This window comes from Castor canadensis, chromosome 7, assembly GCF_047511655.1.
Source record: "Castor canadensis chromosome 7, mCasCan1.hap1v2, whole genome shotgun sequence".
In the NCBI taxonomy this organism is placed as follows: domain Eukaryota; kingdom Metazoa; phylum Chordata; class Mammalia; order Rodentia; family Castoridae; genus Castor; species Castor canadensis.
This window is the reverse complement of record NC_133392.1, coordinates 132,673,679-132,814,283: the sequence shown is the minus strand read 5'-3', so window position 1 is coordinate 132,814,283 and position 140,605 is coordinate 132,673,679. Positions and strand designations below refer to the sequence as shown.

At 40.0% G+C, this 140,605-nt stretch overlaps 2 protein-coding genes and 2 non-coding genes across 4 annotated transcripts; 3 read left to right on the top strand and 1 right to left on the bottom strand.

Moving 5' to 3' along the window:
• Positions 1–23,433: 23,433 nt before the first annotated feature.
• Positions 23,434–23,540, top strand: LOC141425154 (U6 spliceosomal RNA). Its single transcript, XR_012450246.1, has one exon. It is a non-coding gene; the product is annotated as a U6 spliceosomal RNA (small nuclear RNA).
• Positions 23,541–50,610: 27,070 nt separating this feature from the next.
• Positions 50,611–123,554, top strand: Rlf (RLF zinc finger). Its single transcript, XM_020171672.2, has 8 exons — positions 50,611–50,879; positions 76,584–76,738; positions 80,531–80,612; positions 85,995–86,127; positions 93,426–93,628; positions 106,862–106,998; positions 115,037–115,178; positions 118,687–123,554. Exons 1-8 carry the CDS (start codon positions 50,643–50,645, stop codon positions 123,328–123,330), a joined length of 5,733 nt encoding a protein of 1,910 aa, XP_020027261.2. The 5' UTR covers positions 50,611–50,642; the 3' UTR covers positions 123,331–123,554.
• A 1,823-nt stretch (positions 123,555–125,377) lies between these two features.
• Positions 125,378–125,504, bottom strand: LOC141425366 (small nucleolar RNA SNORA51). The gene has a single exon (XR_012450422.1). It is a non-coding gene; the product is annotated as a small nucleolar RNA SNORA51 (small nucleolar RNA).
• A 7,627-nt stretch (positions 125,505–133,131) lies between these two features.
• On the top strand, positions 133,132–136,955 carry Tmco2 (transmembrane and coiled-coil domains 2). The gene is made up of 2 exons (XM_020171684.2): positions 133,132–134,416; positions 136,571–136,955. Exons 1-2 carry the CDS (start codon positions 133,979–133,981, stop codon positions 136,886–136,888), a joined length of 756 nt encoding a protein of 251 aa, XP_020027273.2. The 5' UTR covers positions 133,132–133,978; the 3' UTR covers positions 136,889–136,955.
• Positions 136,956–140,605: the final 3,650 nt, after the last annotated feature.

Genomic DNA, 140,605 nt, shown 5'->3' with positions numbered 1-140,605 from the left:
AGTAAACTAGGGGGTATCCACTGTACAATGGAATACCACGAGACTGGCTTTTTAAAGGATAAGGTAGTCTTAACATATCGAGACATGAAAAATTCTCCTCAATGTATTTATTGTAAAGAAAAACTGGTTACACAGCCACATGAATCCTTCTATCCAACTCTGTTGGGACCAGTAGTTGGTTTCAAAAGTCAGTTAAAATTCAGGATTATAAAGCTTTATGCAACATACAGTTCTGTTAAAAAAAAAAAAAACTTATATTAGCATTTTCTTTTTAGCTTAAGACTTACAGATGTCAGTTCTTTCACCAATCTTCTGAGGTAGCCTTAGGCTTTTTCTGTGATTATGGTGACTCTGATTGAGGCATTTCTTGAAATGACTTGTTTCTTGCTTTTAATGACTTCTCTGTGATTTCTTTTAAAGTGGAGGAATAACTGAAAGACACTTGTGAAGCAATCTGACTGCAACATTCTTCTAGATGGTTGCAGACTTCTAACTCAGACCTAATTTAACAATTATTTTTAGGAACTTGCTGTTAACAAGACTTTCCAAAGCATCCAAATATCACTGATATAAATAAGCAGAATAAACCCGACTGGCATTTGGTAGGCAAGGTACCTCAGCTGGCAGGAGTAGAACTACCCAGGAGTTGTCAAAAGTAGCTTTCACCAGTGTTGATGATGCAGGAGAGAGTGGGTTAAATCAGGATTTAGAATGTATGTATCTATAAACATAAAGAGATGGTTGCACAACTCTATAAAATTACTAAAAATCAGCCTGGCACCGGTGACTCACATCTGTAATCCTAGCTACTCAGGAGGCAGAGGTCAGGAGGATCTCTGGGTAAAGAATATGTGATGAAGGCTGGAGGTGTGGCTCAGTTCAAAGCCAGCCCAGGCAAATAGTTCAAGAGACCCTAGCTCGAAAAACCCTTTACAAAAAAGGGCTGGTGGAGTGGCTCAAGGTGTAGGTGCTGAGTTCAAGCCCCAGTGTCACAAAAAAAATAAATAAATAAAATTACTAAAAATCATTGGCTTGTAACACATAAAATGAGTAATTTTTTTTTTTATAGCACTGGAGTATGAACTCAGGGCCTCTACTTACTAGGTAGATGCTCTTCCACTTGAGCCACTCCACCAGCCCTTTTTTGTATTGGGTATTTTTGAGATAAGATCTCAAACTATTTGCCCAAGCTGGCCTCGAACTGCAAACCTCCTGATCTCCGCCTCAAAAATAGTGATTTTGTTGGTGGTGGTACTGCGGTTTGAACTCTGGGCCTCACACTTGCTAGGCAGGTGCTCTACCACCTGAACCACTCCACCAGCCCAAAATGAGAGAATTTTATGCTATGTAAAATGTGTCTCAAACTGGACTGAGTGATGCATGACTGAAATCCAAGCACTCAGAAAGTCAAGACAAGAAGATCCTGAGTTTCAGATCAGCCACATAGCAAGTTCCAGAACAGCCTAGGCTACATAGTGAGACCTTATCTCAAAAAAAAAAAAAAAAAAAACCCTCCATAAAGCTGTTTCTTTTTTATAAAGACATATACATATTCAGATATTCATATATTTCTAGTGGTTATTACTGAAAGACCGAAGCATTGATAAGAAAAAAGAAAATAAGCTGGGCACTATGGCTCACACCCGTAATCCTAGCTACTTGGGAGGCTGAGATCAGGAGGATCTAGGTTTTTGGCCAGCCTGAGCAAACAGTTCATGAGACCTTATCTCCAAACAGAGCAAAAATGGACTGGAGGTGTGGCTCAAGTGGTAGAGCGCATGCCTTGCAAGCTTGAAGCCCTGTGGTCAAACCCCAGTCCCACCCAAAAAGAAAATTACTGCATGTAAACAGGCTACACCTATGAGTGTGTAGAGACTGATTCTGTTTGTGTACCTGGGAGAAAAGGAGGAAGGAATGAAGCAAGACTTCAAGAATTGAGAGGTCTAACTGGAAGCTGAGGTGTGTGCCTGCAGTCCTGGCACTCAGGAAAACTGAGACAGGAGGATAGTGTGAGGCCAGGAGTTGGAGACCAGCCTGGGTAACACAGCGAGACCCTGTCTCAAGAAAAAAATAAGAAAACTGAGAAGTCTGGGTAAAGGATATGTGATGAAGGCTGGAGGTGTGGCTCAAGTGGTAGAGCTCCTGCCTAGCAGGTGTGAGGCCCTGAGTTCAACCCCATACAGCCAAAAAAAGGCCTACTTTTTATTTACTAACATATAATAGTTGTACAGGGGGGGTACATTAGGACATTTATGTATGTGCTTACGATATATCTTAGATTCACCCGCTCCATCATTCCGCCTTATCCCCCCTCTACTCTGGCTAATCTTTGATGGTGATATTTAGTGGTTTTGTTTTTTAAAAATGTTTTCCCCCAGCATTTTGAGGTATAATTGTCAAATAATGGAACTTAGGGGATATTTCTTTGGGTCAGTAGTGGGTTTTTTTCATTGCTTAAATTATTTATGATGGGTGGAGGAGGGGGAAGTGGCCAGAACATTGTATACACATGTAAGTAAATGTAAAAACAATAAAATAAAAATTTTAAAAGTAAATAAAAAAATAAAGTGTCTGTGCCTGGTAATTTCTGTTACTATACCCACTTATTCTGGACATTGTTAGTGGTTGGTATTCATTAATTAGTGTGTATGTTGTTATTATTTTTACTCCCTTTTCTGCTTTGTAGAGAGGCTCTTCTTAATAAAGTTGTGACAAAATTTTAAAAATTATTTATGTTGAGCATGGATTTAAGAGCAATAAACCATTTTTTCTTAGAGCGAAACTAGGCATGGTGATGCATGCCTGTAATCCCAGCACTCTGTATGCTGAGGAGAGGGAGATCACAAGTTTAAAGCCAGCCTGGACTACACAGTGAGCTCCTTCTTTAAATTATTAATTAACTTATGAAATAATTGATTAATAAAACATAAAATAAAACTTCAGCACTTCTCTCTAGTTCTCAGGATTGGTTTTCAAAATGAGAACTCAGACAGTCTTCCCTCCCTTTCCTCCCACGTGTGACAAAGCTGATCTTAAGGGGTGTCCCCAGAAACTTGCCTCTGATCCTTTATCCACATCAATTCTACCATCTGGCACAAACTTGCCATCTTTAATCTGCTTAAGTCCAACCCTGTCCACAAAGGTAAACCCTTTCTCCATCTCTTCCACTGACCTTCCTAGAGTCATGCCCCACCCTCCAACAAATTTTAAGCAAACAGCTAAAAGTATCTATACAGAGAAATACAGTTTTTCTTCCTCTGGGTCTGGTTTTAAGAGGAACCATTTCGGAGGAGGCAAGCAAATTTCTCTCAATTTAAGTCAATTGCAGATTTTTTTAGGCTTATGAAACTAGCACAGGAAGTGAGAACCTGCAAAGCCAGATTTGCAATGTAACTTCAAAGAGTACTGAGAGTTAATAAGGTGCACATCACTTCCCAGAACAGCCTGATTGTGCAAGGAATAATAGGAACACACAGGAGTATCGATGCTCCTGTTTTATTTTTTGCACACAAGAAATGAAAACACTTTTTATACATTAAAATTTTTAATGATGTTGCTTGCTATTAAAAACATACTTAGGAGCCAGGTACCAGTGGTTCACACCTATAATCCTAGCTACTCAGGAGGCAGAGATCAGGAGGATGGCAGTTCAAAGCCAGCCCAGGCAAATAGTTCTGGAAACCCTATCTCAAAAAATCCCATCACAAAAATAGGGTTGGTGGAGTGGCTTAAGTTAAAGACCCTGAATTCAAACCTCAGTACTGCAAAAACAAACAAACAACAACAAAAAAATTCTTCGAGATCATCAAGATCTAGCTACTTACCAGCTTTTCAATAAAATGAGCAGAAATTTCACTAAATGAGAATACTGTTGGACTAAAAAAACCAATCTACTTCTGTCATGCGAGCCATGAAAAAGGCCGTGATACCATTAGCTGGTGGCAGTGATGCATAAAAGCCATACCAAAATTTTTTGGTTTGTACTGTTGCTAGCGATAATAGTGGTACTACAAGTTGGGTGTGTGTGGCGCTCAATGGTGGAACACATGCTCAGCATGTGTGAGGTGCTGGGTTCAGCAATGAGACAGATTTTAGAGTTTGTGAGATTGACTGACGGGCTAGGGGTGTGGCTGAGGTGGTCGCACACCATCCTACCAAGCACAGGCCCTGAGTTCAAACCCCAGCACTGCCCCCAAAAATAGATTGACTCAAAATTAGAAACTCTTACTCATATTGACCATATGAGCATATATATGTGTATAGAGAGAGAGAATATATACATATGTATGTATTTACTGTTAAAAAAAAAAAGCAGCATGATGAGACCCTTAATGATGGAAGTATATTCCTATGCCATTAAAACTTTGTAACTCAAAAGAGAGCTTACTGCAGGTTTGGTGATGCATTCTTGTAATCCTAGCACATGAGGCTGGCAGTTCAAAGCCATCCTGGGCTACATAGTGAGACCCTGTTTCAAAAAAAAAAATGGGGGGGTGCCAGTGGCTCATGCCTGTAATCCTAGCTACTCAGGAAGCAGAGGTCAGGATTAAGGTTCGAAGCCAGCTCGAGTAAATAGTTCACAAGACGCTTTCTTGAAAAAAAAAAAAAATCACAAAAATGGGCTGGTGGAGTGGCTCAAGGTGTAGGCCCTGAGCTCAAATCCCAGTAGTACAAAAAAAAAAAAAAAAAAAATGGAGTGGGGGCTTTCCTGCATCAAGATCCAATGGATCCTTTTCTTTTCCTCAAGCTTTTTCATCTTGTCTGGTAATATCTTACCAGACCCCCTAGAGTCTTCTTTCTTAGATTCCATTTCATTTTGCTAAAGACTATCTTGAAAAGATTTTTTTTTTTCCCATACAGTATGTGGTGCTAAACATTTGGAGTTTAGAGGTGTCTCTTCCCTTGCCTCCTATTTGATTGGTGATTTTGATGGGTACAGAATTCTGACAAATTCTCTCTTTGACCAAACTTTAGACAGGCTCCTCTGAGCTTTCTTTTCAACTAGGCCTCATCCTTGGACCCTGTCCTTAGCCAGCCTGGCCCAGTTGTAGAACAAGAATCCTGCTAAGTTAGTTTAGTGAGACTCCCACACAGACAACCTTGATATCTGATTATGTTCCTCATCCCCCACTCTTAATGTCTATGCCCTTGACCTACCATTAGCAAGAATCTTATTAGGCCAGTTTACCACAAACCCCCTTACCCTTAAGGTCTCCATTCACTGACCCCTCACTCTGCTTGCCTGCTATAGATCTCTAGCTGTTTTAGCTGTATTCAGTCAAACTCAGTTTTACTGAATCTCTTTCCCTCATTGCAACAGTACTAAATAAGATGTCTTTAACCCCCCACCCCTACCCTTTTTTTTCTTTTTTGGCAGTACTGGGGTTTGAACAAATGATCTTATGCTTACTAAGCAGGTGCCGTTCCACTTGAGCCACTTCACCAGCCCTTTGCAATGATGGGTTTTTTCACCATAGGGTCTCTCAGACTATTTGCCAGGGGCTAGCTTCAAACCTCAATCCTCCTGATCTCTGCCTCCTGAGTAGCTAGAATGAGCCATCAGATCCAACTTCTTTACCCCTTTTAACTAGTGTCTGGCTCTATATCTCTTACACAATTCTATGGCCAAATACTTTCCCCTCACAACTTTGAAGACTTCATTATCAAAGAGGAAGACCCCTTCCTTTAGGGAAGCAGGTTTTTGGCTTTTTTCTTTGTGGATGCCTGGTTCCCACTTACATTCCTATGAGGAGAGCTAGCATGAGTTCCTTCTGCATGCGTATTTTTCCATTAGGCTATTCACAGCCATGGGCTCCATGAGCACCAGCATATCATCAGGGTGAGGAGTAGGCAGGCGGTATGGTGACCTCCATAGGTGACTTCATGAGGGGTGTGGCATGCATTGATGGATCAGTCCTGAGTAAAGGCTATCACTCCTTTTTATCTTTTCTCTTCCTTTTATGTAAGTGTGATCTACTTTCTGTCAGGCAAAATATTCTATCAGTCCTCATCAGGCAAATCCCTCTGTCTTTAGAGAGCCATTCTTACACTTAAGCCTTCGAGCAAAAGGTGCCCTTACCAGAAGCCTTTGAGAGGTACGGGGACAAAGACCTAACTATCCCAATTATTTATTTATTCTTTTTTGGCAGTTCTGGGGTTTGAACTTAGGGCCTCACACTTGTGCTCTACCACTTGAGCCACACACCCCCAAGCCCTTTTAGCTTTAGTTATTTCTTGAATAGGGTCTCAGTTTCATGCATGGGTCACAATGGATTGCTGTCCTCCTACTTTTGCTTCCCACATAGCTAGGATGACAGCATGCCCCACTTTTTTATTGGTTCAGATGGAAGTCTTACAGATTTTTTACCTGAGCTGGCCTCAAACTGCAATCCTCCCAATCTCTCCCTCTCTAGGAACTAGGATTACAGGTATAAGCCACGTGCCTTGCTTCAGTTTTTTTTTTTTTAATTGGTTTTAAGTGTAATACTTTTTTGGGTGGTAAGGGAGGGGGTGGGGGCAGGGGGGAGAAATGACCCAAGCCTTGTATGCACATATGAATAATAAAAGAAAAAAAAATAGGAAAAAAAAAAAAAGTGTAATACTTTTTTTCCAGGACTGAGTGTTGAACTCAAGGCCTCATACTTGCTAGGTAGGTGCTCTACCACTTAGTCATTCCTCCAACCCTTAAATATAATACTTGACATTTATTTTAAACCTCACTTTTTATTTTTTAAAAATTTATTAAGCCTGGTGCCAGTGACTCACACCTATAATCCCAGCTACTTAGGAGGCTGAGATCAGGAGGATTGTGGTTCAAAGCCAGCCAGGCAAATAGTTCTCAAGGCCCTGTCTTGAAAACAATCAACACAAAAAAGGACTGGTGGAGTGACTCAAGTGATAGAGCACCCGCCTAGTACCCTAGTACCACCAAACAAAAAAGATTAGCTATGCAAAGAACTAGGTGTGTCATCTAAAATTCATCTCAGGTATCATTTCCTTCCTAGATGCCCACTCCTTTGTTCTCTTTGAGCCTTCCTGTGATGTGTGTAATTAGAGTATTTGCACCTATCTACCTACCTCAGTCTCTCCTTTTTTCTTTTTTTTTTTTTTGTTACTGGGGCTTGAACTCAGGGCCTTCGTTTTGAGCCACTCCACTAGCCTGTTTTTGTGAAGGGTTTTTCTAGATAGGGTCTCATGGAACTTTTTGCCCAGGCTGACTTCAAACCACGATTGCTGCCTCCTGAGTAGTTCAGATTACAGGTGTGAGCCACCAGCGCCCGGCTTCTCCTTTTTTATTTTTTTTTTCAAGTTTTGAAAGCAGTTCTGCTTTTTTGTTATAAATTTTTTATTAGGATATATTCATTTTACAGGGGTCAGTCTCTCCTTTAGAGAGAGCCTAGCTCTTACTCACTTGGTATTCAGAAGATCTGACACAAGGTTGGTGCTCCAATAAGTGAATGAGTACAGAAGGCAGACAGACATTGCAGATATCAAAATAGTTCCAAGGAAAACATCTGGGAGGAGCCTGCAGTCTCACATGCAGCTGCTGAGAGAGAAGGCCTCTAGCTAGCACAGGAAGAAAGTTGACCATAGGCACTAGGCAAATGAACATTTCAAAAAATATAGCTGGGGGCCGGTGCTGGTAACTCATGCCTATAATCCTAGCTACTTGGGAGGCTGAGATTGGGAGGATCAACATTCGAGGCCAGCTTGACAACTAGTTCTTGAGACCCCCATCTCTAAAATAACCAGAGCAAAATGGAGTGGAGGTGTGTCTTAAGTGGTAGAGCACCTGCTTTGCAAGCACAAAGCCGTAAGTGCAAACCCCAGTCCCACCCAAAAAGAAAAGGTAGCTGATGGTGGGACACCACTGGGGAGGCTAAGACAGGAGGATCATGAAGTCTAGGCCAGCCTGGGCTACATAATAAGACCCTAACTCAAAAAAATGTTTAAAAATGGCAAATCAGATTACACCACTCCTGTGTTTAAAACTCTCCAATTACGTTGAATTATAAATGAAATGTGTACCGTGGTCTACTAGGCCACACTGTGTAGGCCCTGAATACCTTTCCAACACAGTCTGGCACTTCCTCCTTCCTTCCTCCCACTCTGGCCTCACTGCCCGTTCTTCAGATGAGTTAGGTATTACTACTTTGTGATACAATAAGGAAATATTTGAGATAATCAACATAAAAAGGAAAGATTAAGCTGGGTTGATGGCCCATTCCTGTAATCCCAGCACTTGGGAGTCAGATGCAGGAGAATCATGAATTCCCGGCCAGTCTGGGCTACACAGCAAGACCTTGTCTCAGAGAGAGAGACAGACAGACAGACAGACAGACAGGGTTTTTCCTTTAGTAGATGACCGTGTCAAGTGTCTATTGGGAGTTCACACCATTTACCTTCTTTGTGCTCTCATATCACAAGGACTAGAAGTTTGGGATCTACATTTTCCAAAATCCTTTACCAATGAGATGTAGGGTGCCCACAAATGAAAAGCATCCTGGTGAGATTTGGAAGAAGAAACCAAGAAGCAATTGCTCCTTGGGCAGCAGCAGGAGGCGGGGCCTCCAAGTATTTCCCCATAAATTACCCACTTTGGTGTTGCAAGCAGTAGAAATCCTGGCAATTCCTGCATTTCTGTCTCTTTGAAACATAGTAGCAAATCTGAGGGTGAAGGAGGGCTTTCCCTGACTTTCAGTCCTCAGGCCTTGTAATCATTTTGGAATACTAGTTTTCTGAAATGAATTCTTTCCTGCTTGAACTTTTTGGAGTGTTTTGTTTCCCTGACTGATCTGTAAGTGACAATGACAAAGATAATGAGAGTTGGGAAAATAAAACTATTTTGAGATAAAATTGGCTAGAGAAGTTCCCAGATGGTGGGGACAGGAGAAGAAAACTCTGAGAAGAGAGGGCTGCATCACTACAGCTCGCAGCAAAGAAAAGCAGACGAAGAGCCTTTCAGGAGAAGGTGCCTGGGAGTGGAGAGTGACTTCAGACTGTGCAAACACAATCTGTTTGTGACTCTCTCATGTGCATAAACACGTGCCTGACACAGAATCGGTGTATGATAAACATGTTTAATGAATGCATAACCCAGTAGAGAACTATACCTGTCTCTGTGCTTTAGTTTGGGTGCTTTTGGTTGTAAATGATAGCAACTCCAACTCAAACTGGCTTAATCAAGAAAGGGAATCTTACTGAATGTGGTTATACACACACCTATAATCTCAGCACTCAGGAGGCTGAAGCAGAAAGCTCACAAGTTGGAGGCAAGCCAGGGCTACTTAGTAAGAACCTGTCTCAATAAAAACCTTAATCAATGAACTTTATTATTCCACATAACTGAAAAATTTCAAGGCCATGTTAATACTTGAATTGAGAACTTCAGAGAAGGCTTAATCCAACAGCTCAATAAGGATCTGATTTCTTTCATCCATTAGCTCTGGCATCCATTAGACTGACTTCTGTGATCCCACAATTGATGCCCTTGGTTCCAAGGATACATCCCTTCTCTTTCGCATCTTATAGGAAAGAGGGAGATTTTAGCTCAGCCTTCATAAGAAAGTGTGGTTGGATTCGATTGGATCACACTTACCCCTGAGCCTGTCACTGTGGCCAAGGGTGCACTGACACATTCTCCTCCTAAGTTAGAGTCAGCCTCCCTGGAAACGACAAATGTCATGAGGGGAAATAAAATATTTTTCTCTATTCTGAAATATCTGACCCACTCATTTTTATCGCTAATTCCCAGGGAAATCACATCTTTGTATACCTGAGATCAGTGCAGTGGGATTCACTGCGTAGGTGTAAATTCTACAGTGGATCAGACATCTGAATTATTTCATTTAGTGATAATCTCATCTCTCTCCATGACAGGCCCTGGCCACTCCCTGGACAAAATTATTCCCTGAAATAAGTTCTAAAGAGGAGGGGGCTGTGTGCTTCTGCCCTAATGCCTGACCCAAAAGAGGTACAACAGAGATCTTCAGAATTTCCTATGGTGACTGGGGGTGTATCTCAGTGGTAAGAGTGCTTACCTAGTATGCATGGGGCTCTGAGTTTGACCCTGAGACACTAGGAGAATTTTGTATGATTATTGAGGAAATGTTCTAAGATCTTGGACCTTGCTTCCTCTCACTTACTCCAGGACTTTGGTCTTTGATTTATTCTCTCACTTCTCCATCATCAGAATTTCCTCTCTACTTGGTTGTTTCTATAAGCATTATTAACATGTTAGTTCTCTGATCTGAAAAACACATCCCTGCCAGACACTGGTGGCTCAGGCCTGGAATCTTAGCTACTGAGCAGGCAGAGATCAGGTGGATAGCGGTTCAAAGCCAGCCCCTGGCAAACAGTTCTCAAAACCTTATCTTGAAAAAAAAATCATAGAAAAAAGGGCTGGCAGAGTGTCTCAAGCAGTAAAAGCACCTACCTAGCAAGCATGAGGCCCTGAGTTCAAACCCCAGTGCCCGAAAAAAAAAACAAAAAAAAGCACCCCTAAAATAAAAAAGGAAAGAAAATGCATCCCCTAGAAGTAGGTACAATAATAGATGAAGACCAACCAAGCATACTTGTAGGCCCAGCTGCTGCAGAGGCTGAGGCAGGAGAATTGCTTGAGCCCAGGAGTCAGGGGCCAGTCTGGACAACAGAGTGAGACCTTACCTCTAAAAAAAGGAGTTTTCAGTACCCCGCTGTCTAGAATACATAGAACTAGACAGAAAATGAGGAAAGGAACAGAATTGTTGAACAACACAATAAACCAACTATTTCTAACAGACATATTCAGCAGTCTACCCAACACCATTCTTCTCAAGTGCACATGGGACATTTTCCAGGATATACCTGGGAAATACATATGTCAGGCTACAAATTATGTCTCAGTGGATTTAAAAATATAGATAGCAAACAAAGCATCTTCTCTAACCACAGCAGGATAAAGTAAGAGGTCAATAACAATAGGAAAACTGGGGCTGGGTGCTAGGGGCTCATGCCTGTAATCTTAGCTACTTGGGAGGCTGAGATTACAAGGATGGCAGTTCCAGGTCAGCCCAGGGAAATAGTTCATGAGACCCCCCCCCACAATCTCCAAAATAACCAAGGAAAAATGGACTGTTGCTGTGGCTCAAGCAGTACAGCAACAGCTTTGCAAGCCCAAAGCCCTGAGTTCAAATCCCAGTCCCAACAAAAATAAAAGCAATAAGAAAACTGGAAAATTGATAAATTTGTGGAAATTAAACAATACACTCTTTAACAACTAATGAATCAAATAAAACCTCTTAAAGGAAATTAGAAAATACTGAGAGACAAATGAAAATGAAAACACATCAAAATTAGTACTAAGGTGAGAATTGAGCTAGTGGCAGAGCTACAGTCACAAGGCCCCAGTCTAATCCCCAGCCCTGAAAAACAAATCAGTGCGAAGGAGAAAATTTATGTCTATAAATGCTTGCATTGAAAATGAGAGATCTTGATGGACACCAGTGGCTCACACCTGCAATTCTAGTTTCTCAGGAGGCATCGACCAGGAAGATCACTGCTTGAAGCCAGCCCAGGCAAACAGTTCATGAGACCTTATCTCAAAAATACCCAACACACACACAAAAAAAAGAGCTGGTGGAATGGCTCAACATGTAGGCCCTCAGTTCAAACCCCAGTACTGAAAAAAAAAATCGTCAATAAAATGCTAGCAGATCAAACTCAGAACCATATTAAAAGCATTATATACCATGACCAAGCAGGACTTATTCCTGGGATGGAAGAATGGCTCAGCTTACGAAAATGATCAATGTAATAAACCACATTAACACAATGAAGAGAAAAAAGTCACAAGCATCTCAATTGATACAAAAAAGCATTAATAAAGTTCAACATTATTTTCATAATAAAAACATTCAACGAGTTGGATGTGGTGACTCATATCTGTAATCCCAACTACTTAGGAGGTGTAGATTGGGAGACTCACAGTTTGAAGCCAGCCCAGGCAAAAAGTGAGACCCCTTCTTAACAAATAAACTGGGTGTGGTAGTTCACATCTGTGGTCCCAGCTGTGAGATAGGCCATTGGTAGGAGGATCACAGTCCAAACTGGCCTCAGGCCCCTACCTGAAAAATAACTAAAGCAAAAAGGGCTAGAGATATGTTCAAGTGTAGAAGAGTGCCAACCTATCAAGTGTGAGTCCCTCAGTTCAAACCTCAATACCCTCTCCCTAAAAAAAGAAAAAAAATTCAACAAGAGCTGGGCATGGTGGCTCAAACCTGTAATCCCAGCACTACGGAAGCTGAGGCAGGAGAATCACAAGTTTGAGGCCACCCTGGGCTACATAACTATACCCTGTCTCAAAAACAAAGTCAGGCAGATGACTTGGTTCAAGTGGTAACGCACCTACCTAGCAAGTGTGAGGCCCTAAGTTCAAACCCCAGTACCACAAACAAAGCAAAAGTAAACAAAAACAAAGGCAAAAGTTCCATAAATAGGAATAGATGGAAACTACCTCAACATAATAAAAGTCATACGAAAAATCACAGCAAATATCATACTTAGTGGTGAAAGACTTAAAGGTTTTCCTCCAAAATCAGGAATAAGACAAGATATACACCTTCACCACTTCTAGCCAGAGCAATCAGACAAGGGAAATAAGTAAAATGCATCCAAATTGGAAAGGAAGAAATAAAATTATCTCTATTTGAAGATATGATCTTATATATAGAAAACTCTGAAGATTCAAATAAAAACTTTTAGTAAGGCTGGGTGTGGTTGTACATGCCTGTAATTCAAGCACTTAGGAGGCTGAGGCCAGAGGATCTTGAGTTCTAGGCCAGCCCAGGCTACATAGCAAGTTTGACAACAGTTTGGGCTACATAGTGAGACCCCATCTCAAAACAAAATAAGACAAAACAAAACAAAAAGCAAACAAAAAATCCTGTTAGAACTAATAAATGAATTCACCAAAAACAGCAGTTAACACACAAAAATCAATGGTATCTCTAAACACTAACAATGAACAACTTGAAAAGAAAATTAAGAAAGCAATTTTGCCAGGCGCCAGTGGCTTATACCTGTAATCCTAGCTACTTGGAAGACTGAGATCAGGAGAGTCACCGTTTGAGGCAAATAGTTTGTAAGTCCCCATCTCCAAAATAACCAGAGCAAAATGGACTGAAGGTGTGGCTCAAGTGACAGAGCGCCTGCTTTGCAAGTGCATACCCTGAGTTTAAACCCCACCAAAAAAAAAAAAAAAAAAAAGGTGGCAACGGACTCAAATAGAGCCCTGTGAAGAAGATAAACAAATGTCAAATACATTCCTAACCTTTAGGGAAATGGGGACTTTTTTCCCACACAACACTTCAGAACACTGCTGATTGTCCTATAATTCAATTCAATTCAGTTCTGGGGCTAACTGGAATTAGAGTCAGATACCACAGGTTAAGGGACTACTTCAGATGCCTGCTGCAATTCTGGGCCTCTGGAGCTTCTGACCAACTAATTATAAATGGGGGTGGGGTGGGGGAGGGGGGAGCTTTTTTATTTATTTATTTATTTATTTATTTATTTATTTATTTATTTATTTTTGCAGCACTGGGGCTTGAACTTAGGGCCTTCACCTTGAGTCACTCCAACAGCCCAATTTTTTTGTGATGGGTTTTGTTGAGATAGGATCTCAAGAGCTATTTGCCTAGATAACTTTGAACCATGATCCTCCTGATCTCTGTCTCCTGAGTAGCTAGGATTATAGGCGTGAGCCACCAACACCCAGCACTGGGGGGTGCTCTCATGACCCCTTGGTTGGGTTCAATTATTTGCTAGAGTGGTACAGAAAGTGATTTACTTGCCAGGTGAAGTGGTGCTTGCCTATCCCAGATACTCAGGAGACAGAGATCAGGAGGATCAGAATTTGAAGCAAACTCAGGCAAAAAAAATTACCAAGACCCCTATCTCAACCAATACACCAGGCATGATGATGTTTGTAATTCCAACTATGCAAGAGGCATAGGTAGAAGGATTGCTGTCTAGGTCCACCTGGGCAAAAAAAATGCAAGACTCTGTCTGAAGAACAAGTAAAAGGTAAAAGAGCTGAAGGCATGGGTCAGGTGGTACAGGGCCTTCCTACCAAGGATGAAGTAGTGAGTTCAAACTCCAGTCCCTACAAAAGAAAAAAGGAAACAAAGAAAGTGGCTTATTTACATTTGTCAGTTAATTATAAAAGATATAGATGAGTAGCCAGAAGGAGGATATGCTTAGGGCAAAGTATGTGGGAAGGGGTGTGGTGCTTCCATGCCTGGCCTGGTCCACCACACTGCAGGTATCTCCACATGTTCAACAATCCGGAAGCTCTCTGATCTCTGCAGATCTTGGATTTTTATAGAGGCTTCAACACATAGTCATGATTAAATATTAACTCAATCTCCTGTCCTTCTCCCCCACCCCCCTTTTTTTTTTTTTTTTGGTGGCACTGGGCCACCCAGGGCCTCACACTTGCTAAGCAGGTGCTCTATCACTTGTGCCACTCCACCAGCCATTTCTTGTGTTGGTTCATTTCCAGATAGCGTCTTGAACTGTTTGCTTGGGTTGGCTTCAAACTGAGATTCTCCTGATTTCTGCTTCCTGAGTAGCTAGGGTTACAGGCGTGAGACATAAGGGGTGCTCTCCCTTTTCTGAGGGATTGGGGTGGGCCTGAAAGTTTCAAGCTTCCAATCATGGACCGATCTTTCTAGTGACCAGCCCCTATTTAGGACCCCATCAAGAGTCATCTCATTAGAAATAAAGATGCTCCTATTCCCAGGAAATTCCAAGTGATTTAGGAACTCTGTAGTGGATGATTCTATCACTCTAGAAATTACAAAGGTCTTAGGATCTCTGTGTCAGGAACCAGGATCAAAGACAAAATATTAGAACTAGAGATATGACTCAAGCACTGGAGGGCCTGCTTTGTAAGCCTCAAGCCCTGAGTTCAAATCCAGTCACACACACAAAAAAAAGACCAAATAGTAGAATGAAAGACTCTTCTAGTACCCTTAACTACTAAGGTAGTCAGAGCTGTTCCAGGAACTGCAGCAGAGACATACCCAGTTCTTATATTTCAAATAACTACTATGACAAAAACCAGAAAAGAAGGGTTTGCGAGTATGTAGAGAAACTGCAACCCTGTGTATTGTTGGTGAGAATGTAAAATGAATGGTACAGCTGAAAGGATGTGCCCTTTGCCCCAGCAGATCCCCATAGCAGAAACCAGTAAAGCCAGCACAGGATGCCCCATGCAGGATAAGATAAACAGGATGGGGGCAGGTGGAATGTGAGGAATGTGAGGAATGTGAGCAGATTGCGAAAGACGACTAGAAGTACGTGCAAGATGTGCCCTGCCTGCTTGCTAAATGTAACCGTGTGCGCGAATACTGACCCTTGAATCTATAGGCTAAGAAGTAATGTACTCTTAAATGGATAGGCTGGAAATGTATGTGGTGTTACAAACTCATTGGCTATGTACTGTGTGGGTTTTGCTGTAACGGCCGGTAGGGGCCTATATAAGATCTTCCCTGAAGAGGCTCGGAGTCTTGTCTGCCCAATCGGACCTGTGTGTCTGTGTGGGAGCTTGACCCTGGCTTGCCAGCTCAATAAACTCTGCTTTGTTGATTGCATTCACGCGTGACTCTCTGTGTCTCGGAGGAATAGGATTCTCGGACCCTAACATTTGGAGGTCCCACCGAGATACCCTTTTTCGAGAAGGCAGACCGTCCACGAGAAAGCAGAGGTGATTCCAAGTCCTAGGCATTGGGAGAGTCTGAGATTCTCATTTGGAGGGAACTAATTGGTAGATGATTGTTCCCGTTTGGGCCGCGGCGGGGATTTGGCCAATCCCTGGGGAGATTCATTCTGGGAATCTCATTAAGGGGAACACGAGGTCCTGCTGGGAGAACCTTTCCTCTCATTTGGGCTCGAGCATTTCAGGAATCCTGGCGCCAGGTGAAGAACTAATTGAACTAGTAGACCGACCACCCATCAAGTGGACGCCTTTTGGCCTGATATCCAAATTGGACGGTGAGGAGGTTGAATGGGGTGCGCACCAGCGTGAGAGAAGGACCGGTCCAAGCAAGTGGTGGAGAGTGTTCTGTGTGTGTGGAGTTATTGTTGCTTTCACCCTTTTTGTTCTATTTCTCCTGGCGGTTGCTTCTCATCCCACAATGGGACAGGGACAAGCAACCCCAAACTCTTTGATTCTCTCTCACTTTCCAGAAGTCAAAAAAAGGGCATTAAATGCAGGTCTGGTCATTAAGAAAGGTAAATTCGACACCCTTTGTTCTGCAGAATGGCCCATCTTCGGAGTAGGATGGCCCATTCAAGGTTCCCTCTCCCTAGACCTGATCACTAAGGTCAAGACTGTTGTTTTCCGACCAGTCAATCAAGGCCACCCAGATCAGGCCCCCCACATTTTGGTTTGGGAAGATTTAGCGGGGAACCCCCCCTTGGTTAACAGCTTTTCTGACTCACCCCTCCAGTTCGGCTCCCGGGGCTAAAACCCCAGTCACGCCTGCCTTGGTCATAAAAAAGGAAGAGAAACCTCCCCTTCCCTCCCTGACCAGTCCTCAAAATAGGACACCCTCTTTACCACCCCCGATCTTACCGGAGAGTTCCCCCCTTTACCCATCCCTCGCGGGGGTAGAGGAAGATCGGCCGCCCCGATACGTGACTCCCCCTGGTCAGGCCAGTGCTCCGGAGGAGGAAATTTCCTCATCCTCCTCAACAGGACCGACAGCTGGAGGAGGAATGGGTCAAAGACTTCGCCCCCGAGGGATCCGGGAAAAGGAAGGGGAAGACGGGCCCTCCTCATCAACACATGGGGAGGAAACTGTCCCCACATTTCCAGTCCGGACGGTAGGCCAAGGAGGACCGGGAGGGGGGCAACAGTTTCAGTACTGGCCCTTCTCCTCCAGTGATCTATATAACTGGAGGACGCAGAACCCGCCCTCTTCAGAAGACCCTAAGTGTCTCATAGATCTCCTGGAGTCCATCATGCATACACACCACCCCACATGGGACGAATGTCACCAGCTGCTCAATACTCTTTTTACGACGGAGGAGCGGGAGCACATCCTCCACGAAGCTAGAAAGAACGTCTTGGGGGACAACGGGAGACCCACAACCCTCCAACCGGCCATAGACGAGGCCTTCCCCCTACGCCGCCCTGATTGGGATTTCGGGACTGCAGAAGGTAGGGAGCGTCTCCGAATCTACCGCCAGACTCTTATGGCAGGTCTCCGAGCGGCCGCTAGGAGGCCCACCAACTTTGCAAAGGTAAAGGCAGTTGTCCAAGGGGAAAATGAAAGGCCGGCCGGTTTCTTAGAGCACCTCTATGAGGCATACCGTCAGTACACCCCTATTGACCCCGAGGCGGAGATCCACCGGTCTGCTGTGGTATTCTCATTCATTAATCAGGCAGCTCCAGACATTAGGAGAAAACTCAATAAACAGGAAAACTTAGGGGAGATAACCATTAGGGAAATGTTACAGATAGCGGAGAAGGTCTTTACCGCAAGGGAAACTCCAGAAGAAAGGGAGGAAAGGCGGAGAAAGGAAGACAGGGAGGCCCAGGAGAAATTGAGAAAGGAGGACAGGGAGTTCCAGGCTAAGGAGAACCGAAAGCAACAAAGAGAAATGGCCCGTATTTTCCTAGCGGGTGTCTGGGACCAACCCAGGGAAGGGGGCCACGCCAGGACCCTGGATAAGGAACACTGTTTTTTACTGTAAGGAGACTGGGCATTGGAAGAGAGAGTGCCCTAAGTTAAAGGGAAGAAGAGGGTTTGGCAGGAGACTGGGAGGTAACAGGGAAACAAACAAGCAGTGGAGCAGGCCAGAGTCCTTCTAGCCGGAGAAGAGGACTGAGGGAGACGGGGCTCGGACCCCCTCCCCGAGTCTTGGGTAACTGTATGTGTGGAGGAAAAGCCGATAGGGTTCATGGTGGATACTGGCGCCCAGTATTTGGTCTTAAACAAGGCATGTGGACCTTTGAACAAGGACGAACAAGTGTCGTTCAGGGGGCCACGGGTACACAGTTATGCTCATGGACTACCAAAAGAAAGGTAGACTTAGGAAAACACCAGGTCACACACTCCTTCCTGGTCGTCCCTGAGAGCCCCGCTCCCTTGCTCAGACAGGATCTGCTCACCAAAGTAGGGGCCTGTATCTATTTTGAACCAGATGAAATAATTGTGACTGATCGGGAGGGGAGCCCGATACACATCCTGTCCCTATCATTGGCTGACGAATATCGACTGTTTGAGAGCCGACAGGAGCCAGGAGGGGACATAGCCCAATGGCTAAAAAGGTTTCCCACGGCCTGGGCAGAGACTGCGGGAATTGGCCTCGCCAAACACCTCCCTCCCGTAGTTATACAATTGAAGGCTTCCGCTCTTCCCATTCGGGTAAAACAGTATCCTATGCCCAAAGAGGCTCGAAGAGGCATAGCCCCTCATATCCACAGGCCAATAAAGGAAGGAGTACTGCGGCCTTGTCGGTCCGCCTGGAATACTCCTCTGCTCCCTGTCCAAAAGCCGGGAAGCGGGGACTATAGGCCTGTGCAAGACCTGTGAAAGGTAAATGAGCGGGCGGAGGACATTCATCCCACTGTACCGAATCCCTATACCTTGCTCAGTCACCTACCGCCCTCACAAGTATGGTATACAACCCTTGATTTGAAAGATGCTTTCTTCAGCATTCCATTGTCAGAAATCAGCCAGCCGCTATTTGCATTCAAATGGCAAGAGGATGGGGGCTGGACTGGACAGCTCACTTGGACCAGACTGCCACAAGGATTTAAAAATTCTCCCACCCTGTTTAACGAGGCCCTGAGCCAGGACCTGGAGCCCTTTCGCCAGAGTGACCCGCGAGTCACTCTACTACAGTATGTTGATGACTTACTGTTAGCGGCAGAAACCCGAGAGGAGTGCAGCGAGGCTACTGAACACCTGCTAGCGGAGTTAGGTGAGCTGGGATATCGGGCGAGTGCCAAGAAGACCCACATCTGTGAAAGGTCAGTGACATATCTGGGTTATCGGATCACAGATGGGGCAAGATGGCTGACTGATGCCATGAAACAGACTATTTTGACTATTCCACCCCCCACATCCACTAGGGGAGTGAGAGAGTTGTTGGGCTCCGCAGGGTTCTGTAGACTCTGGATTCCGGGATTTGCGGAGATAGCCAGACCCCTATATGAGGCCACCAAAGAGGCTCCGGATTGGAGGTGGGGAGAGGAACAACAGCGGGCCTTTGACCAGCTAAAGGCCGCCCTTCTCCAGGCCCCTGCCTTGACCCTACCAGACCCCACAAAATCGTTCACTCTGTTTGTGGATGAAAAAAAGGGGGTAGCCAAAGGAGTCCTGGCCCAACAGTTAGGTCCCTGGAAGAGACCCGTGGCATATCTTTCCAAGAAATTAGACGCAGTAGCATCAGGATGGCCCCCCTGCCTCCGCATCATAGCAGCCGTTGCCATGTTAGTGAGAGAAGCAGACAAATTAACCTTTGGACAGGCCCTCCGGGTCACGGCCCCTCACCCAGTGGAGGGAGTCCTTAAACAACCCCTTGGGAAATGGATGATGAATGCCAGGCTCACCCACTACCAGTGGCTCTTGCTGGATTCCCCTCGGATCACCTTCACAGATCCCGTAACTCTGAACCCTGCCACCCTGTTGCCCAACCCGGAACTACAGACACCTGTCCATGACTGCAAGGAGTTCCTCTCTGAAGTTACCCAGGTACGGGTTGACCTAAAGGACACCCCACTGTCCGGCTGTAAATTAAACTGGTACACTGATGAAAGCAGTTTTGTCCAAAATGGAGTCCGAAGGGCAGGGGCAGCAGTGGTTGACCAAGAAGGAAACACAGTATGGAGCAGCGCCCTCCCACCCGAAATCTCAGCCCAAAAGGCAGAATTAATTGCCTTGGCCGGGCCCTGGAAAGGGCAGAAGGAAAACGAGTCAATATCTACACCGATAGCCGCTATGCTTTCTGTACCATCCACATCCACGGAGCCATTTATCACAAAAGGGGATTTCGCACAGCAGAAGGGCAAGGCTTAAAAAACCTGGCCGAAGTCCAGTGTCTATTAATAGCAGTTGAAAAACCGAAGGCAGTGACAGTAATGTATGTCCCAAGCCATCAGTCTGCCAAGACTCCGGAAGCTGTCGGTAACAACAGGGTGGATCAAAAAGCTAGGAGAGCAGCAATGGTGAGTCCCTCCATGGTCGCGGCTATAGATGTGCCTGTCCCCAAGCTCCCTTCGCTACCTCCCCGACCAGAGTACTCCTCGGAGGATTTCACTTGAATGAGAGCCCACTCCCTCACTAGAAAAAGGGAGGATAAATGAAAAAGCGACTTAAAAGGCAAGCTAATCCTGCCCGAGAAACTCGGCCGATTCCTGTTAGCTAACTTACATAAGTCCACCCACTTGGGGCGGAGAAAGTTGCTAGACTTGCTGACATCTGCACAACTCCGATTTCCGAACCAGACTGAGGCCATCCGTCAAATTGTGGAGGATTGTGCTACCTGTACAGCTATGAAACCAGGACGAAGGGAGGGGCACCACACAGGTATTCGGGAACAGGGGAGGGCCCCGGAAAGAAACTGGGAAGTGGATTTTACCGAAGTAAAACCAGGGAAGTTTGGGTACAAATATTTGCTAGTGTTCATAGATACCTTTTCCGGCTGGGTGGAGGTATTTCCTACAAAGAGGGAGACGAGTCAGGTAGTGGCAAAAGCCCTACTAGAGGAAATCATACCCAGGTACGGGGTGCCTGAGGCAATTGGGTCAGATAACGGTCCGGCTTTCATTAGTAAAGTCCTGCAGGGACTAGCCCAGGCTATGGGGGCCAATTGGAAACTACATTGTAAATATAACCCCCAGAGCTCAGGGCAAGTAGAAAGGATGCATAGGACACTAAAGGAGACTTTAGCCAAATTGGCCCTGGAGACTGGTGGTGATTGGGTGACACTCCTTCCCTTGGCCATCTTCCGAGTCCGGAACTCCCCTTATGTCCATGGGCTAACCCCCTTTGAGATCCTGTATGGGGCTCCACCCCCCATCATTCAAAGGACCTTAAGCCCGGGACTAGGTGATCTGGCACCAAATTACCTGACTATGCTACAGGCTGTAGCTAAGGTGCAACAACAAATATGGCCCTTAATTCAAGCGTACCATACTACTGATCACCGGAACATGGCATAGTCCCGGGTGACATGGTATGGGTTAAAAGGCATCAGTCCAAAACCCTAGAGCCTAGATGGAAAGGACCTTATGTTGTACTGCTTACTACCCCCACCGCCCTCAAGGTCGATGGAATTGCACCATGGGCACACCACTCCCATGTGAGACGGGCACATCCTCAGGAGGAGCAGGGAAATTGGACTGCACGACAGCATCCCACAAATCCACTCAAGCTCCGGCTGATACGGGATGCTCCAGAAAACGAAAACACCCCAGATGCTCCGCAGCCCTCCTAGAATGGGATCATCACCTGGGTCCACTACACCCACATCAGACCGGCGGACCCGGTAGCTGTGAAGGAAGACTTCCTGCCAACAAGAAGGGTGTCCCACCACAAGGACAATTCCTTCAAACTCAAACTTCAGCAAACTGGACCTCGGTAACCTTATTCCTTTTTCTAACCCTGTCCACCACTTGCTTGGGGCATACAAATCCACATCAACCTTTTAACCTGACCTGGATGATTGTAGATGTATCCACAGGAGACATTCTTAACCAGACCTCCAAGGTGACCCCTCCCAGCACCTGGTTCCCAGAATTATACTTTGACTTAAGGGCCTTATTCACTGGCAGGGGACAATGGGATTTGCGCCAAAGTTACTTCTATGTCTGCCCCGCTCCCCAACCCAACCACAGAAAAAAATGTGGAGGAATCGCAGACTATTATTGTAAGTCATGGGGTTGTGAGAGCTCAGGGGACATATGGTGGCCACCCCCCAAACAGGGGGACCTTATTCGGTTAAGTAGAGTCTCTCAATCTGGTATTACATACCACCAACCTAGACCTATAAATAAGGGATGCCCAACTCCCCCCAATTGTAATCCCATTATGATAAATTTCACTGATTTAGGAAAAAAGGTGACAAATTGGGAATTGGGTAAATCCTGGGGAGTCAGACTCTACAAAACAAATCATCCAGGAGCCCTTTTTACCTTGCGGCTTGTGTGACAATCAGTCTCTACTCTAACAATAGGACCTTATATTCTAAACCGACTTGTGACTTTCATCAAAAACTGAATTAACACTGTCCAACTTCTGGTCCTCCGCCAACAATACCCCCAAAAAAAGGGGGGGAATGAAAGGATGTGCCCTTTGCCCCAGCAGATCCCCATAGCAGAAACCAGTAAAGCCAGCACAGGATGCCCCATGCAGGATAAGATAAACAGGATGGGGGCAGGTGGAATGTGAGGAATGTGAGGAATGTGAGCAGATTGCGAAAGACGACTAGAAGTACGTGCAAGATGTGCCCTGCCTGCTTGCTAAATGTAACCGTGTGCGCGAATACTGACCCTTGAATCTATAGGCTAAGAAGTAATGTACTCTTAAATGGATGGGCTGGAAATGTATGTGGTGTTACAAACTCATTGGCTATGTACTGTGCGGGCTTTTGCTGTAACGGCCGGTAGGGGCCTACATAAGATCTTCCCTAAAGAGGCTCGGGGTCTTGTCTGCCCAATCGGACCTGTGTGTCTGTGTGGGAGCTTGACCCTGGCTTGCCAGCTCAATAAACTCTGCTTTGTTGATTGCATTCACGCGTGACTCTCTGTGTCTCGGAGGAATAGGATTCTCGGACCCTAACACAGCCACCATGGAAAACAATATGGTGGTTCCTCAAAAAATCAAAAACAGAATTGCCATATGATGTAGCACTTCCACTTCTGGGAATATAATCAAAGGAATTGAAAGCAGAGTATCAAAGGGATTTTAGGACATCCATAATCATAGAAGCATTACGCACACTTGTCCTCAGCCCTGCAAAAGCCAGGAACTGGTGGCTCAGGCAGAGATCAGGAGGATAGTGGTTCGAAGCCAGCCCCAGGCAAGTAGTTTGGGAGACCCTACCTCAAAAAAACCCAACACATACACACAAAAGGGCTGGTGGAGTGGCTCAAGGTGTAGGCCCTGAGTTCAAGCCCCAGTACCAAAAAAAAAAAAAAAAGCACCATGTTGCTAGCTGATTCCTCAGTTCCTATTTATCTTTGGATCTTTGACAAGCCCAGTTTTTCTATACCATCTTTTGCTCAGTTGTACAATCACTGTCTGGCTCTGCACCTCTGCTCTATCCTAGGGTCTCAGGTACCTGCTACCCAGTTCATAGCCTGACAAGGTATGAGTGCTGGTTCTGTGTGTACCTGGTATCCCTTTCGTGAAGTAGTAGTTTAAGAATCTCCAGTGAGTGCTCGCTTCGGCAGCACATACACTAAAATTGGAACGATATAGGGAAGATTAGCATGGCTCCTGCGCAAGGATGACATGCAAATTCGTGAAGTGTTCCATATTAAAAAAAAAGAAAAGAAAAGAAACTCCAGTGCTCACCATGGCAGATGAAAAGCCATGGAAGGAGTCAACACTAAGAACAATGATCATCTTAATTTGAAGGTGGCAGGGCAGGATGGTTCTGTGGGGCCATTTAAGACTAAGTATAGGCTGGAAGTGTGGCTCAAGCCTGCTTTGCAAGCATGAAGCCCTGAGTTTAAACCCCAGTGCGCACACACACACACACACACACACACACACACACAAAGATTAAGTGCAGCCTAGGGGTATAACTTAGTGGTAGAGCACTTGCCTAGCATGTACAAAGCCCTGGATTTGATCACCAGCACCACAAGAAAACAAACAAAAAGATTAAGCAGTAAACAATGCTAAGCAAACTACCAAAGGCCTATTATGAAAGACAGAGTTGTCAGTGAGGGAGATCAGAATCTGATTTGATGGTGTGCTAATCAAGGAAGCAGACACACCTACATAGTTGGCCCTGGAGAATGAAGATCCAGTTGATGTGATCATGCAGCAGGCAGGTGCTTACTCCTAGGAAGCTTGGTGCTTTCCTCCAGGACTCATTCCTGCAGACTGAGAACACATCCACAGTTAGAAACATGAGTTATCTCCACCTCCAATTCCTACAGTACAGTTTTCTCTATTCTTTCATTTTTCCCCTTCCTCATACCTTTCATATACATAAAATAACTGCACAAGTGTATTAGAAATCTTTTCACTGATGTGACAAAATACCTGAAAAATCAACTTAAAAGAAGAAAGGGTTATTTTGGCTCATGTTTTAGGAAGTTTCAGTCCATTGGTGGTTGGCCCTATCACTGTGGGCTGTGGTAAGGCAGAGCATCAGAGTGGAAAGGGCATTGCAAAGCAAAGCTGCTCACCTCACAGAAGCTGGGGAACAGATGTACCCCTCAAAGACACTTCCTAATAGCTCATTGGCTATGAACTCACCAATGGCTAATCATTGATGAGTACAGCATTCTCATGATCCAAACAACTCACAACAGTGCCACCAGCTGGGACCAAGCCATCAATACATGGGTATTTGGGACCATTTTGTATTCAAACCATAACAATTGGCATATTGCTCTTTTCCCCCTAAATAGTCAGTGGTAGGTCTGGGGTGTAGCTCACAGATGCTTCATGTAGCCTCACCTTTTAACACACATGAGGTCCTGGGTTCAATTTCTCAGAGCCAACCACCAAAAAGAAAATAAAAGCTAAATGGTCAGTACATTTTCATGGACATTGTATAAAGATGGCATGGGAAAAAAATACTGGTTCTGTAAAAATACCCCTTTCTCCATTAGTGTCATACTCATTCAGCTCTCATCTTTATATTCCAGTAAGTTGTTTTTCTCTCTCTGTTTTAACAAATAGCAACAACAATCACAAAAATAGAAATCCTTGCATACCTTTCCCAATAGGATAATTTTAATGTTTTTCCTTTATCATTGTAAAACTAAGGACAAATTCATAGCTCTAATAAGTAGATGTTATGTGCAAGACAATCTGCTTTTCAATAGGGATAAATGACTTTAAAATTATTTTCCCTTCAAGTCAAACATCTTATTCTTTAAATAAATTTCTTGTGTTAAAAAAAAGAAAAAACATCTTCTGGGAGTGGTGGTATGCACCTGTAATCCCAGCACTCAGGAGACTGGGGCAGGAGGATTGTGAGTTTAAGGCCAGCCTGGGCTACAATAGTGAGATCCTGACTCAAACACCCAAACAAGCCTGGTGCCAGTGGCTCGCACCTATAATCCTAGCTCCTCAGGAGGCAGAGCTCAAGAGGATCAAGGTTCAAAGCCAGCCCAGGGCAAATAGTTCACGAGACCCTATCTATAAAATACTTAACATAAAAAGGGCTAGTGGAGTGGCTCAAAGTGAAGGCCCTGAATTCAAGCCCCAGTACTCCAAAGAAAAGAAAAAAGAAAAGCTTTGTACATGGTAAAGAAGCCGTATCATTACCTTTCCCTAGGAGGGTAATAGTTATTGCAATATACAGAACACTGTAACTCTTACAGTTCCATCTTGATGAACTGGGGCTGACATACAAGTTTCCCAAATAGGGACCTCCTAACTCAGGGCCTGAGCTCTGTCATTGAGCCAGAAGAGGTTCAGGCTTGGAGAGTAGACTCACAAAAACCAAAAGCCCAGGAGTCTAAACCTTCATAAAGGATTTCTCAAGGTTTTGCTTTCATGGTCATGTCCTGAGAGAAGAGGAAAGAAGTCCAAATGTCAGTCTGTTTACATGAGAAAGCATTAGAAAACCTCTAAGAGGTATGGGTAATGATACCCTGAGACCACAAGTGACTCCTCGACTTTTCTTTCTGAATACACAACTGAAGATGTCAGAAACAGCCTGCAATTCAAAAGAGGGGCCACTGGCAGCACTTCCAGTTACCTTCATCCTGAAGGAGAACACTGTTGGGAAAAGATGGACAATTAGGAAGAATGAGACTTTGGTGCCTTTGCTTACTCTTTTCTCCACTGGTACCCAATAAATAAGTACTCTTCCCCTCTTATTATCAGCTCACGTTTGGAGGGCTCCATTCAATTATCTTTTGTGGATGGACTAGGAAAAATCGGAATTTCTTCTATCTTTAATCCTTCTGTCTCATTTGGGAGCCATTCAGAAACAAACATGCCAATTTATTAATAAATATTCTCTTTGATGAGAATGCTCTTATTTGCTGAGAAACAAAATAAAATGCTAGCAGTGTAGCCCTGAGAACGATGGGAAGCTTGGAGCTCAGCTTTACTGGATTCTGGCCAGAAACACTAATCCGTCAGAGCAAAGCAGATTTATTCAAGTGGACACAGTCAGTTGTTTACTTAGAACAAATAAAACTCTTATGTCTAAGTAAATAAAAATGCACACAAGATTATTTCACCACAAGAGCAGTTATCAAAACGTGAAGATTTCACAAGGAAATTGAATTACATACATGGAGCTCAGCAACCCCCAACTGCTTGCTGGCTGCCCCCAGAGATGCTTTTTATGCCAACTACCAGGATTTCATAATTCAACTGTTAGTAAGAGTTGAATGGCCGGGTGCCAGTGGCTCATGCCTGTAATCCTAGCTACTTAGGAGGCAGAGATCAAAAGGACCATGGTTTGAAGCCAGACTAGGAAAATAGTTCAAGAGACCCTATCTCAAAAAATACTTAACACTAAAAGGGCTGGTGGAGTGGCTCAAGGTGTAGGCCCTGAGTTCAAGCCCAGTTGAATGACACTTCGTAATATACAGATAAACTGAGTTACAGTGATCAATAACACATAATAAATTACATTACAGCTACTGGAAAAAATATCTGCAGGTATGAAGGAATTGGATAAATGCATTCATTTTTTAATCACATTATGCAAAAATACTACAAGAGGAGACTTGGAGAATGCAGCTTGTCCCAAATATGCTTTCTAGTCAGGAGTCATTAGTTTTATGGTCACCTCTGGCAGGTGACCTTAAGGTCAATGTATCAGAGAACACCCTCTCTGCTGCCAACACCCAGCAGGGTTCATTGTAAGGCTTGGCCCTGGTGGCTCATCCCTGTAATCCTAGCTTCTTGGGAGGCTGAGATCAGGAGGATCATGGTTTAAGGCCACCTTTGGTAGATAGTTCAAGAGACTCCACCTCCAAAAATAACCAGATGAAAAAATGAACTGGAGGTGTGGCTCAAGCAGTAGAGTACCTGCTTTGCGAGCGTCAAGCCCTGAGTTGAAACCCTAGTCCAAAAAAAAAAAAAAGTTTATTTTAGACTGAGTATGTAGTTCAATGGTAGACTATTTCCCTAGGATGTGTAAAGCCATCGGTCTGGTTCCCAGTTCCACAAGACAAAATCAAAACCAAACCAGTCTATTGTAATGAGAGTAAAAATTACTTTTCAACTTTTACTTTTCAGAATTAACTTTTTAAAAATTTTAAATTCTGGCAGGAACAACTCGTATGTATGGATGATTACATGAGGGAACACATTAAGTGCCTACTACATTACAGGCACAGTGTTGAATGTAGGGGATACAGAGGTGAACAGAGCCAGTCATGTCCTTGTCCTCATGGAAGCTAAATGGTGAAGAGGCAGATACAATTGGAGTAACTGCAAAAATTAAAGATGACCCTGCTGATCATCCATTCCATACAGAAAAGGTGAAGAAAGGGAATTTTGTCTAGACTGGGAAGTCAGTGAAGATTTCCATTTCTTGGAGAGATGGAAGATATCATTGATGCTGGAACCGTTCCTGCCACTCCCTTAGAGGTTTCAGCTCTAATTTCCAAGACAACAGGAAAGGGATCCACTGGACAGCTCTAGTTTGACATCAGGATACCGAAAAAGGTGAAGTCAGAGGAAGGCAGATGGGGTGCCTCCTGGGGTTAGAGTAAGAGGGGACAATTATACCAAGGAATAGATTTCTGACCACTAGGGTGGAATGGTTAAGAAGACATTATTTCCACAAAGGAAATAAATGGGGCAGTAAGACAGAAAATTTTATAGTAAATGCAGTTCTGAGAGTCATTATATCCCAGCTGCCACAGGAGTTGACAATCCAAGGATAGGTGGTGGCCACCACAGTCATTTCTGATAGAGGGGACAAGCATGCATGCACAGGAAATTAGCATTTTGGCAACCCACCAGTTCAAGGTAGAGGATCCACCAATGAGAATTCCAAAGCATTCGCTCTTGGGAGCTCTTAAGGGCTAAAACAGTTGAGCTAAACAAGCAACAATTTTGCATTCTTGGAGGCTTTGGATGGAAAAGTAAGAAACACAGCCCTTTCACAGAATCCAGATGTGGTAGAGGTGTTGTGTTAGGCCTTATTTAAGAAAGTGGCATCTTAGATTTTTGTGATAGGGTCATCTTCTAGTGCAGGAAGAGGAAGGTACATACTGATGATAAGTTGGGGATACACTAATATTTGTTCAGAGAATTATTTGTATAAAAGCTTAACTAAAGCTTTTACACAAAGCTTTTCCCTGAATTCGATTTGATTTGAGGCAGAAAGGAAAAAAAAATTGCTGGCAGGCCTTATTCTAGAATATATGATCCCAGTGACAGGTTGACATGAGGATTTAGGGACTTGGGGAATTTCATTCCAAATTTCCTGTGACAATGCATTAGATCCCCAGATCTCCTGCCACATGTTGGGAACAAATTCAAGTTCAGGGTGATCCTGGAGAAAAATTAGGGCCCAATTCTGTGCCAGAGCTGGAATGGACAAGTAGGTTGTCTTTGGACAGGACCCAACTCCAATCCAACAGGATGCATGAAATTGTGTCCCATTTAGGAAAGAATGAGCTTATCAGACTAGATGAAGCAAAGGAGATTTAAAAGCAAAGGCGGAAGTAAGGATACACCAGAGAACAAGAAGCCCTTTCCTGATTTATGGAGTCTGGTTGTTAGGAATGGAACAAGCAAATGATTTTATCCCTCAGGGAGCAAGCACAGGTGGCTAAGGCAAAGTAAGTGCAATTACACTGCAGATGAATGAAAATAAAATATAGCTGTCCCCCTTCCTTTTTTTTTTTTTCCTTTGGTGGTAGTGGGGGTTGAGCTCAGGACCTTGCACTTGTTTGGCAGGCACTCTACCAGTTTTTTTTTTTTTTTTTTCTGCACTGGGCATTGAACTCAGGGCCTCATGCTTACTAGGCAAATGCTCTATGTCCTGAACCATACCCCAGTACTATAGCTGTCAACTTTCTGTATTTCATTCATCTGTGGAGAAAAATGAGGGCTATCTTCTGAAGAGTAGTTTAAGGCTGAGTATGATGGTCTGTGTCTGTAATCCTACTCAAGAAGCAGAGATTAGAAGGATTACAGCTCAAGGTCGTCCTGGGCAAAAAACTCACAAGACCCCATCTCTACCAATAAAAGTTGGGCGTGGTGGTACATACCTGCTATCCCAGATATGTAGGAAGGGTAAATAGGAGAATCCTGGTCCAGGTTGACCTAGGCATAAATGAACCCTAGCCAAAAAATAGGTACAACAAAAAGGACTGCATGGCTCAAGTGGTAGAGCACCTGCCTGGCAAGTAGGAGTCCCTGAGTTCAAACTCTAATACCACCAAAAAAAAAAAAAAAAAAAAAAGAAGTAGCTTGAGGTTCTCGATTGACTCATGCTCCAGGAAGCTGGGTGTTTTACCTTCTCAGAATCTAGCTCTGGAAAGTAGTGTTTGTCTCAAAATAAATGAACCCAACAATGGAGGAGGTACATCAGCTTTCAGCTTAACAGACATCAGGATGCTTAAAATCACATGGTTTGGCCCCTCCAAGAAAGGTTGCAGTCCCAAGTGTTTATACCTGTATGACTTGACAGGGATTAGATCTCCAGGTTGAGTTGGAGATATGAGGGCTGGGGTCAGGTGCTCAAGGCCTGGTTACCATATTATTGTGTTGCTTGTTGTACCTGTCCAAGGTTAATTACATTATTGAACCAAAGCTTGGAGTTCTCAACTTATCAGGAAATTAGAAGTCAGGAGAAACCTTCCAAAGGTTTGATACGTAGTTTGGCCCTAGGGGCAATTCTTGCCCTTAACAGGGTGAGGGGATAGTATCCTAACCCAATATTCTGAGGTTTCCTGGCATAGTTTGGCTAAAGTTTTCTTTAGGGTTTGATTGGCATGACCCACCTTCCTAGAAGACTGAGGTCTCCAGGCTGAGTGTACATAATAGGTGATTCTGAGCACTTGAGCAGCTGGTAAGGTGACCTTAGATATAAAGGGAGGCCCACTGTCACATTGTAGGACTTTTGTTAGCCCAAACCTAGGTATAGTTTGAATAAGCATTTAGCCACCTGTCCAGCCTTTTCAGTGTGGGTTGGAAAAATCTTTGATCCATGAAGACTGAAAGATATTTATATCCTTAAAAAGGAGAGGGACCTGAGTAAAGTCTAGTTTCTAATCTTCCCCTAGAAAAGTTCCTGTTCTTTGGACAAGCTATAGCAAAATGGGAGGGCTATTGATTTGCCTTGGTTGTTGGTTTGACACAGGGCACAGGTGTGGATCACCAGTTTGTGTCCTGTATGCCTCATTCAGAAAAAAGTCCTTTGGTGATCTGAGAGAGTGACTTTCATCCTACACGACAAGAGCAAGCATGGGGCCTTGAGTTCAAACCCCAGTGCCACCAAAAAAAGGAAAAAAAAAAAAGATATCCATGAGGACATTCTTGGCTCTAATATACTGGCTGCTGGCTGTTGCAGCGGGTACACTTACCACGTGTGTTCTAAGGGGGCGCTAGCCTGGTAACCTGGAGGTATCAAGGTATTTCTCAGAGCTGCCAAAAACTGGGGTTGCACCAGACTTTCATTTTTCCCTATCCCTCTGTTTCCCCTCCTATACCTAGTCCTAGTTGTTGAAAACATGAAAGGCAGCCTCCATCAGTTAGTTAGGAGCGTTCTGGGGACCAAAAGCTAGCTTTTGAAGCTTTTGGTGTATATCAGGAGCTAATTGAGTAATAAAGAGAGTTTCCAGAATTATTTGACCTTCCGAGAAGCTAGGACCTATATTAGTATACTTCCTAAGGACCTGTATAGTACTATACTTAAAGAGGCCTAGGTTTTCATTTGGCCCTGCAATTACTTTTGCCTTGTCAACATTAGCCTGTTTATTGGTACATGTCTCCCTCCTCGAGACATTGGATCATTATTACAACAGCTGGACCTCCTGGCTTATAACACTTCCTGTTGCCTCAGTCTGACTTATAGTTTTGGGGTGGGGTCCAGTGTTGGGTGTCATTCGCAGCATCTGCTCACTAGCAATCTTTCAGGCAGCATCCCAGATGCAGTGCAGGAAGATTGAGAGTTTGAGGTCAGCCTGGGCCTTCTAGGTGCAATTAGAGGTGACAGCTAGGTCCTTGAGTTCCTGTATCAAGTGACCTGAGTCATCTGAGAATGTACCTAGTTTCTTCCCTCATTGTCTAAGGTCCCCCATTGTGAAGGAGCATATGGTTGGGGATGTATCTTCCCCTTCTAGGACTCTAGTAAGGAAATTGAATATGGACTCAAAAGGGGATTCTGGATTTTTCCTGACTGGGCCAAACATTTTCCAACTGCACAGGCTTGATACATAACCTGGTTTGTCTCTTAATTCCATAAAGATCGAAACACATGGAATTTTAGACTATTTCCCTTGTCTTCTATAGAACAATCAAGTTAGAGGATTTTTTTTTTGTACTGTAACTTAAACTTCAATTTTGGGGCCAAATTTCTCCATTTAATTATTTTTTTGATGGTGTTGAGGTTTTTGTTTTGTAGTACTTGGGCTTGAACTCAGGGCTGACTCCTCGACCCCTTTTTGTGTTGTGTATTTTTGAGATAGGGTCTCTCGCACTATTTGTCCAGGCTAGCTTTGAACTGCAATCCTCCTGACCTCTACCTCCTGAGTAGCTACAATTTACAAGCGTGGTCTACCAGCGCCTGGTGGTGTTAAGGTTTAAACTCGGGGCTTCATTCTTGTTAGGCGCTTGAGCCACTCCTCTAGCCCTTTTTGCTCTGGTCATTTCGGAGATATGGTCTTGCTTTCTGTCTAGGCCAGCCTGGACCTTGATCCTTCTATTTTACACTTCCTGATATAGCTGAGAGGACAGGTGAGTTCCACCATGCCCAACTTTTTTCTGTTGAGATGGAACCTTGCGAACTTTTTTGTGCAGGCTGGCATGGAACTTCGATCCTCCCAATCTCGTCCTCCTACATAGCTGGGATGACAGATGTGAACAATTGGCACCCGATTCCATCCTCTAATTTGTATCGAGGTTGCATAGCATCACATAAATAGATTTGGGCCTTTCTTTTAAAAGAATTCATAGATAGCTGCTTCCAATAACTGAGACTGCATCTCAAAGAGGAGTCAATTAGAGTTGACTGGGAACTTCCCATGGTCTGTAAAAGTCAAAACAAAGGACAGGAAGGTGGTAGATGGAATTGATATATTCCTCCTGGAGGGATCCTCTCCTAGAGGGTCTAGAGCAATTTCTGGAAGCAAACAAAGGGAGTCTGATGTCCCAATGTCCTATTCATGCTTAGGTCAGGGGAACAACTCCCTGACCATGCTAAATCCAGCATCCTGGGGTTCACAGTCCAACCTGGTAGCAGCCTTCTGAGTCCTCCTACAGAGCCTGGGGTGAAGTCCCCTGTACTAGTGTCTCTCCTGATCCATTATCTCATAAGGTCCAGGTCTTCCTTTGGAAGCCCATCTCTGCCAGCTGAAGATAGGCGAAAGCTACTAAGGAAGGGTTCAACCTTCTAAGAGCTCTGATTCTAGTCTCTTGATAATTCTGGGTTTCTTGGAGCTTACAGAAGTCCTAGTTAAGCTAACTGGAATGGTGCCACATTTTTGAACATGACGGCAAGAGATTAGGTGATATAAAAGGCCATGAGAGGAAATCATTGCCCTCTGCATCTTGTGACAGTGAATAGAGGGCTGATAGAGTGCTCAATGGGTAGAGTACCTGCTTAGCAAGTGTGAGGCTCTTAGTTCAAACACTGGTAATGCCAAAAAAACAAAACAAACAACAACAACAAAAAAACCAACTAACTAACCGTGAATAGAATGGTTGCAACAAAGTATTCAAATATCCAGTGCAAAATGAGGCACTGTCCTGCAGGAAATGCCTAATTGCTGAGCTGAAAAATAATCACAGTTTCTTTCCCCACCTCCAGGGAAACAGAGTAGCAAAATAGGTAGAAATGAACAGGCTGATGCAAGGCAGGGTAGACTGAAATCCATGAGAACACTCAGAAATCAGGAAACAGAAATCAAAACGTGGCAGAAGAATCTAACAAGGGAGAAGCTGCAGAATTGGCATGGAAGGTTTTTTTTTAGTGTTCCTACACCATTGTACAAAGACTGACATGTGGAGAGTGAGAAGCCTACTGACTATCTTGCTTCATGACCCCGTTATCCTGTCATGGGAATCTTTAAGTGATAGGCATCCTAACGACATGCAAGTGCCCCACCTGTGCCTATGGTGTGCGGCAGTTTGGCTTTGATCTCAGAAAAAAAGGGATCAAAGGACGAGGTTTGAAAGATAACTTCAATGCCATGTTAGCAAAGCAAGATTAAAAACGAGCTTACCATCTCCTTGGAATTGCAGTTTCTTCTGCTACATCTGTGAGTTCTCAAGTATGTCCTGCTGCTGTTGCCAAGATGTCAGGGAAGACAAATGGCAGGTCCTTGGTCTTGCCAAAGAAAGAATTCAGGGTGAACACACAGAAGAGTCTTTAACAGAATAGATTTACTTAAACAAAAGCTAGACTTTATTGAAGCAGAAGTGATTATAAAGTGAAAGTACACCCCCAAAGGAAATTTAAGGCAGGCAGCTTGACCAAGCAGTCAAGTTCACTGAGCACTCAGATCTTCAGCACTTTTATGGACAGGTTTTAATGATTATCCTAAGGATATATACATATTGTGGAGTTTTTCCATGAAACAAGAGGGCATTTCCAAGAACTGGGGAATGGCAAATAGTTTATCTAGCAATGTATCTTCAGAGCCAAGACGGTGATTTGAGGCAAGGTGCATGCATGAAATTGTAACGATACTGAGATGTAAAGAGCACCTCTGGCTAACCTCTAGAGTTTGGAGAGTCCCTGTTGGATCACTGCTGGAGATCACTGGCCACTGTATTAAGAGCCTCAACCAAAGTCAACCATTACTCCAGGACAGAATGAAGCAGGATATTTGGCAAAATGTACCTGATTTGGGCCAGGTGCCTGTGGCTCACACCTGTAATCCTAGCTACTCAGGAGGCAGAGATCAGGAGGATCTAGGTTCGAAGCCAGCCCAAGCAAATAGTCCATGAGATCCTATCTCAAAAAAAAAAAAAAAAATCACAAAAAAGGACTGGTGGAGTAGCTCAAGGTATAGGCCCTGATTTTAAGTCCCAGTATTGAAAAAAAAAATGCACCTGATACAGTGCTGCACCTGTTCCCTGACTCCTTTATGCTATCACTTCCTTTCTACCTGCCTACCCATATCAGGCTGGCCCAGTGCTAATGAGAAATACAATGCAATTTTACCTTTGAATCCTCAATACAGAAGCAGTGAGATTCTGGAGACCCAGTTTAACTGGGACACTAGATTCAGCAACCTGAAGACCTGTAGAGCATTACAAAAGAATAATCTAAGAGCTGGATGCCAGTGGCTCATGCCTGTAATCTTAGCTACTTGGGAGGCTGCGATCAGGAAGATCTCAGTTCAAGGCCATCACAGGCAAATAGTTCAAGAGACCCGGTCTTCAAAAAATACCAGAGCAAAATGGACCAGAGGTGCAAGCAGGAAACCCTGAGTTCAAACCCCAGTCTCACCAAAAAGAAAAAAAACCTGTAGGAGAAGGAGTAAGAAAGAATAATAAGAATAATAATAGAGGGAATAAATTTGATGAAAGTACATTAGATGCATGTATGGAAATAATACAGTAAGATGCCTTTGTACAATTAGTATATGTTAATTTAAAAAGAGAAAAAAAGAATAATCTATGAATTTTCAAAAAGTCTTATTCAGCCAAACAGGGTGGCTCAAGCCTATAATCCCAGCTACTCAAGAGGTGGAGATCAGGAGGATCATGGTTTGAGGCAAACCTGGGCAAAAAGTTATCAAGACCCCATCTCAATCAATTAGTCAGGCATGGTGGTACATGCCTGTGATCCCAGCTACATGGGAGGCAGTAGATAGGAGGATCACTGTCCAGGCCAGTCCCAGACAAAAATATAAGACTCTATCTGAAATATAACTAAAGTAAAAAGGGGTTGGGGGCATAGCTCAAGTGATAGAATGCCTGAATTCAAATCCCAGTGCAGCAAAAAAAAATAAAAGTCTTGTCTGAGGGTAAGAGTGTAAAGTTAGGTATAATTTGTAATATCTAATTTGGATTTTTTTTCAAATTCTGAATTTTAAAAACTCTTTTTGAAAATTTTCAATTTGTCATTGAGTGGTGAAAGCCTATATGTTTTAAAAGGTTTTGGCAATTATCAGCTTCATTCACCCAATTCATTTAAATAATGTTCACTGATAACTACAACCAGACACCGTGCCAGGTACTTTTGAGATAGGTTAGCAAACAAAGTAGACAAAGATCCTGTGGCACTTAGAAAAGGCAGATGGCCTTTTCTAAGCAATAAACACAATAAACTAGCAAAGTAAATAATAGGTGCGCAGGCAATAAATAAAATGGAGTGAAAAATTGAGCAGGGCAAAAAGGATTTCAGGGATATTGCAAATTTAAATTAAGATGGTCAAGGTTAAGTATCATTTCGAAAGGACATTTGTTCAAAGACTTGAAAAAAGGAGATGGGATTTGAACCATGTGGTTGTTAAAGAAAGACGCTTTTATGATAAAACAAATATGGTGGTACAGGCCTGCAATCTCAGCACTAGGGAGGCTGAGGCAAGAGGATTGAGAGTTCAAGGTTGGCCTGAGCTACAAAATAAGATCTTGTCTAAAAAAGAGAGAGAGTTTTACAGGAATAAAACGTAAAAAGGCTCCAGGGCAGAAGTTTGGCCTGATGTGCTGAGAAACAGCAAATAGGGCAGTGCTATTGAAAGAGTGGGTAGTAAGAGTGCAGGGAGATAATAATAGAGGCCAGTACCAGATCAGTAGTGCTTGAAAGTTCATTTTAAGGGCCTTTCTTTTTACTCTAGATCAAAGTATCTACATGTAGGACTCTTGACATTGGGCTGGATCATTATGGGGCGGGGGCGGGGGACAGTGCTATGCATTGTAATATGTTAAGCACCAACTTCAGCCTCTTCCCACTTGATGCCAGCAGCATCCTACCAGTATAACATGCAGAAATGTTTCCAAACTTTCTTTTGGCCAAGCTAAAACCAGAGTTTTGGGTCTAATGCCCTAACTCCTGAGATTCCACATGCCAGGTCTAGCCACCCACCCCTAAATGGCAAATAAAGAGGCATGGTGAAGGCAGAGAAAGGTGGTCTCTTGCAAGGCTTGGAACATACCAAGGGAAGAGGTAGAGTAAGCACTCAGCTCATCCTCAGCCATCATCGGAGTACAGACATGAACTATAGGTTTAAGTAGACAAAAGAACTGGGGACAAGGGGAAAAAGGTATGCATAGTTAAACAGTTCAGTCATGGGTGAGATCTGGTGGTCATTATCTGAGTCTTTGTTCTGGGACAGGTTCCGGAGTAGATATCTAGATTCATTGTCAACTGGTAGGTGGTCCATCCTGAGGAAGGTCTACTGTTGGGGGTAGTTTCTGTCCCTTGTCATGAAGATGTTATCTATCATTCTTGTCCTTCCTTGATTCCAAGGTGACTGGAGAGAAAGGTTCAGAGGAAAGACATACAAAATGGAGGACAGATGCCATGCTATTCTCCTGCTATTACTTAATTTGTGGGTCTGGTAAGGAGTCAGTGCTTTTCAGCAAAAGCAGTTTGAGCACCTCTTACAGAACTAGGGGTTTTTTTGGTCTGGTTTGGTTTTTGGTGATACTGGAGTTTGAACTCAGGGCCTGCACCTTGAGCCACTCCACCAGCCCTTTTTTGTGATGGGTTTTTCAAGTTAGGGTCTCAAGAACTATTTGCCCAGATGGCTTTGAACCATGGTCTTCCTGATTTCTGCCTCTTGAGTAATTAGGCTTACAGGTGTGAGCCACCTGTGCTTGGCCCCAGTTATGGGATTTTTAAGATTCTCTCTTTCGCTCTCTCTTTTTCTCAGGTGCTGGGGATTGAACCCAGGACTTCATTGTAATGCATGTGTTGAAATGTTGTACTACTGAGCAACACCCCCAGTCCCTAGATCTCTTCTTTTGTATTTATTTATTTATTTTTCAGTACTGGTGTTTGAACTCAGGGCCTATACCTTGAGCCAATCCTCCAGCCCTTTTTTTTTTTTCCCTAGCATTGAAGACATTCTGACAGCAGTCCTATTTTTATGATGGGTTTTTTCAAGATAGGGTCTTGAGAACTATCTGCCTGGGCTGGCTTTGAAACACAATCCTCCTGATCTCTGCCTCCTGAGTAGCTAGGATTACAGGTGTGAGTCACTGGCACCCGGCCCTGGATCTCTTCTTAATTTAGTAATTCTAATTGGGAATTAGGATTACAAGTGTGAGCTACTGGAGCCTGGCCTTTCTTTTATACCATATTTTCACTATGCTTTTCCAACCATCATGTTACAAGTGTCTATAGTATTTGGTACAGTAATAAATACCATTGTGTTGCTACAATTGTCAACAGTAAAACCAGGCACTAGTGGTTCACACTTGTAATCATAGCTGGCTGATGGAGTGGTTCAAGGTGAAAGCCCTGAGTTCAAGCCTCAGTACCATAAAAAAAAAAAAAAAGAGTATGTTTAGTCATTTCTGTGGTTTTAGATCATGCTCTGGTTTTTGTCCACTCAGACATGATTATAAAGTGGTTTTGTTTTGTCTGTCTCCATCATCATCACAGAGTGGCCTTATCTGATGTTTCTGTTCTGTAAATTTTTTAAATTTTCACCAGAATAATACCACGACTTGAGTAGTGGATACCAGGCTAGCTCCTAGCTGTGCTACAGGACATACAATATGGTATAGCCATATTAGCTTGTATCAATATTTGTCAGTCAAAGACCACCTGACACACAGCCCAGCTATGAATGCCAGGACAGCTGCAGGTGTCAAAAACCACTTTTCTTTTTCTGAATGATATTAAAAATGTGTATGAATTAAAAATAAAAAAAGCTAAAAAAAGAAAAAAGAAGACTAAATAAATAAATAAATAAGCTAGCCAGGCGCTGGTGGCTCACATCTACAATCCTAGCTACTTGGGAGGCTGAGATCAAGAGAATCATGATTAAGGCCAACACAGGCCACAAAAAAAAAAAAAAAAAAAAAAAAAGTTGGTGGGGCTGGTGGAGTGGTTCAGATGGTAGAGGCCTGCCTAGCAAGCATGAGACCCTGAGTTCAAACCTCAGTACTGCCTGCCCCGCCCCCAAAAAAGTTCATGGGACCCTCATCTCAACAGAAAAAGCTCAGCATGGTGGTACAGGCCTGTTATACCAGCTACTGCTGGAAACCTAAAATAGGAGGATCAAGGTCCAGGCTGATTTGGGCAAAAAGCATGAACCTATCTCCAAAATAACCAGAGCAAAAAGGGATGGAGGTGTGGCTCAATCAACTGCCTAGCAAGCATGAAGCTCTGAATTCAAACCCCAGTATCACCTAAATGCATAAATAAATAAATATAAAAGCTGAGAACACAGAAAGAAAGTGAAAACTAAGAGGGAGTATGCTGAAAAATATAAGTTCCATGGAAAAAATAGAGAAGGATATGGGGGCTCAGGAATATTGGAGAGGGTGGATCACAATGTTGTTAGAATTTTTAAGTGCAATTTTTCTTTTTTACCTTTTCTTCTCTTTCTTTTTTCTTTTTGAGTCAAGGTTTCACTGTGTAGCCCAGATTGGCCTTGAACTTAAGATCCTCCTGCCCCAGCCTCCCTGGTGGTATTGCAGGTATATACCACCATGCCTGGCTAATTTTAATTTTTATTTAGAGTTATTTGTATTAGATTAAGATAAAAGACAGCTAAAATTAAATGGATTTCAAGACTCTGAAAGGCTTCTCCTGACCAGTGAAATGGTTAGTTTGTTGTTGGCCTTGCTGACACCCCCACTCATGGGAGAATGATACAAATGTAGTCGGTTCCTAAATTCTCCACAGAAGCTAGGGCTTCTTAAGTGTAGCCAGTGCCAATTCTCCAGGAAGAGTTACCCTTGACACATTGATGGGAAACAGCAATTCTTAGCGGATTTCAAGCATGATGTTGGAGGAAGCACACAGTTCAGTTTGTGAAGATAGTTTCAGCAGGGGGGAGAAATAAACCAAGCCTTGTATGCACATATGAATAATAAAAGAAAAATAAAAAAAAATAAAAAATAAAAAATCTAAAAAAAAAAAAGATAGTTTCACACCCAAGAACAGTCAAATAATGACAAGTGAAATATTGAAATTAATAACTATAGTCAGTTGGAACGAGTTTAACCCATAAAAATGCCCTGATGAAGACGTAGTGGTACTTGCCTGTAATCCCAGCACTGGAGAGGCTGAGGCAGAATTGCAAATTTGAAGCCAGCCTGAGCAACATAGACAGACCTTGTCTCAAACAAACAAACTCAACAGTTTTGATTCCAAAATAATGTGGAAAAAAAAAAGAAAGAAAGAAAGAAAGAAAAAGAAAAAGAAATGTTACCATGAAGTTTTTTTTTTGTTTTTTGCTTTTGTTTGTGTTTTTTTTGTGGTTCTAGGGTTTGAACTCAGTGCCTACACCTTGAGCCACTCTATCAGCTCTTTTTTTGTGAAGGAGTTTTTCAAGATAGGGTCTCTTGTCTCTCGAATTATTTGCCTGGGCTGACTTTGAACCTCAATCCTCCTGATCTCTGCCTCCTGAGTAGCTAGGATTACAGGTGTGAGCCACTGGTGCCCAGTGCATATTGAGTTTAAGGCCAGCCTGGGCTACATAGTAAGACCCTGTCTCAAAAAACATAAAGATAAGTTATCAATGTATTTTTATAAATGTTTAGAAATATTATTTATTGCTGGGCACTGGTTCAAGTCCTAGTACCGAAACAAACAAACAAACAAACAAACAAAAAAATATATATATATAATTTATTTAGCCAAATTATGGGAAGGCCACCTAAATGCTGTGATCATGATTTGAGTAAACAATCACAAAATATTACCATAAGGTAGTGCTGTCCAATAGATATAAAATGTGAAATTACTTTTATGCAAGAAACAGATAAAATTACTTTAATAATAAATACATTAATACAATATATTAAAAATATAATTAACACATGAGAGCCATACAAAAATTATTAATGAGCTGGGCATAGTGAGACACACCTATAATCTCCACACTTAGGAGGCAGAGGCAGGAAGATGGAGATTGAGAGTGGAAGGCCAGCCTGGGCTATGTAGTGCAACCTCGGTTAAAAAAAAAAAAAAGACAAAGAAAAAAGAATTATTAATAAAAATTTTTTCATTCTTTTTCTCATACTAACAGTTTGAAATCTGGCATGAGTTTTACATTTATAGCTCATACTTTATACTTTATAGGTGTACTTCAAAGGCTTAAATAGCCAGGTGTAGCCAGAGGCTACCCTATTGGGCAATAGAGCCATAAAACTTCAAAAATGACTTATAATGCTGAAGAATAACTGTGAAAAAATAATGGTTGTTATGATAACAAATTCCCCATATATATGCTGGATGCTAATGGCTCATGCCTATAATCCTTGCAGAGATCAGAGAGGATTGTGGTTTGCCCACCTTGGGCAAATAGTTCCCGAGACCCTATCTTGAAAAAAACACATTGCAAAATAGGGCTTCCAGGTGCTGGTGTCTCATGCCTGTAATCCAGGCTACTCAGGAGGCAGAGATCAGGAGGATGGCAATTCGAAACCAGCCTGGGCAAATAGTTTGCAAGACCTTATCTTGAAAAACCCTTCACAAAAACAGGGCTGGTGAAGTGGCTCAAGGTGAAGGCCCTGAGTTCAAAACCCATTACCACAAAAAATAAATAAATAAACAAATGAAAGTGAAGAGGCTGCCTTATTTTGAATAATAGTAGTTGCATTGTGTGTGGTAGTACATGCCTATAATCCCATTGCTCGGAGGCTGAGGTAGGGGGATCCTGAGTTCAAAGCCAGCATGGGCTACATAGCAAGACTATCTCAAAAAAAACAAAACTAAAACAATAATAGCTGCCACTTACCAAGCAATTATTATGTATCGGGCATCATATTAGCACTTTATATGAATCCATTTAATCCTCACAAGGTGTTTTTTTGGTTTGTTTATTTTTTGTGGTACTGGGGCTTGAACTCAGGGCCTACACCTTGAAACACTCTACCAGCCTTTTTTTTTTTTTTTTTGTGAAGGGTGTTTTCAAGATAGGGTCACCCAAGCTATTTGTCTCCGACTGGCTTTAACCCATGATCTTCCTGATCTCTGCCTGTTGAGTAGCTAGGAGCTAGGATTATAGGCACGGCTGGTAGAGTGGCTCAAGTGGTAGAACACTTGCCTAGCAAGTGTGAGGCCCTCAGTTCAAACCCCGGTACCACCACAAAAAAAAAAAAAAAAGCTAGAATTACAAATTTATATTATCAAGAAATGTATTTAACCTCACTGTTGTTTAATACAAACATCTGACATATTTAGCAATGTTCTAACCTCCAAGCTCAGAACACCCCACCACATACTTAAGTAATAGTAAGAGCAAACTTTCAACATGGTCCCATCCCTGATTCACAGAAGCAATTGGAATTCCCACTGTCACTCTGATGCTTGAAGATCATTGACTCTGTTCATGTCTATTCTGCCCTTTCCTGGACCACTGAACCTTTTGTTTGTGGCCCCCTGCTATACCCGGAGCCAACTCACAGGGATGATCTGGAGCCTTCTCTGTCACTCAAAGCTTTTCAAACATTCCTGGGTTCAGAATCTATTGTCCCATTGAAACCAAACTCTAGAGAGCAGGTGGATAAATTTCTTTTCTTTTTTTTTTTTTTGTGTGTGTGTGGTACTAGGGCTTGGACTCAGGGCCTACACCTTGAGCCACTCCACCAGCCCTTTTTTGTGAAGAGTTTTTCAAGATTGGTTCTATTGAACTATTTGCCTGGGCTAGCTTTGAATTGTGATCCTCCTGATCTCGGCCTCCTTAGTAGCTAGGATTACAGGTGTGATCCACTGGTGCCCGACTGGATAAATTTCTTTGGTCAACCTAACAAGGTATGTCTGCTGAAGTTAATATTCTATTACACACAACAGATAAGCCCTGAGGCTCAGAAAAGTTTTAAAAAAATTAATCAAGCCACAAGCATGGTGGTGCACACCTGAAGCTGAGGCAGGAGGAATGTGAGTTGGAGGCCAGACTGGGCTACGTAGCAAGACTGCTTCAAAAAACAAAGCAACAACAACAAACTTGGTCAAGATCATAAGCTAGTCAATTAGCAGGGCTAGGATTCAACTCTGTCTGACTCCAAAACAACTTGTTTTCACTTTAAGGGGCTATATTTCTGACAATTCATTAGACTGAAGAAATAGGATATAATCAGTGAATAATAAAGATATGTGAGCACCTTTTCTGCCTAATCTATGAAATGAACAAAAGAGAAGATACCACTTTGGAGAAATTGTGTTTTGGGGAGATCCAGCACTAAATTAAAGCAGAGAAGCAATTGAAAATATAGAGGAGCTGGGCGCTGGTGGCTCACACCTGTAATCCTAACTACTCAGGAGGCAGAGATCAGGGAGATCTCGGTTCGAAGCCAGCCCTGGGGGAAATAGTTCAAAAGACTCTATCTTAAAAAAACCCATCACACACACAAAAAAGGGCTTGGTGGAGTGGCTAAAGTTGTAGGCCCTGAGTTCAAACCCCAATACCACACACACACACACACACACACACACACACACATACACACACAAATACACACAAAGAAAGAAAGAAAGAAGAAAGGAGGAAAATAGGGGATATTTGCTGAGGCATTAGAAACCATTCAAACATTTATGCAGTCAGCAAATATTCATGCCTATTATGGCCTGTAATCTTAGCACTTGGTGGGGATCAGGCTGAGGGGATGAGCCAGGAGGATCTCCAGTTTGAGGCCAGCCTGGGCTACATGGTGAAACTCTGTCTCAAAAGTAAATTGATTAATTGATTTAAAAAAAGGATCCAGTTAAATGAAGAATATTTCAGACAGACTGAAGAGCAGGTACAAAGGCCCTAAAGAGAGAAAAAATTTAGGGGGAGGGGCCTCGGAGCCTCTTGGGGGTCACTCTGCCAGGCCTTAGAGGCCACTCTGCCAGGATTTGGATGATACTATCCCTTAATTCTGATTAGTACAAATACCAGGAAGAAGAGACGAACTGAGTAGACCCAAAGGCAGGAAAACTTAGTACATTTGGTATAGAGTAGCAACACGTTTGGGGAGCAAGCAAGAAACTGTGCTCTTAGGAATAGCAGGGGATAGGTTGCAAATAGTTCAAGAGACCCTATCTCAAAAAATCCTTCACAAAAATAGGGCTGGTGGAGTGGCTCAAGGTGAAGGCCCTGAGTTCAAGTCCCAGTATCACAAAAAAAAAGAAGGTGAGAGACTGGCAGATTTATTTAGCAAAGAAAAAGAAAAAAAAAAAACACTCTGAAAGGCAAAGTGTGGCGTTGAGAAGGACGCAGTAAGCTGGTTTAGCCAGGTGCTGGTGGCTAAAAAAAGAAAAAAAAAATGTGTGTTCTTAGTCAAGCTATTTTTTTTTAAGATTTATTTATTTACTTTTCTTTGTGTGGTACTGGGATTTTGAACTCAGGGCCTTTACCTTGGGCCACTCTACCAGTCCTATTTTTTCAAAGGGTTTTTGAGATAGGGTCTGGAGGAACTTGCCTGGGCTGACTGGAACCTCTATCCTCCTGATCTCTGCCTATCGAGCCACTGGGGCCCAGCTTAAGCTATTTATTAATACAATGTTTATTCCTGAATTGCTGGCTCCTGTTTTCTATATCCCTAGGCAATACTGCCTCAGTTGGAATTATAGGCAGGCTGGAGATTTTGATTCTATTTGAAGGAAGTCAGGGCTGAATAAATTTAAACAATGAAATTAAATTTAGAAAAATGAATCTCAGGCAGAAAAGGGAATGAACCAGTAGTGATACCTGGTGGAAGCCTTTGCAATAGTCTATGAAAAACAAAAAGTAGGGCTTGTTGAAGGGTACAATGAAAGAATTGCCCCTCCCTTAAATCCAACAAATATAAAATCCCCTAGAGGGCAGAGCAATGAATCTTTGGCAGGAAGGAAAAGGCTGAAAGACTATGGGAGATTTTGGAGTCTCCATCTCCTTTGGCGATTCTCTGACTTAGGGCTCCTGGGCCCTTCATCAAAACACAGCAACAAAATCCTACAGAGGGAACCATAAGCTCCTGGAAAAGAAACAGAATGCTCTTGGGGTCCCAGTGTGGTGATTACAAGAAGTCCAAGGGAAAGAGCCTGGGAGGTAAAGGGTAATGTCACCAGGGAAGGGTATAGGGTGAGAAGTTACCCCCAGAGGACAGGGAAACCTCCACTCAACTACCCCACCCAAGACTCTTAAATTTGACACAAAAAGAATTTTGAAGTGATTCACTGTGGAGACTCACAAGACAAAGGGCTAGCAAAGATTGATTAGTAAAGCAGAGTAAACAGGACTGTGTTTGCACAGGCTGACATGCAGAGAATGGGAGCTAAGAGGCTCAACGGGGCAGTCTGCATCTCAGGAGTATTTCACTTTCCTTAGATAAATGGTCAACTGGCAACTTTCAATCATTTTGCTAAATTCCTGTTTTGATGTTACCACCTAAACATTGAAACAATGGGTCTGGGGTGGCTTTACAATCAAAGGAGCTTGCAACTTGAACATCTGCTTCCTTACCTTGAACATTTCTTTCTGGTCCAAAAATTACTGAACAGGACTCATCTAAGGAAATTATAAGTCACTTATCACCTAACAGAAAGCAGTACTCGGGAGGTGGAAACAGGATTGAAGTTCAAGAGTAGCCTGGGCAAAAATTAGCAACATCCTACCTCAAAAAGAAGGCAGACATGGCAGTACACACCTGTGGACGATTGTGGTTCAAGCCAGCGCAGGCAAAGTTAGTGTAAAACCCTTCTGAAAAACAAATTAAAAGTAAAAGGATTTGAGACCTGGCTCAAATGGTAGAGTACTAGCTAGGCAAGGCTCCCAATATGGAAAAAAAAAAAAGATAGGAAACAAAAGGAAAAAGATGGAATGTATATACTTTCTTAGAAGGATTAACTTAACTCTTGCTGCTCTAGTTATTTCTTAGTTCCTGACTCTGGGTTATCTTCAGATGTTTTCTGATTTCCCTGTCACCTAATCCTATATATCCCGCTTCAGTGACAATCATGGAAGATATTTCAAAATGAGGTTCTAGAGCATATACACTCCTCCCTCACCTAGCAGCTATTCTCACCCTCCAAGTTCTGCTCATACTTTTAAAGGACATTTGTCTTATTATCTATATGTTTTTACTTCTCTGTATTGAATAAGTACAAATGGATAAGAGAAAAGGTAGGTGGAAGAAAATCTCCTGAGGACAAATTGATAGTGCTGGGACTCTAACCTGATTAACTTTTTTTTTTTTTTTTGGTGGAATTGGGGTTGGAATTCAGGGCTTTATGCTTGCAAAGCAGATGCTCTAACTGCTTGAGCTATACCCTCCAGCCCTCCAGTCCATTTTGTTCTGGAGGTCTCTTGAACTATTTGCCTGGGCTGGCCTTGAACTGTGATACTCCCAATCTTAGCCTCCCAAGTAGCTTGGATTACATGAGTGAGCCACTGGTCCCCTCCCACGTCTTGCACCTGGCCTGATTAACTTTCGAGGAAAGAAAAAGAATGGAAAATAACTGAGATGCCTGACTGTGGGAATGATTATTTAAGACTCTGCTTACTCTACACGGATTCCTCCCTGAGGAAACTTCTGATGCAAATTTTGTTTCCCAAGCTGACTTTTCTACGGGGATGCCATTATATTTCTTAGGATAAATTAGTAAATTGGCCTCTTGTGACTTAATCACCACCCAGGTGAAATAATAGAATTAAGTTCTTGAAGCTGTAAATCAGAAATTCTAAGGCACTGACAGAGTGGCTCAAGTGGTAGAGCACCTGCCTAGCAAGTGTCAGACCCTGAGTTCAAGCCTCACTACCAACAACAAAAGAAATTCTAATCAGCTCCTTTAATGATCCACAACATAGGTCATTCACAGGATAGTCATGAAAATGGGTGGTTTCCACTGTCAGTATTATGTATTCAGTCTAAAATAACACGAACTAAAGTTATCCTCTGAAACTGAAGCTTTGTAGAAGTAACAGTAATAAAATTTATTATTTACTGTGTCTGACCCTACTTTGGGCAGTTTGGATACATCTCATTAGATCTCACAACTTTCTCTGATACACATGCTATTATTATTATTTTTTTTGATGGTACTGGGTTTTTCTTGCTAGGCAGGTACTCTACCTCTTGAGCCATGCCTCCAGCCCTTTTTACTTTGGTTATTTTTGAGATGAGGTCTTGTTTTTTACCTGGGTTGGACCATGATACTCCTATTTAAGGTTCTGGCTGTAGCTGGGATGACAGGCCCCTGCCATGCCACCACACCCAGCTTTTTCTGTTGAGATGGGGTCTTATAAACTTTCATATCTGGGCTAGCCTAGAACTGTGATCCTCCTGACCAAGTAGCTAGGATTATGGGTATGACCTCTGTGCCTGGCTTATATGTTATTATGATAACCTTAAGGTGAGGAACTACCCTGGCCCTAATATTGCTGCCCGGGGACAAAAGGTTCCTTTCTCTTCTTCATTCACTTAGATGGCAGCAAATGTGGCCTTGACATATAGAACAATGACAGGGAGTTCATGGGCCTGTACTTGCCAGCGCAAATGCTCCACCAGCCGTTGTACCATTGGTACCAACGACCATGTCTCCATCCAGATGAATGTGGCTGAGGCTGACAAGGTCACAGTGTGGTAGTTTGCATCTTAAATGTCCCCCAAGGGCTCATGTAGTAAAAACTTGGTCTCCAGCTTGCAATATTGGGAAATGGTGGTTTTTTTGGGGAGGTCTTCAGGTGATTGGGAGCATGGCCTTGAATGGGACTGTGGACCTGGACTCTCTCTTTCCCTCTTTTTCATTTCCAGGCCATGAGGAGAGTGTTTTTGCTCCACCACAAGCTCACACCACGATACGCTACTTCACTACAGGTCCCAACATTATGGGACCAACCAATTATGGACTGAAACCTTCTAAACTATAAATCAAAGTAAACCTTTTCTCTTCATAAATTGATTATCTCAGGTATTTGTTACAGTGACAGAAAGCTGACTAACTTGGGCAGATTTAAGGACTAATTTCAAACCTGTGCTATCTGAAAGCCATTTGCAAGAAGAGTGACTCAAATAACCAATTTTCAGATTGTCCAAGGCCAATGACATTGTCTCAAAGAACATCTGATTGGAAAGAATCATTGATTTGGAGTGTTTGCCATAGTAAGAATCCAAAGAAGACAAAAAGAAGGAAGGAGGGAGGGAGGGACAGAGAGAGAGAGAGAGAGAGAGAGAGAGAGAGAGAGAAAGCTGAGTGTTGTGGTGTACACATGTAATTCTAGCAATCAGGAGGCTGAGGCAGAAGGATCACAAGTTCAAGGCCAGTCTGGGCTACATAGTGAGTACTGTCTCAAAAAACAAATGAGCCAGGCATAGTAGTGCACACCTGCAATCCTAGCTACCCAGGAGGCAGAGGCAAGAGGATCTTGAGTTTGAGGCCAACCCAGACAAAAAGGTAGCAAGATCCTGTCTCAAAACCTAAAAAAACCCAAAAGGGCTAGGGAAGCCAGGCACAGATGGCTTATGCCTGCAATCCTGACCACTCCTACCTAGCTACTCAGGAGGCAGAGATCAGGAGGATTGCAGTTCAAAGCCAGCCTTGGGCAAATACTTTGAGAGACCCTATCTTGAAAAAACCCAATACAAAAAAGGACTGGTGGAGTGGCTCAAGTGGCAGAGTGCCTGCCTAGCAAGAATGAGGCCCTGAGTTCAAACCCCAGTACTGCCAGGGGGTAAAAAAAAAGAGCTGGGGATATAACTCAAATGGCAGAGCACTTGCCTAGCATGTAGGAGACTCTTGGTTTAATTCCCAGTACTGCAAAAACGAGGGAAAAAAAAACGAAAAAAGAGGAGCTTGAGATAGTCTTAAAGAGATTAAAAGATCTAAAGACACACAACTAAGCAGATGGAGTTGAGATATAAGCCCTACAAATTTGACCCCAGAATCCTTTGGTTTTTTATGTATATTGAAAATAATTACCATGACATAGTAGGTCTAGTGATGTTTCTTTGAATATAATAGAGGAATATTCAAATTTTCACTACTCTCTCTTTTTTTCTAACTATCTCTTGTAAATGTTTTACTGTTGGCATATTCGGTCAAGGGCAACTGGGAATATGTCTAGAGTTAGAAAAGGAATTGAATTAGCTGTATTGTAACTGCTGGGTTGGAAAAAAACAATCACAAAACTCAGGACTTGTTTTATTCATGATGTATTTTCAGCTGCAGGACAGAACCTGAAACATCATTAAACTATCAATGGAAATTTGTTGAACAAATGTTGGATTTGTTGACTTTGTTGAATCAAGGTCATTCAACACTGCCCTGCACTCTCCTGCACCTATGTAGTATCTGTTCTTTCCTCTCTCACTCTGAAAAAACTACAATAAAGTTTTCCGTTATGTACAGAAGCCCGCCCTTACCTCTCTCAATTCAGTTGATGGCTTCCTCTCTTTTTTTCTGGCAGCACTGGGGTTTGAACTCAGGGCCTCACCCTTGCCAGGAAGGCAATCCACTGCTTGAGCCACTCCTCCAGCCCTTTTTTTGTGTTGGATATTTTTGAGGTAGGGTCTCTGGAACTATTTGCTTGGGGCTGGCTTTGAACCTCAATCCTCCAGATGTCTGCCTCTTGAGCAGCTAGGATTTCAGGTGTGAGTCATCAACGCCCAACTTAATGACTTTTATTATTTCATGCAGAAAAAAACACGTAGGCAATGACTCCCAAGTCTCCCACTACCAAATCTACACATCTATCTTCATCTGTATCCATATGCTGTAAGTTTTCTATCTTTGAAATAAAAATGTTCCTAATTTGTGTCCTAGATCAAATCTTTTTTTTTTTTTTTTTTTTTTTTATATTCTGGAGGCTCTCCTTTTCCCTTCCCTAGGGCTATTCTTCTGCAGAACCTTCCTCCACCTCCCACCGCTGGTATTCCTGTATCATTTCTATTTACATACAACCATGCTTTCTAAAGTCATATCTCACCATTCATCCCACTCAGTGGACTTCAGCTGCTTTGGCCTTGTCATTCTTAAACAAGACAAACCCTCCCCAGGACTTTTGCATCTACTACTGTGATTGCCTGTGTCTTAGGACAGCGTCTGGCTATGTAGCCCAGGCTGGTCTCAAACTCCGGGATCTTTCTGCCTCAGTCCCCCAAATACTGAGATTACAGATGTGTAACACCGTGCCCAGTACTGTTTCCGTGTTTTTTTTGTTTTGTTTTTTTTTTTGCAGTACTGAAGTTTGAATTCTGGGCCTACTCTTTCGAGCCACTCCACCAGCACTTTTTGTGATTCCCCACTCCTCTCCCCATAGGGTCTCATGAACTATTTGCTTGGGTCTGGCTTCAAAACACTATCCTTCTGATCTCTGCCTCCTGAGTAGGTAGGATTACAGGCGTGAGCCAAGGGCGCCTAGCGCTCTTTCCGTTTTTGAGAATCTTTAATTCACATGAGTTTTATTTTTGGATATGGTTTGAAGAAGAAATTAATCTTATTTTTTTCTCTTTTAGAAAAAATGTGTCAGCACCACTTATTGATCACTTCCTGATTTGTAACACAATCTCTATCATAAACTAAGTTTCCTTGGAGCTAGATTTCATTTCGGCCTAGTAACCTTTGCATTTTACTTTCCTTCCACCTGGGATGTTTCTTTTCTTTTCCTTATCTCTTTCTTTTTGTAGGGCTGGAGTTTGAACTCAGCCTTGCGCTTGCTCCACTTGAGCCACGTCCCAGCCTTTTTGCTTGTTATTTTTCAGACAGGATCTTCCTCTTTTTGCCCCCGCTGGCCTCGGACTCCAATCCTCATACCCCTGCCCTCCCACATAGCTGACATTACAGGTATTAAGTCACCGCATCCGCCTAGGGGATGCTTTTCTCTAGACTTCTTTCAGGGCAGCATTCTTTTCGTCTTCAGTTCGCAGCTAAGTCGCCATCTCTCTCACATTTACATTTTTTCATAGGTATTTCCCGTCGGGTGAGCCATGACTCCAAAGGCCTGAAGAAGCAAGATGAGCTAGAAACTCAGACCAGTTGTTACTAGGCTGTTGCTAGGGCGGTTGTTGCGCAGGCCTGTGAGAGAACCAGCATTCGGCGCCCTAGTGACGCAATCAGGCGGGCGCCGGGGTCGCCAAGGAGTGCGTCACTGTGCGCGGGCGATAGGGGGCGGAACCAATGGTGAGTCACGTGGCTTGGTTGCCTACGCGCTGCTGGGCCGTGGGAAGATGGCGGACGGAAAGGGAGACGCCGCCGCCGCTGCCGGGGCCGGGGCTGAGGCTCCGGCGGTAGCGGGAGCCGGAGATGGAGCCGAGACTGAGTCCATGGCTCGGGGTCATCGCCCTGCATCTCCGGCGCCTGGAGCCCCGGGCCTGCGACCGTGTCTATGGCAGTTGGAGACAGAGCTGAGGGAGCAGGAGGTGTCGGAGGTCTCATCTTTGAACTACTGCCGGAGCTTCTGCCAGGTGAGGGGTTGACTGGCTGGCTGAGGGCGGCGGGGCGGGGAGCCAGGGGAAGAGGCCCCGAATCCGATGCAGCGGCGGAGCTGGACTGAAAAGCACCACCCCCGTGTCTTGCCGCGCCCCCGGGCCGGGAGGGCCCATCTCAGAAGCTCGACTGCCGGCCCCGCTCCGCCACAGCCTTACTTTAGCCACTGCCCGGGCGGGTTGCGCTGGGCACACTGAGAGCACCGACAGCTCCCGGGAAAGGCCGTGCCCTGTCGCCTGGGTCCTGGCCTGGCGGTTAGAGCGCCACTACCCCCAAGAGATTGATTGCCGGTTCCTGCAGGGATATGCTTTTTTGAGTAGAGTGCTGATTTCCAAACTGGAAAACCTAGGGTTTTTCCTTTTTCTTTTTCTAAATAATTCGGAGAGGTATTTTGGAGCCATAGACCTGTCTTTGGAGCCAGCGTATTCTGGCCTCTTACAAGATGTGACAGTTGGCTTTGAAAGGAGTCCCAGGGCTGTCTGATTAGGGATTGCAGAGCCGGTTGGTTGTTTGGGTTTGGTTACCCTCCTCCCTCTTTTGATGGGGTTATGTTTATGCCGTTCTTTCACTTCTTTTGTATTCATTTGAGGATTATGCTACCACCAGGAACGAGGCTGGTAAGCCCGTGGTAGTGATTAGTCTTTGAATAGAAGAGAATCGGGAGAGAGATGTGTGACCTCTTTTGGCAGTCGTGTGATCGATCATTTCTGTGCTACTGAGGTCCCAACCTTGTGGTAACATATATATGGATGTGTTTAGTTTGGTCTCCATGTTCACGCCGAGATTTCCCCGAATGTTTTCAAGTTGTCTTACAAACGTAAATATTTGTCCTTGTTATTTCTACTCCTGATGATTGTACTATCAGATTTCAGTCCTCCCTTTGCTCCTTACCTGGTGTACCTTAGAGAATACAAAATAATCGTAGTGTGTTGATGCTTGAACTCTTAATGAGCTGTCGAGTGTGCGGAATGAATTGTGGCATTCCGGAGTTGTAACGGGGGGCAGGGCAGGGAGGAGCAATTTGCTCTGTTGGTGGTGAGTAGAATCAAAAGTTGACTTGCTTGAGTGCTTTTGTTTCCCTTTTCTGTTGAGCCAGAAGTACCTTGTCTCTTTGAACGGAATTTTATCCTTGCTAATCTTTTCCATACATTGTATCACTCCAGTTTTTGTGTGTAATTGTTTTCTGCTTCTTTACCTGTACTGGTTATTCTTACTTAGTACACTCATTCATTCTACTTTTTTTTTTGAAACCCATTCCTTAGAATGGTGCCAGGCACTTTAGGAAGTACGGAAGAAACATGCATAAGACATAGTACTTACCCTTGATGAGCTTCAGTTGGTGGGATGTTATAGCGATGAAAATATTTTCAGTGCAGTTTTGGTAATGATGGAAAAGTAGGTGTTGTAGAAACGGTGAGCAGAGAGCCTTCATGGGACATCCCAGTGGGAAAGATAGTAAAAGTAAATTTTTAAAAAGGTTAATTATAGGTTGTAATATGTCCTTAGAATTGGAGAAGGCACTTTAGATGGGATAGGGCCTATGACTGAAAGGATGAAAATGGGTTATATAATGGTCTGGGTTTAGGGGGAGCTGCATTCCAGTGCCTCAGGTAGAGTGAGAAGGAACACAAAGTTATGGTAAAAGAGGGAGCCAACTGTAGGGGGAGTGTGGGGGCAGGAAAACAGCTGCAGGTTTTGAGTAGGGCTTCTAAGTTGAAGTCTTGTTATCGTGCAAAGATAACAAGAATTAATGTAACCAATCAGATTGAAGCTTGTCAAAAGATACCGTGCATATGTATTTTGCTTTGCGTAGTGCTTGCAACTCCAATCTTATTTTAATGAATATTTTAATGAGAGGGCCCAGAAGAATTTTCAAAAGAAAGTTCTTTGTAATTTGACTTTTTCATGACATTTTTTTTCCCTTGAAATTTTCTGGGTTTTTTTTTTTTTTTTTTCCAGTTTGAACTCAGGGCCTCATGCTTGCTAAGCAGGTGCTTTACCACTTGAGCCACTCCACCAACCCCAATAAACTTTTTTTGGACCAATAAATAAAATAAGAACAGGTGTTCCTGAAACATTATGTTGTAATAGAAAGCACACTGGGTTGGGAGTTAGTTAGGTACTAATTGTGACTCTACCATTCAGCTGATAACCTCAGGCAACCCATGACTGTTAAACCATATCATGTTTCCTGTTATCTTCTTATTATACTTTATACAAACAGAACAGAATTTTATGTACAACTACTCACAAAATTTGCCATGATGTTCCCCCACCACCACCATTTTTCCAGTAGCCCAGATAAAATCAACTGAAGAAGTAGGAAAATATTTACCATTAATTAAGCTGGTTGAATAGCTGTTTCTTTTGCATTTGAAAGGCAGAATAAGAAACACTAATTGTGGGCTGGTGGAGTAGCTCAGGTGATAGAGCAACTGTCTAGCAAGCATGAGGCCCTGAGTTCAAACCCCAGTGCCACCAAAAAACAAAAACAAAAAACACTGATTGTGTGACTAAGTGTTGAAGATGAGAAGCTAGGAGCATATGGTATGTAGAGATAGGTACAGTTTTAAGTATTACATTATTATAAAAGCTGACCTGTGTTCATGGGATTTTTTTTTAACTACTACTGCAAATGTACTGTCATCAGGTGTTTATTTAGAAATGTCCTGAAGGTTTAAACTACCAAATAGATCCCTTCTGCAACATGGATCATGCTCTCTCCACTTATTGTGGCCCTTGGGAAAAAAATGGCTCTATGTTTGGAATTGCACTAACTCAAGAAATAAAGTAATAGATGAGTGGATTGAGAAACTTGTCTTGTTCTGGGCATATTTTCAATTAAGTTTTTTTTTTTTTTTTAAGTTTCTTTTATTTATTTTTCCAGCGGCACTGGGGCTTGAACCCAGGGCCTTGCACTTGCTAGGCAGGCACTCTCCCACTTGAGCCACTCCACCAGCTCAATTAAGTTTGTAAAGATGATAAAACTCCAGAAATAATGGATACTAAGAAAATGATACTTAATTCATTATATTCAATGAAAATTTGTATTCAATGACTGTGTGATGTGGTGTTTTTTTTTTCTCCCCCTTTTACTCACTTCCTTTTCTGAAAACATGGTGGGACAGTGTGGATAAGGTTAATGTCAGAAAATAATTTTTCTTTCTTTTGCTGAAAAATAATGTCTTCTCATTTTTTTTCCCCCCAGTACTTGGGCTTGAAGTCAGGGTCTACACCTTGAGCCACTCCACTAGCCCTTTTTTTTGTGAAGGATTTTTTTTTTTTTTTTTTTTTGAGGTAGGATCTCAAGAACTATTTGCCCGGGCTGGCTTCAAACCTCGATCTTCCTGATCTCTGCCTCCTGCATAGCTAGCATTGCAGGTATGAGCCACCAGTGGCTGGCTCTTCTCAAATTTTTGATGTATATTGAGAACCAAGATCCTGAAAAATTTATAACTGGTAGGCTCTATTTGTAACAAACTGTGAAGACTTTTTAAGTAAGCTTCATTAACATACTTAAAATTATTTGTTGAATGATTATACTTTGAGAATACCAGGCAAAGGAATTTTGTGAGTAAACTATATTTCTATGATATACTTTCAGGTTCCACATTAATAGTGATTTTGAAGGTCACTTTTTGGAGATGGGCTGGCCTTGAACTTGTGACCTTCTGCCTCAGCCTCTTAAGTGCTGGGATTACAGCAGTGTATCACCCTGCCTGGTGACTTTGTAGGTTTTTAATGGTTAAAATAAATAAGTATGACATATATTTTTCCTAGACTAGCAATTGAGTACAAGAGCTCTGAGTCAAATAGTCTCCCCTTATGCATTGGGAATACATTGCAAGATCCCCCAGTGGATGCCTGAGACTGCTGATAGTACTGAACACTGAACTCTATCCTGTGCATACCTGTGATAAAATTTAACTTACAAGTTAGTGTAAAAGATTAACAGTAATTGTAAAGTATAACAGTTACAACAGTATACTGTAATAAAAGTTGTATGAATGAGGTTTCTAAAAATATCTTCTTGTGTACCCTTCTGTGATGAAGTGAGAAGATAGAATGCACAAGAGAGTCCATGAAGTGAAAGACATAGGCTTTGTGAGTTTCTTAGCTTTAGGCTACTACAGAAGAGTTAACTTGAACACCTGCACTTTGATAACAGACGTTCAGGTAATATATACATCTTGGACATGATAGACAAAGGGATTTATTTCCCAGATGGGGTAGAGCTGGATGTGATGGAGATGGATGTCGCAAGATTTCATCACAATACTTAGTGAGCAGTTTAAAACTTAATGCGTTATTTATTTCTGACATCTTCCATTTAGTATTTTCAGACTGTCATTTGGCTGCTGGTGAACTGAACCCATAGATAAAGGGTTGGGAGCTATTGTTCAGCTTTCCTCACTTTTTAAACTAGCTCTATGGACTTGGGCATATTATTTTCTTTAAATCTTTTTTTTTTTTTTTTCCAGTACTGGGCTTTGAACTCAGGGCCCTACACCTTGAGCCACTCCATCAGTCCTTTTTTGTGATGGATTTTTTTCAGGTTAGGGTCTCATGAACTACTTGCCCAAGTTAGCTTTGAACCTCAGTCTTTCTGATCTCTGCCTCCTGGGTAGCTAGGTTTACAGGCATGAGCCACAGCATTTTTTAAATTTTAGCAAATGGAATGATAATAGTACTTACTGTGCTCTGAGTGAGGACAGAATTAAAAACTTAATCAACTAGCTTATTGTGAGGACAGAATGAAAAACAATGCCTTTGGGATTATGTGAGATAATCCAGATTTCTTATTTCTGTTATAAAATGTCTTTACAACCTTGGCCACTGCTTGCTTTTCAGCTTTCATGTAGTCAATTACATCACCCAAGTCCTTTTTTTTTTTTTTTTTTTTTTTTGTTGTTGTTGTTGTTTTAGATCAGGTCTTACTATATACTGCTATGCTGCAGGCTGGCACCAAGGGCTTGTGATTCTCCTGCCTTCTGAGTCTGGGATTGCAAGTCACCACACCTGGCACACCAGTCCTCTTATTCACATTCAGGAAGCAATGGAGTACATGGACCAAAAGTGTGATCTCAGTTATTCAGATGATTAAAATTTTGCCTGTGAGTTTCCAAGTGCATTATTTTGGGAAAGGTTATTTTAATTTGGACCTTGATTCCTCAGTGTCCAAGACACTTACTAGGTTTTCAGTAAATACTTAACAACCAGCTGATTTCTGAAAGGATAGAATTGCTACTTGAACAATATCTCAGGTCATCAAACATTTTTGTTGTTGTTTTGTTTTGAGACAGGATCTCACTTTGTAGCCCAGGCTGCCTCAATTTCCAGATTTTCCTGCTTCTACCTTCCAAGCCTGGGATCATAGTGTGCACAGTACCACACTTAGTACATCAAGGTGTGTGTGTGTGTGGTGTTGGGGATCAGATCCAGTGCCTTTAGTTTTTTTGAGAAGGGTCTTGCTTTGTAGCTCAGGCTGCCCTTGAACGCATTGAGTAGCCAGCCTATGTTGGCCTCGAATTTGCCATCCACCTGCCTCAGCTCTTGAGTGCTGAGATTATAGGTATATTCCACATTGCCCAGCTTCATCAAGCATTCTTAATGTCTTTCCCTTTCATTCTGCTGTTTTATCATTTTCTCTCCTTTTTTTTGGCGGGGGGGGGGGGGCATGGCAAAATTTCCTTCCTACTTTAGGGCCCTGTGCAAATGTCATCTTCTCTGTGAAAGCTTTCCTTGATTTCAGCAGACAGGTTTCCTCTTTTTATTTTTGGACACTTTGAACATAGTTTTAACTTAATTTTGTTGTTGCTGTCTTAGTTCAGGCTTCCTCTCTTTACTACTCTCTCTTGCCATCTGACTGTCCTTATCTATATTACATCTTTGGGTGTCTTTTCTGAGTTACAAATACGATCTCGTTAGTCACACCAGTCCTGTAAAACTTAGCTGCTTCTTCCCAAAGGCAAGATAAAGTTCAGCCTCATTAAGCCTTTTAGAGCATTTGCCTTGCATGTGCTAGGATTCGATCTCTAGCACCACAAGAGAAAAAACAAAATCTCAGCCCCAGCCTCTGTGTTTTTTATTTTTTGGTCCTCTTTCACCAGTATCTATCTCTCCCTCTGCCTGGTTAACCCTAGGGTCCCCTGCCACACCTACCTATTCATTCTTCAAGACCTGGCTCGGATATTGTGATCTTTTAGAACCTGTTTTGGATTTCAGCATACAGATTAGGTGATTGTGTCACACCAGTTCATTCTATTAGCATCATTTACACAAACATGGAAGCAATATTTAGGTACCATGTATTGACTGGGAAGCCAATAAAAGTAGGAATCTTGTTTATTCTCGTTTGTGTACTTTGTACCTAGCACTTAGTACAATGCCTGGCACACAAAACTAATTTGTTGAATAAATTATGTAGGGGCCTCAAGAGATGAGTACTTGAAAAGGAACACCTAGCCAGCTAGTGCTCATGCCTGTAATCCTAGCTACTCAGGAGGCAGAAATCAGGAGGATGGAGGTTCAGAGCCAGCCCAGGCATATAGTTCTTTACACCTATCTAGAAAAAACCCACCGCAAAAAAAAGGCTGGTGGAGTGGCTCAAAGTGTAAACCCTGAGTTCATCGCCCAGCACCACTAAAGAAAAAAACAGGAGCACATAGCTGGGATGTAGCTCAGTGGTAGAGCGCCTGCTTAGCATGTACAATGCCTTGGGTTTACGCCCTAGTACCAAAACCAAACCAAACCCAATTAAATAAAAAGGAATAACTAATGCTAAAATCTGGTTTGAAAACACTTTTACTATAAGAATACTGTAAAGGAACAGGGTAACAGATTTTTGTCATTCTTGGAGACATTACTTACCAGATTAAGTCTTCACATAATACATTTCAAAATGTGTGATGAGTAGAGAGAAAAATGGGAGGAATTTTAGTATTGGGATACAGCAACTTAATAGGACAACCGTTTGGAGATGTTGAGATGGGGACGATCAGTGTCCCCAGCTCCTTAAGGTTGGTGCCCATGAAGACACTTTTTCTTTGGTGGCTTTGAATTTGAATTCAGGAATTCACGTTTGCTAGGCCACTCCTCCAGCCCAGTTGTGTGAAGGATTTTTTTGAGATAGGATCTTAAAAACTATTTGCCTGGGCTGGCTTCGAACCAGGATCCTCCTGATCTCTCCCTCCTGAATAGCTAGGATTATAGGCATGAGTCACTGGCATCTGGTCCATGAAGAGCTTGACCTCTTTCATGTGCTTTAAAGAATTTTTGGTCTAGGTGTGTGGTTCAATTGGTAGAGCACTTGCCTGGTATGCCTGAGGCCCTAGATTCAATCCTCAGTACCACAAAAAAAGAAAGAAATCTTAAGAATTTTTATGACTGGGAGTAGAGCTAGGGTTCTGAAAAACCATAACATTTGAGCCAGGTCTTTCTTTTTTTTTTTTTTTTTTTTTTTAATGGTGCTGGGGTTTAAACTCGGCCTACACCTTGAGCCACTCTGCCAGCCATTTTTTTTTTTTTTCTTTGAGATAGGGTCTCACAAACTATTTGCTTGGGGCTGGCTTTGAACCTCAATCCTCCTGATCTCTGCCTGCTAAGTAGCTAGTATTACAGGTGTGAGCCACCTGTGCCTGACTCAAGCCAGGTCTTGAAGGAGGAATAGTTAAGTGGAAAGGAAGAACCGTAGGGTTAACTGGGCTGAGTAGTAGAGTGTTTGGCTAACGTAGGCAAGACTCTGGGTTCTGTTCACAGCATTGCAAAACAAAAAAATTTTAAATGCCTTGGCTTTTCTTTTTGTGCTGCCTTCTCTTCTAAATAGAAGCTATATGACAAGTAGTAATCATAGCAAAAGCTAGCTTCGTGTATATAACCAGAACAGTATAAATGTATTCTGTGAAGCAGTGGAAACTTCAGGTGCTATTGTCGACTGCGGTACCATCCTATTTACCCTGAAATTGTCCTAGAAACTTTTTTTTTTTTGGGTACTGAGATTTGAACTTGGCCTTGAACTTGTTGGGCAAGTGCTCTACCACTTGAGCCATATCCAGCCCTTTTTTGTTGTTTTTTTTGAGATAGGGTTGCACTATGTAGCCTAGACTGACCTCCAGCCTCTCCATCCTCCTGCTTCAGCCTCCCAAGTGCTGGGATTGTAGGCATGCAACACCACCCCTGTCCCTGGCTGTCTTGTCTAATGCAGCACTTTACAATCAGCTTCCTAAGGCTGCTTTATTTGTCTTCAAATCACTGACTTCTGTCTGAGCTATCTGTCTCCCCAACTGGAGTAAGTGCCATGAAGGTGTAGACTGTTTTGTTTACAGAGTACCTTGAATACTCTGGCACTCTAGGGGAACCCAATAAATACTTGCTGATTTTTATCTCTTCCTTTCCTTAAATTTCCACCAGATTTCTTTTTTTTTAATTTTTATTTTATTCATATGTGCATACATTGTTTGGGTCATTTCTTCCCCCTTCCCCCTGCCCCCTCCCTTACCCCTTGCTACCAGGCGGAAACTATTCTGCCCTTATCTCTAATTTTGTTGAAGAGAGAGTATAAGCAATAATAGGAAGGAACAAGGGTTTTTGCTGGTTGAGATAAGGATAGCTATACAGGGAGTTGACTCGCATTGATTTCCCGTGCATTTGTGTTACCTTCTAAGTTAATTCTTCTTGAGCTAACCTTTTCTCTAGTTCCTGGTTCCCTTCTTCTATTGGCCTCAGTTGCTTTAAAGTATCTGCTTTAGTTTCTCTGCGTTGAGGGCAACAAATGCTACCTAGTTTTTTGGATGTCTTACCTATCCTCATACCTTCCTTGTGTGCTCTCGCTTTATCATGTGATCAAAACCCAGTCCCCTTGTTGTGTTTGCCCTTGATCTAATGTCTGCATATGAGGGAGAACATGATTTTTGGTCTTTTGGGCCAGGCTAACCTCACTCAGAATTGTTCTCCAATTCCAGCCATTTACCTGCGAATGATAGCATTTCATTCTTCTTCATGGCTGCATAAAATTCCATTGTGTATAGATACCACATTTTCTTAATCCATTCGTCAGTAGTGGGGCATCTTGGCTGTTTCCATAACTTGGCTATTATGAATAGTGCTGCAGTGAACATGGGTGTGCAGGTGCCTCTGGAGTAACCTGTGTCACATTCTTTTGGGTATATCCCCAAGAGTGGTATTGTTGGATCATATGGTAGATCAATGTTTAGCTTTTTAAGTAACCTCCAAATTTTTTTCCAGAGTGGTTATACTAATTTACGTTCCCACCAGCAGTGTAAGAGGGTTCCTTCCCCTCCCACACACACATCCTTGCCAACACCTGTTGTTAGTGGTGTTGCTAATGATGGCTATTCTAACAGGGGTGAGGTGGAATCTTAAGTGTGGTTTTAATTTGCATTTCCTTTATTGCTAGGGATGTCCACCAGATTTCTTGAGGATAATAAGTCTTACCTATACCAATGTTTTATCAAGACGTAGGGACTTTTTTTTTTTTGTTGTTAGTTTATGATGCTGCTTAGCAGGAATCAAGCCTGGTTGTTCTTTATAATCTTGATCTCCTAAAAGTAGGACCTTAATTTGGTGTTGAGTATTTTTGAGGTAGGGGCTCAAGAACTATTTGCCCTGGCTGCCTTTGAACCTCTATCCTCCTGGTCTTTGCCTCCTGAGTAGCTAGGATTATAGTCGTGAGCCACCGACACCTGGCAGAACCTTACTTTTACATAAATAGAAGTTTATACAATAAATTTGATACAAAATTATTTTAACAAAAATTATATAACAAAACTTTCATTACAGTCACAAAGCCAGCATATAAACCATTATATGAAAAATTAGAGGACACAAGATATAGATCAGTGGTAGAACACTTGCCTATTATGAGTAAAGCCCTGGGATAGGAGGATCTTGAGATCAGAGCCAACCTGGCCTATGTAGTAAGACTGACTCAAAAAAAAAAACAAAAAGCATCTTTTATGTGCCTAGTACTCAGGTGGTATTTTCGTTTTACAGATAGAGAACTGAGGCCCAGAAAAATTAACTTTTGCAGTGGTGAGGTATTTAGGAAACAGAGCCTATTATCTTTTCCCCTATATATAAGCATTTCCTAGACTGTGTTTTGTGCCTCAAGATGTATGAATTAGGTCTGGGTATGGTGGGACACACAATTTGTAATCCCAGCTACGAGGGAGGCTGAGTAGAAGTGTCACTGAGGCTGGGCCAGGGCAGAAGCATGTGGTCATACCTGAAAAGTAAGTTAAAAACAAAAAGAGTTGGGGGTGTGGTTCAAGTGGTAGAGGCCTGAGTTCAAACCCCAGTACTCCACCCCACCCCATGTATGAAAAGTAACCTGAACTAGTAACCCTTATTTATTTATTTATTTATTTATTTAGCGAGCAGTACTGGGGCTTGAACTCAGAGCCTTCACCTTAAGTCACTCTGCCAGCCCTGTTTTGTATTGAGTTTTTTCGAGATAGGGTCTCATGTACTGTTTGCCCGGGCTGGCTTCAAACTGCCATCCTCCTGATCTGATATCTGCCTCCGTATAGTGTGCCACCAGTGCCCAGTGTAACCCTTATTCTTGAATTAAGAGTTCTGTGTTCATGTAAGATAGTGCTGGGATAGATGTTTACTAATGTGTGTTTTATATGTCAAGATGCAATACAAATGTTCTATAGAGATATTTAAGTATGGACCAGTTCAAAACATTTTGCCATGACAAAAGTTTTTGGTTTTGCTTTTGTTTTTTTAACACCACGGTAAAGTATTGATTGCTGTTATCTTTTTGCATACGAGACTGGGTTTTGATTATCTAGTTTTTTTGAGGGGATGGGAGCAGCACTGAGGTTTGAACTCATGCTTGCTAGGCAGGGACTCTTACAATTTGAGCCACTCAGTGGGTCTTTCAAGATAGGGTCTTGTGAACTATTTGCCAGGGCACAGATCAGGAGGATCACATTTGAATCCAACCCTGGGCAAACTGTACAAAACAGGGCTGGCAGAGTGACTCAAGTGGTAGAACACCTGTCTAGCATGTGTGAGGCTCTGAGTTCAAATTCTAGTACTGCCAAAAATTAAAAAGTGATTTTAATTTTTTCAGCTATAAGAGCAATGCTCAAGGCAAAAAATGTAATAGTAGAGTGATTTTAAAGTAAAAGCCCCTTCTGTCCTTAGTCTCTCCAGTCACTTTCCAGAATAAACCACTGTTAAAACCTGATTATCCTAAAAACTCAAATACATACTTTTGCAATTTGCTTTGTTTTTTTAAAGTTTTTTTTTTTAAATTTGGTGAGACTGGAATTTAAACTCAGTGCTTCACATGCTTGCAGGTGCTCTACTGCTTGAGCCAAACCTCTAGTCCTGCAGTTTACTTATACTGTGCTGGAGATACATTGTAGCATTTACAGAAGTTCTTACAATATATCAGATATATCATAGTTGAATTCACCCTGCATATTTACTGTTTGATGTAATATATTGAAGACATTTTTCTGTATGTTTGAGTAGGTACCATCTTTAACCATTTATTTATTTATTTATTTATTTATTTATTGACTGTTGTCACAACTAGTGTTTCAGAGAACATCTTTAAATGTTAAGTCTTGGTTATTTATATCTATAGCCTAAGTTCCTGGAATTGATATTATCTAGGTTAAAGAGATGTTTATTTTAAATTTGATGTGTATTGGTCTACAAAAATTGAATATGTACTCCTACTAAGCTGTTTGGGAGCCCCTGTTTCCCTTTATTCTTACCAACTTGTGCTGTTAAAGCTTTTAATATTTGCCAGTCAGGTTAAAAAACTGCTATCACATTGTTAATTTGTGTTGCAGGAACATTTGAGTATTTTTATGTGTATTAGACATTTAGTTTTTTCCTCATGAGTTTTGTTTTTATTTTTATTAGTTACTTTAAATGTTAGTTGTTAAAACTAGATTTTGTGTAATCATTGAATATGACCATGTAATCTTGAGATTCTGTGCTCCTTTGAAGTACTTAAGAAGCAGAACATTTCATAAGGAATTAAAAGATAGAGTTGCAGCCTAATCCAAAGGCATTGAAATGTGTATTACAGTTTACTGATTGTGACTGTGAAAGAGTTGTAATTTATTGATTAAACATTGATTTTTTTGTGTACTACTAGATTTTAAGTTTTAACTGCGTAACTGGAGAGACCCTAGTGCTTTCCATTAGTTAACTTTTTCTTATATTTTGCTTTGTGGCATAAAATGCCAGTAAATGAATATATAATGACCTTGGGTGAAGCTAGTTTGTTATTTTGGGTCTCAAATTGCTGCCTTTTTTTTTTTTTTTTTTTTGTGGTACTGGGGCTTGAACTCAGGGCATTCACCTTTAGCCACTCCATCAGACCTTTTTTGTGATGGATGTTTTTGAGATAGGGTCTTGCTAACTATTTTGCCCAGGCTGGTTTTGAACCTTGATCCTCCTGATCTCTGCCTCCTGATTGCTAGGATTATAGTCATGAGCTACCAGTGCCCAGCTCAAATTGTTGCTTAAATGAAGTTTATTCTGCTCCATAATTATGTAATTCTATTGAAAAGGTGTTGGCTAAAAAATGTTTTCTAAGTATCTCCAAACATTTGCCTCATTTTCTTATCAAAATAATTGAATATTTATATTTTATTTATACCATATGAATACATTGTATAAATCCAGAAATACACAAAAGCCATAAGATTTAAATTTTTTTATTTAAATACAAGTATTCATATTATATTTCTGCCCCAATCGGTTGTCACTTAATCCCTCTAGAATAAATGCTTCTCCCAATGGAAGCCACTCTACTAATTTGAACTAAAACTATTTGATTACATTAATCATTGTGCTCACTTTTATTTTGCTTTTTCCTTTGTAGTCACATCTTGATTTTATCTTTAAAGGCCTTAGTAAATAAAAATGTTAAATCACGAGCAAATTATCCCATAAAGTTCTAACAGTACATGTAGATATCATATTTGGAGCAACCTCTTATTTTATTGTCATATGAAATGGAGATCATATGCATACAATTGAAGATTGGGATTTTCACTTTAAAATCCCATTTCAATACCATATGTCCTTAAACCTTCCTGTAGCTCTCTTTTCTTTTTGGGGGAGGGGGAGTACTGGAGTTCCAACTGTGGGCCTTGTCTTCCTAGGCAGGTTCTCTACCACTTGTTCTAAGACCCTATACCTTTTGGCTTTAGTTACTTTTCGAATAGGGTCTCACTATTTCTAGGTCAGCCCAGATTTTGGTCCTCTTGTTTATTCTTCCCAGGTAGCTGGGATATAGCAGGTGCTGACAGATGTGTGCCCCCATGCCCAGCTTTATATTGGTTGAGATGAAGGGTCTCAACATTTTTGCCTGGGGTGGCTTCCATCCTCCCTCCTCCGATCTTTGCCTCCTGAATAGCTAGGATTATAGATGTGTACTACTATGCCTGGCTTGGAACTTTTTTTTTTTTTTTTTTTTTTTTTTTGGTGGTAGCAGGGCTTGAACTCAGTGGCTACACCTTGAGCCTCTTCATCAGCCCTTTTTTGTGCTTAGGGTCTTGAACTATTTGCCTGGGCTGGCTTTAAACCATGATCCTCCTGATCTCTGCCTTCTGAGTAGCTAGGATTACAGACGTGAGCCACTGGCACCTAGCTCCAAAGAAGTTTTTAAAGCAGCTTTCCTCTGTTTTCCTGTCAGTGTACAGACAACTGAAAGGGAAAAAGTTTCTTAGATTTTTTTATAGAACATTGTTAGCATAGTCTTAGATTCATAGTCCCTAGGATGAGCTTTGTGGACTGTAGGTATACATTACAGTAAACATCTATTATTTTGAGGCAATATGGATGCTTTTTAGGTTTATAGTGAATATAACAGATTTGATCTGTTGTAACCAACATATCATTAAATCATAAAGAATTTTTTAATCATTTGGCTCCTGGCTTTAATTTGGTTTATTGTTTGATATTTAATTTATGTGTTTCATTTTCCTTCAGTATTCATATATTAAAAATAATTCAACTTTATAACACATGAGATTTGAGTTCCTGGGGAAAATGGCCTTGTTTACATAAAATTGTAGAATCGTATGTGTTAAGTAATAACTTTAAAGGTCATCTAATCCATTCATTTCCTTTTTTTCCAAACTTTTTTGGGGAGGGAGAGGGGGTACTGGGGTTTGAACTCAGGACTACCTTGCAAGGCAGGTGCTCTACCATTTGAGCCACACCTCTAGCCCCCAACTTCAAACTTTGAATGGGGAAATTCCTTTTCTGTCTAGGATGTCAGTTGAGGATCAGAATAGGCTATACTATTGTTAAATGTTAATATCATCAAACAAAATTCAGAATTAGTGTATTGTAATTCTGAAAATTAAGATGTAAGCTTTTCCTTTTAAAATTGCTACAAGCACAGTTTGGTTAACGTTATGTTGTTCACTTTCTTTGTGGGTTTTGAATGAAGTAGTGAGAACTTGGAATAAAGTTGACCTAATTGAATTTCTTTACGATACATTTTTAAGGTCCCATCAGAGTTAGATGTCTGAAAAACTGTCTTAAACTTTGAAATAGTTTAGCAAATCCTTTAATAAAACTGAAAAACTTCAAAAGCAAATAATTACAGAGTACTTGTTTTGTGGTAGTTATCCTGGATTCTGATTCATAATGCTGAAAGAAACATACAGTTTTCACCCTCTAAATTTATTGTCTACCGAAGAAGATAAACGTTAAACAATTTTTCATATTACATTTGTAGTAGAGCAGTAGTCAGTGTTTGCTGATCATGTTTGTTTATCTTCAAACCCGTTTTTCCTTAGGGAACAGGAACATAAGAAAGTAACTCCCATTGGGCCTGTGGATTTAGTTTGGCATTAAAGCATTTGCCTAGCATATGATACAGGAGCCCCGGTGATTGATCCCCAGCACCACAAAAAAACATACTGGGCATAGTGGGATGTGTGGACCTACAGGTCCTGTAATCTCAGCACCTAGGAAGATGAGATAGGAGAATCTCAAGTTCAAGGCCAGCTTGAGCTAGATAGCAAGGTCCTGTCTCAAGCAAAAAGAAGAAGAAACCCAAAGCTGTATTAGACTCCATAAATTATGCAAGAGTTTTGGCACTGAAGGTTTTGTTTTGTTTTTGGGTTTTTGTTTTGTGGGTTTTTGTTTGTTTGTTTGTTTGTTTGTTTTTGAGACAGGGTCTCACTGTGTAGCCTATGCTGGCCTGGAACTTACCATGTAGCCCAGCCCTGACTGAGACCTGGAACTCCTGCCTCAGCCTGCCAGTGCTGGGATTATAAGAATGTACCACAACACATGGCAAAATTTTTTTTAATCTACAGTAGTATTACTGTGTTCTGTTTAGGATAGCTTATTAAGGAGATGATTATTCTTACCATGTTTCTATAATCAGCTTCGTTGGGGTTGGTTGCTAAACTAAACTTTAAAGGAAGTTTTGATCAAGAAGAGAAGACCCAATTAATTTATGGGAGAACAGGAATGCCAAGAATCCATCTTGGATTGGGTTAGGACTTTTTATAAGATATTTTAGATTTAGAAATGTGAAAAAATAAATATGCTTTTAACATCCCAGAACTATAAAATGTTTGAGCCTTAATAAAGAGTTAGAAAAACTTTTTGTTATGTCTATAAGGGATCAAGATAGGAAACAAATTGCTTTCTAAGGGTTGAGTGGGGATGGAACTGGATGGAATAAGGGTGTGGACTTTCACTTCTTTATTGTATATGGAATTTTATTTTATTTATTGCTTGTAGTAGTGGGGTTTGAACTCAGGGCCTACACCTGGAGCCACTCCACCAGCCCTCTTTTGTGATGGGTTTTTGATATAGGGTCTCATGAACTGTTTGCCCTGGCTGACTTCAAACTGCGATCCTCCTGATTTCTGCCTCCTGAGTAGCTAGGATTACAGGCTTGAGCCGTTGGTGTCTGGCTACAGAATTTTAAAGGGATGGGGATGTGTGTGTATTTCAGTTTTTTTAAAATAACATTTAAAGAGGCAAGAAAAGGTAGTCCTATATGTGTTGATATAAAATGATACCCAAGATGTTGTATTGACATAAAAGGAAACTGTATTATCTCGGTTTATAAAGTATTGGTACATAGAAAAGATTTTGAAGGGTAATAAAGTTGTCATTAGTTCTATTTCAGTGAAAAATTAATAGGACATTTTATATTTGTGTTTTTGTAAAGTTTTTACTCATTTCCTCTTTCTTCCTTTCTTCTTTTCTTTTCTAAGACAGAGTCTCATTAATGTAGCTTAGGTTGTTCCTCAAACTTCCAGTCCTACCTCACTTCCCTATTGCTAAGATTACAAATGTATGAAATGTATGATATCACACCTTTTTTTTTGTCTTTTAGTCTTTAATCTAGAAGGGTCTTGCTGTGTTGCTGAGGCTGGTCCCCAAACTCCCAGGTTCAAAATCCTCGGCCTCAGCCTTTTTCTGTCTTGTATTTTTTTTTTTTAAATTTAAATGTGGTACTGGGGTTTGAATTTAGGGCCTCATGCTTGCTAGGCAGGTGCTGTACCATTTGAGCCACTCCACTAGCCCTTTTTTTGTGTGTTGGGTATTTTTGAGATAGGGTCTTGTGAAGTATTTGCCTAGGATGGCTCAAACCTGGATCCTTCACCTGACCTTAGCAATTCATAACATTAAGTACATTTACATTGTTGTACAACCATCACCTCCATCCTTCCAACTCCAGACCTTTTTCATCTTCCCAAAATGAAACTATGTTTCCATTAAACACTTAACTCCCTATTATCTCTTTTGCCCAGGTTGTGGCAGACAAAGGGTCTACTTATCTGTTAATTTGACTACTCTATTAGGTGCCTTGTGGAAGTAGAATTACAAACTCTGTTTATGACTTCTCTTATTTCCTTAGCCTGATAGAGTTCATTCATCTTGTAGCATGTGTCAGAACTGATTTCTTTTAAGGCTTATTGAATATTCCGTTATATGTATATGCCAGATTTTGTTTATCCATTCATCGTCAATGTAGGAAATACATCTTTGAGACCCCAATGTATGAAATACATTTTTGGGTAGATACCTAAAGTGGACTTGTTGAATCATACAGTAATTCTGATTAATTTTTGAAAGAAGTACCATGCTGTTTTCTACAGCAGCTGTACCTGCAGTACACTGTACAATTTCCAGTTTCTCTACATCCTCGCCAACCTTTATTTTCTGTTCTTTGAAAAAACAAATAATAGCCATCTGAGTAGGTGTCAAGCATATCCCTTTGTCATTTTGATGTGCATTTCCCTAATTAGTAGTATTAAGCATCTTTTCATGTTCTTGTTGACCATTTGTATATTTTGGAGAAATGACTGTTCAAGTCTTCTACCCATTTAAAAGAAATTTTTTTTTTTTTTTTTTTTTTGGCGACAGGGTCATGCTAAGTAACCCAAGTTGATCTTGAACTTGAAATCCTCCTGCCTCAACCCTGCCAGTTCTGGACTTAACAATAGGCATGTGTGCCACCGCATCCAGCAGTGATTGATTTTTTTTTTTTTAATTGTTGAGTTTTGTTTTTGTTTCTTTTCTTTTTTTTTTTTTTTTTGGTAGTCCTGGGGTTTGAACTTGGTTTCCTGCTTGCTCAGGCAAGCACTCTATTGCTTGAGCCATGCCTCCAACCCCTTTTGCTCTGGTTATTTTGGAGATAAGGTCTCATGTTTTGCCCAGGCTGGCCTGGATGGTGATCCTCCTATTTTAAGATTTCTGCCATTGAGGGTGAATGGAAGAGGTGAAAGAATTAAGGGAATATGGTTTATGGGCTTAGTATATGTTTATGAAATAGAGCAAGAAACCTCTTGCAATTGCTTTAAAGTGGGGCAGGGAGAGAGTTGAGGGGGTGAAATGGTGGGAGAGATCTAACCAATGTACAGTGTAAGCCTGTTTGAAATTGTCACAATGAATGGAACTATACAATGAATATATCCTAATAAAAATGAAAAAAAAAAGATTCCCACCATTGCTACAGGTAGTGTACCACTGTACCCAGCTGTTGGTTGAGATGGGGTCTCTGGCACTCCCTGCATGGGCTGACCACAAACCTTGATCCTCCTGATCATAGCCTCCCAAGTAGCTAGGATTACAGGCATGAGCCATTGGCACCCAACTGTTAAAACAGTTTTAATCTGATTTTACAAGGATGGGATTACATTGTTTTTACAGAATGCCTTTTTTTCCTTTTTTCTTTTTTTAAGTGATACTGGGGATCAAACCCATGGCCTTCTGAATGCTAGGCAAGTGTTCTACCACTGAGCTATATCCCCAGCCTCACATTTGTTTATTTACTTATTTATTTGTGATACTGGGGGTTGAACTCAGGGCCTCCTGCTTGCTAGGTAGGCGCTTGAGCCACTCCTCTAGCCCGTTTTTAATTTTAATGTATACCTATTTCTGTGTTTGTTGCCTATACTATTGGTATGCTATGTAAGAAACCATTGTCAAATCCAGTATTATGAAGCTTTTCCCTTTTTTCTCCTAAGTGTTTTATAGTTTTTGCATTTATGGTTAGGTCTTTTTAATTTTTTTCTTTTGTTTCCCTTTATTGTTGTGCTTTGTGGGGGTACATTGTGGCATTTAGAAAGGTTCTTACAATGTATCAACTACATCATACTTGAATTCACCCCCTCCATTGGTTAAATATTTTGATCCACTTTCATTTGATTTCTGTGCATGTGGATAACTGGTTTTCCTAAAACTAATGAAATAACTGTCCTTTTTCTATTGAAGTTGCTGATACATTTGTTAAACTTTTTAACTATATATGCAAGGATTTCTTTGTGTGTGTGTGTGTGTGTGTGTGTGTGTGTGTGTGTGTGTGTGGTACTGGGGTTTGAAGTCATGGCTTAGGAACTTGCTAGGCAAGTGCTCTGCCACTTGAGGCACTTCTCCAACTCACGGGTTTATTTCTAAGCCATTGGTCTCTGTGTAGTATTGACTCAAGGTTGCTCAACCATGATAATACTGATGTTGAAAAAAACCTTACAACAGGTCTGGGAGTGTAGTTCAATGGTAGAGCACTTGGTGCTTACTTAGCATGTGTGAAGCGCTGAGGTTGATCCCCGCACTGCAAAAAAAAGAAAAAGAAAACTTTAGTAAAGATATACAGAATTAGTTCATTAAAATGCTTTAGTTTGCCAGGCACAGTAGTTCATGCCTGAAATCCCAGATACTCAGGAGATGGAGATTGGAAGGATCACCATTTGAGGCCAGCCCAGGCAAAAATTTAGTGAGACCCCATCTCAGTAAGTTGAACGTGGTGTCATGCACCTGTCATCTCAGCTGTATGAGGCATAAGTAAGGGTATCATGGTTCAGGCTGGCCTGGGGGGAAAAACCTACCTAAAAAATAAAGCATAAAGGGCTGGAGGATGTGACTCAAAGTGATAGAAGAGCACCTGCCCAGCAAGTGCAGGGCCTGAGTTCAATCTCCTGTGGCCCCCAGGGAGGGAAAAGAAGGTGCACTAAAGAAACTGTCAATATTACCTATTAACAATGGTCTAATTTTAGGGGGTGGTATTATGAGCTGTTAAAATTTGTATTCATATGTATTTAATGGTATGATATTACTACTATGACAGAACAGCAAAAGGTATTTTTTGAATTGAAAATGAAGTGAAGCTAGAAAGCATAGTTAAATCCCATCACAGAACAGTATCTAAAAATAATCTTGGTAGGCTGGGATGATGGACTGAATCCAGTGAAATTTAACCAGGATGGATGAAAAATTATAAATATATAAGTAGAAGTAACAAGCCATGTTTCTGACTGCAAAATAAATCAGCTGTAATTAATATAAAAAGTAAGAGTTGGGACGCCATGGCAGTGTAAGTACAAGGTTTAAGGTTTTAATTTACTTTAGCCACATTTTCAATGTAAGCTACCAACTGTTCTTTTCCTATTCCTTTCATCTCACACCCAGCTTAGTCTTGTCACAGAAAACATCTGGTGCTTATTACTGATATTTAAGTCTCTTCACCATTTACCTTCGTCTATCCTAGTCATCTGTTGATTATTTCTGACTTTGTGCAAGTTATTCCCTCCTTGGAGTCTTCCCATTCCCTTCATCGTTGCATTTTAAGGCTTGACTTCATACTTCAGAGATCCACCTCCTAGTGTTGCCCCTCCTGGAAATTTACCCTTCATAGTGCAATCACATTTTACTCAAATTTATAATTTTGAGAGTTTCATGTGCCAAGAAATTTAAATAAAAACAAAATTTCTTTATGTAAAAAAACTGAAACAGCTGGGTGCCAGTGGCTGTAATCCTAGCTACTCAAAAGGTAGAGATCAGGAGGATTACGGTTCGAATCATGGTTTGAAGCCAGCCTGGGGAAATAGTTCACAAGACCCTATCTCGAAAACCCCATCACAAGAAAGGGATGGACGAGTGGCTCAAGGTTAGGCCCTGAGTTCAAACCGCAGTACCACACACATACACAAAAAAAAAGATTGAAACAATATATAACTTTATTAAATATGAAAGTTCCAAATGCCATAGAACATTCAGCTTTCAAAATAAAATAGCTGTTTTTTGTTAGTTTTATACAAACCACCAGCATTCTAAATAATGGATGCCAGTCAACACCATTGCTGGAAAACTACCCAGAAGCAGTCACTTTAGATGTCATAAATTCTGAGGAAGAAGGTCAAATAATGACCATGAATCTACTTGCTGCAAAATATTAAAACTAATGCTTAGGAAGAAAAAGAATTTGAAACATATTTAAAATAGTTGTAGAATTGCTCATTCTGACAAGACATAAATAATAGTGATTAACTATGGGCTTTGGAGCTAGATGGCCCTAGTTCACATCCTGAACCTAGCGTTTACCTACTGGATGACATAGGGCAAATAAATTAATTTAATCTATCTATTTCCTCATTTTAAAAGTGACCTGGAGGGCTAGAGTATGCTCAGTGGTGGAGTGCTTGACTAGCATGTTTGAAACCCTGGGTTCGTCTCCAGCATCACCAAAAGAAAACGAGATAGGGTATGTGCTAGTTATCAGTCATGGGGCTCATAGGGCTCTTGTGAATATTAAGTAAATTTACAATCATGTGTCATTTAATGATAGAAATAAGTTCTGAGAAATGTGTGGTTAGACAATTTCTTTATTTTTAAAATTTTGAGGGAGGGGGTGCTGGGAATTTAACTCAGAACCTTGCACTTGCCAGGCAAGCACTCTAGTACTTGAGCCACACCCAGTTCAGGCAGTTTCATCATTGTGTGAACATTGTAAGAATGTGCTTACACAATCCTTCATGTTTATCCTACTAGTATTTTCTGTAGTAGGCTCCTAGGCTACAAATATGTGAGGTACAGTTACTATATAGAATACTGTAGGCAGTTTGAACAAACTGGTAAATATTTGTGTATCTAAAAATACTAGGCAATAGAAAAATTTCAGCTTCATTATAATGGGACCATCATCATATATGTTATCTCTTGTAGTAGCATGAAAAAGCTCTTATTAAAGTGCCCCATACCATGTACTCAATAAATATAATTATGATTATTCCATTGGGAAATTTAGTGCTGAACTACAAAGTTTTAAATTGGAGTGCATCTCCTGCATAAAATCTGACCACCTGAAGAAATTCTCCTTAATAGTTTCAGAAAGCAGTCAGGATGCTGCCCATCTCTTTGGAACTATGTAGTTAAGAAATGAAGGTGAGAATTTTTCCTTTGTACATGTAATAATACTTTTTTTTGTAATAATATTTCATTAGAGAAAATTTGGAAGATTAGAAAAGTACAAAGATGATTTAAAAAAAAGCTCATAATCCTATTCTATTCTAGTGCTAATCATGTTAACATTTCAGTTAAGCTTCTTCTGGTCTCTCTTCTTCCCCCGTCCCCGTCCCCGTCCCCTTACTGGGGTTTGAACTCAGGGCCTACACTTTGAGCCACTCTGCCAGCCCTTTTTTGTAATGGTTTTTTTTCCAGATAGGGTCTTGTGGGACTGTTTGCCTGGGATAGCTTCTAGCAGTGATCCTCCTGATCTCTGATTCCTGAGTAGCTAGGATTATTCGAGTGAGCCACCGGCTCCTAGCAGGATTAATTTTTTAATGTACAAATATGTTGTGATTATAATGCATGTACAGAACTGGAGGGGCTAATTGGCCTACAGAAGTGAACAGTTGTAGCAATCCAGATGAGGACGGTTGGGGGCCTAGATTAGTTCAGTGACTGTCAAGACTAAGATATTTCTGAGATTAACAAACTTTGGTGTAATGGTTTCAAAGATAATTTTTTTTAGCTCTGGCTCCTGAAAGCAGGGAGATGGAACATAGGAGGAGGAGCATATTTGTTGGAGAAGGTGCTTGGTTTTGACATGTTGGTTTTGAAATTTGACTAGGACAACCAGGTGAAAATATATCAAGAACTTGGAAGTGATCTGAGAGTAATCTGCCATGGATTTGAATGAAAGCATCTCTGTAAGAGTATTTAGAATAATAGTTAAAGATGGTGCTTAACTGAGCTTTTTTTTTTTTTTTTAAACATACATATCTGATGTTTTAATATGTATTACTTTTTTTTTTTTTTTTTTTTTTTTGGTACTGAGCTACTCCACCAGCCCAATGTGATACTGTTTTTCAAGATAGGGTCTCACAAACTGTTTGCCCAGGTTGGCTTCAAACTGTGATCCTCCTGAGTAGCTAGGATTACAGGTGTGAGCCACCCGCACCTGGTAATATGTTTTACTTTTTAAAGGCCAGAATAATCTCTATCCCCAGTACCCAGAACAGTATTGCCATAGTGTAAGTGTTTATGTAATAAATGAGTTTACTGAATCAAAGAGAAGAGGCCATTAATATGATCTCTGTACAATGCCACTGATCTTAAAGGTATCATAGTTACCATTTATTACCCCTTTTCTCTTTGAGTTTTGTTGGTGTCTTCTAGAACTTAGAAATAAGAGTCCTTTGTTTTTCTTTATAGTTTCTGATGGAGCTTTGCTTACATGAGGTACTTAAAATGTTATATGGATGGCCACAATTCATTCAGCCAGATACCTTTTTTTTTTTTTTTTTTAAAGGCGATAGGGAGTTAAGGGTGTAGCTCTGTGGTAGAACATTTGCCCTAGCATGTGCAAGGCCCAGGGTTTGATCAATAGCAAAAAAGATGTGATTTTTTTTTTTTTTTTTTTTTCCTTTTCACTTCCCAGTACTGGGGTTTAAACTCAGGGTCTCACACTTGCTAGGCAGCCATTCTATTGTTTGGCTAGAACTGGCTATTGAAACAGTTTCGCCAGAACTGTTTCAGTGATTCCTCAAATACCCAGAATGTGTTTACAATGGGCATGTTAAGGAGATTTCACTATTTAGTTTAAACTAACTTATGGGGGTGGTGAGAAAGATTTAGAATTAGTAGTATATATAATCAATATGAGGGGCAAACTGGAAACATAAATTCCACATAATACTGAATATTTGAAAATGTGTAACTTACAGAAGTCTTTTCTTTCCTTCGTCCCACCCCCAGGGTCTAACTGTGTAGCCCAGAGTGGCCTTTAACTTTCAGTCCTCCTAGAAGCCTCAGCCTCTCAAGTGCTGGGATTACATGTGTTCAACACCATGCCCGACCCTTACAGAAGTCTTAATGGAATGTCTGTGTAAGAAGATATTAGAGGGGGTAGAAATGACCCAAACATTGTATGCACATATGAATAAAAAAATTAAATTAAAAAAAAAGATATTAGATTGGTGGTAGCACCATTCTCATTGCATTTGGGGATTGTAAAATAATTGCTTTCTGTGTGTGTTCTCTTTGCGTACTTTAATGAACAGTTGGTAAATTTGCTTGTGTGGTTTCAGCTATCATGTTATGTTGACTTATTTTGAAGATAGGCCCTAGCACTCTATTATAATAATAGATTATCATTAAGAGCTTATCAAATGAATAAAATGGTTGAATATATTCAACAAACAGACTTGAGACTGGAGGGGGGAGTAGGCCAGGGACTGGTAGGCCTATAAAGATTGGTAAGATATAATATCTGACATCAAGGAATATAAGATGTGGAATCAAATATAAACTTTTTTTTTTCTCTTTGCAGTACTGGGACTTGAACTCAGGCCCTGCACCTTGAGCCACTCTGCAGGCCTTTTTCTGGAGAGGGGTCTTTTAGAGACAGAGTTTCTTGAACTGTTTGCCTGGGGCACTGGTGTCCAGCTAAATATGAACTTCTTAAAGCTCCCTGATTGTTAATTAGCCAGTATAAACAATAAGTAATTTGCTGACATAAATCAGAATTTCTAACATTAGTTTTATAAATTTTTTTAAGTAGGAATTTTTATAAATTTCTTAAGAGAGATTAGGAGAAGTTTTAATTTACATAATAGATGAACACACATTCTGTATTCCTGTCTGTTCTGTTTAGGTGAGAAACAGGATTGTTTGGGGGTCAGTTTAATGATCCTCTAACTCTTTTTTGATTAAATGGTGACATGATACTTTTCTGAAAATACAGAAGGTATATGATGCTTACTGTATGGGTGGAATAAAATAGCTTAACTGGTATTCTAGTGTATAGGTTCTCAGATACCAAAATATGAGGAGTTTGAGATCTGGCATGGTGATGTGTTTACCCTCCATTGTAAACAAATTGTCATTTATTTAGCCTTCACATTAACTTCTTAATAAATCTTTTTAAAAATAAAAGTATAATATTAACCTCTTATAAGTTGGTTGGATCAAAAAGAATTAACCTAGAAGGTAACACCCACGCACAGGAAATCAATGTGAGTCAATGCCCTGTATAGCTCTCCTTATCTCAACCAGCAAAAACCCTTGTTCCTTCCTATTATTGCTTATACTCTCTCTACAACAAAATTAGAAATAAGGGCAAAATAGTTTCTGCTGGGTATTGGGGAGAGGGAGGGGGCAGAGTGGGTGGTAAGGGAGGGGGTGGGGGCAGGGGGGAGAAATGACCCAAGCCTTGTATGCACCTACGAATAATAAAAGAAAATTGAAAAAAAAAGTTGGTTAGCGTAAATTAATTCTTGGAAGCATAATTCTTTTTTTGGTGCAACTGGGGTTTGAATTCAGGACTTTGCACTTGCAAAGTAGGCACTCTACTGCATGAGCAGTGCCTCCAGTCCACTTTCATCTGGTTATTTCAGAACTGTGGTCTTGTGAAATATTTGCCTGGGCTGGCCTCAAACCTTGATCCTCCTAATCTCAGCCTCCCAAGTAGCTAGGATTACAGGTGTGAGCCACCTGCGCCCAGCCTAATGAATTTTTTATGTGCAGAAAGAAAGGTGGATTTTGTTTTCTGGGGTTTTTTTTTTGAACAATAGAATTGATGGCCATACTCAGAGGAGTAAGTCTCCCCTTCCTTCCTCTCCCCAGTTTAATGTTGTATTAATGAAGCTTGTTACTGAATGTCAGAGTTGGTAGCTCCAGTTCTATAGGGGGCACAATTATAAATGTTTTATAGTTCTACTCTAAGATTTATTCCTATGTCATAATAACTGTTAATAACTCTACAGAGGTAATTCATTAAGTAATGAAAACAGAATCCTCTAAACAAACCAGGCTTAAAAAAATAAATGGTTTATTCATCTTTTTTGGATAAAAGGAAAAGGGTATGCATTTGAAAGAGAGTCTTACTTGCTTCCTTTTTATTTGTAAAAAATAAATATTTTATTTTTTAGACCTTACTGCAATATGCAAGCAACAAGAATGCATCAGAACATATTGTGTATCTTCTGGAGGTATATCGACTCGCCATCCAAAGCTTTGCCAGTGCACGTCCATTTTTAACTACTGAATGTGAAGATGTCCTCCTAGTGCTTGGCCGATTAGTACTGTAAGTTTAATAACTTAAATCACTCTAAAAATTGAGTACTGTTGTTTGTAATGTTTGCCTGACTTTTTTTTTTCTTTTATTTTGTATACAGTGGTGGCATTTATTCTTCAAGGCACCATCAGAGTCTTACCTTTTAATGAAATTTCCTTTGCTTTGAGCCTTTATTCTCAGGTTTCTAAGAGATGCAGTCTAAGTGAGGCTCCAGTTAAACAACATAATCTTTAAATGCCTCTGCCGTCTCTTTTTACTCAGGCTTGGAATGCAAGAATGACACATTTTAGGTATAGACTGTATGTTAGTGTTACCATTGGTGTGAACAGACACCTGAGAAAACCAAATTAAGGGAGGAAGGATTTTGTCTAACAGTTTCAGAGGTTTCAGTCCATCATGACCAGGAAGGGGCTAGCAGAGCAGTGCAGCTCACATCATTGTGAACAGGAAGCAGAGAGAATGTTTGCATTTGCTGGCTTTCTCCTTTCATTCCATCCAGGCCCCCAGCCTGTGGGGGGTGTGCCATCTACATTTAGGGCAGGTCTTTTCCAAGCTTAGCTAATTCTCTCTGGAAACAACCTGGCAGATACACTCAGAGATCTGCTTTACTAATCCTCTGTGTATCCCTCAATCCTATCAAGCTGACAAGATTAGTTGTCAAAAGTCTAACCTTGATAGACTTGAAACTCAAACACATCTTCTTAGACCATAACATTCCACCTCTGGCCTACAGAGGCTCATGTCCATCTCATATTGGAAAATACATTCAGTCCATCTCTGAGAGTCCCCATAGTCTTTAACAGTTCCAACATTGTTTAAAAGTCCAAGCTCAAAGTCTCCTGTGAGACTCAAGGCAAACTCTGTAAAATAAAAAAGTTCCATGCTTCCAGTATACAGTGATAGAGTAAACCTCACTGCAGTAAGGAGGGAAGGAGTCAAAGAAAGATCAAACCTATCAGGGCAAGCATTAAATCCTGTAGCTCCCTGTCTGGCATACAGGGCCCATGGTGGTGGTGGGATGTGAATCTTAGATGTCTTGCAGCCATGACCCTGTGTTCTTGCTGTTTGCAGTCCAGATGGCCTCCCTCTTGGGCTGGCTCTGCTTGTTTGCCTATGGCTTTCCTTAGTAGAACCCATTTTCCTGACACCTGTAACTTCTATTTTTCCTTTAGCTTCACCCTCACCAGCTTTAATCATTGCCTTCTCAGGGGATGCTTTCATAGATTCCAAACCTGCCACACATTGTCTGGTATCCCTGGCCTTTGAAATTTGGTTGGAAGCCCCTATGATTCTTCATACCTGCACAACCAGGATCAGTGTCTATACTGTCAGCTCAGGCAATACCCACTTGGACTAGGGCTGCAGCAGCCTTTGAATGACTGACTGGATGACTAAACTCCAGGAAACACTGTGGAGTCCATGGGAGCTCTGTTCTCAAAGCAGTCTTTCAAATGAGTTAAAACCTTTATACCCTTGAGCCTTTGACGTTTGAGTCCAGCCAATTCCTGAGATGCCCTCAAGGTGCCTGCTAGTGACCTGATAAATAGGTGTGGCTTACTTTTAGCGCTCCTGATTTCTTAACCACACCCTAATTGTTTGAAATTTCAAACTTCTTTTTTTTCTAACCAAATTGCTTATTTTCTTTCTTTCTTTTTCTTTTTTTTTTTTTTTTTTTTTTGTGGTACTGGGACTTGAAATCAGGGCCTACACCTTGAACTACTCCACCAGCCCTTTTCTTGAGATAGGGTCTTGCAACCTATTGGCTGGGCTGGTTTCAAACCTTGATCCTGATTTCTGCCTCCTGAATAGCTAGGATTACAAGTGTGAGCCACTGGCACTCCTGGCAAATTGCTTATTGCTCTTAATTCTCACTATAAATCTGACTTAGAAGCAGCTAAGCAATAATCGTGCCACAGCCTGAAAGCTGGGCTGCCTTGAAATTTCCTTTGCCAGATTAGTCCATCACCTTTAAACTTCACTTCTTGTAAAGTCTTAGGGCATGGATAAAATGTAAACAAGTTCTTTGCCACAATGTTGCATGCCTGGGCTCTAGTCCAGTTCCCAGTAAGGTACTTGTTCCCACCTGAGCCTCAGGAGCAGTCTTTGGCTTTCTGGTTTTATGAGCTCCAATCAAAAGCACTCATTAAGCTCTGCTGGCAGCATTCCAGAGCTTCTCTAGTGTAGTTGGCATCTCCAACCTTTTCCATTTCCTCCTGCAAACCAGTCCCAAAGACTTAAGAACCACAGCAATGACCCTATTCCTTGTATCAATTTTCTGTGTTAGTTTTATCATTGTTGTGGCCAAATATCTGAGAAAAACAAGCTAAAGAGAGCAAATACTTATTTTGACTCCATTTTAAAGGTTTCAGTCGTCATGGCAGGGAGGACCTAGCAGAGCAATTCATATCATAGTAGTCAGGAATTCATATCATATCATAGTAGCAATTCATATCATAGAGGCAAAGAATGTCTGTGCTTGCTGTCTTTCTCCTTTTTTCCCCTTTGTCCTTTTCTCTCTTTTTCCATCCATTCAGGCCCCCAACCTATGGAATGGTGCTGCCTGCATTCAGGGCTTCCCCTGTAACTAATCCTTTCTGGAAATGACCTCACAGACACCCTCAGAGGTGTGCTTTACTAATCCTCTGTGTATCTCTCAATCCAATCAAGTTGACAATCAAAATTAATCACCACAGATTGATTCAAATGACAGAATCTGGAAACTGTGGTTGTCTTTGAGGAAAATACCATGGAATTCTGTGATTTGATTATATTATTTGTATTAAGAGTACCAGCAGAAAATATCAGTATTGTATAAGATTGCCACCCTTAGAGTCCATGGTCATTTAGCTGCTGTTTGCAGATTTTGCACCTAGTAACAGACAAAATTACACCTTTGATGTATCATTTACCTGCAAATTGAGAAACTACAACAGCTCTTTAGTGTTAAAGGTTGGCCTTCTCTTGTTCAGCTTCTAGATTGTTCAGTGGTATAACTCATAGTCTAGGTAGTTCATAGTATTTTTCTCTGGCTTTACCTGTTTTTCTTCTAATTCTCCAAAGCAAAAACCTCTAACATGATACCTTTATGGAACATAAGCATTCCTGGTTTTATAATCACCATTATTCCTCCTGCTAAGTCTTATTGTCTGTTACCTGTCCTAATCTCTAAAGACTAAAATCATATGCTGGAAAATTTTAGAGCAGTGTTGCTTGACTAATAGTTTGAGCTGTTCTTTATTCAAGTTGTTACACATTTTCTTTTTAAAAATTCTTCCTGTTGTTTTTTTCCCTGTGTCTGGGTAATGGCTAGGGTAAAAAGAAGAAACTCTTTTTTTCTTGCTTGGCTTATTAGAAATTAAGAAATGACAAAAAACCTATATAGTAACAGTTTTACCACTTTATTGACTGAAGTCACAATAACTTGAGCTGTTTTTGATTTATGGAGCCAAAATTTTTCCTTTTTTGGGTGTGCCCTCCAAAAAACAAAACAAACAAACAAACAAAAAAACCTAAGTAAAGCTACTTAGCATGTAATTTTTTTTAACATAATTTTTTAAAGGAATGTATTCTTACCAAATGTATTGCAGCAACAGTGTGAATATAAAGCCTTGTGGTTTTTCTTTTTTTCTCTCTCTCTCTTGAGGCTGAAAAGTTAATATAACAATTTGAAAGAAAAAAATTGAACAGTTAAAAGAGTTAAAAATCTGTAAACCTGAATATGTATTTCGGATTGCTTCATACTATACTTATTTATTGCTATAACCACCTTTATATATACTTACCTAGTTATTTGTATTGTAGGAGTTGTTTTGAATTACTACTTTCAGTGTCTGAAAGTGAACTGCCACGTGAAGTCTGGGTACCATTCCTTCAGTCTCTACAGGTGAGTCAACTTTAACTCAGAAAAATTCTCTGTAAGTATCTACATACCTCCTTAATTACTGCTAGCAAATGAACATTGTAAACCTAGAACAAAAACAAGTTCATTATATATTGGCATTAAGTTCAGGAGATAAGGAAAAGGACTCCCACCTGCCTTCGACAGAGATAAGATTTTTGGCCACGCTTGGCAGTACATATCTGTAATCCCAACACTTAGAAGGCTGGGGCAAGAGTCTCGATCGAGTTTGAGGCCAGCCTGGGCTACATATAGTGACCATGTCTCAAAAACACAAAAGGGGGGGTGGGGAGGGGACAAGGTTGTTTCATTTGATTCTGTTTGTCTTTACATACCTTAGAAATCAACAAAAAACTTTTCATTATTTAAAAGTATAGACAGAATGAAGCTTTAAACATTTTAAAATCATATATGGTTATAAGGTGGCATGTTTAGATCATTCACAGTGCACATACATGGTAACTTTCAATATACAAAACAGCACATTTCATCACATCTAAGGTTCATTTTTGTCACGTAGAACTTCAGGGATTCTCTCAAGCATTGCAAGTCTCTGAAGTAGCCAAAATTGTCATCATAGATTGTATTCATGCATTTTACTTACAGGAGAACTACTCGGGCTCTCACGTTGGCCTATATCACTTTTCTAGGTAAGGGAGCAGATCAGAAATTGGCAAATTAAGGAGGGAAAACAGGAGAAAAATCAAGAGTAGAGCCAGCAACTGTAGGCAAATTTGCCTGTCTGGTGGACATAGAAAAAATATTTAAAAAGTAGACATGGTACATACAGCAGTTATTCATTATTGATTGCTAATTATGATTCTTTCTGTACTACATGATACATATTTTTACATGCTTTAATCAAATAAACTATACAGCATTGGTATTATTTGATTCTTCATTTACAAGCGATGAGACAGACCTAGAGAGGTTAATTATAACTTGCCTGAAGTAACATGGACATTAAAAACCCAGAGCTTACTTTAAGTGCTTCCTCCAGGACACACTTGGACCATAGTAGCTTGGACCAGTTTCAGGTAGGTGCAAATAAAGATTTGCATATAAGCAAACATACTTCATTATGTGATAATTTCTTCTGTAATGTATAACCCAAAATCTACACCCCCCTCCCCCTTTGGGGAGAAGAGGATTGTCGTTCTTTTGATCTATTTAATATGCAGTCCTAATTTCCCACATATCCGTAAAGCTAGTAATATCTTTGATACATAGTATATTGTTATTTTTGTTTGTTTGGGGATGGGTCTTGGTATGTAGTCTAGGGCTTGCCTGGAGCTAGTCAACCTCCTGCCTCCGCTTCCTGAGTGCTGGGATTAAAGGTGTGTGCCACCACACCTGACTGAGCAGATTGATTTTTGTCGTTGTGTTTTGAAGCCTGCCAGTAGTTTCCTCCTGGCATACGGCATTCTAGAAGGGCGATATACGTATTTATTAGTACTGTTAGTATTTTTTATTAAGATCCTCTTTAGAGAGAATATTCTCCTGTTATTTCATACTTTATTGTTTTCTTAGATTGTTTGCCTGAGCAAAATAAATGCCTTCCTCCTCCTTTTCACCCCCGTCTGTAAGTTTTTCAGTAGTTCATCAGGATGTATGTGTTGATTTGTGTTTAGTAAAATTAATAAAGTAGAGTGGTTGGTTGGAGGCCTGGCCCAAGTGGTAGATCATCTGCTTAGCAAGCCCTGAGTTGCTAGGAACCTAGCTAGCCCTGGTTGCCTAGCAACCCCAGGATCTCAAAAAAAAAAAAAGTCAAAATATTACCAAAATACTTTTTTAGGTGAGTGCTTGCCTAGAAAGTGCAAGGCCCTAAGTTTAAACCCCAGTATCAGAAAAAAAATTAAAAAGAGATAGGAGTATAGTTAAATGTGAGACATGGTCCCCATTGAAATCTGAAATATAAAGCTCTGATTTTTTTTTTTTCTTGATAAATGACAAGAAAGCTGATGGTATTGAGGATACTTTTGGCTAAAGAATAGTTTTTATCAGAGTAGGCCACAGTTAGAATGTTTCTCAATTACTGTTTACAGCTGTATAACCCTTCCATACTTTTTTCCTGTGAATATAAGAGTGCACACTGTGAAATGGATTTTTTTTTCCCCCCAGCCATGCCAGGGATCAAATCCAGGGCCTTGTGCTAGGCAAGTGCTGTATAATTGAGCTATATCCCCCAAAATAGTTTGTTTTGTTTTGATTTTTGTGTAGTGGTTTCTCTCTCTCTCTCTCTCTCTCTCTCTCTCTCTTGCTCTCTCCCCCCACAGCCCCCTTCTTCCTGTTTTTCTCCTTCGCTCCCCCTCCACTTGTTGCGCCAGAAATTATTTGACTAAATGACTTTGCTATTTGTTTTGTTTTATTTTAGTTTATCTTTTTATTTTGTTGATGGTACTGGGGTTTGAATTGAGGGACCTGTGCTTGTTAGGGAAGAGCTTTACTATTTGAGCTATGTCTCCAGCCATTTCCTTTCTCCCTTTTTTTTTTTTTTTTTCTTTTATTCATATGTGCATACAATGTTTGGATCATTTCCTCCCCCCCCCCACTTTCTCCCTTTTTGTTTTTAGTTATTTTTCAGATAATGTCTCATGCTTGTGCCCATAACCAACCTCAGACCGTGATCCTCCTACATCTGCCTCCTGTTTAGCTAGGATTACAGGTGTGAGCCACCACACCCAGCTGCTTCTGTGAGGTAGGGAATCACTAACTTTTGCCCAGCTGGCTTCAAACCACCATTCTGCTCTCTGTTTCCCAAGTAGCTGAGATTACCAGTGTGAGCAGCCATACCCAGCCTGCTATTTTAAATCGTGTGAGAGTAAACATCTTGTTCTATTGTTTCTGTATTTTAGATTTCACGATGTGGTCTAGGATATTTTCACCCTAATGAGAAACCCAAGTTCAAGAAAGCTTTTTAATGTTACCATGATTTTTAAGACTATATTTAAGATTACCTAGTTTTTTTGTTTGTTTGTTTTGTTTTTTGCTTTATGTTTTTTTGGTGTGGGGGGAGTGGTACTGGAGTTTTAACTCAGGCCTGCTCTTGCTAGGCAGGTGATTACCACTTGAATCATACCTCCAGACCTTTCTTGTGTTAATTTTCTGACAGTGTCTTGTATTTTTGCCTCCATCCTCCTATTCCTTCCTTGTTCCTGGGATTATAGGCTTGTTTGTAAGAAAGAGTCTGGCTAATTTTCTGCCTGTGCTGGTCTTGAACTTCAGTCCTTCCAGTCTCTGCCTCCTAAGTAGCTGGGAGTGCAGGTGTGAGCCACTGCACCTGTTTTTAAGTGACTTTTTTTACTTTTCTTTTTTTTTTTTTGTGGTGGTACTGCATTCTGTACTTGAACAGGTGTTGTGGCACATAGTTGTAGTCCCAGCTTCTTAGTAGACTAATGCAGGAGGATTGTTTGATTCTAGAGCAGCCTCGGAAACTTAGTTGTCCTCTCAAAAAACTAAGTCAAATTTAGAAAGAGGGGAAGAGAAGAGAGAGAGGAAGAGAGAGAAAGAAACTTTTTCTTAAACCCACAACGTGAGGCCAGGAGTGACCTCCCTTTCCTATAATTCCAGCTACTCAGAAAGCAGAGATCAAAATGATCAAGGTTCAAGATCAGTCCCAGTAGAAAGTTAGTGAGACTCCCATCTAGACAAACAAGCCTGGTATGGTGGCTCATGTCTATAATCCAAGCTGTGTGGAAGGAGTAAGGAGGGTCAAGGTCCACAGCCAGCTATGGCCAAAAATTTGAAACCCTACTGGAAAAATAACACCAAAAGGATTATGGGTATGGTGTGTTTGACTAGCAAGCATGAGGCCCTGAGTACCAAAAAAGAAAAAGAAGAAAAGAAAAACCTCAAAGCATGTTTTAATTTCAGCTGCTGTTACGTGTGTTACAAGGCTTTTTTTTTTGTTTGTGTGGTGGGGGTGAGGGGGCAGTGGGATGGGGGACCAGTATTTGAACTCAGTACTTCACACTTGCAAAACAGGCACTATAGGCACACTTCCAGTCCATTTTGCTCTGGTTATTTTGGAGATGGAGTTCTCATAAACCATTTGCCTCCCATGCAGCTAGGATTATAGGTGTGAGTTACCAGTGTCTAACTAAGTCTCTCTTAATTTAACATGAAAGTTAAATGGGGGGGGTGCGGGGTTATGTTGTATTTCACTTGAGTGGATATAAAACTATAATCTTAGATTTGGGAATAATTTTGGCTTATGTTTTCCAAAGGAAACTTACTGTAAATGGAAATTTATATTCTTAGAGAATTTCAACAGTTAAGGAAAACAAGTTAAAATTTTAAAATGTGGGAACAAGCTCACCATAATCAGTATTAAATAATAATAAAGGACACTGAGATATACATTTAATCATTTATATGGTGTTTAACTTCTGGTCCCATTTCCTTCATGCTTTGTGAGTAAGTACTTTAAAGAACATGCTATAGGCAATTACATTTTTTTCCTATGCTGAGAATGTATTATAACAGTTAATAACCTGTCCTTTTTAAATTTTGTATAGAGCTGCCTCTTATTTAAATAATAATTTAATAGAACATCTTAAATACTTGTACAACTAGTGTCATTAAATAATATTTATGTTTGGAAAGAATAAGCTGCCTGTGTGAGTACTGTACTGTCGTTTAAATGAAAGCTGTATCATTGACCTGAAAATAATTAAATCAGCTGCTGTCAAGGCTGTTAGGTCTTCAAAGTGTCTGGCCATCTTTTTTTTTTTTTTTTTTTTTTTCTGGCACTAGAGTTTGAACTCAGGGTCTACACCTTGAACCAGCCCACCAGCCGTTTTTTGTGTTAGGTGTTTTTGAGGTAGGGTTTCACCAACTATTTGCCTGGGCTGGCTTTGAACCTTGATTCTCCTGATCTCTGCCTCCAGAGTAGCTAGGATTATAGGCGTTGAGCCACTGGCACTCCTCTAGGCCATTTTTATTTTAATTAATTAATTTTGCATTACTGGAGTTTGAACTCGGGGCCTCGTGCTTGCTAGGCAGGCACTTTGCAACTTGAGCCATTCTGACAGGCTCCAGCTAGGCTATCTTAATAAGTAGGGCACTCCAAATCTCCCATAGTAATTCAAGGATTTAATTGCTTGTAGTGGTAATTTTATTTGATGCAAATTCAGAAAAACATTTTAAAAATACTCTTTAACTTAGTTGAAAACTTCTTAGCTTTGAAAAAACATGGCCACAAAATTGTATAAAGGTTTGATGAGTCTTTTTTTATTTTTCTTATTTATTTTAAGAAACCAAGTTTTGTAGATCCTTCAGTTCATAAGATGATCAGGTATTGAAAAGGTAAAGCCACTTTTATGTTAATTATTAGCTTATTTTCTGAATATGCTGTTTTTGTTTTAGGAGTCACATGATGCATTGTTGGAGTTTGGAAATAATAACCTACAAATACTGGTTCATGTTACCAAGGAAGGGGTGTGGAAGAACCCAGTTCTTCTTAAAATTCTATCTCAACAGCCAGTAGAAGCAGAGGAAGGTAAGTCTTAAAATTCTTTTGATTACAGTGGAGAATTGAGTTTTAAAATCATCAAGATTATGAGTTAAAAATTTGTGAATTTCTAGCTTGGCACTTTTGGCTCAGGCCTGTAATCCTAGCTACTCAGGAGGCAGATCAGGAGGATTGTGGTTCGAAGCCAGCCCGGACAAATAGTTATGCGACCCTATCTCAAAAATACCTGACAGAAAAAGGGCTGGTGGAGTGGCTCAAGGTATAGGCCTTGAGTTCAAGCTCCCGTACAGTTTCATCTGTGTGTAACTGGTTATTCTCTTCTGAATAGTGAAAAATTAACTATTAGCATTTAATGTTTTGCTTGCTTAAGTAAGCATTCTTGGATTTTTTTCATCATACCTAAGATGTTGCATTGAGTAACAATGTTAACAAAGTTCAGATGAAGTTTCTGAGATAGAATCGAATAATTTACTGCTAGTATTTGGTAGAGAGTAGGGCTTTGCTTATACTTTGTTCATTGGTCACAACAGCTGAAGACCATGGAATAAAGTATTTTTAAATTAGGCAATTGGAATTTTGTGTTTTGTAGAGAAAGCAAAGAATGAAATTTTTTATTTGCACAACTGCCAGTTTAAGACCAGAAAAATGATGTATTTGAATTGACATTTGTATTTTAAAAATACTTGTTGTAGCCAGCAATTTTATCTTCACTTGCTTCAAATTAATGGAAAGTTCAAGGATCACATTCTGTTATAAGTATATTCCCAGGGTAAGAACAGATTTCAGAACAATTACACTTTCTTTTGGTGGGAGGTAGATAATGGCATTTGAACTCAGTACCTCATGCTTACTAAGCAGGCACTCTGCCACCTGAGCCATGCCTCCAGCCCTTTTTGCTTTTAGGTTATGTTTCAGTTAGTCTTACATTTTTGCTTGGAGTTGGTCTCAGACCATGATCCGCTTACCTATTCCTCCAGTGTATTTAGGATTACTGCCATGCTGGGTTGTTTGTTGAAATGGAGTCCTGCTAACTTTTTGTCTGTGCTAGCCTCAAACTGCAGTTCTGTTAGTATCTACCTCCTCATCTCTGCCTTCCAAGTAGCTGCAATTACAGCCATGAGCCACTGCACCTGGCTTCTTTTTGTTTTTTTGAGACAAGTTTTCATTCTGTAGCCCAGGCTGGCATTGAATTGGATATCCTCCTGCCTCAGCATCTTGAGTGATGGTGTTACAGGCTTGTGTCACCATGTGTGACTTGTTATAGTTTTTGACATATCTTTAGGTCTTAGACAAAAAAACAATCTGAATGTTCATGCCTTGAAATATCCCAGTTAGCTAACTTATTTATCATGTTTGACCACCATGTACATGTTTGGGCCTTTCGGTGCAGTGAAATGATTGGCCTAAAGGTGTTTAGATTTTCTCTTGGTTCTGTCCTTTGATGATTCTATTGCTTATCATTTGTACTGACAAGACAAAAAAGGAGGCAGGCACCAGTGGCTTGTGCCTATAATCCTCCCTACTTGGTAGGATCTCAGTTTGAGGCCAGCCTGGGCAAATAGTTAGCAAAACCCATCTGCAAAAAACCAGAGCAAACATGGGCTGCAGGTGTGGCTCAGTCAGTAGAGAAGCCCTGAGTTCAAACCCCAGTCCCACAGAAAGAAAAGAATAGGGGGGTGGAAATAAGGAAAAGAGCTATTGAATAGAATAGATTGGTGGGGTTTTTTTTTGTGTGTGTGTTGAAATCCTCAATAAATGGCATCCCTGTGTAAATATAGTCAGATGGAGGTTAAAATATCACCATTATTAGAGGACAGTGCCAATTAGTCATGTACTGTTTGATGATGGGGATATGTTCTGAGAACCGAGTTGTTAGACAGTTTCACTAAGTGTACCTTATAGAGTGTATTTACACAAAGCCACTCATTTAGAGTGGTTTCTTGCAATCAATAAGTGTGGTAAAGAGCTGGGACGGTGGCTTAGTGGTAGACTGCTTGCCTAGTAAGTATGATGCCCTGAGTTCAAACCCCAGTACTAGACTGCCAAAAGGAAAAAGAAAAAATTAAAGAGGTGTAGTAAATAGGAAAAGTTTGAGGCTGTTGCTGGCATAATATAACATACTGTTTTACAGTAAACTGTTTCTAATACACCAGAAGCAGTTGTTTTTATCATTATCAAGTATTATGAACTATACCTAAGTCTATGTGCTAGTTTTTTTAGAAGACTGGCAGTGCTATAAGTTTAGTTACATTGGCATCATCATTATCACAATTAGTAAGCCAGTGGCTAATGCCTTGCAATGCTAGCTACTTGAGAGGCTGAGATGGGGAAGATCTCAATTCAAGGCCAACTTGGGCAAATAGTTTGCAAAATCCTGTCTCCAAAATAACCAGAGCAATATGAACTGGAGATGTGGCTCAAGTGGTAGAGTACCTGCTTTGCATCCTTGAAGCCCTGAGTTCAAACCCCAGTCCCACCAAAAAAACAAAACGAACATACAACTAATGCATTGCACTGCAATGTAATGATTACTACATTGTCAGTAGGGGGTAGGAATTTTTAACTCCAGTATAATCATACAGGAGTACTGTGCTTTGTGTAGGTCATCATTGACTGAAACAGTGTTATTTATGGCTGTGGTTTCAGAATCATCCAGATAAACCATAGTCCACATAAATCTTGACTGGGGCAGAGAATTCATATTGTGTGTAAACAGGCCCAACCTCAAAGAGGAACAAAGGTAGAGTTGAGTTAAACATCTCCAGTACATTCTCTCCTACTAATCAATAGGTGACCCCATTTCAGGAGTTAGTAATATTTTCACATAGAGAAATACCAAGAAGTGGGGGGAAGCATTGCTTACTTAACATCTTGTGGTATCGTATCTGTTCAATACACATTACTCAAGCACCTGCCATACCTAAGCCTCTGAATGGGTACACGATACATTCACTGCAGTATAACGGGTGGGCAACTTGTGGCCTGCTTTACAATTGGCCCTTAACTTTTGTTTTGTTTTTGACTATTTTGTTTTGTTTTGAGACAGGGTCTCACTATGTAGCCCAGGCTGACCTCACACTCAGTGTTCCTGCCTTAGCCTCCCTAGTGCTGGAATTACAGATAGGTATCACCATACCCAGCATACAACTAGAAAACTTTTTATCCCCACTGCCCCTTCAACCTAGATACTAATGTATTTGCCATGAAAGATTATTTCATTGATTGCCTTCTATTCAGTAAAGTAGTAATAGAAGCATAAATGAATATTTTGAACCTTCATGGAACTCAATAAATGCATTCAAATTTAGTTTTTTAAATTTAGATGGCCTTGCTGGCAGAGTGGCTCAAGTGGTAGAGCGCCTGCTTAGCAAGTGTGAGATCCTGAGTTCAAACTGCAGTACCACCAAAAAAAAAAAAAAAAAAAAAAAGAAGAAAGAAATTTTAATTTAAAGGGCCTATAAACATTTTTTTTTCTGTCTTGAACTTTGTGCCTTCTCTCCCCCACCATGCCGCCCCAGAGAAAAAAACGGTGTTATTATTGAAGTATCTATTAAGTGCCACTTGACTCTTCTGCCTGTCTTGATTAGTAAAGACATCATGGAAGGGTTCTTTTTTGACTGGATCTTATATGTGATTGTTTTTACATGATGAACTATATGCAAAATAAAGTACGTCTTGATGTCTGCAATGTACTTTTTTTTTTTTTTGAGACAGGATCTCACTGTGTAGCCCAGGATGGGCTCATGATTCTCCTGCCTCAGCCTCCCAATTACTGGGATTAGTTGTGTGCTACCATGCCTAGCTTAGCAGCTTGTAAATGATTCAGAAAAAGAAAAGCGAGGTAAAGAAATCTAAATGGAGAGATTATAGTAATGTTCTTAAGTTATGTAGTAAAATGTTTGAGCAAAATACATAAAGGGTCATGCTTGAGAGTGAGACTTAGTGTGCATTTTATTATTGAAACACATGGATATGTTTCCCACCTCCTTTTTGTTTTGTCTTGTGGTGCTAGGGGATTAAATCAAAGTCATTGGGCATGCAAGGCAAGTGCTCTAGGACTGAGCTACCTCTCAAGCCCCTGGATTCCCTCTTACCAAATGAATTTGTATAGTGATTATTTTTAAAATGATCTTTAAAATACAAGATTTAGCTGTGTTTAAAATTGATAAAACAAGAATGGAGATAGAGTTCACTGGTAGAACTGCTTGTTTAGCATGCATAAAGCCCTTATATCAATACCTAGCACTGCAAAAAGAAAAACAGTTATACAGCAGTGGTTTAACCAATTGTTATATATTGAGTAGTTTTACCTCCTAGAAATAATAGCTATGATTTTTAGAGTGCCTTCTGTATGTTCAGCACTTATAGTGTTACTTTCATATCTCAATCTGTAAAACAGGTGAGACATAACTCCCAAAGACCATGTGGTTAAAATTGCGGAGGCAGAGTATAAACACAGATAATAGAAGTTTTTTATTGGGAATTGATAACCCTTCAGTTGCTAAGTACATAGTTTTATCAAATATCTACAATATGCAAGGCATTGTGCTTAGTTCTGTAAGCAATACAAAAGTTAACAAGACATGGTATTTGGTCACAAATTGCTGACAGTGTAATAAAGAAGTATCAGAGACAAGGAATAGTAAATACTGTTGGACAATTTTTTCTGCGCCTGGGCTTGTGCTAAGTGTCTTATCAGCACTAGTGGTATTTCATATGTGATTTTTTTCATCCCTGCAAGAATATTAGTAACTTTTTTAAAAAGAAAGAATTTTGAGCTTTGGAGAGATCAGTTAATATGTTGAAGGCTTTACAGCTGTGTGTCAGAATCAGGCTAAAACCACAGATCAGTGATTCTGAAATCTGAAGTCTTATCCTTTGTACATTATAATCCCTCATTATTACACATAAGGGGAAAACTAAGTGTGGTAAAAGAAGTAAAGTGCTGGGGGAACTTAAAGGTGGCAAGTTTTTATAGATAACATGCTTATTCTCAGGCATATTGCCTGTTGTAGATTTGTGAAATGCTTACAACCTTGTATGGCAGATAAATAGAGCAGAGTCTAATATTAGGTGAAATAGGGTACAGGAGAGACAAATGTGAAAGGAAGTCATATGGAAGAATTAGATTGGAGAGTATTTAAAAAGAATTGCAAGGACACAATAGCCAAGTTGATTTCCTTGAGGAAAGGAGGTAGGATGGAAAAATGTCAAAATTTTATTTTTTGTCTGATTGTGAGAAAACCATTGCTGAAAACAGAAGGAATGAAGAAATGTGAGGGGCAGGATTATGATTGTGACTTTATTTTGTAGAGTTTTGTGACTGGGACTAAAATGGAAAAGGCCAATTAAATGTTACCTGTTTCTCCTCCATGCTTTTTGACCTTGGCTGCTTATTATGGAATGTCTACAGAATTGAAAATCCTTAAAGAACACATACCAAAATCCAGGTGCCACCTGATAAATCAAAACTTCCAGAGTTGGAGCTATAGAATTAGAACTTTCTGAAGAGCCTTAGGATGTAGGCAGGCACTTATATGTTTTGGGAGTATGAATTAGTATAACTTCTGGAGAGCAGTTTGGCGATGTGAGTTAATGCTACAAATAAAACCTTTAATTTAGGAATTTGTTCTATTGATGTACTCATGATGACATGGACAGGGTGGTAAATTGCAGCAGTATTAATTGTGAGTGCACCAGTGGGGAAGTTGAAGTGAATTATAGTACATCCATACAATGAGATATGATTCAGTTAAGAAGTATTAAGGTAGCTCCAAATGTACTGATAATAGAATGACCTCTATGATCTATTAAGTGGGGCAGGAGATACTTTTGTTGTACTTATAGGATATTTCTAGAAGGATAAACAAAAAATTGGGGCAGTTATTTCTCAGGGAGGAAAACTAGGGGAGATAATTTTTTTTTTTTTTTAAGAGACAGGGTCTCACTATGTAGCCAAGGTTGTCCTGACAGCATGATCCTCCTGCCTTAGCCTGAGTGCTGGGATTACAGGCATATAATCCTATGTCTATTACTTACCACAGTCAGCTTGGTGGCAGACAACTTTCAACTGTACACCTTTTTGTGTGCTCTTTGATGTCTGTGAGTGAGGGCAGGAGGGAAGAAGTGAGGGAGAGGGCAGGAGGGAAGAAGTGAGGGAGAGGGCAGGAGGGAGGAAAGAAAGATACCTACTATAAAAAGATAATTTTAAAAACTATGGCTAATACAGATTTTTTTTAAACTTTTAAAAAATTGAAAATTAAAAATTTTAAAAATTAAAAAAGTTTAAGGTCTCATCTCAAACCTAATGAATCAGAATCTGCATTTTAATAAGCTCCCACACAGCTGGTTCAGAAGGCATTTTCAGATCTGAGAAACACCAGTTTAGATTAACCACCCAAAGCAGTTGATACCCCATGTTCTAACTTCTGTTCTTTAAGTAATACTATATAATGCCATATATTTGTTATTTGCTATTCAGAAATTGAGGACTTGTCCAGAGCACTGCACATTCCATGCTCAGGTGCTTATTAGTCAGTACTGCTCAGAACAGCATTTTCCAAAGTGTGTACTAAACCAGGAACATGTTTTACTGGGTACTGATTAATATGTGTAAAAGGGTTCTCTGGTCAAATCAGTTTGGGAAGCACTGGGTTAAATAAAAGTGAACAGTTTTCTTCATTGCAGGACTGTTCAGAGATTTGACCAAGGAATCCTTTTTTTTTCTAGGACTATCTCTCAGGTCTTTTGGTCGGTGGAACACACTTTGAGAAATGCCTGGTTTAGAGGATACAGCACCACTGGCTTTGGAATCCTTGGCAAGTTACCTAACTTCTCTGAATATTAATTTTCCTAATCTTAAACTGGGGATAATAATACTTGCCTTGGTGGTGGTGTGAAGAATAAATAAGAACATTTGGCATAAAACTTGGCACTGCATAAATGTTCAATTGATAGTAGTTAATATTGTGTGTTACTTGCTTCATTTTCTTGCATTTATGCTTATAGTTCATTTCACTATTTCTTACTAGTCTCATCAGAAAGTAAAGGAGATGTCCACATAACTAATTTTGGTACAATGTTGGTAGCTTTATTAAAAAGTGTGGTATTCAGAATAAAATTACTAATTAATGTAGAAATCATTAAAAAACTTATTTTCCTCATCTTTATTAGATGAGTAATGAGATCAGAATAAACTTTTATTTTTATCACCTGAGTTTTTATTAACCTAAAACCAAATCAGCAACAAACAGGTAGGAAACTTTGTCTTAAGTCTGACATATTATGTGGTATGTTATCACTCTTTTCTTTTTTCTTTTTTCTAGTCAATAAGTTGATTGCACAAGAAGGACCTTCCTTCCTACAAATGCGAATAAAACATTTGTTGAAATCTAACTGCATCCCCCAGGCTACTGCTTTGTCAAAACTATGTGCAGAATCTAAGGAGATTGCACATGTGTCATCTTTTCAGCAAGCTTATATCACATGTTTATGTTCCATGCTCCCTAGTGAAGAAGCGATTAAGGAGGTGAGTAAATTAGATACCATATTATTCATGCTTACTTTGAATTCAGTAGATTTATATAAATGTTGCATCATTTATTTTTATCCATCAGAATGAAAAGCAAGATCCATCTTTTAAGTTACTGAAAAGTATTGCTTTAACTGTTCAACAAATTGAATGTAATGTTATATTTTATAGGTGGGTTGGAGAAATAGGTAATTAAAGAATATACAAATAGTGTTTACATGTTTGGGTGAAGGTTTGCTGTGAAATCTTTAAAGGCGAAAGTTATTTTTTCTTCTTACAGTAATAATTTTACTATGTTTGGGAAATGCTGAAGGTTTTTGTGTGTGTGTGTGTGTATTTGTGTGTGTGTGTGTGTGTGTGGTATTGGGGTTTGAACTCAGGGCTTCATGCTTGCTACATAGGTGGCCTTACCACTTGAGCCACTTCATTAGCCCCTGAAATTGTTAATAGTGGTGTCAAGGGATAAATTAAAGAGAATAATACTTAATTATAACTTATATTTAGCTTTATAAAGTTTGCTCTGTAAGCAGACAAGTGTAGGACTCAATCCTTTGAGTATATTTTGAACAATGATTAAGTGGCTGAAGTGAGTACTGTGGAAAATAACAACATGGTCAAATTTTTAAATACTATTTTATCAATCACATTACATACTTTTTTCAAACATTACTTTCCTTAGGAAATTTGGAATTTGTTTTCCTCTAATAAGTTTTATACAAAGAAAAATTTGAAATGTTTAAGCTTTATTTCATCATCTACCTTTAATTTTCTCACCTGCCATTCAGATCTGACCCATATATTCTCATTGCTACATTGAAGTTTCTGCCTAAATGTAGGAATCACAAAGATCTGGTTCTATGCCTTGTAGTCCTCCCTCCCTGCCTCCCTCCTCTCTTTCTCTGTCTCTCTCCCTCCAGCTCATTCCCTTTACTATATAGACTCTACCAGGATCAACTAGGATCTATTGATCCTATTGCCTTTTCCATTCTGCCTCATACCCTTCTGTACTCACTTCCCTCCCTACTCTACTTTTCTATGGTCAGTTATTGTCACTTCCTGGCATACACTCTCAGTTCCTCTGCTGGTATCTTCCTTAATTATACCTGTTTGACTACCCTAAATCTCTACCTGCTCTGTATTTGACCTGTACACATGGGGCCAAATAGAGAAAAATCTGTCAAATAATTTATTTATTGGTTCTACTGGGGTTTGAATTCAGGGCCTCACACTTGCTAGGCAAGTGCTCTACCACTTGAGCCACACCTATCCCAATAATTTCACTTTATATCAATTATTCTATATTTCTCTACTCTCCTACCCTCTTAGATTATTCTTTCCTTTATCCTCTCCTCCTCTCTCTGTAGTGGGACTAGGATTTGAACTCAGGGCTTCATGTTTTCATTTGTGACACACCTCTAGTCCATTTTGCTCTGATTAGGTCTGGTGAACTGTTTGCCCAGGGCTTACTTTGAACCACGATCTTGAGCTCTGCTGCCTGAGAAGCTAGAATTATAGGTGCCTGGCTCTAATTTCCATATTCTTAAAGTGGGATAATTAATAGCTAGAGTCTGGGATTCACACACTATAAGTGCTGGCCATCTTTTTTCTGGTAGGTGGCCCTAGAAAGGAGCCTAGATGCAGAATGCAGAACTGAAACAACTAGTTGGTGGCTATGAAGTAGGCAGCAACATGCCCACAAATGGGGATTGAAGCTATGACTCATGGCCTCATGAATACACGTTCTTATTTCTTGGGCATTCTGGTTATAGAAAATCAAAGGCTGGAGGTATGGCTCAAACCATGGAGCACTTGCCTAGCAAGTGTGAAGCCCTGAGTTCAAACCTCAGTACCACCAAAAAAAAAAAAAAAGAAAGAAAGAAAGAAAGAAATCAAAGGATGAAATAACTTGGTGCTATCTTTTTAGACTTCTCACTTCAACTTTAAAAATAATTACAGGAAACATTCATTGAACACTTGTCTGTTCTAAGCATTATGCTATGTGCCTTAAGTATATTGGCATATAATCTTTATAATCTTTTTTTTGTCTTTCTTTTGAGTACTGGGGCTTGAACTCAGGGCTTACACTTTGAGCCACTCCACCAGCCTTTTTTTTTTTTTTTGTGTGTGATGAGTTTTTTTTCAAGATAGGGTCTCATGAACTATTTGTCTGAGTTGGCTTTGAACCTCAACCCTCCTGATCTCTGCCTCCTAAGTAGCCACATTACAGGCATGAGCCATCTGCGCCCAGCATAATCTTATGAATTTTATAACAATTAACAGAGGGTGGGAGAAATTATATAATTGTCCTGTAGTTAAATATCCACAAGTGGCAGGCCCAGGATTTAAATACAAGGTATTCTGTCTCTTGGTTTTGTACATATTAATCTCATATTCACACATCTCCTACAGAGGGTCCAACTCATTGACACTACCAGTCTCCTGTTATCATGTTGTTTTTTCTTTTTGTGATAACAGAGTATAGACCGGTAGGGACTGTAATGATCATTATGGATATAGGACTGTACTCCTTTGAGGAATTGTACTCAAATAGTTGTTTAGATTCTAGGCAGCTGCTCTTACCACTTGAGCCACTCCATCAGGCCTTAGTTGTTTAGATTCTAGAGCAAGAATTCTTCAGGTCTAGGGTACAGAACTAGGGTGAAGCAATCAAGACTGATCAGAGGTAAAATATAGATTTAGACAGAGAAGCAGTGTGGTACATACAGAGATAATTGGCCTCCTGTGAGTTCAGCCATATATTTTAAAACATTGATAAAGGTTTGCCTAGAAGCCTGTATGCTAATTTGTTTATTTATTTTTGAATGTCAAGTAGGGTAAAGGAGATAAGACTCCTGACCTCCAATAGCAGTTGCAATATTTTGTGTTTGGGAAACTTAATCAGAGTAAGATGTAGTAATATCTCAGTACCTAAGACATGCCAAAAGAATTCAAAAGAAGGAGCAAAAAAAAAATGCTACACTTGGATTTCATTCTTCCTCATCCTATATCAGCATTTCCTTTAATCTCTAAACCTTTGTTTATTTGAAACCCATTTCCTTTCTACTGTTGCGTAGGCCATTAGCAAATACAGAAATGTGTATGAACTAGTTTGTTTGCCAAAAACAATTATAGGAAGATAAGTACTAAGTTATATGATGTTGGTATATATGTAGTAGAAATATCAAGACAGAGAATAAGCATATAGGCTGACATGTATAAGGCTTCATAGAAAATTTGATGCTTAAGTTGGACCTTGAAGTAATGGAGGGATTTGGATGGATAGAAAGAGTGGTTTAGTTGGGCACCATGGCTCACTCCTGTAATCCAAGGTACTTGGGAGGCAGAGATCCAGGAGGATTGTGGTTCAAAGCCAGCCCATGCAAATAGTTCGAGAGACCCTATCTTGAAAATATGCAACACAAAAAGGCTGGTGGAATGTCTTAAGTGGTAGAGCACCTGCCTAGCAATTGTGAGGCCCTGAGTTCAAACCACAGTATCGCCAAAAAAGGAAAAGAAAAAAAGAGTGTTTTAGGGATAAATGGTAGTAAAGGCACAGAAATTAATGCATACTTTGCAGGGACTCATTAGAGATTGCCTTGCTTGGGGTAGAGAGTGTTACGATTTTATGAGAAGCAAGGATCTGTTAGGTGGGGGAAAAGAGGACCTCAGAATCTAGTGCATTAGTGCTTAGATTTGATGCAGTCAAAATCAGGACAATTTTGAAGGTAGGAAGTGATGTGGTAGCTGAAGTATTGTTTTAGGAAAATTAGAAGGAACATTAGGTTTAGGACAAGAGAGGTTGTAAAAAAGGATAGGACTTGCTGACAGGTTAAAAAAAGGATAATGTACAAAGATGACCTCAAAAGGCTCATAAGGCTGGGGGACTGGGAGAATGGTAATGGTTGATGCTCTGCTACTGACTAGTATGGCGAAGAGGGGTGGAGGGACAGGGAAGGCATGGGGAGATAATCAGCCTTGTGGAGGTTGGTTTTTTATTGTTTCTTTTTGTTGCTGTTGTTTACAGTTCTGGGAATTTAACCCAGGACTTCATATGTGCTACGGTGCTAATTGTAGCTCAATGGTAGAGTGCTTTTCTTTCTTTTTTTTCTTTTTTAAATTTTTATTTTTTTGTTATTCATATTTGCATACAATGCTTGGGTCATTTTTCCCGCTCCACCCACCCCCTTCCTTACCACCCACACCGCCTCCTCCCTCTCTCCCCAACCCCCTCCATACCCGGCAGAAACTATTTTGCCCTTATCTCTAATTTTGAAGAGAGAGTATAAGCAATAATAGTAAGGAACAAGTGTTTTTGCCAGTTGAGATAAGGATAGCTATACAGGGAGTTGACTCGCATTGATTTCCCATGCATGTGTGTTACCTTCTAGGTTAATTCTTTTTGATCTAACCTTTTCTCTAGTTCCTGGTCCCCTTCTCCTATTGGCCTCCGTTGCTTTAAAGTATCTGCTTTAGTTTCTCTGTGTTGAGGGCAACAAATGCTATCTAGTTTTTTGGGTGTCTTACCTATCTTCATACCTCCCTTGTGTGCTCTCGATTTATCATGTGATCAAAGTCCAGTCCCCTTCTTGTGTTTGCCCTTGATCTAATGTCCTCATATGAGGGAGAACATACGAGTTTTGGTCTTTTGGGCCAGGTTAACCTCACTCAGAATGATGTTCTCCAATTCCATCCATTTACCAGCGAATGATAACATTTCATTCTTCTTCATGGCTGCATAAAATTCCATTGTGTATAGATACCACATTTTCTTAATCCATTCGTCAGTAGTGGGGCATCTTGGCTGTTTCCATAACTTGGCTATTTGTGAATAGTGCCGCAATAAACATGGGTGTGCAGGTGCCTCTGGAGTAACCTGTGTCACAGTCTTTTGGGTATATCCCCAAGAGTGGTATTGCTGGATCAAATGGTAGATCAATGTTTAGCTTTTTAAGTAGCCTCCAAATTTTTTTCCAGAGTGGTTGTACTAGTTTACATTCCCACCAGCAGTGTAGGAGGGTTCCTTTTTCCCCATATGCTCGCCAACACCTGTTGTTGGTGGTGTTGCTAATGATGGCTATTCTAACAGGGGTGAGGTGGAATCTTAGTGTGGTTTTAATTTGCATTTCCTTTATTGCTAGAGATGGTGAGCATTTTTTCATGTGTTTTTTGGCCATTTGAATTTCTTCTTTTGAGAAAGTTCTGTTTAGTTCACTTGTCCATTTCTTTATTGGTTCATTAGTTTTGGGAGAATTTAGTTTTTTAAGTTCCCTATATATTCTGGTTATCAGTCCTTTGTCTGATGTGTAGCTGGCAAATATTTTCTCTTACTCTGTGGGTGTTCTCTTCAGTTTAGAGACCATTTCTTTTGTTGAGCAGAAGCTTTTTAGTTTTATGAAGTCCCATTTATCTATGCTATCTCTTAGTTGTTGTGCTACTGGGGTTCCGTTGAGAAAGTTCTTACCTATACCTATTAACTCCAGAGTATTTCCTACTCTTTCCTGTATCAACTTTAGAGTTTGGGGTCTGATATTAAGATCCTTGATCCATTTTGAGTTAATATTGGTATAGGGTGATATACATGGATCTAGTTTCAGTTTTTTACAGACTGCTAACCAGTTTTCCCAGCAGTTTTTGTTGAAGAGGCTGCTGTTTCTCCATCATATATTTTTAGCTCCTTTGTCAAAGACAAGTTGGTTATAGTTGTGTGGCTTCATATCTGGGTTCTCTATTCTGTTCCACTGGTCTTCATGTCTGTTTTTGTACTAGGGTAGAGTGCTTTTCTGAAGTGTGTGAGGTCCTGGGTTTAATTTCCAGCACTCCAATACATTCACACACATGAAATTAAAAATAAAAAATAGGATTTTTCCTGAAGTTATTTAAATTCCTTCAACAAATCTATTGAATTTGTAGGAAAATGTTTTAGGAAATGGGATTTGTTTTTACTATACAGTTAAGTTGATTGACTATGGACTACAAGCCAAAATCCACCAATGGCTAAGCAGTCATGTATTGCTTAACCATGGGGATGTGTTGTGAGAAATGCATCATTAGGGAATTTCATCTTTGTGTCAACGTCGTGGTGTATAAACACATATCTAGATGGTATACCCTAAGTTGTATGGTATGTGCTGTCAGTATGCAATCTGGTTGGTGAAATACCACTATGCAGTTGTGGCTGTACCTGTTTTGGGGACGGGGTTTCAATACATACCTCAGGCTGGCCTTGAACCCTCTTGTGTAGCCTAGACTGGCCTCAAACTCTTGATTTTTATAGGAGTGTATCACCACTCTTGACTGTACCTGTTTTTGAAATAAAATTTTGTTAGGACAGAATCAGGCTTCTCTGTTTATCATCTGGTTGCTTTTGGGCTAAGTGGTACAGTATTTGTAGCAGAGATTGTCTGGTAAAAGTTGAAATTATTTTGTCTGCCCCTTTTCAAAAATGTTTGCCAAGTCCTTGCTCTACAAGAATCATATTTTTTAGTCTGTTATAACCATTAAATGTCAGTTTCCATGATATCAGTTAGTCCTCCATGTGTTCTACCAGTTCTACCAGTGATGAAATTGGAGCCAAGATGGTAATGTTCCATAGCCCTATGTGAATTAAGCTAATTATAGAGTCCAAACTCAGGCTCAAAATGCAGGTCACCTGGCTCCTTGGCCAGCCATCATTCCACTGTACAGTTTATTTCCATTAGATAGAGAGTGATGAGCAGTGTTTTGTTTTGTTTTTTCTTTATCTCCCCCCACCCTTAAACTTTTCAATGCTTGGGATTAACCTCATGGCCTCATTAATGCTAGGCAAGCATTAGAGCTATATTTTGATTGGGACAATCTCGGCAGTATATCATTCCGTTCATATTTATACATACGTACAGGTGTGTTTAAAATATTTATGATTTGTATTAACTTGTTAAATTCATTAGTGCAAAAAAAATGAGCACACCTAAACTATTTTAAAAGACGTACTTGTATCATAATTAGTTTCTTATCTAGTGATGTTTTCTTTTGCAGTCGACAGCAGAATTAAAGAGAATATTTACTTTGCTTTGGAAAAGTACTAATGAATCACTAGATGTTCATCAACTGGAGTTTAAAATCCACATATGTTCTAGGTGCCATAATTAAACATTTGTCATCTACTTTAGCTGATTGAGAAGAGTTAAATTAACTTGAGCAACAGTAGGGGATAACAGTTCTTTGTAAGGTGGCACCTGTGGGTATCTTAGTAATAGGTATGTGTAATGAGAAGCCTCTGTTGGGGACCGTTTTGCCAGACACATACAATTAAAATTAATTGACTGGGTCATATGAAAGCCAAAATTCTGAACCCAGTGCATAAAGAGGTAGACCTTTTAGAAATATGGTAGGTCTAGAAAGCAGAATGAATACCTTGGAGCCCTGGAGTTTTAAGTTGTAATACTTAATTTATATAGAATTGAATGAATGGAATTGCTATTAATTTTACATGTGAAATAATTTTATTGAAAGTTATAAGGACCAAGTGACTGTTTCCTATGTTTTTCGTTACTGAAAGGAGAAGTTTTTGCAGTGATCAAGATTTCCACATACAAAAGGAAGGATGATGTTTTAAACATGAAGTGCTTCTATTATTTTAAAGAAAAGTTCTATCAGTTTTTAGACAAAGTTGGGGTCCATTTCATTGTTGATCCCTAAATGAGCTGCATCTTCAGTGTTTAATAGCAGAAACTTAACTTACTCTCTTGATCCAGAAAGGAAAAGACAAACAGTATCTAATTTACTCACCAGTTTAACACTGTTGGGAATTGATACGGTTGCTAGGTACAAATGATAAACAGCAAATACATTTAAACAGGACCAGTGGGAATGTGGTTTGGGAGTATAAGAAAAAGTAAACAAGAGCATAGAAATTCCAGGTAGCTTAAATAAGAATCGAGATTAAAATGAAGCCTGAAGCTGGGGCTGGTAGCTCACACCTGTAATCCTCACTATTTGGGAAGCAGAGATCAGGAGGATCATGGTTCTAAGCCAGTCTCAGCAAATGGTTCACAAGACCCTATCTCACAAATACCCAATACAAAAAGGGTTGGTGGGGTGGCTCAGGTGGTAGAGCACCTGCCTAGCAAGTGTAAGGCCCTGAGTTCAAACCCCAGTACCAACAAACAAACAAAAAGAGTCCTGAATAAGGACTAGTTAGAAAATGTATAAATTTAAAATTATAATCTATATATGTGTGTGTGAATGGTACTGGGATTTGAACTCAAGACCTTGCGTTTGCTAGGCAGGTGCTCTTCCACTTGAGCTACAAGTGTCGTTCCCCACCCCCCCCACACACACACACCCCCCGACACACACACAGTCTTAATAAACTTTTAGTTTATCCTTACGATAATTTTGGGGCATGAAATGTATATTCTAGAAATACACAGTGGTAGAAAGGCTATAAAGAAGTTGAGGAAATGCCTTCCAATTATTTAAATGTATGTTCATTGAAGGACTCTGCTAGGCCCTGGGAATACAAAGATGAATAAGACAGAGGAAGAGATCAGGAGAATTGCATTTTCTAGGCCAGCCCAGAGGAAAAAAAAAAAGTTTGAGTCCCTATCTAAACATAAAAAAGGGTGTTGTGGCATGTGCCTGTCATTCTAGCAATAGTTGGCAGCTTAAATTAGGAGGATCATAGTCCAGCCAGCCTGGACAAAGAGAGTCCATCTCCAAAATAACCAGAGCAAAATGGGCTGGAGGCATAGCTCAAGAGACAGAGTGCACCCACCTACCAAGTGTAGTGCCGAGTTGAAGCCACAGCACTGCCAAAAAGAAAAGGTTTTAGTCATCAGCACTTGAGACAAGAGAGTAAATCACCTGCGTCCAGCACGCATAAAAAGAAAATGTACCCATATGTTTTAATATTTAAAACAATAAAATGTATACTGAGAATTCTTACTTCCAATCATGCTTTCTGCATTTTATTTTTTTCAAACTTTTTTTTTTTGTGGTACTGGGGTTTGAACTCAGGGCTTTGCACTTGCAAGGCAGATGCTCTCCAGCTTGAGCCAACCTCCAGCCCTACCTTGGCCTCTGGAGTACTAGGATGACAAACTGTACCACTATGCCTGGCTTGGAATAAGTTTTTTTTTTTTAAATTACATTAGATTTGTACACTAAAGGCTGTAAAGTATAGTTGAAAGATTTAACAGCTAAATAAATGGAGCTGGTGGTGTAACTCAGTGATAGAGCACTTGTCTGGCAACATGCACAGTGCCATGTTCAATCTCCAGTAGTGAAAAAGAAAAGTGCTATGACATCCCATGTTCGTGGATCGGAAGATTTAATATTGTTAAAAAGGTAGTACTCCCTGACTTGATCTAAAATCCTATCCCTATCAAAATTCTACCTTCCAGCTGTGTGCAGTGGCTCATGGCTGTAATCCCAGCTACTCAGGAGGCAGAGATCAGGAGAATCACAGTTGTGACCAGCCCTGTCAAAAAGTTCGTGACACCTCATCTCAGTCAGTAAAAGCTGGGCCTGGTGGTACATGCCATTCATCCCAGATAGGCAGGAAGCATAAATAGGATTGTAGTCCAAACTAGCATAGCATAAATGCAAGACTCTATCTCAAAAATAACCAAAGCAAAAAAGGGCTGGGAGAGTGGCTCAAGTGGTAGAAAGCCTGCTTAGCAAGTACAAAACTCTGAGCTCAAACTCCAGAACCTGTAAAAATAAATAAATAAAATAATATCTGTGATGTCAGAAAACAAATTGATTTATATTCCCAGTACTTAATACAGTGCAAGTATTCGTAAATAACACTGTTTTCCCAGGCGTGTTCATTATAACAGTGCTATTCCCTTTCTTAGAGATTTTATGCACAGAAGATTTTGAATATTAGTAATATTGCTATGCTCTTATCCTCAAAGAATTTATAGTCTAGTTAGATAGCCACAAAGTAAAAACATGTAACTTTGTAAAATAATAAAAAGGAAATGGTCAGTGTAAATCAGAAGGTTAAATGTTGACATGTTGCTTTCAATTCAGAGCAGGGCAAGCGAATACTGGATGTTCGTCTGTGAACGAAGACTTCTTAAGTGAAAAATAATTTTCAGCTAGACCTTGAAAGACAAGAAAAGCTGGGGAAGCCAGGCTCAGGTGGCTCACACTTGTAATCCTAGCTACTCAGAAGGCCAAGATCAGGAAGATCATAGTTCGAAGCCAGCCTGGGCAAATAGTTCAGGAGCCCCTCTCTCACAAATACCCAACACAAAACAGGGCTGTGGAATGGCTCAAGTAGTAGAATGCCTGCCTAGCAGACACGAGGCCCTAAGTTCAAACCCCAGTGCCACAAAAAATAAAATAAAAGCTGGGGAACCTGGGTAGAGGAAAAAGGGACCTGTTAAGTTCTACTGTACAGTAGTTGTTAGGCCCGTTTCATCTGTATTGTTAATAAGTGGAAATAGTAGTTCAGATTCTTCATGTCATTTCCTCCTCTCCCATGAGTTTAATGAATTTTCACTGTAAATAACTATTTCTAAATTCACATTGTTCCTTTTTTCTTACCACATTGTTTCTAAAAGATGAACACGTCTTTCTGAAATGTACTTTTTTAACATGTACGGAGATAAGATGACAGTGCTTTTCATTTTGTTTACTGCTACTTCTGGTTATTTGTCATAGTTGACTTGAAGCAAAGAGCAGTTTCTTCTTAGGTTCTTCCTTTTTTTGGCGGGGGCGGGGAGGTGGAGTAGGGTCTTCTTAGGTTCTTATGAAGCCCAAGCTGACCTTACACTTGTGATGCTCTTGCTTTGGTCTGCAAAGTGCTAGGATTAAGGCATATGCCACTACACCCAGCTAAGGTTCATTTTTTTTGGTCAAGTAGAAATAATATTGACTGCCTTTCCAATCTTACAGATTTGTCAACTTGAAATATGACCAAAAATGAGATAGTAAGATAAAACAACTTATTTGAGCCGAGATTTGCAGAGGCATGTATAATTTGCTCCCTATTTGCCAATGCCTTTAAAAACATTATTATTCCCCTTTTATGGATGAGGAAACTGGCACAGGAAAGTCGTGTATCCTCTCCAGAGTTACATATCTACTACTTATAGAACTGGAAATAGAATCTACACAGTAAGATTTTGGACAATCCACTTTACTCAGCTGCTTCAAATCTGGCTCTGATACTGTGGTCTTAAACATTATACTGTCATTGCATTGTCTCTGAAAAGATTTGGAAGCACAGAATTGTATAAGATTTACTTTGTAAACATGAATTTCTTACCCTGATTAGATTTGATTCATTTATTCCATTCATCAAACACCTGTTTACTGAGTATTTTCTATGATACAGACACTGTGATGGATGCTGAGATTTGGAGAAGAATGTACTTAACCCTTGACTTGGTGGGTTTTATATTCTAGCAGAAGAGACAGGACAGGTGCTAACTAATGATTGATGCAATGGTGGAAACTGGGCATGATAGAGGATACGTGTAATCCCAGCACTTGGGAGGCTGAGGCAGAAAGATCAATGTGTTCAGCCTGGATAACAAAATGAGACCCTATCTCAAAAAAAAGAAAAAGAAAAAAATTCGAATTTTGGTGAATGCTACAAAGGAGGAATTTGAGTGTTTGGTAGGGATCCAAATGATGTGGTCTTAGAAGTTAGAAAGGATTTTATGAGAAAATGACTTTTTAGCTGAGTCTTGTTTTCTTTGGGGGTGGCGGGCGGTGGACAGGCTCTGGGGTTTAAACACAGCCTCCTGCTTGCTATGCAGACACTCTTACTGCTTGAGCCACTCTACCAGCCCTTTTTGGTGATGGGTTTTTTTTCAAGATAGAGTCTCACAAAGTATTTGCTTAGGCTGGCCTCGAACCATGATCTTCGAAATCTCAGCCTCCCAAGGAGCTAGGATACAGGTGTGAGCCACTGGCTCCTGGGTAGCTTTTTTTGAAGGAAGCTTTTCTGCACACATGTGAGAATATGACTAAATTTAGAGACTCTGAACCTCTTCCTGGACCTAGAGATCACTCTGGAGAAGTTGAACTGTTTATCACATTTGCCATGATAATATAACATATTTGTCCTGAGATTATCCCTGTTTTATACATTTAGTGCCCGGGGTAATCAATAATTTGTAATGCCAACAGTGTCATGAAATACTGTGTTCTTTACATTTTAAGGCAGAAGTGATAAATGAGAAAGAATCTTTTAAAGGTTCAATTGACCTGTTTTATACTTTTTTTTTTTTTTTTTTTGTCTAGCATAGAAAAAGAAAATTTGCAGCAGAAAATTTGTCTGGTTTTTCCCAGTTATTAAAAATATTTCTTTAAATGTGTAAATGAAAATGATGTGTTTTTAAAGAGGCTTTTAATTTTTAAAAACTCATAAAGCAGGTGTGGTAACACCCATGCCTATGGAGAGTCTGAGATGAGAGAATCACTTGGATGAATCATAGGCATTCAAGATCAGCTTGAGCAACATAATAAGACCCCATCTTGAAAACAAAAACCCATTTATACACTATTTTTCCATAATCCTATGAAAAAAAATGTTAGTATAGCATTTGTATTTAAAACAGTTCTGAACTGGCCTTCTTTAGCCCTACTAAAAGTAAGAGGTAAACCATGTAGTTTATCTTAAATTAGGTTGACCTCAACAAAATTGGGGGAAATGAAAAGAAAAAGAAAGGAAAAAAACAGGGAATGGTGGTGACTCAGAAAGCTAGACAGAAGTGCAAGTTGTAGGCCTGCCTGGGCAACTTAGTGAGTCCCAAACTCAAAAAATTTTGGAAAAGTGTGTGTTGGGGGGGAGACAGGGCATGGAGGCTGGGAATATAGACTCAGTGGTAGAATGTTTGCAAGTATACATGAGGCCCTGGGTTCAATCCCTAATACTGAAGAAAAAAATAAGATGGTGTTACACATGGAGATAATCTAAGCTTCCTATGCAAAATTTGACTTATTGGTAGCAATGTTCATGAGTAATTTTTTAAAAAATGTTTTTATCTGTATTAAGAATGTAGTAGAACTTCTTTATAAACATCTATTCCCTTCTCATTTTAATAATTTTGTATATGAAATATTCATGCCACAAAGCTCAGCCATAGTCAATACAAGAAAATTACATACTTCTAAATCTTGTCAACTATTAAAAGCAGAAAATGTTATAAAGAAGTTTCATGTTACATAACAAAGTTTACAGGAAAAGTCACCAATTTCTTTTTAACTTAGTCATCTCATTTTTGATAGATTGCAAAGGTCGACTGCAAGGAAGTACTAGACATCATTTGTAATCTGGAATCTGAGGGTCAGGATAACACAGCATTTGTTCTTTGTACGACTTACCTTACCCAGCAGCTCCAAACTGCAAGTGTATATTGTTCTTGGTAAGTATATTTAGTTTATATGTTTCTTTATTTGTAGTGTTTAGTTTAGCATTTAGGGTTTAGCAAATTAAATGATGACATGTGAATAAAGTCTTGTTTTCAGGCAAAATTGTTGAAATAAAAAAACCCATTGGTTTAATTTAGTCAAGAAAGGGTATAAAGTTTCCTTTGACGGTTCCATCGGTGGTTGTCTATTGACTCTAATATATGTCTCCTACCTTGAAGATAAAATGATATTGATATGAAACAAATAGGTATTAAAGTATTTTCCTTTACATTTATTATTGTATCTTCACTTAATCATTTGCTCCTGTTGTTTGGAAACCCACTAATGAAAAGGATCAAATTATTTAGGTTTCTAGGTCAAATTTGCATTAGAAAAGGAAATCCCTTTGAGTCCTGTGTCTTTTGCAACTTTGATACTGAATAGCTGAATTGCATCATTTTCGTTTTAATTCAGTTTTATGTTTTATTTTCCTATACAGTACTTAGTTGCTTTAAAAAAAAAAAACGAAGAAGAAGAAGCAGTTAAGCATATACATGGTTCTTTAATTATAACTGTATTGGATCTATTTAGGCCAGTGGGACAAACCTGATACAAAGGAAACCTCTTAAATATAAGACTCTGGTCAGTAAGTGTCAGATGAGTGGCATGGATATAACGCTGTAGGAGATTAGAGAAAGGTGCTCACTGTACACCAGAGTATTTAAGAGAGGTACCAAGGAAAAACTAATACAAATGGGTTGAATTTTCATAGTCTTGTTTAGGGAAGCTCTGAGTATTTATGAAATTAAAAATGACTTAAAGTTGGAAACAGCATTTTCTTTAATTAAAGCCATTCATGTACTTCATCATTGCATAGATGAGGCAGTAGAAGATTGTAGTGATCAGAGAAATCTTGTGATTGCCCAGAGTCTCAAAACTAAATAGTAGTGCAACAGTTTTTTCCTCTTCTTAATCTAATGTTTCTCTTCTGAATGTTTATTTTCTTGACACAAGCTAACTATAGTCTTGTGCCACCAAGTCCATTGTACCATAGTTAGATCTTCTATGAGAATGGACATGGTGGGTTAGGGTTTTAATATATCTTAGCATAATCATTGTGGCATTGTTTGCATTTTGTTAGGAAAGCAAAAAAAAAGTGATACAAATGAAATCAGTTGTTAAATATGTGATCAAATATTTGATCACAAATCAAGTAGAAGAGTTTTCTTTTTTTATTATCAGAAATAGAGATTTTAACTTCAGAACATATACATTTAGTTCAGGATCAAATCCCAACTTTGCTTGTTGTAGTTAAATTGATTTCATTGTAAATAATGGAAAAACATCTAGTTATAGCTAGATTTTCAAAATAAATAATGAATAAAATCATATATGGGATATGTTGTAGAGTATAAGTATGTTTTGTTATTTTGGTGAGACTGGATTTGAACTCGTGCTAGTAAGGCAGGTGCTCTACAACTTGCCACACCTCCAGCCCTATAAGTAGATTTTAAAATACATTCACACAGTTTAATATTCCTGACACGGGCTTCCCTTTTACAGCCACCCTGTGTGCTTTTCCAAAGATGTTCGTAACTCTGGGATTAATGCTATTTCCCTGAAGCAGGAAGGGATTAATAAGGATTTCCCTCTTGTCTCTGAAGAGCTATAATAAGTAAAGGAAAGAAAATCTTAGTCACTTTACACTTTGTTAAAAGTAAGTTTCTTCTATGCAATTCAAAGAGAAATAGAAACTAACTTAGGCTTTTTTTGGGGGGGTAGGGGGGAGAGGATGTAGGGTAATAATGAGGGAAGAATAGCCATCACATAAAACAGTTTATGAATTTTACTAGAGAAAGTTTATCTCAGGAATTCTGTTCAAATAGAATAGCTTTTTTTATTATGTTGAAGGTTTTCTGTGTTTAAGATAGCGAGACATAAGGAATACCTGTTTAGAAAATATTTTTTATTACGTGATATTTTTGCTAAGAGTAAAAGCAAGATTTTTAAAAATATGACAGTTGAAATAAGAGTCACAGTTTTTTTTAAACATGTATCATAGGATTTCTTGGAAGTATCCATTTTGAATTTTATCACCATGGAAGACAATATTTGAATTGTAGACTCTGCAGCTATCACTTCAGAAGAGATTTTACCCTTTGAGAAATTTTCTTCTGAGACATTTACAAACCATAATAAAAACATTTTAGAACTTTACAGCAGTTACCATATTTTCATTCTTTTTTTTTTTTCAGCACTGGGATTTGAACTCAGGGCCTCATGCTTGCTAGGCAGGCACCATATTTTCATTCTTAAAAGGTTTACCACTCACACTGGAGGCTTGGCTTAAGCAGTAGAGTGCCTGCCTAGCAAGCACCAAGCCCTGGATTCAAACTCCAGTACCACAAAAAAAAAAAAAAAAAGTATGTCATTTTGCTTAGTCATTAACTTTGGCCCCATTGGATTTTTGACTGTCTGAAAAAAAATCAAATATTACAGAGTGAGCATCCTGTAGATGTCTGGCAATGTTAATATAATTAGAATAGCCATGCAAATAAAAAGATAACCATTTTGATTGAATTGATATATATAAAGATTACTGTTGCTACTTTGAAAATAAAATCATACAGCTAAGCCTTGAAAATCTCCACAATAAGCTACACTGTGAGCTGCTCCACCAGCCCTTTTTTGTGTTAGGATTTTCGAGATACGGTCTTGCACGTTGTGTTTCTTAAGATACATTTACGTGTCTGTTTTACCCCAACTGGACTATGATGTACCAGGGTCATAAATATTGTTTAGTTCACAGTTGCGTCCTTCACACCATAATATATATATATATATATATATATATATATATGAACATACATATTTTATTTAACTGAATTATAGGAAAAAAGAAGTTATGAGAATTGCAAAGGCTACTATTGTAGCTGTCTTCCTTGGGGTATGATCATTCCTTAATTCCACAAAATTTTCTTTATTTCAGTAAAATTTGTAAATTCTGGATTTCAGTGTGACAAGTTAACTGGACTTTATGGATCTCTTGTTCTACAGGAATATAATTTTTTTGTTTGTAATTTTTATTTTATTCAAATGTGCATACAATGTTTGGGTCATTTCTTCCCCCCTTCCCCCTCCTTCTTCCCCCGCTACCCCCTCACTACCCGGCAGAAACTATTTTGCCCTTATCTCTAATTTTGTTGAAGAGAGAGTATAAGCAATAATAGGAAGGACCAAGTGTTTTTGCCAGTTGAGATAAGGATAGCTATACGGGGAGTTGACTCGCATTGATTTCCCATGCATGTGTGTTACCTTCTAAATTAATTGTTCTGGAGCTAACCTGTTCTCTAGTTCCTGGTCCCCTTCTCCTATTGGCCTCAGTTGCTTTAAAGTATCTGCTTTAGTTTTTCTGTGTTGAGGACAACAAATGCTATCTAGTTTTTTGGGTGTCTTACCTATATTCATACCTCCCTTGTATGCTCTCGATTTATCATGTGATCAAAGTCCAGTCCCCTTCTTGTGTTTGCCCTTGATCTAATGTCCGCATATGAGGGAGAACATACGAGTTTTGGTCTTTTGGGCCAGGTTAACCTCACTCAGAATGATGTTCTCCAATTCCATCCATTTACCAGCGAATGATAACATTTCATTCTTCTTCATGGCTGCATAAAATTCCATTGTGTATAGATACCACATTTTCTTAATCCATTCGTCAGTAGTGGGGCATCTTGGCTGTTTCCATAACTTGGCTATTTGTGAATAGTGCCACAATAAACATGGGTGTGCAGGTGCCTCTGGAGTAACCAGTGTCACAGTCTTTTGGGTATATCCCCAAGAGTGGTATTGCTGGATCATATGGTAGATCAATGTTTAGCTTTTTAAGTAGCCTCCAAATTTTTTTCCAGAGGTGGTTGTACTAGTTTACATTCCCACCAGCAGTGTAGGAGGGTTCCTTTTTCCCCATATGCTCGCCAACACCTGTTGTTGGCGGTGTTGCTAATGATGGCTATTCTAACAGGGGCGAGGTGGAATCTTAGTGTGGTTTTAATTTGCATTTCCTTTATTGCTAGAGATGGTGAGCATTTTTTCATGTGTTTTTTGGCCATTTGAATTTCTTCTTTTGAGAAAGTTCTGTTTAGTTCACTTGTCCATTTCTTTATTGGTTCATTAGTTTTGGGAGAATTTAGTTTTTTAAGTTCCCTATATATTCTGGTTATCAGTCCTTTGTCTGATGTGTAGCTGGCAAATATTTTCTCTTACTCTGTGGGTGTTCTCTTCAGTTTAGAGACCATTTCTTTTGTTGAGCAGAAGCTTTTTAGTTTTATGAAGTCCCATTTATCTATGCTATCTCTTAGTTGTTGTGCTACTGGGGTTCCATTGAGGAAGTTTTTGGCTATACCTATTAAGGGAATATAGTTGTTTAAAGTTCTTGTTTGGCAGCTAAAATCTTTGCCAAATTATATTTCCTACTATTAATACAATTAAATTGCCTTTCTAATTTTTATAAATTTGTGTATAATTTGTTAACTTGAACTAGGTAGTGGCCAATTTGAAGATGCAGTTGATCATCTGAACATTGGAAGCATGCATACAATAAAGTTATTTTTAGTATGTTTTTAATAGGTTGTCCATTTTTTAAAATCTCACCATTGTAGTAGTAGAAGAAAGGTTTGTCCTAGTGTGGGTACGATCCAGCAGGCTGTTAATTGCTATTGGTTGGTGATTTCAGTGTTCCATTATGCAGATTTCAGTGGATAATTGAAGTGACCAATCTTGGCATTCTCTTAAGTAATGTACTAGTTGTCATGGTTTGAGACATATTTATGTGATTAGGTGGGTAATTGTAGTTTTAAATCATTTATTTGGAATGTAAAATATTTAAACATGAAACATAAAATGATCATGCTTTTTTGGACTTAAGATATGTGGAACTGGGCAGGGAATGTAGCTGAATGATAGAGCTCCTGCCTAGCATGATGGGGCTATATCTAGCCCAAAGTATTTAATAATTAATGCAGAATAAATGAAGCCCTAGATGTTCTGACTTATTATTTTAAAAATTATTTGAGAGGCCTAAATTCTCAACCTGTCTTTTATTACTTTAGCAGATTTGGCCTAACCTTAAACTTGTAGCTAGAGATATTTTGTTTTGTGTTTTTGAGACAGGGTCTCACTCTGTAGCCCAGACTGTCCTCAAAACTGTGACCATTCTGCCTCAGACTCAGATGCTGGGGTCACAGGCATGTGCCACCCATACCTGCCTGCAGGTAGTGAATTTTAGATAATTGACATTGTTTACACTTTTATTTTCAGAGTCACATTTAACTGATAATTTTGCTGTTCAAATAGGATACACAAACAGTGCATGTGCACGCACACACTGAGGATCTTGGTGTAGCACTCAGGGCCTTGCATGTACTAGGCAAGTGTTCTACCACTGTGTTACTTCCCCTCCTCACATATATTTTGGCTGATACTCCTTTTTGGTTTTGACCATATGCAATTCATCTTTAGAAATTTGCACCGTTATTTTAAAAGCTTCTCTTATTTAAGATGCTTAAATCTGAGACTGGGCACAGTGGCTCACAGTTGTAATCCTGGCTACTGGGGAAGCCATAGGTAAGAGGGTCACAAAGGCCAGCTTTCAGCAAAAACACAAGACCCTAACCAAAACGTAACCAAAGCATAAAAGGTCTGGATACATGGTTCAAGTGGTAGAGTGTGTTCCTTGAGAAATATGAGCCCTGCTGGTGGAGTGGCTCCAGTGTAGAGGGCCTGCCTAGCAAGCATGAGGCCCTGAGTTTAAACCCTAGTACCACCAAAAGAAAAAAAAAAAAAAGAAGTACCACCAGCCCTAAGTTCAAAGCCCAGTACTTGGTGGTGGGAGGAAAAGGGGGGACACTTAAATCTGAGTAAAGCAATCTTGTGAGTGTGAAAATGAATAGTCATCCCAGCTTGCCTGATTGATGGCTGTTTCCACAGTTGTCCTGTCTAAATTTTTACACCTGGTTAGGAGAGCAGCACTAATTAAATAAATACAACTATTTAAAGCCAATTTAAATTAATTTTATTCATTATAGCTCAAATTCTCTATCATTAGCTATTATAAGCTTTAATCATAAATCTTCTGAGATAATACACATTCATTTCAATCTTTAAAGCAGGTTTTATTCCTACTTGAAAATTTCACCTTTTGCCAGGTGCCTGTGTCTCGTGCATGTAATTCTAGCTACTCAGGAGGCATGAATCAGGAAGATCTTAATTCCAAGCCAGCCTGGGCAAACATTTTGTGAGACCTTATCTCAAGAATAATCAACACAAAAACAGAGCTGTGAGAGTGGCTCAAGTAGTAGAGCACCTACCTCACAAGTGAGAGGATAATTTCAAACCCCAGTAGCACAAAAAAAAAAAAAAAAAAAAATCACCTTTTATAGCCCCAGGCAACCTCTTAAACAGAAAAACCAGGTGCCAGTGGCTCACATTTGCAATCCTAGCTACTCAGGAGGTAAGATCAGGAAGATTGAGGTTGGAAGCCAGCCGGGAATAGACCCTATCTCAAAAAAACCCAACACAAAAAAGGGCTAGTGGAGTGGCTCAAGGTGTAGGCCCTGAGTTTAAGCCCCAGTACCAAAAGAAAAGAAAAAGAAAAAAACGAGAAAGACAGGCCAAGTGGCTTGTTAGAATACTAACCTCACAAGGTCCTGATTTCACCCTCCCCCACAGCAAAAAAAAAAAAAAAAAAAACACAGAGACACACACACAAAATACATAAGAGCTAGGTGCCAGCGGCTCATACCTATAATTCTAGGTACTTTAGAGGAAGTGATTAAGAGGATCAGCCTGGGCAAATAGTTCACAAGACCCTATTCCAAAAATACACAACAAAGTAAGGGCTGGTGGAGTGGCTCAAGTGGTAGAGCATCTGCCTAGCAAGCATGAGGCCCTGAGTTCAAGCCCCAGTACCTCCAAAGAAAAAAGAAAGAAAAATATAAGGAAGTAAATTCTGTTAAATATGTTATTTTCAGTCTGTTGTAAAAATGTTTCTCAGCTGGGGGTTGTGGGTCAGTGGTCGAGCAGTTGGCTAGTGTGTATAGAAGCCTTAGTTTTAATCTCTGGCACACGTACACAAAAAAAATAGATTTTTTTTTCTTCTTTAAGCTTTGGATTTATATTTTGCTTCCTAGAATAACAGGAATAAGTATACAGTGTTTTAAAACTGACATAAAAATGTGTGTTTCTTATAAAAAATACTTATATTCAGTTATCTATTGAGGTTATACATCAAAGAGCCACATTTTTTCTTCAAGTAATACTGTTCTATTTTGCTATTAGCTTTCCTTGGATTCACATTTCACATTAACATTAGCATATCTCTCCTTGGTGTTTTGAGTTTCTAGTGCTATTGCTTGAGCGCTTTTCTCTTACACATTAAATATTTTTATTTAATTTATTTCTCTCAAGCTTTTCTTTGTCTCCATAATTAATATTTGTGAGAGCCTATATTTTAACCATTTCCAAGAATGCCATTTTACTTTTTTTGGTGAAATTTAAGCATTCCAAGAAACTTGAAGTAGCATCATGACAGTTCAGGCTCGTAAGATCAGTGTATAGAAGTATGCCATTATAAGACCTATTAGCTGTACAGATTTCCTTGGTGGTGTAGTGATACCTGATCTTCCATGCCAGCAGAACAGGGTTTCATTTAGTTCATATAATTAATTAGCAGTGTAAGGAATAAAACCTTTTCAAATAAGATAGGATCTAAATAAGGTTTTTTAAAAATATCATCATAAAGGAAGTACAGTCATTTTTTGTTTTTATTTTTCCCCATACACAAAGAAGAAAGAAATTAGAATTTTCAGGGAGCTTTTCTTCAAAATGTTATCAGTTTGAGAGAAAGCAGCAGTGAATGTAGACAGCTTTTCATCTAGTTTTTGTTGCCTCTATCGTCAACTTACCTTCATTAACCAAAAAACCAAGATTGTCAGAAGTATAAGCAGCAAATACCAGTTGTTTTAAATGTTTTAACATAATCTATTTTCTTTATAGGGAGCTGACTCTTTTTTGGAGTAAACTGCAAAGAAGAATTGACCCTTCTTTAGATACTTTTTTGGAGCGCTGTCGTCAGTTTGGTGTCATAGCTAAAACACAGCAGCATTTGTTTTGCCTGATTAGAGTTATACAAACTGAAGTGAGTAATTTTTACTTTCTATGCTGATTGTGGCTGTAGAGAAGATATGGGTGAGATGATAACAGGCAATTCCTGGTGGCCATAAGAAAAATTCTGAACAGTGGAGTTTAATAAAATTACGGAATTGGCAATATAACTCTTTCTACAGATTGCCTCCTTAGGAATCAACAGGTTTTTATTTTTGTTTGGAGACTGGGCTCAAACTCATTAACCTCCTGCCTCATCCTTCTGAGTACTGGGATTATAGATGTATACAAGAAGTCACACAGCCTTAAGATGGATCAGGTTATTGGCACTAAAGAGCCTGTGTGGGTATGTGGCCTCTAGCAAGAGCCAATAGTGTACAGTGGAAAGGCCTTTGGAATATAGCTTTTTTCTTTCTTTTTAAACTAACCTTCAGTTTTTGGTAAATAAAGAGTTTAAACCAGATTATCACTTAACTATGCTTACTTATTAAACTTTGAATCTGTGACCTGAGAAAGATAAAAGTGGAAGAGTTGACTTTTGAAAATCCAGGTTATAGCTCAAGACCTTAAAAAAAAAAAAATTAGCCAGGCGCTGGTAGCTTATGCCTGTAATCCTAGCTACTCAGGAAACAGAGATGAAGAGGATCTCAGTTCGAAGCCAGCCCCCAGCAAATAGCTCATGAGACCCTTTCTTGAAAATGCCCATCACAAAAAAGGGCTGGTGGAGTGGTGCAAGCATTAAGAGCACCTGCCTTGGAAGCATGAGGCCCAGAGTTCAAATCCCAGTACTGCAAAAAAAAAAAAAAAATCAGTGTGGCAAAATCAATGTAGATGTGGTTGTATTTTAAGGTAGAAGGTATAAGGAGGAAGATCATCTTGAATCCATTTTATATGCCATAGTCTCCTTTTTACTGGAACCTATGGATGGTGCTACTGTTTTGGAAAGCACGGCTTTGTCTAGTTTATCCCTTCTCCTTAGTAATAAACAATTTGAAAATTAGAGATATGTGAATTGTAAGGATTATATATACCTAGTTTGCAGCAGTTTGGCTAGATTTTTGGTCTCTTGGTTTAAAAGAACAATGTGATACAAAATCGTCACTTATAAATAAGAGCACAGAGGACATGGAGAATGTCAGGTAAATTTTAAGATAATTCATGCATTATCCATAAGTTCTTGTTATTTAATTCCTCTTGGAAGACTGAGGCAGACTACAGCAAATGTCCATTCTTTCTTAAGCAGCCTAATCCAGTTGAGATGATAAAATCTATAAAATTACTAACACTTTTCAAAGAAAACTAGAAAAACCATTACACATAATGAGTAGATTACTGGCTAAAGGAGTGGTGAATATAAATTAATATGAGGATATAAAATGTGTAGCTGAAATTTGAAGAAATTGGCCAGTTGGCATATTATACAAAGGGCACATAGGAAATAGCCAAGCCATTTAAGATTGGAATCAGTATAAGATGTAATGTAGTTAAGACTTCAGGCTCTGGAAATACATTGCTTAAGGTTTATATCTTTGTTTCTCTGTTCACTAGCTGATGACATGGGACAGCTTAACCTCCTGAGCCTTGGTTTTTTAATCTCTGAAATGAGGACAATATATGCCAAAAAGTTTATTTAGAATAAGTGCCCTAAGACATATTAAGGGTTCTTTAAGCAATTATTTCTTTATGTTCACAGTACACAGAATAATTGCTTAGCAATAAATTGTTTCCTGGGTTGAATAGTGGGATTTACTCTGAGTTGTTTTACATGGTATTCTCTTGGGTATTTATTATGTGCCAGCATTGTAGCAATCACTTTATATTATTTCATTTTTATAGCAACCTTAAGAGAAAAACTGAATACTACCACTATTACTTTGCCAGTGAACTGGGCTGGGTGCCCGTGACTTACACCTGTAATCCTAGCTACATGAAAAGCTAAGATCAGGAAGATCATGGTTGGAGGCCATCCTGGGAAAAAAAGTTGTGAGACCCTTATCTCAACAGTAAAAAGCTGGGTGTGGTGGCATGTGTCTGTCATCCCAGCAGTGACAGGAAGCTTAAAATACAAGGGTTGTGATCGAAGAGGGAAATACCAGAGCAAAAAGGCCTAGCAGCATGGCTTAAGTAGTAGAGCACCTGCCTAGCAAGTATAAATCCCTGAGTTGAAACCAGAGAGAGAGACTGAAACTGAGTTTTACTGTAAACTCTATGTTCTTGCCAGGCGCTGGTGGCACTCCTAGCTACTCAGGAGGCAGAGATCAGGAGGATCATGGTTCAAAGCCAGCCTGGGCAAATAGTTATAAGACTCTATCTCAAAAAAACTCATCACAAAAAAGGGCTGGCAGAGTGGCTTAAGGTGTAGGCCCTGAGTTCAAGCCCCAGCACTGCAAAAAACAACAACAAAAACAACTGTATGCTCTTGGCCAGTGTTTTAAGCCATATGATCCTGCTTTCCTTTGCTTGTCCTATTTTCACATTTCATTTCAGCCTCTCAGATAAAGAATTATCTTGTACATACTTATCTTTTATCACATATGACCATGTCTTCTTCCTGATTTTTAACTAGTTTCTGAGAATCTGTTGTTTTAGAGAGATTTTTAAATTTCTATTATTCTTTGGAAAGCTGGCATTTGGTACACCTGCAACTATAAAGTACTAAATTCTTTTCGGAGGAAATAGAGAAGGATCATGGGGTTTTGTGGGGAAAAAAGTATTTTTTTGCACATGGAGTTCCTTAAATTGGATTCAATTTTAGACTCACTTCTACACCTGTGTTTCCTCTTTCCCTATTTATTTAAACCCTGTCTTTATTTTGTTTTAATTAATTAATTTTTTTTTGAGGCAGCATCTTATGATATAGCCCAGGCTGGCCTCAAACGTGCAGTCCTCCTTATCTTCCCAAGTGCAGGTATTACAGCTGAGCACCAACACACCCAACTTTAAACACTGTCCTTTTTACCTGGCTTACCACTCTTTGAATCCTTCAGTGACTTTATTTATCCTATAATCCTTTGGATTCATAGGCATTATTGCTTACATATTGTGACAGATTGGTGAATTCCTTTAGGGTTAGGAACTGCTTAATATGCTGCCTTATAAAGGTGGATACTATGTAAATACACATTGTTGTTAATATTGTAGACTAATCCAGTCTTTTGCATGTTGAGATAAGAAGGATCTAAATGTAACTTGCATGAAGAAATATTTAAGAACTCCTAAAGTGTTTGTTTGTTTGTTTTTATTTAGGTTGGTGTGTTTGCTTTGGTTTTTTAGTTTGTACTGGGGGAGGGAGGTGAAGTCATGGCCTCAAACTTTCTAAGCAGGTGTGCTATTTTTGTTTGTTTCTGAGACAGAGTCTCACTATATAGTCCAGGCTGCCCTCAGTCTTGCAACCCTCTTACTTTAGCTTCTGGAGGTCTGGGGTTATGGGCATGTTCTTAGAGCTCTGGAGAAATGAAAATAACTTATCAATGGAAGTTAATGTAATCTTTACATATGCAAAAATGACTTGGTTTTCCTTTTTTTCTTTTTTTTTTTTACAGGCACAAGATGCTGGTCTTGGGGTATCAATTCTGCTGTGTGTCAGAGCTCTTCAACTAAGATCAAGTGAAGATGAAGAAATGAAGGCATCAGTCTGTAAAACAATTTCCTGTCTTTTACCAGAAGATTTAGAAGTTAGACGAGCCTGTCAACTTACAGAATTCTTAATTGAACCCAGTTTGGATGGATTTAATATGTTGGAAGAACTGTATTTGCAACCAGATCAAAAATTTGATGAAGAAAATGCACCAGTTCCAAATTCTCTCCGATGTGAGCTCTTGTTAGCTTTAAAAGCCCACTGGCCTTTTGATCCTGAATTTTGGGACTGGAAAACTTTAAAACGACACTGCCACCAACTCCTAGGACAAGAAGCCTCCGATTCTGATGATGATTTAAGTGGCTATGAAATGTCTATTAATGACACCGATGTTTTAGAGTCATTTCTCAGTGACTATGATGAAGGTAAAGAAGATAAACAATACAGAAGAAGAGATTTGGCAGATCAGCATAAGGAGAAAAGAGACAAAAAGCCCATTGGTTCTTCTGAAAGATACCAGAGGTGGCTTCAGTATAAGTTTTTCTGTTTATTATGTAAACGGGAATGTATAGAGGCCAGGATTCTTCATCATTCTAAGATGCATATGGAAGATGGAATTTATACCTGCCCAGTTTGTATTAAAAAGTTCAAGAGAAAAGAAATATTTGTTCCTCATGTGATGGAACATGTTAAGATGCCACCAAGCAGAAGGGACCGCTCTAGAAAGAAATTACTGTTAAAAGGCTCTCAAAAGGGTATTTGTCCTAAGAGCCCCTCTGCAGCCTTGGAACAAAATCAGTCATTGAGTGAACAAGCCAAAGGAGAATCTCATGAATATGTCACATTCAGCAAATTAGAAGATTGCCACCTGCAGGACAGAGATTTGTACCCATGTCCTGGTACAGACTGTTCCCGTGTGTTTAAACAATTTAAATACTTAAGTGTGCATCTTAAAGCTGAACACCAAAATAATGATGAAAATGCCAAGCACTACTTGGATATGAAAAATAGAAGAGAAAAGTGTACTTATTGTCGGCGACATTTCATGTCTGCTTTTCACCTGCGAGAACATGAACAAGTGCATTGTGGTCCTCAGCCTTACATGTGTGTATCTATAGATTGCTATGCTAGGTTTGGATCAGTGAATGAACTACTTAATCATAAACAAAAACATGATGATCTTCGTTATAAATGTGAATTAAATGGCTGTAATATTGTTTTCAGTGACTTGGGACAGCTTTACCACCATGAAGCACAACATTTTAGGGATGCATCCTATACATGCAACTTTCTTGGCTGTAAAAAGTTCTATTATTCCAAAATTGAATACCAGAACCACCTCTCAATGCATAATGTTGAAAGTTCAGATGGAGGCATAAAGAAATCTGTGAAACTTGAGGAGCTTGCAGCAGGAGAAAAGCAAGATTGTGTTGATCAGTCCCATCTACTTGACCAAACTGATAAGTCACATTTACCCGAGGATCTTTTCTGTGCAGGAACTGCTGGCTCTCAAATAGATGCTGCAGAAAATCTGAAAGAAAACAGTGACAGTAATTCTAGTGATCAGTTAAGTCATAGCTCTTCAGCTTCAATGAATGAAGAGTTAATTGACCCACTAGATCACTCCGAAACCATGCAGGATATATTATTATCTCATGAGAAAGTTTTTGTGTCCTCAAGTTTAAAAGAAAAATGTTCCAATATGGCAGTTTGTTTTGATGGGACTAAGTTTACCTGTGGTTTTGATGGCTGTGGTTCCACATACAAAAATGCAAGGGGGATGCAGAAGCATTTACGGAAGGTGCATCCATACCATTTCAAACCCAAGAAGATAAAGACGAAAGACCTTTTCCCCTGTTTGGGTAATGAACACAATCAGACAACTGACAAGTTTGATGCAGAACCTAAGCCCAGCTCAGATACAAACAGTGACTCTCCAGATGAAGGTCTAGATCACAATATTCATACTAAATGTAAGCGAGAACATCAAGGTTATTCCTCAGAAGCCTCCATTTGTGCTTCTAAAAGGCCATGTACAGAGGATACTATGTTGGAACTTCTGTTACGCTTGAAACATTTAAGCTTGAAAAACTCAATAGCACATGGATCTTTCTCAGGGTCATTGCAGGGGTACCCATCCAGTGGTGCTAAGTCTCTTCAGTCTGTTTCATCTATCTCAGACCTTAATTTTCAGAATCAAGATGAAAATATGCCAAGTCAGTACCTTGCACAATTGGCTGCTAAGCCTTTTTTCTGTGAGCTTCAAGGATGCAAGTATGAATTTGTGACCAGAGAGGCTTTGTTAATGCATTACCTTAAAAAGCATAATTACTCGAAAGAAAAAGTCCTTCAGTTAACCATGTTTCAACACCGGTACTCTCCATTCCGGTGTCATATTTGCCAAAGGTCATTTACGAGAAAAACCCACCTGAGGATTCATTATAAAAATAAACATCAAATTGGCAGTGACAGAGCAACTCATAAACTGTTAGACAATGAAAAATGTGATCATGAAGGCCCTTGCTCAGTAGACAGATTGAAAGGTGATTGTTCTGCCGAACTTAGAGGTGATCCCAGCAGTAACTCTGAGAAGACACAGTGTCATTCTAAAAAAGATGAATGCAGTTCAGAAACAGATTTGGAATCATCTTGTGAAGAAACAGAAAGTAAAACATCTGATATTTCATCACCAGTAGGCGGCCATAGAGAAGAAGGAGAAGGAAGAGAGGGAAGAGGTAGCAGGCGAACTGTTGCTAAAGGAAATCTGTGCTATATTTTGAATAAATACCACAAACCATTCCATTGTATCCATAAAACTTGCAACTCCTCATTCACCAATCTGAAAGGTTTGATTCGCCATTACAGAACTGTACATCAGTACAACAAAGAACAGTTATGTTTAGAAAAGGACAAAGCAAGAACCAAAAGGGAACTTGTAAAATGTAAAAAGATATTTGCTTGCAAATACAAGGAATGTAACAAACGCTTCCTGTGTTCCAAAGCTCTTGCTAAGCACTGTAGTGACTCTCATAACCTAGACCATATTGAAGAGCCAAAAGTACTTTCTGAAGCTGAATCTATGGCAAGGTTTTCCTGTAACCAGCCTCAGTGCCCTGCTGTTTTTTATACATTCAGCAAGTTGAAACACCACTTGGTGGAACAGCATAATATTGAAGGAGAAATACATTCAGATTATGAAATTCATTGTGATCTTAATGGCTGTGGCCAGATCTTCACTCATCGCAGTAATTACTCACAACATGTATATTACCGACATAAGGACTATTATGATGATCTCTTCAGAAGCCAGAAAGTAGCAAATGAAAGGCTACTACGGAGTGAAAAGGTTTGTCCAACAGCTCATACTCAGTTGCAAGAACATCAAACTACCAGGAGGTCATTTAATGCTAAAACTAAAAAATGTGGCTTAATCAAAGAAAAGAAAGCTCCAATTAGTTTTAAAACAAGAGCTGAAGCCCTCCATATGTGTGTAGAGCAGTCAGAGCACACACAGTACCCCTGTATGGTTCAAGGATGTTTATCTGTGGTGAAGTTGGAGAGCAGCATAGTGAGGCATTACAAACGTACCCATCAGATGAGTAGTGCCTATTTAGAGCAACAAATGGAAAACCTTGTTGTTTGTGTTAAGTACGGTACAAAAATTAAGGAAGAACCCCCTTCTGAAGCAGAGCCCTGTATAAAGAAAGAAGAAAGTAGAAGCTGTGAATCAGAGCATGCAAAGCACAGCCATTCTCCGGGTGACAGCAGTGCAACCCTCCAGAACACTGATTCCTGCCATCCAGGTGAAAGAAATGGATGTCAGAAAGGGTGTACAGAAAACAACCCAGTATTTGATGCAGACACTCTGCTCTACAGGGGAACTTTGAAATGCAACCACAGTTCAGAAACCACTTCTTTGGAACAATGTAATATAGTTCAGTCTCCTCCCTGTAAAATAGAAAATTCCATACCTAATCCCAGTGGAACTGAAAATGGGACTTACTTCACGAATTTCCAGCTGCCTTTACCAAGGATCAAAGAAGAAACTGGGCAGCATAGTTCAGGGCAAGAAAACACTGTAAAAAATTCAACCCATGTCCCAAAAGAGAATTTTAGGAAGCATTCACAACCTAAGTCATTTGATTTGAAGACTTATAAACCTATGGGATTTGAATCTTCATTTCTGAAATTTATTCAGGAAAGTGAAGAGAAAGAAGATGATTTTGATGACTGGGAGCCTTCAGAGCACTTAACATTAAGTAATTCTTCACAACCCAGTAATGACTTAACAGGGAGTGATATGGCAAATAATATGGTGAATGACAATGACCCAGAAGTTGACATACCTCATTCTTCCAGTGACTCTACAATTCATGAGAACCTGACTTCAATCCCACCTTTAATAGTAGCTGAAACAGCAACAGTTCCTTCCTTGGAAAACCTGAGGGTTGTATTGGACAAAGCATTAACAGACTGTGGAGAGCTTGCCTTAAAACAGCTTCATTATCTTCGACCAGTGGTTGTGCTTGAAAGATCTAAGTTTTCCACACCAATCTTAGACTTGTTCCCGACAAAAAAGACAGATGAGCTTTGTGTAGGAAGTTCCTAAATAGCAATTTTGCTTTAGAAACAGACTGGCTCCAACACTGCAACATGGGGACAATTGCCAACATGAACAAAGGCTGAGAACCAGCCACACTGTTGTTTAGGGTAGAATAGGCTGTGTATTTACATGAATGTATAATATCTATGTCAGCAGTATTGGCTGAGTCCATTAGCTCTCCAGTTGGTTTATTGATTGGTTTTTTTTTTTTTTTTTTGTCTTTTTTTGTTTATTAAAAAGAAATGGAACTGTACTCTTGTTTGGTGCTAATTAATACATCAAAAATATACTGGGGCTTCCTTTTTCAAATAAGTGTGCATGATTGTATATGGAACAAATACTAAGGTCCCAGGGTGGGAGGGTGAGGGAAAGGGATACGGAGTTCTTACTTGACTTGAATGTGCACCTGAGGGTGCTTTGTGTAATATATTGTACACTACAGCATCTTATATTTTTTGAGTTGAGTTTCAATAAATTACAATTTTTCACCCATTTCTTGTTTACTCATAAGGAGTTTTCATGCCACATGTAAGCTGGAATTACCTATGTATGTTCTGGAGTATGTGCTCATATTTTACTCCGGTAATTTTTTTGTTTTTTTTTGGGTTTTTTTGCAGTATTGGGATTTGAATTCAGGCCTTCATGCTTGCTAGGCAGATATTCTACCACTTGAGCCAGACCTCCAGCCCTCAATAATTTTTTTAATTAGCCAAACCATTCAGGTCAGGGATCTTTTTGAATGACTCTTGTCTTAAAATATTTGTGGAAGGAAAATTCTGAGATTGAGTTATAAGCCCTGGGATTCAGTATGGCTCCCAGAGGAGAGGGTAGGCCAAGCAGAATATGGCAGGCATAGCAAATTCAGAGGCATGTTTCTGGGAAACTACAAATAATTTGATATGCTGGCAATAAAAGATGAGATTATTGTACAGATAGATAGGAACCTACAAACAAGTGCAAACTGAGGAAATTTGGTCTTGAGTCTATAATCAACTGAGAGACCTCTTTGTGTGTGTGTGTGTGTGTGTGTGCGTGTGTGTGTGCGTGATACTGCAGTTGAACTCGACCTTACATTCTACCATTTGAGCCACTCTCCATCAGCCCTATTTTTTTGAGATAGGGTCTCGAACTATTTGCTCAGTCTGGCTTGGAACTGAGATCCTCCTGATCTCTGCCTCCTGAGTAGCTAGGATGGTAATGAGCCACTGGCGCCCAGCAAGAGCCTTTGATGGATGTTAAGCAAAGTTACATATTGAAATTCACTAATAGGTGAATTGAAATATGCAAAATGTAATAGGAAGATTAGAATGGAATAGGAAATAATAAGATGAAGTAATTGAGGCAAAGTTGGAAGGCTGGCAGTGTAGTTCAAGTGGTAGAGCACTTGCCTATGGAGCACAAAGATATATTCAATTCCTAGTATGACCTTACCGACAAAACGAAATTCAGGGACTGGAGGTACTCCAATGGTAGAGTTGCTTAGCTAGTAAATTTAAGGCCCTGAGTTCCAACCCCAGTTGAGGGGGAAGGTGGAATAGGAGAGGGAGACTTTATGAGGCACTGCTGACAGCTGCAGCAGAGGGAAGTAGAGATGAAATCAAGATACATAAGGAGACAAGGTCATTCAGACTTGGAAGGAGATGAAAAAGACTGTGGAAAACTTAATGACTTGGTAGTGACACAGCCAGTTAAAGTAGGAATACAAAAAAGACTGGGTATTTAGAACAGAAAGGAAAGCCAAGAGGTGTTTGGTCTTTGTAAATACTAAGTTTCAGTGGACTGTGGGACGTCTAGGTCTAATGACAAGGAAAACAGTGTACAGTAAGCCTGCGTTATTTGTGAATTTGACCAAACTCAATAATAAAAGTTTGAGGCCTTAGTTCAATACCCAGTACTGAAAATAATTTTTTAAAAAAACCTATTTTTAGGTTTTTTTTTTTGTTTTTTTGTTTTTTTTGGTGGTGGTGGTATTGGGGCTTGAACTCAGGACCTCATTTGCTAGGCAGGTGCTCTACCATTTGAGCCACACCACCAGTCCTCAAAACTAAAAATTTTAAATTCCCATACACACATTACACAACACAGAGCCTGGGTTGAGGTGTATATAGGGTAGATTTACTTTGCCTCTACTTTCTGTTCAGTCAGTGTAAAAGCACACCTGTGATAAGCACTGGAAGGCTTACTCTTGTCTTTTTTTTTTTTTTTTCTTTTCTTACCTAGTGGTTTTTAAATTTTGTCGTTTTTACATTTATTTACATGTGTATACATTATTTGGTCCACCTCCCCACCCCATGTCTTTAGATTGTGCGTATGAGGGAATTATGTGAGATTTGTTATCCTGAGTCTGGTTTATTTTGCTTAACATAATGAGTTCCAGTTCCACCCCATTTTCCTGCAGATAATATGATGAATCTTCATGGCTAACTAATAGTTCATTGTGTATATGTGCCACATTTTCTTTATCCATTTACCCATTGATGGACACCCAGGTTGAGTTTCATAACTTGGCTATTGTGAATAGTGCCAAGATAAACATACAGGTAGCTTTGATTCCTTTAGGTGTATACCCAGGAGTGGTATAGCTGGATAGTATGGTAATTCTAATTTTAGCTTTTTGAGGAGCTGGTTTCCATAGTGACTGGACTAATATTCCCACCAACAATTTGTAAGGGTTCCTCCCCCAAGCTTGCCAACATTTATTGGATTTCTTGAGAGTCATTCCTGATTTTTTTTTTTTTTTTTTTTTTTTTTGGCAGAACTGAGGTTTCAGCTTGGCCTCATGCTTGCTGAACAGGCACTGTTACCACTTGAGCCACTCCACCAGCCCTGATAAGAGTCATTCTAATGGGTGAGATGATAGAATCTCATTACAGTTTTTGGGGTTTTTTGGTGGTACTGGGGTTTGAACTCAGGGCTTCACGCTTGGAAGGCAGGTGCTCTACCACTTGAACCACTCCACCCCCCCCCCCTTTTTGTGTTAGGTATTTTCCAGATAGGGTCTTTTCAAACTGTTTGCCCAGGCTGGCCTCAAACCATGATCCTCCTGAGTAGCTAGGATTACAGTTATGAGCCACTGGGGTCTGACTTCAATGTAGTTTTGATTTTTTTTTTTTTTCCTGACAGCTAAAGATGGTAAGCACTTTTTCATGTATTCATTTGCCATTTGTACTTCGAGAAATGTCTGTTCAGTTCATTTGCCCATTTATTGATTAGATATTTCTTCTTTTAGTGTTTAATTTTTGAGTTCTTTACATGTTCTGGTTACAAATTCCCTTCCTGAATAGATGGCAAAGATTTTCTCCCATTTTGTAGGCTATTTGCTCTGGTAATTGTTTCCTTTGCTGTGCAGAAGCTTTTTAATTTGATGCAGACCCATCCCATTTGTCAATTTAAAAAAAAACAAAAACAGGAGCCGTTTATATTTGCAGATTATCAATGGCTAATATATTCAGTTGGAGGCCTAGAGGCAGATTTTCGGTGACTAAGTGGCCCACAAACTCTTTCAGCTTTTCTTCCAAATGGAAGAGAAAGCCCATTTAAAAAGTTTCTCAGATATTTTCAATAGTTCCTGAATTTTCTGTAGGAAGCTCTTAGTTGTAGAGTTTGATACGTGTGTCCACCATTAAATCCAGATAATGTTTTATATCAAAACTTATGTTGGGGGTGGCGAGGTGGCCCAAATAATGTATATACATGTAAGTAAATGTAAAAATGATTAAATTTTAAAAAATTAAAATGGCAAATTGGGAAATACTTTTTTTTTAAATATAAAATGGGATTTATTAGAAAGGAAAGGCTACAGCTAGAGAAGTGCAGCAGAGCCCAGAAGCCAGTAGCGCCAAAAAAAAAAAAACTTAGGTTAAGCAAAGCCAAGTTACTTGTTCCTCAAGTATACTTTGAGACACTTTCATCCATTTTTCATAGCTTTCATGGTGCTTCATTTGTCAGTTTTTTGGGGGGAGGGGCAATACTTGGGTTTGAACTCATGGCCTCATGCTTGCTAGGCCAGTGCTCTACCACTTGAGCAATTCCACCAGTCCTCCAGTCCGGTCAATTCTTACTATTTCTTGAGCATTCATATCCTGTTCAGGAAGTTGTTGTCAATGCCTGTATCTTCAGATGTTTTCCCTATACTACTTTCCTTTAGTAGTTTCAGGTTATAAATTAAGGTCTTTGATCCATTTTAATTGATTTAATTTGATTTTTTTTTTGTACCAGGGTCTTGTGCTTGCTAGGCAGATGCTCTACTACTTGAACCATCCTACCAGCCCAAGCACACACATATTTAAAAATATTGATGCTTTGGGAGACAAAAAAAAAAAAATCAAAGAATTTGTCAAGGTTATTGTAGAAGATACAGGGTGTGATAGGTCAGCAGCATGTGTATCACCTAGGAGCTTGCTAAAAAGTTAGAATTTCAGGTCCTGCTGCATACGTACTGTACCAAAGTATGATTTTTTTTCAATTTATTTAGGTACTAAAGGTTGAATTTAGGACTTCATGCTTACTAGGCATGTACTCTTCCACTTGAACCATGTTCCCAGCCTTTTAGATTATTTTTTAGATAGGGTTTCGGGTTTTGCCCAGGCCAGCTTGGACTGTGGTCCTCCTGTTTGTGCTTCTTACATAGCTGAGATAACAGGACACACCACCATGCCAAACCATTGGTTAAAATGGGGTCTTACAAACTTTTGCCTGGGCTGACCTTCAACTGAAATCCTGGCCTCCAACTAGAGAGATTCTCCTGCCTTAGCCAAGTGCTGGGATTACAGTCATTAGCTACCATACCTAGCAAAATCTGCATTTTGGTAAGATTTCCAAATGATTTCATGGGCACAAAAAAGTTATAGAAGCACTGAATTGCAATACAAAGTGAGAAGTGCTGTGAGAATTCAGGATGATTACACTTTTTAGTATCTTACATAAAATAATTTACTGATTTTTCATAACCCTAAGAAGTAGGTGCTGTTATCCTTATTTGACAGATAATGAGATAGAGATGAACTATCTTACTGACTAGATGACTAGCAGAGAGGGCCACTAAATGGAAAGGGGTAACAGGTGGAAAGTCGGTGATTGTATTCATGTGCCCAAAATACCACCGCTCCATAATTATACTGTTTTGTTTGAATAATAGGAATGAACTTGGAAATTAGGTAAAATCCAGTTCATGCTGATCCAACTCCACTCACACATCCAAGTATTGACATTTCCTCATTTGAGTATAGAGATGGAAAACTGGCACATACTGTTTCTGTGAATAACATATCAGCTAGGAGAAAGTCAAACTTGCTTTCTTTCTCAAAGTAGCTTATAAGAGTTTTTTTTTTTTTTAAAGGGCACTGGAGCTCACACCTGTAATCTTAGCTAGTCAACAGGTAAAGATCAGAAGGATTGCGGTTCAAAGCCAGCCCAGGCAAATAGTTCCATGAGATCCTATCTCAAAAAACCCTTCACAAAAAAAGGCTGGTGGAGTAGCTCAAGACGTAGGCCCTGAGTTCAAGCCCCAGTACTGTAAAAAAAAAATAAAGTTCCTCTCCACTTCCGAGCCCAAGGTAGTCTGTTATGCTTCCTGGCATTGTGCTACTACTAGTTTGTAGCTTATTACATAGAGGTGGGTCTAGATGGTATGGCCTACTTTGCTGTCACCTGCTTGGTCTACACCTGCAGGTGTCACACTGCATTTGGAGGTCTGAACTGCTTTGAGGAAGGTAACAAGGATAGGTAAGAGATTTTAAAACCTCCACATGGGGCTGAAAGCATAGGTCAGGGGTGGAGCACCTGGCACCCTCAGCAACAAAAGCAAAAAACTGTACTGAAGTTGTCAGATTCAACTTGGAAAATAAAACACCAAAGACCCAGGGAAGTAATTTGAATACTTAGTAAGAAGACAAATATTTGCTGACACATACCGTCTGCTAGCCTGTGGATGCTGAGTGTAGATACTTGTTAAATTTGAGCCTTATAAATCCCCACCCTCTGCATATCATAGAAAGCTCCTCCTACCCTTCTCTATTTCTTCTGACTTTGTCCCACTGTGTTAATTCTTGCTAAATTTAAAAAAAAACGTGCAAATTTCTCACATAATGCAAATTAGTGTCTAATAGGGAAGACTGACATAACAGTACAGTAACTTAAAAAATTATTTGACAATGAGATAGGGACCAAAAAAAGCACAGCAAAAGCTTCCTTGATTTTTTTTTTTTTTTTTGAGGGGACGGGGGAGGGAGACAGTACTGGGAGATGTAAATAAGAGGATCGCTGTTGGAAGCCAGCCCAGGCAAAAACTTCTCAAAATCCTATCAAAGAATAAGCTGGATGTGGTGTTTCACATCTTTAATCCTGGCTATGTGGGAAGTGGTTTGAACTCAGGGCCTCACGCTTTCTAGGCAGGCACTCTGCCACTTGAGCCACTCCACCAGCCCAAGGGCTTCCTTGAGAAAGTGATGTTTCAGACTGAAATCTAGAGTTAGCCAGGTAAAGAAAGGGTGCAAAGGCTGAGGTATAAGGGCTTCATATGTTAGTTACATTGTCAAGACTGTTGTAGATTGTAAGAATAAAGAGTTGAAAGAATAAAGTTGAAAGAATAAAGAGAGGGGAAGGAGAGAGTTGGATTTGTAAACAGGGACCAGATATTTTGTGCCCTGTAGCTATGTTCTAGATTGAAATTTTATTTAAAGGCAATGAAGAACCTATTGAAGGAGGTGATGCTTAAGTCAGTAGGTCCCAACCACACGATGTTGACTACTGAGTGGTAGCGGAGCACTGGTGGCTAAAGCCTGTAATCCTGTAATAGCTAATTTTGGAGGCCGACATTGGGAGGATTTCAGTTCTATGCCAGCCTGGCCAGATAGTTCGAGAGACCCCATCTCCAAAATAACCAGAGGAAAATGGACTAGAAGTGTGGCTCAAACAGTAGAGTGCCTGCTTTGCAAGTATGAAACCCTGAGTTCAAATTCCAGTTCCACAGGAAAATAAGACTACTGAGTGGAAGTGATTTGAGCGGTGGATGGATGGATGACACTGTTAAGGGTGGGCTAGCTACTCAGGAGGCAGAGATCAGGAGGATTGAGGTTTGAAGCAAGCTAGGGTAAATAGTTTGTGAGACCTTATCTCGAAAAACCATTCACAAAAATAGGGCTGGTGGAGTGGCTCAAGGTGAAGGCCCTGAGTTCAAGCCCCATACCACACACACACATACACACACACACACTCTCTCTCTCTCTCTCTCTCTCTCTCTCTCTCTCACACACACACACACAAAAGGGTGGCTGAAATGCCTGCATAGATAGTGATAATTTTTTTGAAGTTATTCAGGTGTCAGAGGAGTCAAAAACTAAATTTTTTTAAAAGATTCTCTCTGAAGCACCTAATGCTTTAGATTTGCAATACCGTGGATTTAGTCATAAATGTCACTACTGCTAATAATTGCCCTTACCTGTATGTGTGGCATGATTCTTGTTGCTGTTTTAAGACAGGTTATGCATGTAGCTGATTGGCCTCAAACTTATGATCCTCACTTGATTTCCTGAGTGCTGGAATTACAGGCATGCTGATACGGCTTTTTTACATAAATTACCAAATCCTCATTACTCCTCTACAAGATAGAAATTATTGCTAGGAGTTGGTGGTCACATTTGTAATCCTAGCTACTCAGGAAGCAGAGATCGGGAGAACTGAGGTTCATGGTCACCCCAGGCAAAATTACCCAACACAAAAGATGGGCTAGTGATATGGCTCAAATGGTAGAGCACCTGCCTAACAAGTGTGATGTCCTGAGTTCAAACCCCAGTACTGCAAAAACGAAAAACAAAAAAAGATAGGAATTATTTTCACCTTGCAAATAAAGATACCCTGAACCTCAGGTTAAATAACTTGCCCAAATTAACAATGATAATAAATACTGGATCAAGATTTTAAGCCAGATTCATCATATTCCAAGATCTATCTTAACAGCTACTCTAAAACTTCTGTCTAGGGGTGGGGGCAGGGGGGGGAAATGAACCAAGCCTTGTATGCACATATGAATAATAAAAGAAAAATGAAAAAAAAATAAAACTTCTGTCTAAACAAGTATACAAATAAGATAAAAAGCCATTTAAAGAATAAACAGTTTTAGCTGAGGTCAGTGGCTCACATCTGTAATCCCAGCTACTTGGGAGGTGTAGATGAGAGGATTGCAGTTAGAAAGCCAGCCCAGTTTAAAACTTCTCAAGACCCTATCTCAAAGAATAAGCTGGATGTAGAGTTTCACATCTTTTAATCCTGGCTATGTGGGAAATGATAGGTGGAACATCATTTTTGTTGGCTCTGGGCAAAAATGTGAGACCTAATGTGAAAAATAACTAAAGCAAAAAGGACTGAGGGCATGGCTCAAGTGGTAGAGTACCTGCCTAGCAAATGTGAGGCCCTGAGTTCACCCCAGCACTGGAGGGGGGGAAAAGCAGTTTTTCCTATAAACATTTGCATTCACCTAAAAATATTTGAATGCCTAGTTCATGCTAAACACTAGGGATATATTAGACTTTAAAATGGACACGGTTCCTGTCTTCCTTGACTTTACAATTGTCAGGGAAGACAGATAATAAACCCAAACATTGCACAAATAAGTATAATTATGTAAGTGCTTTGAAAGTAAAACTGTAAGATGCCATGTAACCACTCACCATATCTAAGCTAGAGTAAGTGTAAGGAGTTTGGGAAAGTGATTCAGTTGTCACAATTCTGTCTTTTGGCTACCATTTTTTAATGATTTCTGATCTGTGTTGACCTGTGATAGGCAATCCCCAAGTCTTACCTGAGTCATTTTTAGTCCTTGCTGGAAAGTGGACTGTAGTTTTAACATGAATAACAGTCTCTTCTAAATCAGTTGATCATTTCACTCTGACATAAACACTTCATTTCCAACAGCATTTTATAGACCCCATTTTCTGAATTTGACCCTGACAACTTAAGCAGCTTGCCATACCTCCTCTAATTGCTGCAGAAATAATAGCCATTCCTTCTGGACTAAGCTTCTCTATGCCTGGTCACCTACAGGAAACAAATTACAACTTCATATGTCTGACAATATCTCCATTCCTGTCAGACAATATTTTTTAAATTATTTGTCATAACTGACCCCCTTTTCTTCTTAATGTGCCCCTCCTTCTTTTGTTGCAAATTCTTGGATTCTTGCTGTCTTTGCAATCTGATCTCACAACTTTTGGGGAGTGTGGTAGTAGGGTGTGAACTCAAGGCCTCACACTTGCTAGGCAGGCACTCTACCACTTGAGTCACTCTGCCAGCCCTTTTTTGTGTTGGGTATTTTCGAGACAGGGTCTCATGGACTATTTGCTTAGGCTGGCTTCGAACTACGATCCACCTGATCTCTGCCTCCTGAGTAGCTAGGATTACAGGCGTGGGCCACTGGTGCCTGGCTGATCTCATAATTTAAATTATATACTTGTATGTGAACTCTTTTTTTTCTTGAAAAGTTTTTTTTGTTTTGTTTTTTGGTGGTTCTGGGGTTTGAACTTAGGGCTTCATGCTTACCAGGCAGGTGCTTTACCACTTGAGCCATGTCCCAGCACTTTTTTACAAAAGCTTTTGGGAAATAGGCCATTGTATTTTATATCTTTCTACCTCCTTGCAGCTAAATTGGTAGTAGATAATAAATAGTTGATTTGATAACATGTCATAAAGGTTGCAGGGTAGCATGCTATCATTTACAAAGTGCTTTAGAAAACCATACCATTTGTTCCTAACACGAATCCTGGGGAGGAGGTGGAATCCCATCTGTAAATAGATATGGCTCAAATAGGTGAAAAGTCTTTCTAAATAGTTACAAAAAGAAAGGTATGCTACAAAATAATCTCGAAGTAAGCATCTTCCACATTTACCAAGTAAACTCTTCTTTAAGAAAGCCATTTCAAGCAGGGTGCCAGTGGTTCATGCCTGTAATCCTAGCTACTCAGAAAGCAGAGATCAGGAGGATTATAGTTCAAAGCCAGCCCAGGCTTTTTTAAGACTCTATCTTGAAGAAACCCTTCACAAAAAAGGGTTGGAGTGGCTCAAGGTCTAGGCCCTGTGTTCAAACCTCAGTATTGGAAAAAAAGGGAAGAAAGCCCTTTCTACATCATATCTCTTCAAATTTCCACTTAGCCACAGTGTGCCTGTTTTCAAACATCACATGAAAATAATTGCTACCTTTGACATGGAATTGTTGAAAATGTTTCATATCTACACTATCCAAGAGGATAACCATTAGTTATGTGTGACTGTTTAAATTTAATCAAAGTGTAACACCTAGTCCCTGAACACTATCCACATGTCAAGTGATTCATGGCTTACAGAACAAGTCCATCATTTCAGAAAGTGCTATTGGACAGTGTCATGCTTGAGCTGTGATTAGCTGAAGCTCACAGAAGTTGAAGAATGAACTGAAAACACAAGCCAGTGGCTGGTTTTGTTTTGTTTTGTTTTGTTCGGTACTGGTATTTGAACCTGTGGCTTCATGCTTGCTAGGCAGGTGCTCTAACACTTGAGCCACTCCGCCAGCTCTGTTTTGTGTTGGATATTTTTTGAGATAGGGTCTCGTGAACTATTTGCCCTGTCTAACCTGGATCTTCCTGATTTTTGCCTCCTGAGTAGCTATGATTACAGGTGTGAGCCAATGGGACCTGGCTGGTTGGTTTTGAGGGAGGAGGGTCGTAGGGTGGGTGAGAAGCAAGCTGACCCTTGGAATGGTGACATCACAAAGACTGCTCACAATGCCTCAGAACACTTGGGGTACTGGACTACTGTCCCTAACTCAAGTCTAGATTCCCGAACCCTCTGCACATGTAGTTCCTGGAACTGCTGTTTTAAAATGTCACCACCTCCACCTTTACCTTCTACCTGGGACAACCTGTTAGATTCTCTCTCTCTCGGCACAATATGGAATTGGCTACAAGCAACTTTTCTGGGGGAGAGTAATGTGTCTCAGCAAACAAATTTGGGGATACTAGATAATCTTGGCCCAGCTGTGCAAGTCATCTTGGGGATTTCCTTTTTGATTTTGTTGGCAATAGGATTATTTGCCTTATGGAAACGAAGCGTTCGGTCAATTCAGGTTGTACTCTTTTGTTACAGAGAAACTTAAATAGTTATAAATTGAATTTTTGGTGTTTTGAGAAAGGTCTTGCTTTGTAGCCCAGGCTGGCCTCAAACTCTCACTTTTCCTGCCTTAGCTTCCCAAGTGCAGGAATTACAAATGTGCACCACAATGCCCGGCTATAAATTGCATTTTCATCGGTTCTCTCCCATATTGCTGCCACCCAGTTTTAAGACCACGCAGATTAGCAAGGATGAACAATTGTCTCTTACATTAGTTGAAACCAGATTATCCTTGAAAACCTCCCTCCATCAACTTGGTTTTGAGTATAAAAATGCTCTTTCTAACAATGGTCTGGCTTGTGTGCTCTCATAAAATAGATCAAATAAGTTCATAACCTGAGAAGAGAGTCTTATCCCAAACTCTTTGAGTGCCCACTGTGTTTGCAGAATAGGCACAATTATATAACCAGGATCTTGGGTGTGGCTTTCTGTTTCTGTTCTTACTGTGTCGTTTCTCTTTAACTGATAAGGAAGCTTACAGATTTATTATGTCATATTTTCATTGTTATGTTTTAACAAGGTAAGCCTCCATAAAACATACAAGGGCTCTTTGGGGGAATAAAAATTTGGCTGGGATTGTGAGAAACATTTAGGATTTTACATACTTCTATTTAATCATCAATAATAACATAGTCAAAGTGTTTTGGGGAATCCCAGTAATTCCACAAAATGAATAGAGGTTATTTTTACATGAGAACAAGGAAAACGAGGTGCATTGAGTTTTGGTAGAAATTTAAGGAAACAGGAATTAGAGGGCTTTCTTAAACTTATTTGGTAAGTACAGAGAGATGTTCTTACTGGATCATTTGTAGCATTCTCTTGTTTTCATACTATTGCTGTTTAGGAATCATGGCCACATTCACTTTTACTTTAACCTCTCAAAAGCCTTCATAACAGGCAGGGCAGGCATTGTCATCTTCATTCTGGAGGGGAGGTACGTTGGTTATCACCAGTCCAAGTTCACGTAGATTTAACAAAGCTGGCAAAGCTGGGATTTGAACCCAATTTTTAAGATTCCAAATTTAGTTCTTCTCCAAAATCTCATTTATTATAATCCAACTGACCTAAATCAACAGGAGTGTGTGTATGTGTGTGTGCACATACATATATACACACCTTTCAATTAGCTAATAGGAGAATGCAAGGTAAGAAAATAGACCCTTTTTAATCCTAGGTTTAACATAGTCAGAAATATGAGCTTGCAGCCCTTTGAACACCTCAACCAAAAACAGGGAGAGCAGTATAACAGAGTGCTAACAGTGTGGAGTCAGACTGCTTGAGGGCTTAAATTTGTGTTCAACCATTTGCTCAATGAGCTGAGAGCAATCACTTAAACTCTACACTCGTTTCCCAATCTATAAGATTGCCTGCTAGCAGTGTTTCCCTCTTAGGGTTGTTGTGAGGACTAAATGATATAGTGTATGTATAGAACTTAGCCCATACACGATCAATAAGCAGTGCTAGGAAGTATAAGGAAAAAGATTGCTGGGTTTGTTCTTATCCCAGCAGGAATCTGCTAGCATATTAAACTGTTTTTTTCATGACCAGGAAATCTAGATTTTCAGACCATTCTATATGGAAAGAATTCCTGGATCCCAATCCTGATTCTCTTATTTCCAATATATAACCTTGGACAGTGACAGTCCAAATTGGACTATCACTAGATAGATAAATAAACATAGATCTATCCAAATCTATGTTTTCTGCAAAACTAAGTCATGAATAGGCAAAGTAACTTCTAGTACAGGGCCAGAATGGATAGACTTTTAGCAAATGGTATTTATTATTATACTTTTTATTAATTAAGTGAAAATAATGGGCTTGGGGCATGGTTCAAATGGTAGAGTGCCTGCCTAGCAAGTGTGAAGCCCTGAGTTCAAACCTCAGTAATGCAAAAAAAAAATTCCTGAAAAATCCCTGGCCTTCCTACCACCCAGCTTCTGTTGATAAGCACAAGACTAAATGTTTGTGAAAATGTTAAAGTAAAGGCATGGCATAGGACTAAGAGATTATTGTTAGTAGTAGATCTTTGTTTTATTCTGCATCTATATAAATGTGGCATTTCACATGAGCAAACAAGTAACATTCAACTTCTCTTGTTTTGTTTTAGAAAATAATGTTATTTGTGATCACACTCTACCAACTTTACAAGAAGGGTTCAGAGTTTTTTCAAGCTGTGCTAGCCAACCCAGAAGGAAGTGGTCACCAGACTCAAGACGGTACCAATGTCTTCCTGTCCTTGGGTCTGCAAGGGAAAATTCTGAAAAAACTTCAGATGGTGGAAAACAAAGTGAAGGACCTGGAGGGTATGATCGTTACCCAAAAACCTACCACAAGGAGGGATGGCTCCCCTGAGCCCTACTGCAGCTGCTCTGACTGTCAGAGTCCCTTACCCACATCAGGGTTTACTTCCACATCTGAAATGTGAAGGATTCTAATCGTTTCCAGAAAAGCACTGCTTCCCTCATGCATGCAGTGGTATGTCAATAAAGATAGAGAACTATATTGAAATTACCCTGAAAAGGCTGGCTAGCTCTATTCAGTGGGGCCCAGCTTCTCTTTGTGGGTGCAGTGGAGTAACGGGTAGTGGTAGTTAAAAATGTTTCTCAGTCATAGAGCACCTGCCTAATGCACAGAAGACCCTGGGTTGGATCCCCAGCACTACACACACACACACACACACACACACGTCTCTGGGATTGTGGTGATTACTCAGCAGGCTGGAGACCTTATGGTAATGCAGCCATACAGGAAGGGATAGGCAAACTGAAATGGAAGGAAGTGGGAAAAGAAGGAAGGGTGGTCTAGACTACAGCCTTGAGGTCTATGCTGAAGAGGTGGAAATGGACATAAAAGGGCCATGCTCTGGACTGTCCTGTAGAGGTTGGCTGTCCTGTGCCGATCTGTGACATACAAACGGGCAGCTCAGGGCTTTTCTGAAATAATTACTGAAAGGTGTCCAAGGGTGAGAGTAGATATAAAAGAGAGTGTTTAATTTTAGCCAACTTTTGGTGATACCTACTCTGTGTTAAGCATTGCAGTCAGCCCTGGGGATTTGTCCTGAGTGTTGCAGGAGCACTCGGTGTAGCTGAGTGGATAGATATGTCAGAACAGGGAATTATGGTACAGTGTGGTTGAACTATGGTGAGTTCTTTTCTTTTTTTTGTGGTACTGAGGCATGAACTCAAGGCCTACCCCTCAAGCCACTCCACCAGCCCTTTTTTTGTTGTTGTTTTATTATTCATATGTGCATACAAGGCTTGGGTCATTTCTCCCCCCTGCCCCCAACCCCTCCCTTACAACCCACTCCCCCTCCTCCCTCTCCCCCCCACCCCCTCTATACCTGGCAGAAACTATTTTGCCCTTATCTCTAATTTTGTTGAAGAGAGAGTATAAGCAATAATAGGAAGGAACAAGGGTTTTTGCTAGTTGAGATAAGGATAACTATACGGGGAGTTGACTCGCATTGATTTCCCATGCATGTGTGTTACCTTCTAAATTAATTGTTCTGGAGCTAACCTGTTCTCTAGTTCCTGGTCCCCTTCTCCTATTGGCCTCAGTTGCTTTAAAGTATCTGCTTTAGTTTCTCTGTGTTGAGGGCAACAAATGCTGTCTAGTTTTTTGGGTGTCTTACCTATATTCATACCTCCCTTGTGTGCTCTCGATTTATCATGTGATCAAAGTCCAGTCCCTTTGTTGTGTTTGCCCTTGATCTAATGTCCTCATATGAGGGAGAACATACGAGTTTTGGTCTTTTGGGCCAGGCTAACCTCACTCAGAATGATGTTCTCCAATTCCATCCATTTACCAGCGAATGATAACATTTCATTTTTCTTCATGGCTGCATAAAATTCCATTGTGTATAGATACCACATTTTCTTAATCCATTCGTCAGTAGTGGGGCATCTTGGCTGTTTCCATAACTTGGCATTGTGAATAGTGCCGCAATAAACATGGGTGTGCAGGTGCCTCTGGAGTAACCAGTGTCACAGTCATTTGGGTATATCCCCAAGAGTGGTATTGCTGGATCAAATGGTAGATCAATGTTTAGCTTTTTAAGTAGCCTCCAAATTTTTTTCCAGAGGTGGTTGTACTAGTTTACATTCCCACCAGCAGTGTAGGAGGGTTCCTTTTTCCCCATATGCTCGCCAACACCTGTTGTTGGCGGTGTTGCTAATGATGGCTATTCTAACAGGGGTGAGGTGGAATCTTAGTGTGGTTTTAATTTGCATTTCCTTTATTGCTAGAGATGGTGAGCATTTTTTCATGTGTTTTTTGGCCATTTGAATTTCTTCTTTTGAGAAAGTTCTGTTTAGTTCACTTGCCCATTTCTTTATTGGTTCATTAGTTTTGGGAAAATTTAGTTTTTTAAGTTCTCTATATATTCTGGTTATCAGTCCTTTGTCTGATGTGTAGCTGGCAAATATTTTCTCCTACTCTGTGGGTGTTCTCTTCAGTTTAGAGACCATTTCTTTTGATGAACAGAAGCTTTTTAGTTTTATGAGGTCCCATTTATCTATGCTATCTCTTAGTTGCTGTGCTGCTGGGGTTTCGTTGAGAAAGTTCTTACCTATACCTACTAACTCCAGAGTAGTTCCTACTCTTTTCTGTATCAACTTTAGAATTTGTGGTCTGATATTAAGATCCTTGATCCATTTTGAGTTAATCTTGGTATAGGGTGATATACATGGATCTAGTTTCAGTTTTTTGCAGACTGCTAACCAGTTTTCCCAGCAGTTTTTGTTGAAGAGGCTGCTATTTCTCCATTGTATATTTTTAGCTCCTTTGTTAAAGACAAGTTGGTTATAGTTGTGTGGCTTTATATCTGGGTTCTCTATACTGTGCCACTGGTCTTTATGACTGTTTTTGTGCCAGTACCATGCTGTTTTTATCATTACTGCTTTGTAATATAGTTTGAAGTCAGGTATCGTGATTACCTCCAGCATTGTTCTTTTGACTGAGTATTGCCTTGGCTATTCATGGCCTCTTGTGTTTCCATATAAATTTCACAGTAGATTTTTCAATCTCTTTAATGAATGTCATTAGAATTTTGATGGGAATTGCATTAAACATGTAGATTACTTTTGGGAGTATGGACATTTTTACTATGTTGATTCTACCAATCCATGAGCATGGGAGATCTCTCCACTTTCTCTAGTCTTCCTCAATCTCTTTCTTCAGAAGTTTATAGTTTTCCTTGTAAAGGTCTTTCACATCTTTTGTTAGGTTTACACCTAGGTATTTGATTTTTTTTGAGGCTATTGTAAATGGAATTGTTTTCATACATTCTTTTTCAGTTTGCTCATTATTAGTGTATAGAAATGCTAATGATTTTTCTATGTTGATTTTATATCCTGTATTGATGGTATCTAGAAGCTTCTGAGTAGAGTTTTTTGGGTCTTTAAGGTATAGGATCATGTCATCTGCAAATAGGGATATTTTGACAGTTTCTTTACCTATTTATATTCCTTTTATTCCTTCTTCTTGCCTAATTGCTCTGGCTAGAAATTCCTGTACTATGTCAAATAGGAGTGGAGATAGTGGGCATCCTTGTCTCGTTGCTGATTTTAGAGGGAATGGTTTCAGTTTTTCTCCATTAAGTATAATGCTGGCTGTAGGTTTGTCATATATAGCTTTTATAATGTTGAGGTACTTTCCTTCTATTCCTAGTTTTCTTAGAGCTTTTATCATGGAATGGTGTTGGATCTTATCAAAGGCTTTTTCTGCATCTATTGAGATGATCAAGTGGTTTTTGTCTTTGCTTCTGTTAATGTGGTTTATTACGTTTATTGATTTTTGTATGTTGAACCACCCCTGCATCCCTGGGATGAAGCCTACTTGGTCGTGGTGAATGATCTTTTTGATGTGTTGTTGAATTCGGTTTGCCATTATTTTGTTGAGGATTTTTGCATCAATGTTCATTAAGGAGATTGGCCCATAGTTTTCCTTTTTGGAGGTGTCTTTGCTGGTTTTGGGATAAGTGTAATACTGGCTTCATAAAATGTGTTAGGCAGTTTTCCTTCCCTTTCTATTTCGTGGAACAGTTTAAGGAGGGTTGGTATCAGTTCTTCTTTAAAGGTCTGATAGAACTCAGCAGAGAATCCATCAGGTCCTGGACTTTTCTTTTTGGGGAGACTCTTGATTG

What these genes read in the sequence shown, in the direction of transcription:
- Rlf (XM_020171672.2), top strand. Translation starts at nt 50,643, where the DNA reads ATGGCGGACGGAAAGGGAGACGCCGCCGCCGCTGCCGGGGCCGGGGCT. An exon ending in ACTGCCGGAGCTTCTGCCAG is followed by an intron (nt 50,880 to 76,583) that starts GTGAGGGGTTGA and finishes TTTATTTTTTAG; the next exon opens with ACCTTACTGCAATATGCAAG. An exon ending in GCCAGTAGAAGCAGAGGAAG is followed by an intron (nt 86,128 to 93,425) that starts GTAAGTCTTAAA and finishes TCTTTTTTCTAG; the next exon opens with TCAATAAGTTGATTGCACAA.
- Tmco2 (XM_020171684.2), top strand. Translation starts at nt 133,979, where the DNA reads ATGGGACCTGGCTGGTTGGTTTTGAGGGAGGAGGGTCGTAGGGTGGGT. An exon ending in GAAGCGTTCGGTCAATTCAG is followed by an intron (nt 134,417 to 136,570) that starts GTTGTACTCTTT and finishes GTTTTGTTTTAG; the next exon opens with AAAATAATGTTATTTGTGAT.